General features: G+C 32.7%; 4 protein-coding genes, 1 long non-coding RNA gene and 1 other non-coding gene across 12 annotated transcripts; 3 read left to right on the plus strand and 3 right to left on the minus strand.

The window, feature by feature from the left end:
- The first annotated feature begins 558 nt into the window (after positions 1-558).
- Positions 559-31326, plus strand: LOC135125605 (Kruppel-like factor 1). Of its 7 annotated transcripts, none has more exons than XM_064051242.1 (3): positions 559-643; positions 12526-12614; positions 12670-13683. In XM_064051242.1, the coding sequence occupies exons 2-3, from the start codon at positions 12539-12541 to the stop codon at positions 13560-13562; spliced, it is 969 nt and encodes a 322-aa protein (XP_063907312.1). In that variant the 5' UTR covers positions 559-643; positions 12526-12538; the 3' UTR covers positions 13563-13683. The 7 variants fall into 7 exon arrangements, with proteins under 7 accessions (XP_063907312.1, XP_063907316.1, XP_063907318.1 ...); XM_064051246.1 differs by lacking the exons at positions 12526-12614; positions 12670-13683 and adding exons at positions 30281-30369; positions 30425-31326 and having other exon boundaries at positions 582-643; XM_064051248.1 differs by lacking the exons at positions 559-643; positions 12526-12614; positions 12670-13683 and adding exons at positions 653-729; positions 30281-30369; positions 30425-31326.
- On the minus strand, positions 15059-15174 carry Trnal-caa (transfer RNA leucine (anticodon CAA)). The gene is made up of 2 exons: positions 15137-15174; positions 15059-15103 (listed from the first exon to the last, which is right to left on the minus strand). It is a non-coding gene; the product is annotated as a tRNA-Leu (tRNA).
- A 14639-nt stretch (positions 31327-45965) lies between the features above and the next one.
- On the plus strand, positions 45966-62109 carry LOC135125607 (very long chain fatty acid elongase AAEL008004-like). Its single transcript, XM_064051250.1, has 6 exons — positions 45966-45989; positions 61013-61091; positions 61141-61331; positions 61377-61508; positions 61555-61791; positions 61841-62109. The coding sequence occupies exons 2-6, from the start codon at positions 61037-61039 to the stop codon at positions 62015-62017; spliced, it is 792 nt and encodes a 263-aa protein (XP_063907320.1). The 5' UTR covers positions 45966-45989; positions 61013-61036; the 3' UTR covers positions 62018-62109.
- A 124-nt stretch (positions 62110-62233) lies between these two features.
- Positions 62234-64282, minus strand: LOC135125682 (odorant receptor 4-like). The gene is made up of 7 exons (XM_064051331.1): positions 64084-64282; positions 63846-64014; positions 63468-63788; positions 63321-63420; positions 63171-63260; positions 62963-63118; positions 62234-62323 (listed from the first exon to the last, which is right to left on the minus strand). The coding sequence occupies exons 1-7, from the start codon at positions 64280-64282 to the stop codon at positions 62234-62236; spliced, it is 1125 nt and encodes a 374-aa protein (XP_063907401.1).
- Positions 64283-103436: 39154 nt separating this feature from the next.
- Positions 103437-104205, plus strand: LOC135125608 (uncharacterized). The gene is made up of 3 exons (XR_010279917.1): positions 103437-103468; positions 103524-104057; positions 104115-104205. It is a non-coding gene; the product is annotated as an uncharacterized LOC135125608 (long non-coding RNA).
- A 19126-nt stretch (positions 104206-123331) lies between these two features.
- On the minus strand, positions 123332-126740 carry LOC135125683 (putative odorant receptor 85d). Its single transcript, XM_064051333.1, has 6 exons — positions 126714-126740; positions 124322-124497; positions 124173-124272; positions 124027-124116; positions 123824-123979; positions 123332-123409 (listed from the first exon to the last, which is right to left on the minus strand). Exons 1-6 carry the CDS (start codon positions 126738-126740, stop codon positions 123332-123334), a joined length of 627 nt encoding a protein of 208 aa, XP_063907403.1.
- Between the last annotated feature and the right edge of the window lie 12247 nt (positions 126741-138987).

Below are 138987 nucleotides of genomic sequence, written 5' to 3' on the forward strand. Positions count from 1 at the left end.
TTCGTCTGCTGCAAGGGTCTGTACCTACTAGGTACAAATGCTCCTAATACTTATCTTAAGTATGCTTGAATTCAGGAACACCCCCTCATTACATGCATGTTTTAACATACTCTTACTTATTTTACTTCGATGATGATACTTTATAGCGAGTTATTTCTTTATTCAAATATTGATGGCGCCTTTTTGTCGGACCTAAAGACGAGTTTGTTTTAATACTCCCTATCAATAATGTGTGAAATTAAATTTCCTTCGCATTTCTACGTGGTTTTTAAAATTGAATGGCATTATTGCCTAACCATGAATATCAGTAGATAAGGCACATAATATGCTTCGTTTCATCTCGACGGCCATCAAATTCTCCAAATCAGCGGAGTCCCTTGAGACGTAACGTTAGATCAACGACAAACAGTACTAGGCGATAGTTGACACGAACTAATGCGTTATTACTGGATCAGAGAAGCCATGAAATGTATACGATGTTATTATGATAAACATCATTTTAAATAAATTTGAAAAATTCTCTTGTGTATTAGCCACATGTTGTTATAAGCGGTAATGGTCAAAATCGTGCGTCAGTTAGACGTGCGGTTTGGCACCGAGATAGATGTTTTAAGTGTCCCAACGTTGTCTAGTAATTTTTAGTGTGAGTACCCTTCTTCTGATAACGTTTTGTGATGGTATTTAATGGCAATGCATTTTTGTTTTGCATGTTCATTCGCAACGACTTCTGTATGTAATCTAAAGACACATTAGTGTCTGAACACATAAGACTCATTTCCTCCGGATAAAACGCGATAAATTTACGCCTCCTCTTATTTCTAAATTTGCTGATATTTTTTTAACAATAATTTACATTTTTATAGTCGTGCGGAATTGTGTGTTGGCAAATTTATTCAAGTGTCATGTGAAAAACGGTGAACTTGTAGGTATTATTTTTAATGTTAAGGTATTCCTATTCACGTAGTATGCAGTTGTACAAAGTGTTATATGTTCACTATATCTCTTCACAGCTATATTTTAAAAAGCGTGAGTTAAAAAATAGGTTATGTTGTAGAAAAGGCATCCTATTTTAAGACAGTTTTTATATTTCGTACAAAATAATCTTTTTATTTTTTACTTGCTATTTATAAAACACTTTGAAAAAATATTTACAGTGTTGTGTCCAAGTTAAAAAATTGCTTATTTTATGCATGATATAACTTTTTCAACAGAAGTTCTACAAAAAGGAATTACACCTAATATACAGGTGAAACAACTTCTTTAGGGCTATATTTTTTTAATGTACAGATTCTTTCAATTTGAACCCGCAGTAGGTTAATAAATTAAAAACAAAATCATTATCACCCCTAAGAAAAAAAAACTGATTTTATCTGTGTAATTACCAAAAATATTCTACAGTCGGTTAAGTACTTATATTTTTTTATATTTTTTCTAAAACAGCCCAGTATCTAGTAAGATATAATTACTGTTACTTATCCTAGCTAAAATAAAATTCGTTAACTGATGGTTTTACATACCGACCGTAAGCTAAGGAAGTAAAGGAAGTATTGTAATATTGTCCATCGGGCTACTAGCTACTTTCATGTTTTCTTGACGTTTCATGACCCCTAGTCTGTCTGTCTACGTGAATGTCTGTTATCTGCCTCTTGGCGTGTCGATTTGTCAAATTTTATGTGGGTGTTATCATGCAGATGGCAAAAGATTATCCTAAATGTGTTTGATCATCCCCACCAACAATGGGATGACATCATCTCCAAATTGTGCAATAGTAAATGTTATTTAAATCGAAATCATATATAGTTTTCCTAGTAAAGAATCGGTTTTATGATGTGTAAAAGATAAATTCCTTAACAATAGATTACTACAGTCGGTGGCAGTCATAAATAAGGATTTAACCAATATATAGTATAATGGTAACGGCATGGTTAAATCCTTATTTATGACTGGCCCAGCACCCGCAGTAGTAATCTATTGTTAAGGAAGTTAACTTTTACACAATGGAGTATTATCATAAAACCGAATTAGAACTGGGGAAACCATAATAACAATGCACAATTTAACTTTAAAATTGCAAAACTGAATGCTCTGAAATCTTGCAAATTTTTAGGGTTATCGGAAACATGATAAATCATTAATCGAAATGAATTGGTTTATCCTACCCCAAAGGCCAATTTATGCCCGCATTTGGGTACTTTTTATTTCGTTCGATTTAATTTTAACCAATGTTTTTAATCAGAGAAGAGAATGGAAATGGAAAATATTACGTTATTAGGTATTTCTAGTTAGTTCTAGTATAAGTCAATAAAAAATTATTTTTACTCGATGACACCGCTTTTAAATAAAAAACAGTTTCGTCTATTCCTTATTCTGAGAATATTTTTACGTATCGAGAGTAAACTAGAGAAGAATTGTAGTAGGGTCTCCATGACGACTGGTTAATTTAATCTTTTTTTTGACGTTTTATAATCCTTAGAGGATGAACAAGTAGAGCTACAGTTCCTGTATTTTGTCGTGTATCGCCTTCTCTGTCCGTGCTCACGATTTTATTAGATAAGTAATTCCGAAGTTAGTAGAACATTTATGGTTGTGAAATTTTAGCTGTATTTTACAAATGTCGTGTCGATGGTAAAACGTTAACAACTAACCACAATTTCTGTGATTATTCCCACCAACAATTTCATAATGTTGTCTCAACATTTTGAAAAGAAAATTCTACCTAAATATTACAAAATAAATAAAAAATAATTCAATTTGGCAGGTATGAAACCGACAAGTCTGAAATTCTGAAAAAGTATTTAGTTTGTCGTAAAGTACGTTTATTTTTTTAAAGTCGACCAAACGTCCCAGCTCTCCCGACGATATGTATCTGCGATTTTTTAGCGAAAAGTTAGGTAAAGTTAATTGCTTTGTGACATTTGGAAGCGTGGTACCTTCTAGTTTTAAAATCTGTGATTAGAAGATTTTCATTAGTCTTGATACCAGACCCATTTTTTCTGCGAGAATGTTTAAATTTTGAATTTTCTTGTACAAAAATTATTAGATGAATAGGAAAAATGTTATGTTACCAACACAAAGCAACAGGAGATGAAATTTTAATAAAAAAACTTTTTATTGATCTCTTCCAAAAGCTTGATGACGCCATTTCAAAATTTTGTTTACTTAATCAAATTTTGCGATTGAACTGTGAAATTTTTAAATCGAATGCTCTGAAGCCTTACAAACTTTTTTAGATTACCGTAGGTATGGTAAATCATTAATTAAATGATACCCATTGGAAAAGGAAGAAAATATAACAAAAATAAAGGGAAAAATAATTTACGGGCGATCTGAGGTCCGGAAGGGGAAGAGGGTGAGCTTTAAGGGTAGAAAACGGTTTATCACGATTTCCGGCAAAACTACAAATCCTATCCCAACAAGTTTGGCAAAGTTGTAGGTAATAAAAAGATCTACAACTTTTGTGTTTACTCTTTCTTTACATAACCGCAAAATTTGTGCGAAAAATGCAAATAACCGAGTTTTTGGTTTTTTATTTTTATTTCCCACAATTTTTTTTTTTTAACGAAATTTGGTGAAAACTATTTATGTCCCAAACTCACTGTAATTTTTTTGATTCAAAATATTTATTTTTTTCCCTTATTTTGATTTAATATCGAAAAACCACCCTAATTTTCAATCGAAAATTCTCACGTCAAAATATTTGCTTTTTTCAAAAGATCGGTGTGCTTTTTGTTCTCTGAAATCTCTACTTTGTGAAGGTGTAAAAAAATTGTACATTATTATGGCAATTTTTCACAGAAAATGCAAAAAAACGAAAAAACTTGAATTCAAAAATTTGTTTTTTAATTATTATGAAACATTTGGAGCTATTTGTTAAAATGTACACGTTAATTACTCGAAAAACGTAAGATTCCATGTTACATTGATAAATTAAAAAATTGCAAATCGAAATATACTACTATAATTAACAACCAAATAAGTTAATACACATAATACTTTATATTTTGTTAAAGTTGTAGGATAATTTTTAAATTATATGCATAGGTGCCTATTTATTGCTATTTTAAGATAACTTACATACCTGAATGGCCTACGGAAAATTTTAGCCCATCAAAAGAATGAACAACATCGTCGATAAAAATACACGTGCAGGCTGAGTTACTTGAAGAGAATCGTGACGAATTGACTTATTTAAAAGAAACTTTTGGAATCTACAGTCACAAGGATTTTCCTGTAAACAAGCAGAAGAAGATGCTGATGCTGACATACTTAAGATCTCGATAGAAACTGCCAGAGATACTAAGAAAACTGTCATAGTTGTGGGTCAAGATATTTTGGTCGTTTTGAATCAATTGAATTCAAATAATTATGACATTGAATTTCTCAAACCAGGTTCTGGAAATGTAAAAGATCTATTTTTCACGTGCAATAGTTTCAACTATGAATCTTTCAAAAATATCCTTGCTTTTTTGTATCGTTTTTCTGGTTGCGATACGACATCTGGGTTAGCCGGAAAAGGAAAGAAAAACGTCGTAAATTCATTGTCTTCTAATATATAAAATTCTTAGGTAGGTCTGAAAATAGGTCATAAACTATTCTTTATACCCCTAGGTGATAAGGGTGGCCCACCCATTTTTTTTTTAATTTTTCGGACAAAATTTATTATTTTTATTTTTTTAAGATTTGGCTTCAAAAAAACACATATAACCCTAAATTTTTAACCTTCTACCACCAACCCCCATTTTGTAGTAACGATATAAGTATCTTTACTTCCATCCACGGATACGCAAGGCAGGGTTCAAGATGGCTGTTGAATATAATCATCGTAATTACAATCTATTTATTTATTTTCATTTATTTTTTTATTTAACTACTAAAATATTTACTAGAAATAATTTATATGGCAAAATAACGTTTGCTGGGTCTGCTAGTTAGACGATAAAAATTTGTCAAATTTGGCCAATATTTTTTATAAAAAACATGCAAACAAAGAAGATATCGCAAAAAATGGATTACAATTAATCAAATATATTTATAAATGTAAAAATGACAATATAACACTGAATCAATTAAGATTTCGAAAATCAATTGGCAAGAATTAAATCATTTTTCGTATTGACAAATCTCCCACCGACAGAAGGCGTTTATTTCATGGATTTTCAATTTTTTGGTTTATCAATGTAACATGGAATCTTACTTTTTTCGAGTAATTAAAGTGTAAATTTTAATAAATAGCTCAAAATTTTACATGATTAAAAAAAAATTCGAATTCGAGTTTTACGTTTTTTTTTGGATTTCCTGTGAAAATTTGCCATAGTAATGTATACTTTTTTTTACACCGTCAGAAAGTAGAGATTTCAACGAACAAAAAGCACACCGATTTTTTTAAAAAAGCAAACATTTTGAAGTGAGAATTTTCGATTGAAAATTAGGGTGGTTTTTCGATATTAAATCAAAATAAGGGGGAAAAATAAATATTTTGAATCAAAAAAATTACAGTGAGTTTGGGACATAAATAGGTAAGTTTTCACCAAATTTCGTGAAAAAAAAACTTTTTTGTGGGAGATAAAAATAAAAAACCAAAAACTCGGTTATTTGCATTTTTCGCATAAATTTTGAGGTTATGGAAAAAAGTCTAAACACAAAAGTTGTAGATCCTTTTATTACCTAGAACTTTGCCCTTTAACTTTTTTCGGTAGGACTTGTAGTTTTGCCGAAAATCGTGATAAACCGTTTTCTACCCTTAAAAGCTCTACCACTTCCCGACCTCAGATCGTCCGTGAATTATTTTTCCTTTTATTTTCGTTACATTTTCTTCCTTTTCCAATGGATATCATCCTGTTCTAAATTTTTTTGTTCTCAAAAATTATAGGCCCTGGCCTATTCGGTAATATGCTTAATGACTAGTGTTTCAGGTATTATGCATAATTCCTATTCCACTGTTAGTTATTATCAATATTACCTAAACGTTTCCGTTATTGTGAAAAATTCAGTTATTACGCATAATTCCTAATGTTTCCGGTTATTATGCATAATAACTGACAAGTTTAGTTATTACTCATAATTCCTAAAATATCTAGTTATTATGCATAATAACGTATTTCGGATATTAGCTGTAACATAGCCATGTTTACCTGAGTTTTTTAAAAAAGAATCTGAGTTTTCTTTCACGTGTAATAATATTTTGTATATGTAGAGGCCTGGTAGAGAAATATGTTTTACTAATATTGATGACTCTTATCTCACTTTTTTGAATTTTAAATATTCTTTCACTCTAGCTAGATGACCCCCATAAAATTAAACCATATGACAATTAACTTTCAAAATTTGAATAGCGAAAAGTTATTACGCTCGCGTGGTTGCAAAATAATTTCAACTTACGTATCTGATATACAACTTTAGTCAATCTTAGAGCCAGTCTTCTATGTGATTTTCTCACGTTGGCTTGTTGTCTGCAATAAGTCCTAATAATCTCACAGAATTTGTGACAAATTCATTATTTGTGGTGAATCGTAAATGTTGTGACTTATTGTCATTCACAATTAAATAATTTTTTGATAACCAGCTTTCGATCGACTCTGAACTAATTTTTTCTGCATCTGCAAGATAGATGTCAGATTTTGCAACATTTGAAATCGTTGTATCGTCTGCAAATAAAATTTGGCGATGACTGTGAATATTTGCCGATAGATAATTGACACAAATTAGGAAAAGGATCGGCCCCAAAATTGAACCTTTGGGGACATCTTTTACAATCACTTGACTGCTAGAAGTTATACCTATTGTTTGTGGCAACTATTTGAGATCTATCTCGCAGATAAGATTAAAAAAATTCTGTTTTTCGATGTAGCTGATTAATTTTACTTTAACAATTTGTTCAAAAATTTTCGAAATCATTAGAAGAATAGAGATGGAGCAGTAGTTATTTAGACCTTTTTTGTCGCCATTTTTAAAAATGGGTACAATCTTTGCTTTTTTAAGAACAACAGGAAATGTTCCATGCCTAGTACATATAGTACATAAATTCAATATAAAGGCTAATGGTTTTGCTAGGATGTTTTTAACATATTTGATAAGCTCAGCTGTTAAACCATATACATACATCTATAGATTTTTCAAACCCTTTAAAACATTGAATAGTTCAAACTCTGTCACTTCGCCAATATAAAATGAGTTTACACGAGACTTGCAGCATTTGTTTAATTGTGAGATGATATCATCGGTAGATGATGATAAGTTTACGGTAAGTTTTTTAATAATATCGACAAGAGATTTATTAAAGTCTTCAGGATTTACGGACGGAACTGAGTACCTTGAATTGTTTCCTAGTTGTTTGGTTGTTATCTGCCAGGCCGCTTTGATTTTGTTTGCTGAATTGTCAATGTATTCACTATTTGCCGTCTGTTTTGCAAACATTAATTCCTTTCACTATTGGCTTTTCAAAATTTTAAAAGATGGATATTCGTCAGGACGTTTGGACCTTAAGAAAGCACATTTAATTTCTGGGAAATCAGCTTTTAGGTAATCTTCAAGGGCTGTTTTTGTAGTTGACGGTTCAAGCCTCTAGACATGGAAGTGATGCATTTTTGGGATGGATTTAATGCTCAGATTTTCAGTTTGTTTTTGTTGACCAAAAATTACTTGACGCTCTATAGGCTTCCTTTTTTTAATCATTTTGGTCCATTTTTGGGACTCTTGATTCATTTTAGGCTTACTTTTATCATTTATTTCGGCACAGAGATCCGTTTTGTCTACATCTTTCTTAGTGGTGTTCTCTAGCTCAGTTTCTTACGGAATGTTATCAGCTGGCCTAGGTATTTTTCTCGAAGACGATAATTGTTCTTTGACAACCTAATTCTTCTGAAAACCTAATTTTATCACGTAGTTCCCTGATTAATTTGTTTAGTGCGGCCATGGCCCTACTTCCCTTCGTTATTTTTTACCTATCTCTATGTCTTCGTCGGCTTTACTTGTGATCGTTACCCCTTGTTGTTCTTTTTAATACAAAACAGCTCACTTTTTCAAACTTGTAGGTACTCCTTATCATTTTTACTTCCCGAGCGTAAGCAAAGGAAGTATTGTAATCGAGTCCGTCGGCCGACTCTCTACTTTTACGTTTTCTCGATCTTTCGTGACCCCTAGAAGACGAAGAAATAGGTCTCCCATTTCCGTCTGTCTGTCCGTCTGTCCGTCTGTCCGTCTGTCCGTCCGTCTGTCCGTCTGTCCGTCTGTTGTCCCGGATTTTTATTAGACAGATAATCTCCGAAAGTACTCGACCGATTGCTGTGAAATTTTGTACTTATATTAAGAATATCATGTAGATGGTAAAACGCTAACCAAAATTTGTCTAATCATCCCCACCACTAATGCGATGACGTCACTTCAAAATTGTACATAGTAAATGGGTTTTCAATTGTATAAAATAACATAGTCCTACACATGTAGTTTACAACTCTGAATCGACTTTTCACCCGAAACGTCCAGATTTTTGGAAAAAAAAATCAAAATTATAAAACAACATTTTGAAATTTAATTTTTAATTTGCTAACCAGAATGCTTTGAAATGTTGCAGATGTTTTAAGGCTATAAAGAGCATCATAAATCTTTAGTCAAAAAATATTTGCTTATCCCCTCCAAAAACTTGATGACGTCAGCTCAAAAGTTTGTGGAATAAATCATATCTAAAATGTACAAAATATGATGAGTCTGTACTTGTGATCTATCACTGCATTAACATTTTTTGGATTTGCATATACAGGGTGACTCAAAAAAATTAATGAATGCGTAAATATATTTTATTGATTTAATCAGGAACTACAAAACCGAATGCTCTGAAATCTTGCAGATGTTTTAAGGTCATAAAGAGCATAATAAATGTTTAGTCAAAATATATTTGCTTATCCCCTCCAAAAACTTGATGACGTCAGCTCGAAAGTTTGCCGAATAAATCATATCTAAAATGTACAAAATATGATGAGCCTGTACTTGTCATTTATCACTCCATTCATATTTTATGGATTTGCATATACAGAGTGACTCAAAAAAATTAATGAAGGCGTGAATTTATTTTATTGATTTAATCAGGAACTACAAAACCGAATGCTTTGAAATCTTGCAGATGTTTTAAGGTTATAAAGAGCATAATAAATGTTTAGTCAAAATATATTTGGTTATCTTCTACAAAAAACTGATGACGTCAGCTCAAAAGTTTGCCGAATAAATCGTATCTAAAATGTACAAAATATGATGAGTCTGTACTTGTGATTTATCATTCCATTCATATTTTTGGATTTGCATATGCAGGGTGAGTCAAAAAAATTAATGAATGCGTGAATTTATTTTATCGATTTAATCAGGAATTACAAAACCGAATGCTTTGAAATCTTGGGAATATTTTAAAGTTATTATAAGCATGGTAAACTTTTGTTCAAAATGTATTTGTTCATCCCTCCTAAAAAAATTGATGACGTCACCCTTAAATTTTGCTGAATAAATCCTATCTAAAATGCAAAAAATATGATGAGTTTGTACTTGTGATTTATCATTCCATTCATATTTTTTAGATTTTCTTAAGAGGTGGTTCAAAAAAATTAATGAAGTCAATTTATTTTATTGATTAAATTAAAGGCAACACTTATTATTAGTATTACACCCCAACCAACCCAATTTGGTAGACACAAAATTTGTTAAAGGAAAACTCGGTTGAAACATAAGGGTAGCACGCTTATTTACATCGACTTTAACATTACAGACCTGCATTTGTATTATGCGTTCACTTGGTTCCGCGAATGTGAAATAGACATGTTTATAATCAACCAATTGTGAATTTCACCGTCAAGAATTAAAATAAAACCCAATGTTTTATATAATAAGCGGAAGTCGAAGCAATAAAACCGATGGTCGTTTTGTTTACAGTTTCTCTGTTTGACTCTCACGTATGCTGTTACGCTTGTCATCTTAAATTAAGAATGTTTATACATAAACGATTTTCAGTTGTCCCTCATATTACTAGACAGCGGATTTCTGTCGGGCTACGTCACGATTATAGGAGGGGACGTGCTGGATTCCATAAATATAATTAACGATTTATTAATCAAACGGCTAAGTAAATGGGAACGGGAATTAACAGCAGAGTGCAACGAAACAACGTTATTCTAATCTCAAATAAACGAAGTGCAGTCCGCAACGGCAATGAATTCGCATCCCGTGCGAGCCGTACCGAGTTTAGCCTTGCCTAGCCCGACAGAAATCCGCTCTCTAGATATTACACACCGGCGCCGTATACGTGAGTAAATTGTTTCGTTATTTTATTGAATATAAGAAATCAATATTCAAAACGACCCAATTCATTTTTCCGTAAATTTGGAAACACAATAATTTTATTCTTAGTATTACACTACATCTATCCCAACTGATATACGTGTCCTTGCAAAAATGTTGATGACGTCATCACAATTTTTTTTTAAATTCCCACTACAAAAATGTAATGAGATAAAAAAACATAATAGGCATGCAGTCGTCAAGTTTCCGACAGCGAGGGAAGTACTGTCTAAACTCTTTAGACCAATTTTTACATTTAATCTTCATTGCACTTCCTTCTTGTTTCTCTACCTCGCAATTCTACATATTTGTTTTATTTTCATTTATATGAAGTCCGGACTGTCTAGCTGTTTCTTCTATTTTCCTAAATATCTTCTCAAGTAATGCTATGTTAATTAAAACGTCATCCGCGAAGGCAATAAGCTGTTGTTTCCGAGAAGATATTATTCGTTCAGTTTCTATGCCACTCTCCCGTAATATAGCTTCTAAAGTTATATTAATAATAATTGTTACGTAAATTACTTCACCCTTTCTGTTTGCCAAATTTGTTTTTGCTCTGAGTACATTTATTTTATTGTCGAAGCTTTTCATTTTGATGATATGTGTTTTTTCATTTATTTTTCGTGTAATATTTATCCGTGCTGTCTGCAATTCCTTTTTCATAAATTCCTCTATGGTCTCTTTCAAGTTTTCCGTGTCTTTAATTTCTGCTGCATTTCCTTTACTTCGCCTTTTATTCCTGATTTTCTTTTGTCAATTCATTTATTTTTTTTTATGCTCGTAGTTCTCTTTTCTGATTTCCTTCACTTCCGCAGCCATGTTTTCCATTGCTCTTTACTCGGTCATTTCGTTCGTCCTTTTTCTATTTCCCTCCAGTATTTCCTTCATCATTTCTCTTATTTCCTTGTTTCGATTGTCTCCGTTTTTATTCTTAGCATCTTCCTCATTGTCTTCACGTTTCGTCTTGAAATCTTCCGATGTGTCGCTGTCCATCATTTTGTTTGTACCTACTCTTTTCCTATGTTACGGGCACAGAGATAGAAAAGACTAATCCAGATCGACTCTTCGGAGATTAACGTTTCTCTCTGTGCCACTGATGTTTTGTTTATTCCGGCAACGCCTAATTTTTGCTTTATAGAGGTTATCACAAGACAAAAATCGCAAATTCAAATTGGATAATTTGTTAAAGAAATGGTATTTTGTTGGACTACACTTCGAGGACAAAGGAAGTTGTCTCAACACAGATTCATAAACCACAAGTGCAGGAATTTCTTATTTTATAAAACTTAAATAACATTTTACTAGTGTAAATTTTGGAAAGGACGAATTTCCTGACATTCATATAAAATTTGACAACAATCGGTACAGTAGTTTCGGAGATTATCTGTATAATAAAATTTAACATAGGTAGACAACAGACAGTTGGAAACGCGACACATACTGTTTCGTACTCTTCGTCGGATGGATCCAATAAAAATTCAAAAGTCTCTATTCAAGGCAATGGCAGTGCATTAACAGTCACTCTCGAATTTTGCTGGTATCAACAAATAAATTTTTAGTAATTTTAAACACACTTTAAATGAAATATGGTAAACAGTCTATACGCAGATAGGTTATTTCAAAACAATTTAAATTTGTGTTGCCACAAAAAATAATACGCATCATTTCACCAGAACCTACTTTTCGCTAACGCTCGGCCTGATAAATTCGCTCCTGTTCGCAGAAGCCTAATTTCTGGCCTTGTGATGCAAATAGCTATTGCACATCTGTTTCCAATTAAGTAGGTATATGGCAACTAGATGTATGTCTCTTCATTTAAATAATAATTTATATTTGTTTATAGTTAAAAATAATGCATCACATATAAGTGTTTCATATCATTGTAATCGTAATTTCATGATCAATCAAGCTAAAAGTAGTAGGGTTTACAGTATTTTGATGTTTCTGTCCGTTGTCAACTTGCTACATTTTCAGTCGTCGGAAGTAATTCAATTACAAGTAATTCGATACTGTAACGTTTAAAAATTAAAAATTAATTCAACATCGACAAAATCATTTATTATATTCTGGCATTTTCGTATTTTACGAAGTAACGTAACTTTTAACTAATTTTAGTAATATTCTAAGTTGCTCAAGACTAATCTAAACATGTATTACTTGAAGATTGTGTCTCGTAAAACCGAGTTTTAACTCAATATTTTTTTACAGTAAACACGAAAACATGAAAGAAAATTTCCACAATGACTCGTCACCACTAGATGACATACTGATCCCTTTTTATAGTTGTTTAAGTAGTGGTAAGTGTTCTTGATATTGTAGACAGCAGAATTTCATCAACATTACCTCTTACAGATAACGAAATCACCAAATATACCAGTTTTAACTGCGATGATAATTCGAACAAAAGCTATCAGAACAGCCTTGATGAACATTTTGACAGTTTTTTAAACAATGAATTTTGTTCGGAGCATGTTACCAACGATAAATATAGCGAGAGTAATTGCTACTCTGTGTTGGGAGTAGACCTAATTTTATCCGGCAACGGTAACGAAGACAGCATCAGCAACAGCAATCAGAGCAGCGGCAGCAGCAGCGTAGAAACCGTCGTCAGTTTAGATTCGTGGATACTAGAAGCCGTAGATAACATAGTTTGCAAGGATTTGTTAACCGACAGTTGCTTTGATTCTTTAACCCTTGACAACATTCAAGACACTAGTACAAACTTGCAGTCAAACGACTTGCCTGAAATTCTGAACATATTTCCACACATCACCGAAGAAAAAAATATCAAGCGAAGATCTCTTCTTTATGAACGTAGTATTAAAGTAGAAAAGACACAAAACGAGGATCTCGTTTACTACAACAAGCAAAGGAGAACGCACTTCACTTTGTCGTCCGAAAAGTACGTTTACAGAAAAACCGAAGACGACAGATGTTTTCCGTGTTCTGTTGATAATTGTGACAAGGTTTATTCAAAATCATCACATCTTAAAGCTCATCTTAAAAGACATTCTGGTGAGAAGCCTTTCGTGTGTAACTGGGAAAGTTGTACTTGGAAGTTTTCGAGATCCGATGAGTTGGCCAGACATAGAAGATCTCATTTGGGAATTAAACCGTATAAGTGCGAATTGTGTGAAAGGGCATTTGCGAGGTCTGATCATCTTGCTAAGCATCACAAAGTTCACAAGAAAAAGATGGCACAGTATGGAAGTTACCAGATCAAGAGGCGCGTTAGGTTTAATTGACTTTACCATACTTATATTTGACTGAAATACAAAAAAATTAATAAAACTACAATTGCTTCCATTTAATACTTTTTTAATAAATTTAAAATGTTGATTAGCTTATTGCAGTAAATAAATTAATTTCACCACCAAAGTTTGTGATGTAGAAGTTCTGTATTCTATAAGTTACAATAATTAATTCATTAGTGGAACTGATGATTTGCTCTCAGAAATGTATTAAGTCTACAGAGTCAGGCACCCATTCACTTTTAGGTTGATAATAGAAAGAATAAAATTTTTCTAAACTAATAGTGTACATGTTTTAAATGAATTAGGATCTATGGATTTCTGTGCAACTTGTCCGGTAAATTGTAGAAAATAAACTTTTTTCCAGAAAACTGATAAAATAACTTTATTCAAAAATATATTGATCTAATACTTAGAACAAATTCTTTTATGAATTAAGATTAGGTACCTGAGTAAACATAGCAACTGAAATTATTTACATTTCACATTACATTGTCATTTTTGTTGCTGTTTGTCTTGTTGGGGGTGGTGAGCGTCGCAGACAGACAAACGGAAACAGATATCCTATTTTTTACAAACTCTAGGAGTCCTGAAACAACTTCCTAGCGTATAAGGTAGGGAAAAATGGTTATATTTAAAAATTCTCAACTGCACCATATCTAAAAATGAAGACATAAAAATTTATATTTAAAAAATAAGAAGGTAAATCAGAGGAGGCTTTACACAAGTTAGTCGTATATTTCCTATTATATTCTAAATACACTATGATTGCTGTGACTAGTTATAAACGAATCATATTGTTATTGATAAGATTATATGAAGTATGCACAGAAAAAAAAATGTTAGGTGTGGGGTTCGAACCCACGCTCTCTCTCGAGAACCAGAGCTTAAATCTGGCGCCTTAGACCACTCGGCCAACCTGACTATAACTAAAACGTAGATTATAAAAACAATTGTAAACAATTACTTACATTTAGAAACAATGAGAACCTTTGAACAGATACAGATACGAGTATGTTTCAGTGATAAGAATATAATCACTTAGGAACTCAAAATGAAAGAGAGCTAGAAAACGAAATACAGAGAGACGTATCAAAGAGAAATAATTTTAGTCAACAAAAAATTTCTCGTCTATTCTCCGTTCCAGTTTGGGTTGGCTTTTATATGAGAAAATGCTCAGCGGCATTTAGTTGTCCATTGTTATGAAAGCCCTATCGATTTCTGAAGAAGTTGATCGATGAATCTTACACAATTTATCATAAAGTTTTTGTAAATGCGCGTCTATCCGTGTTATATTTGCTTATCACCTCCAAAAATTGATGACGTCAACTTAAAATTTGGCCGAAAAAATCCTTTCTAAAATGTACAAGATATGATAAGTTAGTTATTTAATTATTGTACAAAACCTGTTTAAATATTATTATTAATATATTGCAAAATATAATTGTTTGTGCGTAATATATAAGGTAAAAAAAAATAAAAAAAAATAATGTCAGAAGTGGGATTCGAACCCACGCCCACAGAGTGGACCAGAACGCTCATTTAACCTGACGTTCAGGCAAGGAAACCTTGAGTCTGGCGCCTTAGACCGCTCGGCCATCCTGACATTGTGTACAACCTAGAGCCACTCGTTTTTAAACAATGCACTCTGCTATAAATAGTAATTATTTTTTCATTTCGATAAATATTAACAGCAGATTAGATAAATTATCTCTTGTCTACTTTGTTTATCTTTTATTGTTTATAAATAACATTCGTAATTAGGTATTATTTTCTATCACCAATTTTTGTATCACCAGCACCTAATTTTTGATGCAGTTTTGAAATTTAAACATATTAATTCATGTACACTTATTTTTACTATAATTATTTTCTTTCCAATTTTTTGACAGTGACACTGTCCGTTTTTCTTTGGGGAATTCGGGCCTATTTTTGAAGAAGCTATTAGTACTCTTAGCTAATTTATCATAAAATTGAATCATTCCGCATCCATTCGTGTTAAAATTCGATTTTTCTATATTAAAATTTCATCGTAAAAAAAATTAAAATTGCGTGTTTCGAATTTTTATCACGTCATATTTCAAAAATTATTCAAAATTTTGTCATAGTTTTTTAACACTGATATAACTAAAGGCTACTAATTTTAATATTGAGCGTTTATTGTAGTAGTGTGTTTAAATTTCTTCAAAAAAATGCTTTTGTTAGTTGGGCAAAAGGTGCTTTGAAATTTTCAACATGCAAGAGAAGCAAATTTAGAGTATGGTTTAAAATTATTTTTGCAATGAAGAACTATTTGACAAAAATACTTAAATGAATGAAGAAAAGTCTTCCTGTTGATTACCTTTATTTATAAAAAAAAAAACAAAAATCCAATGTATTAACTACTAAAAACGATGGATGAAGTCTGAAATTTTAATCGTGTTGAAAAAATTAGCGGTAAGTAAGTGTCCTTAGATCCAGCTTTTCTTCATCTTCCGCCATTTAAGATATTCTAGAATTTTATTCGCTTTTCTTATGACCATCTGTCAAGATATATGAAAATATCTAGAAAACTTCATTATTTATCATACGATGCTTTACTGACCTAAATACCCAAATTGCAGTGAAGTACGCATAGGATAAAATTATTCAGCACTGCTGAACATTAATTATTATAAATACGTTAATCAAAAACACATTTTAATTTTCACTTCCAATGTGGTTAAACGTATTTAAAAGCTTCGTGAACTTTGGAACTCCACTGCAATAATATTTCTCACATCCTGTCTGAACTCGAAGTAAATTAATTATTCATTTCGTGAATAAAACGGAATGCATGCTTGAGTTTGGAAACACCCACTTACATCATGCATGATATGAGCTCTTTATTTAAATATTAATGACCACTAATCGCTCTAAGCTATAAGACATACGAATATTTTAATCGTTAAAAATAAAATAGAACAGTGAAGTAAGCGTCCACAATTTATTCACATATGAAATTATTTTTGTACAGCGAATTATCATTGTAAACTCTGTTAAAGAGTCTGTAAACAGGTGTTAAGTTGACGTTTATAATAGAAGAAAATTGACAAGCTAAACCTTGTAAAATAAATTTATATTTTGGAAAAGAACATACAATTAATTAAGAAAATATAACAGTAAGATACATTTGTAAGTTGCCGATAGAAAATACACACACATAAGTAAGTAAATAAGTTATGTATACAAACAAATAATCAGCAAAAGTGAAAAATAGTTACGTAGAAGGAACAAATACAATATAAAAATTAATCACTGAAAATGTTAAACTAAGGAATCTTCAAAGAAATGTAAAGTATTAATTCAAGGAGTTTGTTTTTTAAGTGGATATCTACATTTTTTAGTTTGTTATTTTAATCTGTTGTCTAAAATATATCTATGTTTAGAAGCGCAGTATGAACTAATTTTCGTTACATTTTCCTAACACTACTGAACGGTGCGATTTTTAATTCTTGATAACAAAATCTAGTATTCGAATATTGATTTAATGATTATAAAACAATAATATTTTAATACTACTTTTAATACTTTATCAATTCTAGATTTACCATATGGACATTAAAACCGATGAAATAAAAATATGTCGTTCGAGCAGAAGGAATTTAAGATACCTTCTTCTTTGGCCCAACCCTAACGAAGAACTTAATCCAGGAAAGAATTATACTATCAAAATTTCGATTTATATTTTATTAACTTCTGTTTTGTTATTATCTATACTACTGCATCTTATAACCACGACGATAAGTATTACTAAAGTGAATTCATACATAAACCTAAACTAAACGAATGTTAACATTTTCCTAGAACATTTAGACATCCCACTTACAGAAGATATCACTGGATTGGCATCGATGTCTGGAGTGTACTACATAACATACGTATATGTAAAAAATCAACCGAAACTAGCACAACTTTTGAAGGATTTTTCGGATTTTAAACAATTTGGAAAACCAGCTTATTTTGACAAAAAAGAAAGAATTTTGAATTTGTTTTCTAATATGGTTTTCATTTATGGTATATTAGGACCATTGCAATACAGTGCATTAAAATTTCTCCAAAAAGAAAAGTGTGAACAAAGAAATATCTACAAAGGTTTTAATGAAAATTGTGGATTTCCTACCGCACTCTGGACACCTTTTAGCACAAGCAATATCTATGTTTATTGTTGCTTTTACGTATACATAATTCTATGCACTCAGCTGATAATGAAACCAGCCATGTTGGTAACCTGTATGGTTTTTGAAATAATGCAACATCTAGTTTTGAAAATTCACCACTTAAATCAGTTGCTTTCTCAGTGTTTTGAAGATGCTAGCTACGACGTTTCACGCATTAAATTAAACAAATGTATTTTGTATCACGTTGATATAATCAGGTAAGTAAGATAAGTGTCTTAATATTTAACAAAAATGAACATCTCTTCAGGTTAGCCTCCACTTTAGATGATTGCTTTTCAGATGGTATGATGTCCCATCTCACAGTAACTGTTATAATTTTTGCGTGTATAGAAAAACAGTTTGCTGAAGTAATAAACAACAAATTTTGTAGGCAGAAATATACAACGTGTTTCTAGGGTGACCACATTTGTGCTTTTTTACACTTTTTCGGTTGGATTCTTACCTTAGTAATCGCGTGCCTATCGGGCCAAACCTTGATCAACGCTGTAAGCTACAAATTCTGGTTGTAGTCGTTCTGATTGTATTATTTCTAGAGTGAATCAATTTTCTGGTCAGTGTGGTTTTCAAAATGGTATGAAGCCGATGTCAGGTTACAAAAAGACATTTTGTTTATGTTGGCAAGAACCAAGATTAATTTTTATCTCACTGCTGGGCCATTCAATATTCTTTCATTTCCACTGCTAGTTTCAGTAAAATCTTGCACCAGCTGTTAGAGATCTGCTTAACTAGAATTTTAAAATTGCAGCTGCTTCAGACGTCGTATTCGGTGCTATGTTTATTAACCTCGTAAAGGATCGCCACGACAAAAATTTCTTGTTTTGACATTATTATTCCTACAATGCTTGTAGTTTGTTTTTATTATTAAATACATTATTTTTGCTTGTGTCAATAATTTTTGCAATTATACTTTTTCAAATTGTAAATTAATAAATAATACCAAATTGATAACTATGGGAAAATAACATTTATCGAGTGAACAATATTTTTTTTATTAAAATTGTTACATTCTTCTGATTTAGTTATTTCTAAGTGTGACATTTCAGTAAAGTTGGAAATGCAAAAAAAAGGGTAAGAACCTTTTGATAGAATAAAAAAGTTTCTCGATATCGTATTCTTTCTTTACATATATGACGTGGTTATCACTTTGGTGGAAGCTTTAGCTGGATTTCTCAGTATTAATTAAGTTAGTGTTCTTACAGTCAACGTACTTTCAAGGAAAGTTAAAAATAGAACTAAAAAGTTCATAACAATGTACCGAAACGTGACGCAGGGGTCATAAATTCGGAGGTACGCACGAAATTACAATAATTGACTATAAGTAAAGAGCTGCGAGGCCGTTTTAATTATAGGCGTGCACAACTGTGTCCGCACGCCAATCAAGGTCATGCGTATGCATTCAGAACAAGTGGTTGCTCGAGATTTTCGACATATGCAATTGGTACTCGACGCCTATGTACAGGTGTTGATTGCACATTTGAGCAAGAATTCCATCGTCCCTTTTCTTTTATATGTTGTGTTTAATGATTAAATTAATATTATGCTGTTAATAATGAGAAGTCAAATTAACAATTTACTGCAAAAAGTGGTAGTCGAAATTAAAGTAGAACTCTAAGACTACTTCCACCGCAAAAATCATCAGAAAATTAACACGCGGTCTAAAATTTAACATGGGAATCTTTGTGGCCACTTTTAAAAACGATGCACTGTATATAAGTAGATTTATTTAGATATCTTACATAAGACAACTGTTTTCAGTCCGTGACTTCAACATTTTGTTACATGCATCGCCATATAAAATTTCATAAATATTAATCATCAGGAAATCTTTATGCAAGAAAAGCAACGTCTTTTATAACACTTTGCTCACGCTGAGGAAATGAAAATAAAATTTTATAATTTCTCGAACACTTTGTTATTTTTACTTCCCGAGCGTAAGCAAAGGAAGTATTGTTATCGAGTCCGTCGGCCGGTTCTCTACTTTTACGTTTTCTCGATCTTTCATGACCCCTAGAAGACGAAGAAATAGGTCTCCCATTTCCGTCTGTCTGTCCGTCTGTCCGTTTGTCCGTCTGTCCGTCTGTCCGTCTGTCCGTCTGCCGTCCCGGATTTTTATTAGACAGATAATCTCCGAAAGTACTCGACCGATTGTTGTGAAATTTTGTACTTATATTAAGAATATCATGTAGATGGTAAAACGGTAACCAAAATTTGTCTAATCATCCCCACCACTAATGCGATGACGTCACTTCAAAATTGTACATAGTAAATGGGTTTTCGATTGTATAAAATAACATAGTCCTACACATGTAGTTTACAACTCCGAATCGACTTTTCACCCGAAACGTCCAGATTTTTGGAAAAAAAATCAAAATTATAAAACAACATTTTGAAATTTAATTTTTAATTTGCTAACCAGAATGCTCTGAAATGTTGCAGATGTTTTAAGGCTATAAAGAGCATCATAAATCTTTAGTCAAAAAATATTTGCTTATCCCCTCCAAAAAATTGATGACGTCAGCTCGAAAGTTTGCCGAATAAATCATATCTAAAATGTACAAAATATGATGAGTCTGTACTTGTTATTTATCACTCCATTCATATTTTTTGGATTTGCATATACAGAGTGACTCAAAAAAAATTAATGAATGCGTAAATTTATTTTACTGATTTACTCAGAAACTACAAAACCGAATGCTTTGAAATCTTGCAGATGTTTTAAGGTTATAAAGAGCATAATAAATGTTTAGTCAAAATATATTTGCTTATCCCCTCCAAAAACGTGATGACGTCAGCTCGAAAATTTGCCGAATAAATCATATCTAAAATGTACAATATATGATCAGTCTGTACTTGTGATCTATCACTCCATTCATATTTTTTGGATTTGCATATACAGGGTGATTCAAATAAATAAATGAAAGCGTAAATTTATTTTACTGATTTACTCAGGAACTACAAAACCGAATGCTTCGAAATCTTGAAGATATTTTAAAATTATCATAAGCATGGTAAATTTTTGATCAAAATGTATTTGGTCGTCCCCCCTAAAAAATTTATGACGTCACCACAAAATTTTGCTGAATAAATCCTATCTAAAATGTACAAAATATGGTGAGTCTCTTCTTGTGATTTATCATTCCATTAAAATTTTTTCGATTTGCATATACAGGGTGACTCAGAAAAATGAATGAATGTGTAAATTTATTTTTTTGATTTAATCAGGAACGACAAAACCGAATGCTTTGAAATCTTGCAGATGTTTTAAGGTTATAAAGAGCATAATAAATTTTTATTCAAAATATATTTGGTTATCTTCTACAAAAAACTGATGACGTCAGCTCAAAAGTTTGCCGAATAAATCGTATCTAAAAGGTACAAAATATGATGAGTCTGTACTTGTGATTTATCATTCCATTCATATTTTTGGATTTGCATATGTAGGGTGACTCAAAAAAATTAATGAATGCGTGAATTTATTTTATCGATTTAATCAGGAATTACAAAACCGAATGCTTTGAAATCTTGGGAATATTTTAAAGTTGTTATAAGCATGGTAAACTTTTGTTCAAAATGTATTTGTTCATCCCTCCTAAAAAAATTGATGACGTCACCCTTAAATTTTGCTAAATAAATCCTATCTAAAATGGAAAAAATATGATGAGTTTGTACTTGTGATTTATCATTCCATTGATATTTTTTAGATTTTTTTAAGAGGTGGTTCAAAAAAATTAATGAAGTCAATTTATTTTATTGATTAAATTAAAGGCAACACTTATTATTAGTATTACATTGGACCAACCCAATTTGGTAGACACAAAATTTTTTAAAGTAAAAACTCGGTTGAAACATAAGGGTAGCACGCTTATTTACATCGACTTTAACATTACAGACCTGCATTTGTTTTATGCGCTTACTTGGTTCCGCGAATGTGGAATAGACATGTCTATAATCAACCAATTGTGAATTTCACCGTCAAGAATTAAAATAAAACCCAATGTTTTATATAATAAGCGGAAGTCGAAGCAATAAAACCGATGGTCGTTTTGTTTACAGTTTCTTTGTTTGACTCTCACGTATGCTGTTACGCTTGTCATCTTAAATTAAGAATGTTTATACATAAACGATTTTCAGTTGCCCCTCATATTACTAGACAGCGGATTTGTGTCGGGCTACGTCACGATTATAGGGGGGGACGTGCTGGATCACCGGGTGATAGATAATCACTAAATTTAATCGGTAATAATTCCATAAATATAATTAACGATTTATTAATCAAACGGCTAAGTAAATGAGAACGGGAATTAACAGCAGAGTGCAACGAAACAGCGTTATTCTAATCTCAAATAAACGAAGTGCAGTCCGCAACCGCAATGAATTCGCATCCCGTACGAGCCGTACCGAGTTTGGCTTTGCCTAGCCCGACAGAAATCCGCTCCACACCGGCGCCGTATACGTGAGTAAATTGTTTCGTTATTTTATTGATTATAAGAAATCAATATTCTAAACGACCCAATTCATTTTCCCGAAAATTTGGGAATACAATAATTTTATTCTTAGTATTACACTACATCTATCCCAACTGATATACGTCCTTGCAAAAATGTTGATGACGTCATCACAATTTTTTTTTTAATTCCCACTACAAAAATGTAATGAGAAAAAAAAAAACACAATAGGCATGCAGTCGTCAAGTTTCCGACAGCGAGGGAAGTACTGTCTAAACTCTTTAGACCAATTTTTACATTTAATCTTCATTGCACTTCCTTCTTGATTCTCTACCTCGCAATTCTACATATTTGTTTTATTTTCATTTATATGAAGTCCGGACTCTCTAGCTGTTTCTTCTATTTTCCTAAATATCTTTTCAATTAATGCTATGTTAATTAAAACGTCATCCGCGAAGGCAATAAGCTGTTGTTTCCGATAAGATATTGTTCGTTCAGTTTCTATGCCACTCTCCCGTAATATAGCTTCTAAAGTTATATTAATAATAATTGTTACGTAAATTATTTCACCCTTTCTGTTTGCCAAATTTGTTTTTGCTCTGAGTACATTTATTTTATTGTCGAAGCTTTTCATTTTGATGATATGTGTTTTTTCATTTATTTTTCGTATAATATTTATCCGTGCTGTCTGCAATTCCTTTTTCATAAATTCCTCTATGGTCTCTTTCAAGTTTTCCGTGGTATTCGTGTTTATTTCCAAGCCCTTGATGATTAGATTGCTTCTCCTGTTTTCTATTTGACATATCTCCAAGGCCATTTCTATTGTCTTTAATTTCTGCTGCATTTCCTTTACATCGCCTTTTATTCCTGATTTTCTTTTGTCAATTCATTTATTTTTTTTTATGCTCGTAGTTCTCTTTTCTGATTTCCTTCACTTCCGCAGCCATGTTTTCCATCATTGCTCTTTACTCGGTCATTTCGTTCGTCCTTTTTCTATTTCCCTCCAGTATTTCCTTCATCATTTCTCTTATTTCCTTGTTTCGATCGTCTCCGTTTTTATTCTTAGCATCTTCCTCATTGTCTTCACGTTTCGTCTTGAAATCTTCCGATGTGTCGCTGTCCATCATTTTGTTTGTACCTACTCTTTTCCTATGTTACGGGCACAGAGATAGAAAAGACTAATCCAGATCGACTCTTCGGAGATTAATGTTTCTCTCTGTGCCACTGATGTTTTGTTTATTCCGGCAACGCCTAATTTTTGCTTTATAGAGGTTATCACAGGACAAAAATCGCAAATTCAAATTGGATAATTTGCTAAAGAAATGGTATTTTGTTGGACTACACTTCGAGGACAAAGGAAGTTGTCTCAACACAGATTCATAAACCACAAGTGCAGGAATTTCTTATTTTATAAAACTTAAATAACATTTTACTAGTGTAAGTTTTGGAAAGGACGAATTTCCTGACATTCATATAAAATTTGACAACAATCGGTACAGTAGTTTCGGACATTATCTGTATAATAAAATTTAACACAGGTAGACGACAGACAGTTGGAAACGCGACACATACTGTTTCGTACTCTTCGTCGGATGGATCCAATAAAAATTCAAAAGTCTCTATTCAAAGCAATGGCAGTGCACTAATAGTCACTCTCGATTTTTGCTGGTATCAACAAATAAATTTTTAATAATTTTAAACACACTTTAAATGAAATATGGTAAATAGTCTATCCTGGCTTGGTTGTAGTAAAAACGGATACGCAGATAGGTTATTTCAAAACAATTTAAATTTGTGTTGTCACAATAGTAATTTACACAACTAGTTCGGGATAGCCTGCTTCCCGCATGAACGCTTGTTTGCGGCACGACCGAAGGGAGTGCCGCATTTGCGTGAATGCGGGAAGCAGGGTCACGAACGTGTTGTGTACAATATTTTTTGCAACGAATAAACCTTTAAACTGAAGAAATTAACTGTGAGTTATTTATAAACAATGGAGCCGTCAACACATCACAATGTTGACACTACGCGAGTATTTTAAGGTTACCATGGCAACGGGAAGTTAAAATGCACGTGTGCGGGAAGTTCGAACTCCCGCACCCTGGTGAATGCACGAAAGCCATCAAAAAAGAGCATGAGTGCAAAAAAAATAATACGCATCATTTCGCCAGAACCTGTTTTTCGAATACTTGGTTTTTGCATCCTCGCTAACGCTCGGCCTGGTAAATTCGCTTCTGTTCGCAGAGGCCTAATTTCTGACCTTGTGATGCAAATAGCTATTGCACATCTGTTTCCAATTAAGTAGGTATATGGCAACTAGATGTATGTCTCTTCATTTAAATAATAATTTATATTTGTTTATAGTGTGGTCACCTACATTTCAAATTTCAAATTTGGCGCTACAACTACATAGATGGCAGCAGTGAGGAGGAAGCAGTACGGGACACGACGGGTATCTGAACAGAATATTAATAAAACCGCTCGTTCGAAGATTAAAAATTAGTTTTACTAAAAAACCGACTACAATTTCAGGTGTGGGATGAACGACCTTAACATCGGAATGACCAATGTCCGATTTGTGTTTGTGAAGTGCTGATTCATGGAATAGTTACACGGATAAATGGTAGAAGAGTCAAGCACGTGGGAAATGTGAGGTTATGTCAACTCATCACGTTTTTCATAAATGAGAAGATGGCAAGAACCCTCCAAGAAGTGGAGTTGTGTGACGACGCTATTAAGAATGGTCCTTATGCATCGGTACGTACGCTATACGGCCTTGCCTTTGACGACGGTAGTCGGTTGAACAGAAAGAAGCTGTGTCAATGGACGGGTTTCCCTTTTGAGATCGCATCAGATGACTTCAATGAGAAAGTGGATGAGGTAGTGCAGAATTTTACGATCGCAGAACTTTGTGGAGTCGGCCTTCTACTGGGGTTGAATTGTGCAGGTACTCACCAAGAAGTGGCCGAGAGAATTTGTTCAGTGTTGACTGATTTTGATCTGTTTACACAAGAAAGAGTTGTTCAAGAACAAGAGAGTGAAGACGAGGACGACGAAGATGATCCGGTAGACAGTGATGATGGTCGAGCAGGCGCGGCAGCAGTCCCTACGTTCACCATGTCTTTCAGAGACATCGAAGATTCCGTACGCACTTTTAGTGGTGATGACAATTATGCAATCGAGACTTGGGTCGCAGACTTTGAAGACATCGCTAAACTTATGAAGTGGTCGGAACTGCAGCGACTAGTTTTTGCGAAGAAATCATTAACTGGGCTTGCTAAGTTATTTATCCAAAGTCAGAGGAATTTGGGTACATGGAAGGACTTGAAACGCAGGTTATTGAGTGAATTTTCCAAGAAGGTGAGCACTGCTGAACTGCATCGCATGCTGAATAATAGAAAAATGAAAAAAGAAGAATCTCTCCAGGAATACTTGTTGAAGATGTGTGAACTCGCTTCAAAGGGTCAAATTGAAGAGGAGTCAGTAATCGAATATGTCATTCAAGGTATTAACGATGATCCTGAACACAAATTTTTGTTGTATGAAGCTAAAACTTTTGTCGACTTAAAGAAAAAAATTGAAGTTTATGAGAAGATTAGAAAGACCCGTACACCTTCGACTCAATCTGTTGGTCAACGTTTCCGAAAGCATAACGAAAACAAAGGAACTTATTCTCCGGGGTCTGTAGGAGCGAAGGGCAGTAGTAAACCCCCTCCAAATCAGAACATAATTAGAAGATGCTATAATTGTAATGGTGTGGGCCATTTCGCCTCAAATTGTCCAATTCCGGTGAGGGAAAAGGGTTCCTGTTACAATTGCGGTTCAAAGGAACATCAGAAGAGGAATTGTCCAGGGAAGAAAAAGGAAGACAACACCACCAATGTGATATCAACCGAGACACAAGATCCCTATATGGTAAACGTTAAGATTAATGTTAAAGATGATTGTCAAACCGAATGTAGCTATAATTTGAATTCATTAATCGATACAGGTAGCCCAATTTCAGTTGTAAAAGTTCGGTATGTCACCGAAAATAATTTCAATGAAGGTCTAAATCCAAATTTAAATTTCGTGGGTGTGAATGGATCGAAGCTTGATATTTTGGGTATTTTTAACACGGAAGTATTTGTTAATGAAACTGTTTTACCCATAAAATTCTATGTAGTTCCTAATAGCACCATGTCCTTTAACGCTATATTAGGTAGAGATTTTCTCAATACCAAGGGTTTCACGTTTACGTTAGGAGATCATTTAAAAATTATTTCAAACGAATTTGAGAAAGTAAATAACTTTGACGAAATTTTACATGTCGATTTTAAGGTAGGTGAAGAAATAAAAAGTAACAAAGAAGTACAAATCAATCCTTGTTTAGATTATGATAAAAAAGTGGAAGTTTTGGAAGTGTATGATAATTTTTATTTATGTAATGACTCGCCAAAGATTGATTGTAATTACGAAATGAACATTTGTGTTAAGAATAATCAACCAATCTCTTTTAGACCACGGCGTTTATCCTTTTCTGAAAAAGAAAAATTACAAAACATGTTAGATGATCTATTAGAACGAGGCATTATTAGACCTAGTAGCTCTGATTACTGTAGTCCAATTGTACTGGTAAGAAAAAAGACAGGTGATTTAAGGCTTTGCGTTGATTATCGCGAATTAAACAAAATTACTATTAAAGACAACTTTCCTACTCCTTTGATAGAAGACAATCTGGATCGACTTCGAAACAAAAGATATTTTACGACCCTTGATCTTAAGGATGGTTTCCATCATGTTCGTGTAGCAGAATCGTCGATTAAATTTACTAGTTTTATCACACCTTTAGGGCAATTTGAATATCTTAGAATGCCTTTTGGGTTAACTAATGCCCCAAGAGTTTTTAACAGATTTATTAATTTAGTTTTCAATAAATTAATTCGTGCAAACAAAATTATTTTGTACTTAGACGACATTCTAATAGCGACCAACAGTTACGAAGAACATTTAGATATTTTGAAAGAAGTATTTGGTGCAGCCTCCCAACACAATTTGCTTTTTCGAATTGATAAATGTGCTTTTCTTATGTTTGAAATTTCTTATTTAGGATATATAGTAAACAATGATGGCATCAGACCTGATCCGAAAAATGTCGAAGCAATTTTGCAGTATCCAATTCCTACAAATGCTAAGGAAGTTCATAGGTTTGTTGGTATTGCTAGTTATTTTCTAAAATTTATAAATGGGTTTTCCGTCCTTACAAAACCTTTATATGACTTGTTAAAAAAGAATGTTGAGTTTCGGTTTGGTGAAAAAGAACTTGAATCATTTGAACAAGTAAAAAATCAATTAGCTTCTTATCCTCTTTTAGCTGTGTATGATCCGCATACCCAAACAGAGTTGCACTGCGATGCATGCACATCTGGGTTTGGAGCTATTTTACTTCAAAAATAGTCGTCGGGAAAGTTTCATCCTGTTTTTTATTTCAGTCGTAGGACGACCGAAACCGAATCTAAATATCACAGCTTTGAATTGGAATGTTTAGCCGCTATTTATGCTATTAAACGATTTCATATATATCTCTTCGGTATACATTTTACGATTGTCACAGACTGTGATAGTTTTAGGCTTACTCTGAATAAAAAAGATATTAATGTTCGAATTTCTAGGTGGGCACTATTCTTACAAAATTATGACTACGAATTGCAACATCGTCCGGGAACACGGATGATCCATGTTGATGCTTTAAGTCGAGCCAACAATATTTTAGTACTAGAGGAAAATACACTGGAACAAAATTTAGCTATTTCTCAAAACTTAGATTCGAGTATTCAAAAGGTTAAGTCTGAACTCGAAACCCGCGAAAGTACAAAATTTGAACTTAGGAATGGACTAGTGTATAGAAAGAGCAAAGGAAAGCTTTTATTTTACGTTCCTTCGTTGATGGAAAGTCAGATCTTAACTATGTGTCATGATAATTTCGGTCACGTTGGCGTGGACAAAACTATGGAGTATCTAAAACGCAGCTATTGGTTTCCTAGTATTAAAGAAAAAGTGAAAAATCATGTTCGAAATTGTTTGAAATGTATCACCTTTTCACCAATTGGTGGCGCCGTGCCGAGTGAGTTGCACAATATCCCTAAGGGAAATAAACCCTTTGTCACCATACATATTGACCATTATGGTCCATTAGAAAAAACTTCGACAGGTAAAAGATATATTTTTGAGATCATTGATTGTTTCACTAAATTCGTAAAACTGTATGCAGTCAAGAGCACCAAAACTTGTGAAGTAATCAATCAGTTAGAAAATTATTTTAGGCACTATAGTGTATCATTACGTCTTGTATCCGATCGGGGATCCTGTTTTACCTCTAATGAGTTCGAAAAGTTTGTTCAAGAACATATGATTCAGCATATTAAAGTCGCGACGGGGTCACCAAAATCAAACGGTCAGATCGAAAGAATCAATCGAGACTTAACACCAATGTTGTCAAAATTGGCTATTTTAACAAACAAGTGGGAGAAAGTTTTGGGAACAGTTGAATTTGCTATTAACAATTCGTTTTGTAGATCCACTGATAATTCTCCATCCGTTTTATTGTTCGGTATTAGTCAAAACGATCCTAGCGATCCTTTAAGAAATTCATTGGGCGCTGAAGCTGAAAAAGAAGATGACTTAGCCGAGGTTCGAGAAAAGGCTCAGTCTCAGAATGAAAAGTTACAAGCATACAATAAGCGCATGTATGACCAAAAACATAGACCTCCTAAACCGTACAATTTCGGTGATTATGTGATGATAAAAAACATAGATGTTACACCAGGTATTAATAAAAAACTTTTACCTAGGTATCGTGGTCCCTACAAAATCAAGAAGTCATTAGGCAATGATCGTTATTGGATTACAGACGTTGAAGGTTTCCAAGTAACGCAAATCCCATTTGAGGGAGTATGTTGTCCTGAGAATATGAAGCTTTGGCTACAATAAGTTACAAAGAGATTAGTTTCATTTGTTCATTATTTCATAATGTTGTGTTTCTTAGTTTTGTTTCCACCTCGTTCTAGTTTTGACGCTGACATGTTCGTCTTTTAAGCCGTCTTTTAAGCGATTGGGTTTTCTAATCCATCTCTAATACCCTTATGATTTTTATGTGTCCTAATTACTTATGTGATTTATGTACTTTAGATACTTATGTGCGTCTTATCATTATGTTATTTAGGCGTTATATTATGTATTGGATTTATGTGACTTATGTTTTTAACATTTTATGTTTCACTAACTTATGATGTTTGTGTGACTGAAGTTTTAAGCACCTTATGTTTTCTGTCACTTATTATATTACGTACCTTATGTTTTACTTTGTGTAACTTATGATGTTTGTGTGACTGAAGTTTAAGCACCTTATGTTTTCTGTCACTTATTATGTTATGTACCTTATGTTTTACTTTGTGTATATGATCGGGACGATCATAATGTCAGGATTGGCCGAATTGTGGTCACCTACATTTAAAATTTCAAATTTGGCGCTACAACTAGATGGCAGCAGTGAGGAGGAAGCAGTACGGGACACGACGGGTATCTGAACAGAATATTAATAAAACCGCTCGTTCGAAGATTAAAAATTAGTTTTACTAAAAAACCGACTACAATAGTTAAAATTAATGCATCACATGTAAGTGTTTCATATCATTGTAATCGTAATTTCATAATCAATCAAGCTAAAATCAGTATGATTTTAGCTTGATTGATTTTTCTTTAGTATTTCAATGTTTCTGTCCGTTGTCAACTTGCTAAATTTTCAGTCGTCGGAAGTAGTTCAATTACAAGTAATTCAATACTGTAACGTTTAAAAATTAAAAATTAATTCAACATCGACAAAATCATTTCTTATATTCTGGCATTTTCTTATTTTACGAAGTAACGTAACCTTTAACTAATTTTAGTAATATTATAAGTTGGTGAAGACCCATCTAAACAAGTATTACTTGAAGATTGTGTCTCGTAAAACATTACTGACTTACACATCTTGAATCTATAAATACATATGTACAAATCAACCGAGTTTTAACTCAATATTTTTTTACAGTAAACATCAAAACATGAAAGAAAATTTCCACAATGACTCGTCACCACTGGATGACATACTGCTCCCTTTTTATAGTTGTTTAAGTAGTGGTAAGTATTCTTGATATTGTAGACAGCAAAATTTCATCACCATTACCTCTTACAGATAACGAAATCACCAAATTTACCAGTTTTAACTGCGATGACAATTCGAACAAAAGTTATCAGAACAGCCTTGATGAACATTTTGACAGTTTTTTAAACAACGAATTTTGTTCGGAGCATGTTACCAACGATAAATATAGCGAGAGTAATTGCTACTCTGTGTTAGGAGTAGATCTAATTTTATCCGGCAACGGTAACGAAGACAGCATCAGCAACAGCAACCAAAGCAGCGGCAACAGCAGCGTAGAAACCGTCGTCAGTTTAGATTCGTGGATACTAGAAGCTGTAGATAACATAGTTTGCAAGGATTTGTTAACCGACAGTTGCTTTGATTCTTTAACCCTTGACAACATTCAAGACACTAGTACAAACTTGCAGTCAAACGACTTGCCTGAAATTCTGAACATATTTCCACACATCACCGAAGAAAAAAATATCAAGCGGAGATCTCTTCTTTATGAACGTAGTATTAAAGTAGAAAAAACACAAAACGAGGATCTCGTTTACTACAACAAGCAAAGGAGAACGCACTTCACTTTGTCGTCAGAAAAGTACGTCTACAGAAAAACCGAAGACGACAGATGTTTTCCGTGTTCTGTTGATAATTGTGACAAGGTTTATTCAAAATCATCACATCTTAAAGCTCATCTCAAAAGACATTCGGGTGAGAAGCCTTTCGTGTGTAACTGGGAAAGTTGTACCTGGAAGTTTTCGAGATCGGATGAGTTGGCCAGACATAGAAGATCTCATTTGGGAATTAAACCGTATAAGTGCGAATTGTGTGAAAGGGCATTTGCGAGATCTGATCATCTTGCTAAGCATCACAAAGTTCACAAGAAAAAGATGGCACAGTATGGAAGTTAGCAGATCAAGAGGCGCGTTAGGTTTAATTGACTTTACCATACTTATTTGACTGAAATACAAAAAAATTAATAAAACTACGATTGCTTCCATTCAATATTTTTTTAATAAATTTGAAATGTTGATTAGCTTATTGCAGTAAATAAATTAATTTCACCACCAAAGTTTGTGATGTAGAAGTTCTGTATTCTATAAGTTACAATAATTAATTCATTAGTGGAACTGATGAGTTGCACTAAGAATTTTGTTAAGTCTACAGAGTCACACAGCCTTTGGCTTTTAGTTTGATAATAGCAAGCATCACTTTTATGTTTATGGGTTTTTAAGAGAGAATAAAATTTTTCTAAATTAAATATACATTTTTCAAATAATGTTTCTTTTTCCAGAAACTGATAAAATAACTTTATTCAAAAATATATTTATCTAATATTTAGAAGAACTTCTTTTATAAATTAAGATTACCTGACTAAACATAGCAACTGAAATTATTTACGTTTCACATTACATTCTCATTTTTGTTGTTGTTTGTCTTGTTTGGGGTGGCAAGCGTCTCAGACGGACAAACGGAAACAGGTAGCCTATTTTTTACAAACTCTAGCAGCCCTGAAACAAGTTCCCTAGCGTAAGGTAAGGAAAAATGTTTATACTTAAAAATTAGGAACTGCACCATATTTAAAAATGAAGATATAAAAATAGATAATTAAAATAAGAAGGTAATTCAGGGAAGGCTTTACACAAGTTAGTCGTATATTTCCTATTATATTCTAAATACACTATGATTGCGAATTTTTATCACGTCATATTTCAAAAATTATTCAAAATTTTGTCATAGTTTTTTAACACTGATATAACTAAAGGCTACTAATTTTAATATTGAGCGTTTATTGTAGTAGTGTGTTTAAATTTCTTCAAAAAAATGCTTTTGTTAGTTGGGCAAAAGGTGCTTTGAAATTTTCAACATGCAAGAGAAGCAAATTTAGAGTATGGTTTAAAATTATTTTTGCAATGAAGAACTATTTGACGAAGGTCTTTGCCTTTGACGTAAAAAAATTGTTTGAGGCACCCAGTAAACACAGTTGTGATGTTGACGTGACAGGTACGTACTCACAAAAGAACAATAAGTACATCGCATGATTATGTCTTAACGATATACCTGGAACGTAAGCTATATAACATCACAATGGAGTACTCATGCTATGTAACAAACACGTAATGTTGACTACATTTACTAGATATCTCATTATTATGTCGCAGCGATATAGCTTGCATATAAACATTTAAACATCACACTGTGGTACTCTTGTTATGTAACTAACACCTAATGTTAACTGCATTTACTAGATATCTCATTATTGTGTAGCAGCGATATAGTTGGCAGGTAAGCCTTGTAACATCACAATGGAGTATGTAACCAATAAGTAATGTTAACTGTCGTTACTAGATATCTGATTAATATATACATATACATTCTTCGGAATGTTTTATTTTTATTAGTTAATTATGCAAAGTGTTTTTCAGTTGATTTTACAAAATGGCATGTTAAATCGAAAATTAACGTTTCTGACAGGGCAACAGCAAAAAATATTTAAAAACATACATATCGAGTATTATATAGCTCTATTTTATATTTATTATTTATGTTTGTGTTGCAAGTAAATAGCATATTCATAAACAAAAGATGCTGAGTCTTAAAAAAAGAAATTTCTTCCCTGTCTTAAATCTTGCACAAGCGAGATGACGCCAATAGTGAGTTGCTCTTAATTTTTTTTTTTCATATTATATTTCCTGTAATTATATTTATTTATAATTTTATTTTTATATGTCCATAACAATCTGCGCTTTATAAAACAGAACAAGAGACTTAATGCACATAGTTTATGATCAGAATTAAAAAATGTCCCATCTAACAGGTAATACGAATTAAGACTAGTAATGAGACATTATTTTTTAACCTCTGCCTATACGTCACTGCCAAAAAGGAACAATTATACATATACAGAATTTTGAAATGAGCTCGAAAAATAAAATGATATATTTCCTTATTTTATTAATTCTAATGCAAAATATGTTGATCGGCAACAAAAGAAACAAAAAGAAAAAAATCGAAATTAAAAAACTAATCTATTTCAAGGTTAGCGATATCGTTCTTAAATAAAAATGAATTAAATAATTTCTTCACTTTGATCGTAAGGAAAACAAATAATAATTTCAATACGAAACAATAATTGATCATCGAGTTTTGTGTATTGACTTTCGCACTCAGTTATAGGTATATCTGTTTAACATTAAATTTTCAAAAGTTTAGATTTTTCCAATGTAATCTTGGGCTCTAAAATAAACTGGTAATGTATAATGTATAATTATAATTGAGTATTTTCGTGGTTGATCTTTAAATTATTATTTATTCAAAAAATTCACTTAATTTCATATCCAATATGTAACTAACTGAAAACTGATAATAAAGCAGCAGATATGACGAAATAGTGTAGACTTTTTTTAATGTCGGTAATAGAGTGTATGTATAATAAGAAGAGAGCGGAAAATATGCAGCAAAATTTTGGGAAATATGATCATATGACATGCATCAAATTTATGCAAATATGCAATAACTTTCTTAATATATGCAGAGATATGCAGTTGCATATGCTCCAAAAATAAAAAAAAGCGTAATAACCGAAGAAAATTTATTTACAAATTGCAAAAACACCTTACCTTTTATTACAAAAAATACATAAATCACATTGCAAAGTGTTTAATTAGATCTCACTGACAAATAAATGACATTTTTTAAGATAATATTCTTATACTCAAAAATAAATATAGGTAAACAGAACGAATTAAAAAATAGTAGTAATCGACTATTTAATTACTATTTTGGTAACAATTTATTTTTAAATATTTTTCGAAATATTCTAACAAAAATTGTTCCGGTGATTCTAAAGTATGTATTTGTAAATAGAAAAACTGCGTACTGCGTCCACAGATGTAAAAATACTTATCGGATTAGAGCAAGCACAACAAAACACAGTTCCTTCTTGAAGAATAAGTTCAGGAAAAGGTTTAATGCATAAATTAATTTGAGTTATCTACATATTGACACACATCTCTATCGCTTTAAACACTTAAATGCAAACTCACGATGAAAAATAATAGGATAACGTCCCTTCGACCACCATAAAACATACCATTAATACACTTAAGTAACGAACAATAGTTATTTATTATACAAGCGGTTAAAGTGAATGTTTAATGAGCGGTCAGTTTAAGGCGAGAGCGGCGTATGCCGCGAGCGCCTTAAGACCGCGAGTTACACATTCATTTTAACCGCGAGTGTAATACAAACTTTTATTTAATTTTGACAACCCCAAGTCCCAAATTGTGAAAAAATTGGTGATTCAAAGTTCACATTCGAGAAACGTCAGAACTGACAGCGACCAAATAAAAATTTTATATGCTTAGAATTTAGGTTACAATATCAGGTGTGTGTGTGTAGTATGTGACTCTGGCGACGGTGTTTGTTTATTTTAAACAAACTAAAATTATCGAAAAATTGCAAAATCATGCAAGATTCCAACGACAAAACTTGCTCCCAGAAAAGAGGAAATCAGAAAGTGTATCAAAAGTTCCTTAAATGAAAAGAGCAGCAAGGCACTGGAGAAATTACAGAAATGGTAACCATGGTTTTAAAACAGCAAAATAAAAATTTTATTTCGCTAGCGGTTTAAAAATTTTATGGCGCTATCGGATAAACCAAAGCTTTAGTGGCCTACTGACGGCAAAATAAACGTTTGTTTACATGTCAAAATTGAATAAAAATATTGAAATGAACGGTATTTCCAAAAGTAATTAGGACCCGAATTTACCTGGAAGGATGGCTTAACACCCAGTGGTTCCTCCAAACTACCATAAAACCCAAACCTTTCCCAGTTATTTGCAATATGATTCATGAAATTTCGTTTTTCTAGAAAAATGCCGATCGAATGGCTTTTTTTTTTCAAAGTAGCACAAAAATTGATAAAAATGCAAAATATGGACCCGTTACGTGAAATATGCAGCAGAAGGCAAATATATGCAAATATGCAATTTTTTTATAGCTGTATTCATTTTTAATTAGCATGATTCGTTCACATATTAAATATCAAGACTTATATGCAAAAAATAACGGATATGCAAATTTCATAAAATCCGCTCTCTAATAATAACCAATTCATCGGGTATGTTTCTGTTGTTGTCTTCGTTCGACACCACTGTATTTACAGTATTTAAGCAGGTATACGTTTCCGCCCCTAAAATCCCACGAACGGCATCCTTTGCCCACGTAAATACAGTAGGTACCTGAAATGAAAACAGAAACAGAAATAGTTTTACAACACCTTATCAAAATTTAAAAAAACCACTATGGTATTATTTGAAATTTATTGTTAAAGATTATATGGTCAATTAGATGTGGGTCGTCGTATTCTTTAAAAAGTGACCTTCGTCAGTGAGTTCGTAATGCTTAATTAATAATTATATTCAGAGCGAAAAATACAACGGCTTTATTAGAAATATACCAAAGACAAGTTCTTTTCATTGTAATAATTTCTAAGAATTATTTCTGTAAACTTGTTTACTTGAAATGTTATTTTGTAAGTACCTGCTTGGCAAATGATAAATAGAACATCTGTGAGGTGACCAGATTTCAAAAGTCCGAAATCAGAACATTAGTTTCCATTTCCATCGTAATCTGATATATAACTGCTTTGAAAATTTTTAGTTGTAATATACTAACAGTACTGACATTTGCTGACATTTAAAACAGTGCTGACAACCGTATCGATACAAGTTTTGTTCCCAATTTTTCACAAAATAAAATTACTATTCATGAAAATTAGTGACTTATCTGAGGATTTATCTTTATTCTTATCAGATTTATAGAAATCGGAACATTCACGGAACGAATGTTTTAATCGGAACATTTATTGGACGAAATTTGAAATCGGAATTATTAGAGTATTGAAATCGGTACACTTCCGATCAAATCGGAACGTCTGGTCACCTTAAACATCTGCGGTAATATAGGGAAGACCCAACGACACAAACAAAGCCATAAAAATTCTTTGCCCATTGTCCCTGAAACGGGACAAGGTTTTGAAGAGTTCATTCGTCGAATTTTGATTTTATAAAGACGTTTATAAAGCGATGATGGGTAGCAAAAGAACTAGAGAGTGGTTAATTTTGATTTTATTAAATTTATTTTATCTAATGAAAAAATAACGCTCAACTTCTGCATTTACTATCCACCAGATGTTTGGGGGGTGCAGTCGGACCTTTGTTAGTTTGGTTTGTCTATGAGTCGGACGATCCCTTTTTTCCATATTTATGGTTATTGCACTTCACACTCACAGTGAAGCTGTCGAATTCCATTTGGTCATTTGGGTCACAACCACCGAACCTTTCTCGTAAATCCGTAACTCACTTCATTTTTAATGCAGTTTTGTGAAAATTGTGTGGGTTGAATTTACACTAGGTAAGTTAATATAATTCTAATGAAGTAATCATTTTAATTTTTACATGCTTCTGTTGTTTTTGATAACTGTACGTAAATAACAACAACAGTTTTTTCAGACAAGCTGGAAATACCACCATTAATCACTGAAGATACTCCCGCTGATTTTGAAGAACTTACGGTGATTGTTTTTGAAAGTGAGGCGCTTTGCCATAACATGTTGCAAAGGTATGTTACTGCAATTTTTTATGAACTAGGTGCTAATGAACATAATTTTACTCTAGACTTGAAACAAATACAAAAAATATGTGCGAAACAAAAGAAATTTTAAAGGAAACGAGTGAACAAATCTCCAATATGAAAACGTCATCAAATGTGACAAATCAAAGAGAAAACAGTAATAGAAGATATGCCGCCAAGACCACAGATAAACAAATTTTGAGGAATTAGAAGATTATCTCTGCCTACTACAACAACCAGGTTTCTTTGTAAGTTAAAAAAATACAATTAGTTCAGTCAAATTAGCGATCAACCTCGCAATGAGAGATAATAAGCTGAATTTTCGTATATACCTTCATTTTAGCGTTCTAAAAGTTGTCTCATAAGTCTCATAAAATCTCGTGACTGCGTCGTAAGTTATTCAAGGTCAAAGGTCAAGAAAAACATTATTTTGCGATTATCTCGGTTTCTATTGCTCTAATGATGTTAACACCTATTATCATAATTGTAGAGCATAAAATTTGGGACAAATTTTATTTGAAACATTTTTTGATACACTTAATCGTTTTTGAGATAGAGGGCAGTGGGCGCGCAGCGTTCATCCAATCATACTGTAATGCAATCAACCGTGAATATCTGTGAATACTACCTTGAATTTTGAAAAATTTGTATTATTTATGAGTTAATACATTGCATTTAATAACATTTTGCATATTTTCAATACATTTATTTAATGATACCTACTTTGTATAATTAAAAACTCTTTAAATGACGTATTTATTGTAGGTATATCTTAGGTTAGATTATTATATATCTTAAAGTTATATTAATTTTTTCAAAGTAAATTTTAAGGAAGTAAAACGAGTTAATATATTTTAATTTTATCTTCATTCAGCAGCTGTACATTTCTTACGATTGAAATTGAATTGCAGTGAAAATCTATAAATTTTTAATAATTTAAAAAACAAAAGTATCAATTTTCTTCTTCTTCACCGTCATCTTCTGGACGTTCGGGAATTTCTGTTTCATCGTCGTCATCTTCGGTGCCCTGAATTGTTGTTTCCAGACCTTCCAGTTATAATCATGATAGAAAAATAAGTATTTAAAAACTTACACATTTTAAAGATATAAATAAATTGAGATATACAATAAATATTTCATTAAATGAGTTTTTAATTACACAAAGTAGGTAAGTATTATTCAATGAATATATTGAAAATATGTAAAATGTTATTAAATACAATGTATTAATTGATTAATAATACAAATTATTCAAAATTCAAGGTAGTATTCACAGATATTCAGTTGATTGCATTACAGTACGTATGGACGAGCGCTACGCGCTCACTGTCCTCTATCTCAAAAACGATTGAGCGCATGAAAAAATATTTCAAATAAAATTTGTCCCAAATTTTGTGCTCTACAATTATGATAATAATTGTTAACATCATTGGAGCAATAGAAACTGAGATAATTGCAAAAAACTGTTTTTCTTGACCTTTGACCTTGAATAACTTACGACGCAGACACGAGATTTTATAAGACTTTTGAGACAACTTTTAGAACGCCAAAATTAAGGCGTATACAAAAATTCAGCTTATTGTCTCTCATTCCGAGGTTGATCCCTTTTTTATGCTAAAATGACTGGACTAAATATATTTATATGTACTTACATATAACATAATTTTGGATATTATATACAGGTAGATGCCTGTAATACTATAACACTTTTTAGGAACCTACTAAACATGACACATTTCGCTTAACACGTTACATACATAGTGGGTTGCAGAAAAGTCTTATAGTGAAGCACCCTGTATGTTATACATACGCGGTGACTTCCAAATAGATTCGGAAAAAAAATCCTTTAATTGTCACAGGGATTCAAAGTAATTAAATTGCTGCTCCAGTTTCAAGAAACAAATACGGAACATCTTGTTAAATGTAAATGATGCGGCAATGATTTATTCAGTTTCCATTGTGACTAAATTTTTTCTTTATTTTTGCTGTGTGTTGTTTAGATGAAAACAAATGGCACTGAATGAGGTGTAGATCTTGATATGTTTTCCCCTGAATTAGGACTAGATAAAAGAAATTACCTAAAATTTTCTCTACTTCATGATGTTGTGGTTTTATTTTCCGAACTTATTTCACAGTCGCTCGATATATACACATAAAAATATTTTCTTCTTTTCTTATTTCAGGAACTACTATTGTCCCAGATAGGTGGTAATGGGAAAAAGAACAATGTGGGGCGTGTATTTAAAAAAAAAAAATCAGCGAATTTGCTGTAGCTTGTTTGTTCGGTAGGAAAATTCCAAAATGGCTGGGACAAAAACAATGAATATTATGAAAGGTATTTTTTTTTTTGCAATAAACATAATTATTACAATTTTTATTTTTGAAGAAATTACAATGAAGACCCATTCCGCAATAGAAAAAGAAGTAGAACAACGCTGCTCAGAGTGGCTAAGGCATTCTAGTCAACGCCTGAAGAAAGAAAAAACAACGACAGTTTATAGTTTCTATGTCTTTTTTAAGTGTAAATTATATTGTATTATTTTCGAATTAGGAAATCATATATATATTTATTTATTTATATTATGAATTTGTATTAATTTTTGTATTTTATTACTTATTACATATTTTATTTTTTCAAACATTGAATAAAATAATAATTTACTGTAAGCTCTAAATTTTACTTTCCATATCCATATCCCTAAATGGTAACTAGACTTTTTGAAATGCCTATTCATATCGCATAGATCATGTTAATAAAATATACTGAGAGTTATATGTTTACGATGTTGCGATATATACGTAACGTCTATGTCCATTTAATACGTTATATTGGCGTTTAAAATAAAACGTAACAGATACATCAAAATATAGAGAATCTAGCGACATACTAACACAACGTTATGATGACGTACCAGCGAGCACGTCTCTACTCTGAAACAATGTGGATGTCACCAGTATGTTACAAGCATGGGTAACTGTTGATTACATTACATAGCACAGGGAAAGCAAATGTACGCAGTTTGGTATGTAACAGCTAACAAGATCGTAGACAGAGTTAAGTGGCATTAACATCGCTACGACGCAACTGTGTTTACTGGGCATGATTTCATTTCAAAAATACTTCAATGAATGAAGAAAAGTCTTCCTGTTGATCACTTTTATTTATAAAAAAAATCCAAAAATCCAATGTATTAACTACTAAAAACGATGGATGAAGAAGAAATTTTAATCGTGTTGAAAAAATTAGCGGTAAGTAAGTGCCCTTAGATCCAGCTTTTCTTCATCTTCCGCCATTTAAGATATTCTAGAATTTTATTCGCTTTTCTTATGAACATCTGTCAAGATATATGTTATGTCCGAAGACTCCATTATTAACATTTTATTCGACTTGGTTCCCGATGCACCGCATTTCGTCTTAGATCAATGAACCTTCTTCGCTTATGTTATCAACCCTGCCGAAGTGACCTCTAACCCTGAGGCTAACGCACTCGTTATCACTGGCCTACTTCTAGATGCAACGCACATTCGTCTTAGAGCAATGAACTTTCTTTGTTTTGTACTCCTTATCAACCCTCGACCCTTGGTTGACCTGTAATTCTGATGCAAGCTCTTACATCAGCCCATGTGCAGCTTATCTTCGCCAAAGGAGGTCAAACCTCAGTATATAAGGGAGAAGAACGAGCAGAAGATTCATTCAAGTATTCGACACTCAAGTATTCAACATTCGAGTCGTGATCTGCAGTCAAAAGTCTCAAATCATACCGTAACGCCGTTCCCGTCTTATCATAAAATATTTTACTTTTATATTTTGTCCGGACTTAGAAAAGTCTAACGTTATTTTATTATATTCGAACTTAGAATAGTTTCAAGTCTTGTAATCATCATTTAATAAAATAGAATAAAAAAATTGTTAATTTTTATTCGTAACGACCATCAGGATCGTTAAATATATGAAAATAACTTCATTATTTATCATACGGTGTTTTACTGACCTAAATACCCAAATTGCAGTGAAGTACGCATAGGATAAAATTATTCAGCACTGCTGAACATTAATTATAAATACGTTAATCAAAAACACATTTTAATTTTCACTTCCAATTTGGTTTAACGTATTTAAAAGCTTCGTGAACTTTGGAACTCCATTACAATAATAATTCTCACATCCTGTCTGAACTCGAAGTAAATCAATTATTCACTTCGTGAATAAAACGGAATGCATGCTTGAGTTTGGAAACACCCACTTACATCATGCATGCTATGAGCTCTTTATTTAAATATTAATGACCACTAATCGCTATAAGCTATAAGACATACGAATATTTTAATCGTTAAAAATAAAATAGAACAGTGAAGTAAGTAAGTGTCCACAATTTATACATACGAAATTATTATTGTACAGCGAATTATCATTGTAAGCTCTGTTTAAGAGTGTGTGATCAGGTTTTGTGACGTTTATAATAGAACAAAATTGTGGCATGGTAAACCGTGTAAAATAATCTTATATTTTAGAAAAGAACATACAATTAACTAAGAAAATATATGTAAAGTATTAATTCAAGGAGTTTGTTTTTGAAGTGAAATATATCTATGTTTAGAAGCGCAATATAAACCAATTTTCGTTACATTTCCTGAAACTACTGAAAGGTACGAATTTTATTTCTTAATAATAAAATCTAGTGTCGGAGTATTCGAACATTGATTTAATTATTACAAAACAATAATTAAAATACAAAATATCTTTCACTTGCTCACAAAAATCACAGCAAATATTGTAATACTACTTTTAACTCTATCAATTCTAGGTTTACCATATGTACATTAAAGCCGATGAAATAGCAATATGTCGTTCGAGCAGAAGGAATTTAAGATACCTTCTTCTTTGGCCCAATCCTAACGAAGAACTTAATCCAGGAAAGAATTATACTATCAAAATTTCTATTTATATTTTATTAACTTCTGTTTTGTTATTATCTATACTACTGCATCTTATAACCACGACGATAAGTATTACTAAAGTGAATTCATATATAAACCTAAACTAAAAGAATCTTAACATTTTACTAGAACATTTAGACATCCCACTTACAGAAGATATCACTGTATTGTCATCGATGTCTGGAGTATACTACATAACATACGTATATGTAAAAAATCAACCGAAACTAGCACAACTTTTGAAGGATTTTTCGGATTTTAAACAATTTGGAAAACCGCCTTATTTTGACAAAAAAGAAAAAATTTTGAATTTGTTTTCGAATATGGTTTTCATTTTTGGTATATTAGGAGCACTGCAATATTGTGCATTAAAATTTCTCCAAAAAGAAAAGTGCGAAGAAAGAAATATCTACAAAGGTTTTCATGAAAACTGTGGATTTCCTACTGCACTCTGGACACCTTTTAGCACAAGCAATATTTATGTTTACTGTTGCTTTTACGTATACATAATTATATGCATTCAGTTGATAATGAAACCAGCCATGTTGGTAACCTGTATTGTTTTTGAAATAATGCAACATCTAGTCTTGAAAATTCACCACTTAAATCAGTTGCTTTCTCAGTGTTTTGAAGATGCTAGCTACGACGTTTCACGCATTAAATTAAGCAAATGTATTTTATATCACGTTGATATAATCAGGTAAGTAAGATAAGTGTCTTAATATTTAACAAAAATGAACATCTCTTCAGGTTAGCCTCCACTTTAGATGATTGCTTTTCAGATGGTATGATGTCACATCTCACAGTAACTGTTATAATTTTTGCGTGTTTAGAAAAACAGTTTGCTGAAGTAATAAACAACAAATTTTGTAGGCAGAAATATACAACGTGTTTCTAGGGCGACCACATTTGTGCTGTTGTACACTTCCTGGGTTGGATTCTTACCTTAGTAATTGCGTGCCTATCGGGCCAAACCTTGATCAACGCTGTAAGCTACAAATTCTGGTTGTAGTCGTTCTGATTGTATTATTTCTAGAGTGAATCAATTTTCTGGTCAGTGTGGTTTTCAAAATGGTATGAAGCCGATATCAGGTTACAAAAAGACATTTTGTTTATGTTGGCAAGAACCAAGATCAATTTTTATCTCACTGCTGGGCCATTCAATATTCTCTCATTTCCACTGCTAGTTTCAGTAAAATCTTGAATCAGCTGTTACAGATCTGTTTAACTAGAATTTTAAAATTGCAGCTGCTTCAGACATCGTATTCGGTGCTATGTTTATTAACATCGTAAAGGATCGCCACAACAAAAATTTCTTGTTTTGACATATTATTCCTATAATGCTTGTAGTTTGTTTTTATTATTAAATACATTATTTTTGCTTGTGTCAATAATTTTTGCAATTATACTTTTTCAAATTGTAAATTAATAAATAATACCTAACTATGGAAAAATAACATTTATCGAGCGAACAATATTTTTTTTATTAAAATTGTTACATTCTTCTGATTTAGTTATTTCTAAGTCTGACATTTTAGTAAAGTTGGAAATGCAAAAAAAAGGGTAAGAACCTTTTGATAGAATAAAAAAGTTTCTCGATATCGTATTCTTTCTTTACATATATGACGTGGTTATCACTTTGGTGGAAGCTTTAGCTGGATTTCTCAGTATTAATTAAGTTAGTGTTCTTACAGTCAACGTACTTTCAAGGAAAGTTAAAAATAGAACTAAAAAGTTCATAACAATGTACCGAAACGTGACGCAGGGGTCATAAATTCGGAGGTACGCATGAAATTACAATAATTGACTATAAGTAAAGAGCTGCGAGGCCGTTTTAATTATAGGCGTGCACAACTGTGTCCGCACGATAATCAAGGTCATGCGTTTGCATTCAGAACAAGTGGTTGCTCGAGATCTTCGACATATGCAATGGGTACTCGACGCCTATGTACAGGTGTTGATTGCACATTTGAGCAAGAATTCCATCGTCCCTTTTCTTTTATATGTTGTGTTTAATGATTAAATTAATATTATGCTGTTAATAATGAGAAGTCAAATTAACAATTTACTGCAAAAAGTGGTGGTCGAAATTAAAGTAGAACACTAAGACTACTTCCACCGCAAAAATCATCAGAAAATTAACACGCGGTCTAAAATTTAACATGGGAATCTTTGTGGCCACTTTTAAAAACGATGCACTGTATATAAGTAGATTTATTTAGATATCTTACATAAGACAACTGTTTTCAGTCCGTGACTTCAACATTTTGTTACATGCATCGCCATATAAAATTTCATAAATATTAATCATCAGGAAATCTTTATGCAAGAAAAGCAACGTCTTTTATAACACTTTGCTCACGCTCAGGAAATGAAAATAAAATTTTATAATTTCTCGAACACTTTGTTATTTTTTATTTAACAAAAGTTATTTTTATTTAATTTAAAAAGGTTGATATTGGAGAAATGAAAAACTATGACTATTATGTGGCAAAAGAACAATGACGTTAAACAATAACAACAATAAAAATGATAATAATAAACAAAATCAGAGCAGATTCACAAAACACAAGTGTGGGAGTATAATATTTAAGTTATATTTATTGTACTAAATTTTGTGGAGATGTCATCACGTTGTTGGTGAGGACGATTAGACAAATTTTGCTTAGCGTTTTACCATCTATATGATAGAGGTAATATACACACAAAATTTAGCAACAGTCGGTCCAGTAGTTTCGGAGATTATTTGCCTAATAAAAATTCGGACAAACGGCAAACGACGGACAGACGGAAACTGGATACCCATTTTTTCGTACTCTTAGGACCATGACACATCGAGAAAATATCAAAGCAACCAGTCGCCCGATGTTCTCGACTACAATATTTCCTTAGCTTACGTTCGGGAAGTAGAAACCTTATTAATTTTTGCATAATTGAATTCTTACAGAAACTGTCTGTATGATTTAAAAGTAAGGTACCTTAAGTCCTATTCGCGCAGTCTCTAATGAAATGATATTACATTTGGAAATTCAGCCTCAAATAACACAAAAATACGAGTTAAAAATGGTTTGAAAACTTTCTACTATTAATTAATTTACGTCTTTAAGTTCGGATTAATATGAAAAACAGAAGGTAGCCTTGCGTGAAATATGTCCAACAAGCGTTAGTTTGTTTTCATTCATAGACGTATATGGATAATAACGGACCTAAATTGTAGGTCCTTTCACGTACAAACTTTGTACCGTACGCGGACGGACGAACACAAATGTTTTTCGCTGCTAGTGTCAGGACCCATTCTCCACTGGATTAGTTAAATAAGGGTAGGGACTAGGCAGCAACACATATTTTCTGCTGTTTTTACTAATAAATAAATATTGTTGAAGTGACACATTTTTTTTTTTAATGAAAAAAATCTGTCAAATTATTTTAAACTAATAATACAACATACCTTTACGAATTCGTGACACACTGTTTTTTTTGTTGCGACATAGAACCTGTACGCTGTTTTCGTATGCACTTGATTTAAATTCGTATTCCCATTAAGGCAAACGTGCGTATGTAACACGTACTTCGGTAACACGTAGGTTTCATTTGTGGTTCTTAATGAATATAGAGATAATTTTCTGTATGCGTTAGGAATCACGAATAATAATTATTTTTTAGAGATAATAGTTGGGAGAACGATAATGAAAATTATATTATGCCAACAGTCTAGCAGTAGATTCAGCGTTGACACATGTTAAATATACTAATGTGAGTAGTTGTTATTGTGTCGGTTTTACTCATTTGTGAAGGTAAAGTTTACTCAAATTTATTTCTCCACTGCTGTAAATGTTGTTTATTAAATTATAATATTTACAAATTTTATTAACCAGAAATAACTGTCTTAATTGCACGTAAGGCAAAATACACTATTTCGACAGAAACTATTGCAATTTTGTATTACACTTAGTGCAAAGTGCTGATGCACAAACTAAAAATGTCTATATTGTAAATTTTTGACTTATATATATATAGTTATTTCAAAAACTGGAATCCAGTGAGTAGTGTATTTTACTTAAGAATATTGCAATTTTACTTGATTTTCATAATTTTTTCAAAATATTTTTCTGTCCTTATCTTATTAAAATTAATTTTGTTTCAATGTTTCACTGTGTATGTTTTTCGGTACTGATGGTTGATTAATATCTGCATTTTTTTAAATTCTTTATGCTTTACTTGGTTAACACATGCAGCTTAAATTTTCATTTAAAAACTGTATTTTTATATTTACTCCATTTATAAATTTGATCTTAGATAAAAAACCTATGGAAGTCCATTTTCCTTTATACATTGGACCCCAAGTTTCAATTTCTCATCAAAGAAGGGTGTGCAAAAAGAAAATAGAAGGCCCATGGCGTAATTTAAAAAAGCACCCATTAAAAAGTACTGATTAAAGGTTAAGTAATTAAAAATCACTTAAAATACGGAATTTTACAGTTTGGATTTTCCGTCATGCGATTTTCAACGTCTTCCGTTTGAACATTGTTTTTCAAAAACCAATGACAAGAATGACAGTAAATACATACGACAATTAATCTACGCCCCACGTTTTGTCTTGCACAGCCATTCTTGATGACAGATTTTTTTAATCATATGGTACTTTGGCAGACTATGAAAACTATGTGCCGCGCGGACCATATCAATAATTCTTTAATTCATTAATAAATATTTAAAGATGACCTGCTTCCAATAGAAGTTGTGTTGATCGTTATTTCACTAAAAGGGTGTACTGAATTAAAAGTCACCAACATCTGATATTTAACTAAAATGTTCTATCATAAGCAGAGTTAGGCACAGCCGAAGTGACGGGGAATCAATCAGACAAATATTGAATACGACGGCCCGATCACAAACGATAAATTTGGCCAGTCGACTGTGCAGTCTCAACGTCAGTGGCGTTTGATGCAATTCAGGTTTTATCTAATTAAGATCATGACGAAAACTGTGATGTTGAACAGTCATTTTTAATTTTTAAAGCATTGTAATATCTAGGATCACGATTGCAATAGCGCTGGCGATCGGACGGCAATGAGCATCACTTTCGCAATGCCGCAGTCTGGTTCTAAGAAATATAAAGTCGAATTCATGCATGTGATCAGAAGCGAACCTATGAACACGCTGTGAACTAAGCAACTGGACTGGTACTTCGTTAGTCAAAAACATGTCTGCATTTAGAACGTCAAAACGTGCATCAAGAAGACATGAATGTCGTAAGATATTTTAGGTTAAAATTCAGACTACACACATAACATAAGCGCAATACCAATACCTGCTAGGTGTTTGCAGCTTAGAGGAATTAATTATTTTGTAGTCTAATATTGCATGTATTCGTTTTAGCTTGTCTTAATGTAATGTATTAATTTCTTTTTGAAACAACATGCCCTTGTAAGGAATAGGTGTTTCCTGCATACAGATGCAATCATGTGATGCGCACCTTATTAGGTAACACACGTGGATGTAATCTGCAGTCTGTCACCATATCCGACTACATTTTGGGAACTGTTCTTCCGAAAGAGACCGACCATCGAAAAAATGTGTTTAGAGTTGAACGTAGAACCTTAGCGTATTAACTTACTGTTTAACAAAGTATACTGCATAGTTTCATTTCCATTCCAGATTAAATTGAATTACCATAACCCTAATTTCTTCAGATTTTGGAAACAGGATATACTACATAAAGAAAGTTAAAAGAATTTGAAGTAATGTAATGATACTGTTTTTACATCAACATACTATTATTTATCAATTAATTGGGCATCGTCCAAAATACTGTTCATAAATTATTATAATATAATAATATTATAATTATAAGTGCGGGAAGTTTATGCAAAAGCATGCAAATCCATTTTTTGCGTATAATAATATGAATCAATGACGTTTAATTTATACTTAGTAGGGTTCACGGCATTAACTTTTCACATTGCATGTTTAATTCGGAGTTATAATTTGAGAATATAATTTACCCGTTTATTTATTTTTGTAGTTTAGTAGTACTTCAGCAAATTTAGAAAACTGTATGTTATTTAAAAATACGTGACAAATCACGAGGCCAGGCAATCTAGAGATCTGACTGCTGGTTTGCGCGGGAAATACTGCATACTTTTTAGATAAAAGGAGTCTATGATAAGCGCACGTAGGAGATGATAGACAGAGAGCTAATATATAGAGCTAATGTATTGGAAAGAAATAGGACAAGTTTACGTGCGCACACCACAGCCTCCCTTTCTTCTCTAAAGAGTTTGGGATCATACCATAATATCATAAATAATTATTGACAAAGAGTTCGCAAAGGAATCCAACGGAAATATTTATACAATTGTTTACAACTACCAGTACAAATAATTCTTTCATTTTCAACTGAAAAGCGTATAACTATATTAAGTACTAGATATTATGGAGTTAAGGGTAATCAAATAGATTTGAGTTGCAGTCAATATAATTGTCACTGATACATAAGACATGGAAACGAATGATTTATTTCCAAATCCAAATATACTGCATTTACAGTTTTAAACAGTATCACTGCTAATTTTCTCTGGTTGCCCGACAATAGCTACTTGTAGTCAATATCCACGTAATGTAATAAAATTCTGGAATCTAATTGCTTAAGACAACAACCTATTTTTACCAGAGTGTTCTTTATCAGTTTGAATATTTTATATAAAAAAATTACATATTAAGGTGCAATTTTAGTAGGACTGCAGCGAGTCAACGAGCCGCCATTACTCCGCCAATGCAAAGAAAATATCATTTTATTATCCTTTGTAAAAATAATTCCTTTCTGTAAAACACATTTAAATTTGGTACTCCGTATTTCGTTCACAATTCACCATTTAACAATGGAAATTAACAATGCAATATTTGGATTCTACAATTTTTAGGTAAAATGAATGACTGCAATAAGTTTTATCAAATGTAGATTTTATATAAAAATAAAGAAAAATAAGTCTCTTTATTTTAACAATATTTAGAAAAAATCGAATCAAAACATCAATAACTTAACATTCATTGTTCGTTATACTTAGTTAACTACTTCACCACGCGATTTCTAATATCGTTTCAATTTTTCATTTATTTCACATTATTAGTCCTTACCGTTTTACTTGTTCTGCGCGTGAAGTTGATTAAGAAATCTTAATCTTAATTATCTCTGAAAAATGTATCTATTATTATCTGTAATTATTGATGTGGAAATATCATTTCCACAAATAAGAATACAGGTATGCAGCATTATGAATTTTGTTGACTAAAATTTTAGAGAAAATAAGTTCAATCATTTCCGAAAAATCATTAAATAAAAATGTTACTGTTAAGTAAAAAATTAAATTATTTGTTTAACGAGCAACAAATCTATTTGAAATTTAAATTTGTAAAATTTCGAATTTAATAATTTGAAACTCAATCTTTCTTAAAAAAAAATCGAAAATATTTGTAACATCTATCACAACAGAAAAAGAGTTGCACAAATTACAGTTGCTTTTTTTAAATTTCAGATTCATCAAAATTGTTAAGTTTCTTTTTTATTTATTTCACATTATTCTTATTGTTCTGCGCGTGAAGTTGAATACGATTTCTTTCCCAACCCCAAACCTAACGCTGAAGAGCAAAACAGCAAGGAAGTACGTAATAAATAATAGTTTAAAAAACTAAAAAAACACGCTTTTATTGCTAATCGAACTAAAAACTAGAAAATAATTTTTAATGACAGAGTTTAATATTACAGTAGTAGAAGATCAAACAATCAATCATAATAAATCACCTCAAATTAAAATTATAATAAAATTTAAGTTATTAACAGAATAATTCAATTCAGAGTAAAAAGCGTGGGGTGCTTGATATTTTAAATATTACAATCATTCTATTGGCAACTATCTATGAGAGGACAGTTATGAACCGCAGTAAAATGCACCCCACGCTTTTTACTCTGAATTGAATTATTCTGTTAAAAACTTAAATTTTATTATAATTTTAATTTGAGGTGATTTATTATGATTGATTGTTTGATCTTCTACTACTGTAATATTAAACTCTGTCATTAAAAATTATTTTCTAGTTTTTAGTTCGATTAGCAATAAAAGCGTGTTTTTTTAGTTTTTTAAACTATTATTTATTTTTCATTTTTTAGTCTGCGACAAATTTATAAATGGGGGAATTAATTACTTATTTAGATTTTTCTAGAAAGAACCACTCAGTGGTCTCCGTAGGATCGAGGATCCTGGCGGTCCTAATAAGGATAATGGGAAACTGTTATCAAATTATTGCATTGTCATCGATCCTTGAGACGTGTGCAAAGTTTCAAGATGATCAGACTTTTAGAAACCGATGAAAATTAAGCTCAAAGATTCCGTTACATACATACATAGATACAACCCAAGCTAATAAAAGCGTGATAAAAACGGATAACGGTACTGTATCGATTACTGCTTGGACATGGGGCAAATCAGCACTGAATCTAAACTATGTTTCGCTTCGCCCAAGTGCGACATGCGGCAAATCTGCACCAAACAGTAGAGGCGAAAATCCCTCGGACGCGATCTGGATATGCGGCAAACCAGTTCTAAGGTGACGAAATAACAATATGAAAAAAAAATCGGCAGACAGACGGACGGACAGACAAACATACAGACGGACAGACGCTTACGTTCGGAAAGTAAGAAACACAATGTTGTTAATTTGACTAATGAAAGTTTTCAACCAATTAGTAAAAATATCACGACTGAACTATTATAAATCTTAAGTGAGAAGTTTATGAATTGAGTAAAAACTTAAAAACACGCGTAACTTTGGATATATCGCTACCAAAGTAGAGTTAAGAATGAATAAGTGAATTTCTGCCACGTGGTTTTATATGCACTTTCCATGGTCATAGTTAAATTGATGAGAACCATGAAGAGTTAAAAATCTTAATGTGAACTGTGAATTCACAGACAATAAAACAAAAATGGTCGAAGATTTACACATTTCAGATTAGAAAAGTATTAATTAAGTGGCTAACCCCTAAACTACTATGTTAACAAAGAGGCCTTATCTAATTCATTCAACGCTAAATCATGTTTTTAATTTTTCAAAAGCGACGTGAAATGTGAAATATAAATTTCAGTTTTTGTTTATTACATCTAAAATCAGATTATTAAAATTAAATTTATCGTTAAAATTCATTCAGAGATCATTTGCACTATGAATACTACTTAACGGAACAAGGGTACCTTAAAATATCATGTTTGTTAAAGTATGACAGTATAACACTTTTGGCTATATCTATACTTTATGTATAAAATTCTCGCGTCACAGTGTTTGTAACCGAACTCTTCCGAAATGGGTTGACCAATTTGTACAGTCGAGGACATTAATAATTACCGCCTCCCGGTCCTAGCAATGGACTGCCGAAAGTACCCGAACGGTTTGAGAAAGGTAACTGCAAACACAGATTGCATTTATCAAAATTCAGCTTTCTCTAAGGGCTCGGGTAATTTCGGCAGTCCATAGCTAAGATCATGGCCACGGGAGGCGGTCATTATTAAAGGCCTCGACTGTATGAAATTTTTTATGTATATTCGGTAGATCTGAGAATAGGTTGTAAACTATTTATTTATACCCCTAAGTGATAAGGGTGGCCCACCCTAAAAATGTTTTCTTTATTTTTTGGACAAAAATTTTTATTTTTATTTTTTTAAGATTTGGCATAAAAAATACATAACCCTAAATTTTCACCTTTATACCAGCAACCCCCATTTTTTAATCTTCTATATAATAAAAATCAATTGCTGTTCCTGTTAGTCTCGCTAAAACTCAAAAACGCCTTGACCAATTTGAAGATTTTTTTATGTTACGGGGATGGTTTATAAATTAAAAAAAATAGGGAAAACGTACAAGAACAGCCAAAAAATCAAAAAATTCTAAAAATTTTATATGGGAATCTCCAGTTTGAATTAATTTCAATTGTTGACGTTCCTGCCGGACCTGTCGTCTAACTGACGTGTCATACAAAACTAATTCTTCTGTGCGATTTTGAAAAGTATATTGCATTTCAAATCGTTCTTTGTTTTTTCTTGAAAAAAACGTCGTTTATTTTAAGAAAAGTTTTGGTTAAAGTGAATTTAGTTACACACTGCGAAAGTTTCTTATTAATTTTGATCTGCCATTCTATTTACCTATATATTCACTCTGTTGGTTTCGACAAAACCTCAACCTTTACCGTTATTCGAGGATTTAATTTGAAGTTTTCAACGTTTTAAAATTCTCAAGACAAAATTTACAGATTTGATTGAGTGTGAAAATAATTCTGTGTCGTTTTATGAAGTTCATTACAATGCCGAAAAGACGACAAGCTGACATAGGTCCACGAACTCAATCAAATGTGCGACGAACTACGTCAGGTGCAAACCGCAATGATTTATTTCATGGGTAATTCGGACATGGAAGTTGATCAGCGTTGTGATCATAATCAACATAATCAAACATTGAAGCGAGACATTGGGTGGTATGAATAAAACTGAGTAGATACTCATATTCGAAGTACGAAGTACCTACTTCATTATTACTCTTATACCTGAGCATCTACTCTATGTACTGAGTACCTACTTAGAAACATTGTATCTCCCGGGACACAAATTGAACATCTACGCGTTTTGTGAGTATTTAATCTAAAAATGAGCATCGGAGTGGCAAATAACTGAGCTGTCTGTAAAGCAGCTTAGAAAACGAGTAGGATCGTTGTAAGAGTGAATTTTGACTAAACATGGCGACTTTCATGCACGTGGAACGTCGTCAAAAGGTGCATTCAGTTTGAAAAACACATTAGGAGCAGGAATATCGAAAACTTTTCAGGTAATTGACTTTTATTTATGGATAAATTGTGCAGTGCGTTTTTTCTAACAGTGGCCATAGAGATTCCCATCTCAAGGTGTCTACCCCATAGTAATTTATATTTTGGTGACTCGATTTTTGCTTTGATGGTTGAACACTGTCACTGTTGTCCTTTTTTGTTGTATCGAGATGCTACTTGAGCATCAACTGTTACCTACTGAAGTATTAATATCATCTAGAAAAACTAGAAATATTTTGATTTGATATTCGAGTAGATACTTCGTATTTCGAGTATGAGCATCTACTGAGTTTTATTTATATCAACCATTGTCAAAAAATTGATCGAACGTTGTTTCGACAGAACTTCCTTCGCACCAAAAGTATAATGAAACATATTTAGCATTTTCGAGTTGAGTCTTCTCTTCACACAATTTTGTGATGACCTAATCAACATTTACGAACAACAAGTATACCACCTTGGATTGGTGCAGTGTAATACTAAAAATAACTGTATTGTATCCTCAAAATTATCTGCGAAAATCGAGTGAGCCATTCCATAAATTATTTGGGGGGAATAAATAAATATTCTTTCAATTTACCATGCCTACAATAACTTTAAAACGTCTGCAAGATCTCAAAGTATTCATTTCTGCAACTCTTGAGTTATTCACTAAAATAAATTGACTGATCCAAATATGTTTTTGAGTCACTGAAAAAGCAAATCCAAAAAATATGAATGTAATGATAAATTACGAAAATATACTGATGATATTTTGCACATTTTAGATAAGATTTATTCGGCAAAATCTTGAGACGACGTCATCAAGTTTTTGGGCTTGATAAACAGATATATTTTGATTAAAAACCTACCATGTCAAACAGTAACTTCAAAACGTCTGCAATATTTCAAAATTCAGTTTTGCAATTCTTGATTCAATCAATAAAATAAATTAACATGGTGATTAATTTTTTTTGAGACACCCCCTATAAGCAAAACTAAAAAATATGAATGGAATGATAAATCACAAGTATAGTCTCATCCTATTTTGGACATTTTAGATAGGATCCATTTGGCAAAATTTTGGGCTGGCGTCTTCAATTTTTTGGAGGGGATAAGTAAATATATTTCGAATAAAAATTTATTATGCTTATCATATGTTTAAAATATCTGCAAGATTTCAGAGCATTCGATTTTGCAGATTCAAAATTAAATTGTAGGTGAAACGAAGTTCACGGAGTCAGATAGTGTTAAATACGACGGCGCGACGTCAAGCGATAAATTTGGCTGGCCGACTGTGCAGTGTCAACCTCAGTGGCGTTTGATGCAATTCAGGGTTTATCTGATCAAGATCATCACGAAAATTGTGATGTTGACCAGTCATTTTTAATTTTTAAAGGATTTTACCATCTAGGAGAACTCGTAGGTACTTATAACTGAGGAAAACCTAGAAAAAGTAGTAATAATTATTAAGAATTCCGGAAGTTGTAGGCCATGACTGCAATAGCGCTGGCGATCGGACGGCAATGAGCATCTCTTCCGCAATGCCGAAATCTGGTCATAGGAAATATAAAGTCGAATTCATGCATGTCACCAAAATTGCATCTTTGAACTAAGAACTGGACTGGCACTTCGTTAGTCAAAAATATGTGTGCATTTATAATGTCAAAACGTTCGCAGGAAGACATTAATGTCATGAGATATTTTAGGTTAAAATTCCGATTATACACATAAACACAGGACTAAGTGTTTGCAGCTTAGAGGAATTAATTATTATGTAATCTACTATTGCATGTATTCGTTTTAGCATGTCTTAATGTACCTAAATATGTATTAATTTTTTTTAAACAACATGTCCTTGAAAGGAATAGGAGTTTCCTGCATATAGATGCATGTGATGCGCACCTGATTAGGTAACCCACGTGCAGTCTGTTGCCATATCAGAATACAATTTGGGAACTGTTCTTCCGAAAGAGACAGACCATCGAAAAAATGTGTTTAGGGTTGAACGTAGAACTTTAGCGTATTAACTTACTGTTTAACAAAGTATACTGCCTAGTTTCATTTCCGTTTCCATTTAGTACCGACATGGGTTAATCATGTACCTCGGTTTGATCTGAAATATAACGAGTTTTCACAAAGCCAAACCAAAAAAATTACGTTGTTCAAAAAATACAATAATCTGGTCACAGAAAACTCTTTTTTTTGGTAATCTCCTGTCTCAACAACCCAAATTCAGCTTGATGGTGATACACATATAACAATATGAAAAAAAAATCGGCAGACAGACGGACAGACGCTTACGCTCGGGAAGTAAGAAACACAACGTTGTTAATTTGACTAATGAAAGTTTTCAAGCAATGTTTTCAGAGTAGTTTAAATATCACAATCTTAAGTGAGAAGTTTATGAAGTATAGATAACATAATAACTTGAGTACAAACACCCAGAATATATATCGTTACCAAAGTAGAGTTAAGAATGAATAAGTGAATTTCTGCCATGTGGTTTTGTATGATCATGGTTAAATTGATTAGAACCATGAAGAGTTAAAAATCTTAATATGAACTGTGAATTCACAGACAATAAAACAAAAATAATAGTTTAAAAAACTAAAAAAACACGCTTTTATTGCTAATCGAACTAAAAACTAGAAAATAATTTTTAAAGACAGAGTTTAATATTACAGTAGTAGAAGATCAAACAATCAATCATAATAAATCACCTCAAATTAAAATTATAATAAAATTTAAGTTATTAACAGAATAATTCAATTTAGAGTAAAAAGCGTGGGGTGCTTGATATTTTAAATATTACAATCATTCTATTGGCAACTATCTATGAGAGGATAGTTATGAACCGCAGTAAAATGCACCCCACGCTTTTTACTCTGAATTGAATTATTCTGTTAATAACTTAAATTTTATTATAATTTTAATTTGAGGTGATTTATTATGATTGATTGTTTGATCTTCTACTACTGTAATATTAAACTCTGTCATTAAAAATTATTTTCTAGTTTTTAGTTCGATTAGCAATAAAAGCGTGTTTTTTTAGTTTTTTAAACTATTATTTATTTTTCATTTTTTAGTCTGCGACAAATTCATAAACTGGGGAATTAATTACTTATTTAGATTTTTCTAGAAAGAACCACTCAGTGGTCTCCGTATGATCGATCAACGGGAATTAGTTCGAAATCAATCGCCCTCACGGACCAACGGGACACAATTCATCATTGTGGTTAGTTTTACCCCCCCAATAGTTAATTTTCCTCCATGTTTGTATTTCTGAATCAAAATTTGTTATCTTTATTTAAGTTGGTGAGAATTCATGATTAGATATGTTTTAATTATAATTAATTCCTTCTTTACCGATTGTAAAACCAAAGCTATGCAGAAATTGTCCTTGAAACAGAAATAATCGGTATAGATCGGTATAATCGACAACGAGAGAGATAACCGTGGTAACTGACACAATTAAGATGCGATCAGCCATTTTTGCACACGTTTAGTTAATTAAAAGTCCGTTCTTGTTTTTTTCATTTAATATCCGTTATTTGTATTTTAATCAAGACTATAATTACAACGAAGAGTAAACCAGATACTACAGGCATGCGCAGATCGCGCGCTAGCTTTATCTCTTTTACTCCACTACACAGGATCCATAAAAGAATTTATAAATCCTGGCGGTCCTAATAAGGATAATGGGAAACTGTTATCAAATTATTGCATTGTCATCGATCCTTGAGACGTGTGCAAAGTTTTAAGATGATCAGACTTTTAGAAACCGATGAAAATTAAGCTCAAAGATTCCGTTACATACATACATAGATACATACAACCCAAGCTAATAAAAGCGTGATAAAAATGGTCGAAGATTTACACATTTCGGATTAGAAAATTGTTAATTAAGTGGCTAACCCCTAAACTACCATCCTAAAAAGGAGGCCTTATCTAATTCATTAAACGCTAAAACATGGGTGATTACCGATGTTACTGAAAGTATTTTTTTCTTTTTAATTATTCAACAGCGGTTTCGCTGAGTTATCTTTTTTTTTTTCTCTCAACGTGAAATATGAAGTATAAATTTCAAATTCAGGACAGCTTACTAAAAAGGGTAAAACTTATAGTTAAGTGGATACAGCATACCTGTTCAAATTTTGATCTGATCAAAGCGAAATTTGTAGCATTTAGTACATGTACGAAAGAAACTCGATAGTGTTTCTATATATTAAATTAAATTGTTTCAGTTTTTGTTTATTACATCTAAAATCAAATTATTAAAATTAAATTTATCGTTAAAATTCATTCCGAGATTATTTGCACTATGAATACTACTTAACGGAACAAGGGTACCTTAAAATATCATGTTTGTTAAAGTATGACAGTATAACACTTTTGGCTATATATAAATATGTATATTAGCGCTAGAGGCCCTCTAAGCCCTTAACTTCTATGGTGGCAGTTATTTGTTTCCATCTCTTCCGGTCTGTGACTACACTTTTCCAATTTTTCATTTGCTTTCAGATCTTTCTGCACCTCCTCTAGCCATTTCTTTCTTCTGCGTCCTCTTCTTCCTTCTCACCCCTTCCTTCTTCTAATACTCTTTTTGCTATTCTTTGTCCTGACATTCTAGTTATGTGTCCTAACCATTTGATTTTGCGCTCGAATTTCTTGTGTGATCCTCGGTCTTCTATACAGGTTCATGACTTCCTGGTTTGTCCTTTTTCTCCATTCTCCTTCTGTACTTTTGACGCCTTCGAAACTTTTTCTCAGTATTTTTCTTTCCCATGTTTCTAATTTTATTTCGTCTTGTTTATTCAGTGTCCATGTTTCACTTGCGTACGTTACCACTGAGCTTATGATTGCTTCGTACATTCGTATTTTTGATTTTCGCGATATATTTTTTTCCTGCATTATTGATGTTAGAGAACCCATTGCTCTGCTGCCTTTTAGCATTCTTTTTTTATTCCCTTTGCATCTTTGGCTTTACTTGTTATTGTGGCGTCTAGGTATATAAATTAGTTTACTTTTTCTATCTTGCATTCTTTTCTATCTGTTTTTAATTTAATATATCTGTCTTCTTTTACGTCATCTGTATTCATTTCCATGTATTTCGTCTTCTGCTCATTGACCAGTAGACCGTACTTCCTCGCCTTTCTTTCAAATTGCTTAAGTGTCCTTTCCAGCTCCTTTCTTAATCTCGTAAGCAAGGCGACATTGTCTGCATTTGCAATGCATTGCTTCTGATGGTGATATATTAATCCATTTGTTTGTATTGTGCTTTCCCTTATTATGTCCTCTAGTACAACATTAAACAGGTCGCTTGATAGTGGATCTCCTTGCCGTAACCCTTTTCTAACCAAGAATTCTCTTGACATGTTACCTTCCAAAATAAGTTTGTTACTCGTATTTTGTAGTGTCATTTTAACTAATCTTATAAATTTTCTTGGTATTGCTAGCTTTTCCATTGCTTGGTATAACATGTTTCGGTCTATGGAATCGTAGGCTTGCTATTTTGGATCGTTTTTAGAGTAAAAATCTGATCTGTGGTTGATCTTCCTGCTCTAAACCTTTCTTGATATTGTCCTGTTGTTTGCGTGGTGTATTCTCTCAATCTAGTTCTTATGATTTTTGCTAAGATTTTATAAACTAAATCAAGTAGGGCTATTCCTGTGATATATTCTCTTGATAAGTTGTTAGGCTCCTATTTTCAATAGTTCTGCAGGTATTCTATTTTCTCCGGGGCTTTTATGACTTTTTATTTCTTGTATCATTCTACTCACTTCCTATCTTGTTGGTTCTTCTATTTTTTGTTGTATGTCATTGTTTTCTTGTCTCCTTTTTTTCACTACTTTTGGCTGTTGTTCTTCCTCCGTCTTGTCATGTAGTAGGTCTTCAAAATATTCCGCTATATCTGTCTAGTTTTTCTACTGTGTCTTCAATCAGTTGTCCTTCTTTACTTCTGCAATATACCATTCTCGTGCTCGTGGCTGTCTTGTCTTCCCGACTTCTAGGTGGAAGTTTTGTATCTCTTTGTTTTGGTAGTGATTTTCTATAGTACCCATTTTTTTTTCAAATGTTGCATATCTGATTGGCTATTGTTCTTTTATCTTCATAATCTTTTATTGCTTCCTTTGTTGGTTTTTGATATTTTCCTATTTTTGCAATGTTTCTACTTATCAAGGATTTCTTACATTCTTCTTCATACCAATTTTCCTTTCTACTACTTCGTTCGGTATTGTCCATGCATTTTTCTGTTGTTTCTACCATTTCTGCTTCAATTTGGCTACATTCATCTTCTGTTGTCTCGTGCCTTGTATTTATTTTCTAGTCTTTTATTTAATTCTATTTCAATTTGTTGTTTTATTTTTTTGTCCTTTAGAGTCTCAGCATTGACTCTTTTTCTTCCTTTTTTTTTAGTTTTCTATTAGTTGGTAGTTTTTCTTTTATTTTTGCTATAACTAGTGTGTGGTCGCTGTTAGCATCGGCTCACCTGTAGCTCCTGCAATCGTGAATCATCGTATGGTCTCTCTATTAGAATATGGTCTATTTGGCTCTTTGTCTTGTTGTTCGGGGAGGTCCATGTTTCTTTAGGTATATTTTTTGGTCAAAATGAGTGCTTATCGTTTTCATTTTATTTTCTTCAGCAGACTCTATAAGCATTTTTCCATTTTCGTTGCTTTCTTTGTGTAGACTTTTTCCTCCGGTGGTATCCCGGAGGAAAAAGTCTAAAAGGAAAAATCTTTCTACTTTTGCATTTGTATCTCCAATAACTATTTCTATGTCATATTTTGAAATTTGTCTTATTATATCTGCAATCGTTTTATAGAATTCATTTTTTATTTCTATGCTTTTCTTTTCCGTAGGAGCATGTCCATTTATAATGCTTATATTTATATTTTCCTCGGATTCTTATGTAACATATTCTGTCCGATATTGATTTGAGTCGATCACGTTCCTCTTCATCCTTTCATTCACATTCACTATAAATCCAGTCCCAAAGTACCTTTTGTTTCCTCCACTTTTAAAGAATACGTTTTTTCTTATCTCCATAATTTCGTTTCCTTGCTGCTTTATTTTTGGCTATAAATGAAATATGTTTACCTTAACACCATGGTGCAATAGCTTCGAAGTCCTTTTGAAGTGCTAAACATCTTCCATAGTACAGTAGACGCCGCTTAATATGATCACGGTTAATGTTATCAACCGCTTAGTGTGATCAAAATGGCTTGGAACGGACCCACGCAATACCTATGCATTACAGTTTTTCCGTTTATTGTGATCAATATTTCGCTTATTGTGATCAATCTCGCAATTCTTATACAAACGGGAATTGCTTTTTTGGAGAAGCGAGCCGACTGAAACTAGTATTGTGTTTTAATGAACATTCATTGGTCTCAAAAGGTACATTCGCTTATACCACTCACTTTGTACAACCACAATCAGTGGTCAAAAACAGACTTAAGTAATCAGTGCGTTTTCGACTTTTGAACGAATGAATTTTTTCTGTTTTAAATTTGAGTAGTACTTATGTAAAAATTAGCACGTCGAAACGACGAAATCTTAGTTTATCAGAGAAAAAAAAATTCTCAGCCCTTACTTACCAAATTTCTACGACAACCAAAGGAAATCGAGGGTTCCTTTCTCAGAATGGTAACCAAAATTTAAAATAAATTCTAATGTTTATGTACCTTCATCTATCAGCGTAATAATCACTGTCTTGTTCATGATTTTGTTTTGTTTCGAGTTTTACTGTCTTTGATGGTGGGGTTCGCTTATTATTATCAGTCGGTTAGTGTGATCAATTTGTCTGAGTCCCAAAGTGATCACATTAAGCGGCGTCCACTGTAATTATATTGATAAATATTTTCGACATCATTGGTAAACAACAATTTATAATTAGAAGTTTACAACATCTATGACGTCATTAATAAAGAGCAGGAATATCATGCGGTTTCAATTCGATCCCTGGGGAATCCCCACGAAATAAAAATTTAGGTTAAACGTATAATTTCGTTAGCACATCTGTCATTAGAAAGATGTGGTCTAAAAAATATGGTACGAAAAATTTCACATCAAATCCCGTGTTTCTACTTAATAAAAAAAAATATTCTTCATCTTTGCTTAATAATTGTCCTATTAATCTTGTAATTCTAATTTATTTAGTTCCGTCCTTTCATATATTGTGGAATGTATCTCGATAGTTTTCAGATTAGACGGAAAACCAAACATTGTACGCCATGTTTTTCACCACATTTGTTTCGTTTTTTGACAGTTACTCATTGGGTACCACAGGTAAGTTTCTTTACCAAATATCATAGTTTTACATTTCATGTGTTTACAGATAGTGATATAGATAACCACCTGTTTTTGGATTCACCTGTAAACGTCATCACAGTTCTCTTAGCATACGTGCTATTTATTTTCAAATGGGGACCACAAATTATGAAAAGCCGAGAACCATTTAATTTGAAGACACTTATGATTATTTATAACGTAGTACAAGTATTTTTTAATCTCATACTGTTTATAATGGTAAGTTTTCAAAACTTTAACATCGACATCTAACCTTAGTTTCAGGCTGCTCGGCTGATGCCCAACTTTAGTGCTTACTGTAGTCCTGCAAACATTTCACATACTGCAACTGATGTAGCGATTCGAAAAGTACACTATTATTACGTGCTTTTGAAATTTATTGACTTTTTCGATACAGTAAGTTTAGTTGGTTTGTTTTTCTTTGTTTCATTTTAATTTTCAGGTGTTTTTTATTTTGCGTAAAAAACACAGCCAAATTTCTTTGTTACACTTACATCATCATATTGGTATTGCTTCGACCACGTGGGTTACGTTGAAGACCATACCTGGTGGTGTAGCGATGTTTGTTTTTCTTGTGAACACATTTGTTCATGTTATAATGTATTTGTATTATTTGATTAATTTGTTGGATCGGACTAAAACTATGTGGTGGAAGAAACATTTGACCCAGTTACAACTTGTAAGTTTTTATTCGATTTTTTTTAGTTTCTAACTGTTCTGTTTTACAGGTTCAGCATTTCTTCGTTTTTATTGTTTTTTTCATTCATCTTATAAACTACGAATGTTCATATTCTAAGGGCTTTCTAATATTCTACTTGATGAATACTTTGACAACGATTTACCTTTTTTCTAAGTTCTACTTCAAAAATTATATATTCAAGAAGACTCACTCTAAAGCAATTTAAAGATTTTTTTCACAAATTTTACAACAATCGTTATTGCCAGTGTAGAGTTTAATGAATTTCAAATAAACGTTAATGTTAATCTCCCTAAACCAAATATCCCCCGTCTGATCCTAAAAGATTAATCTGAACCGAGGACGAACCTGTGGGACAAATAAATACTGAAAAATACCAAAACAAGTTGATGTTGCTTCTAACAATGCAAAATTTATGAAACTATTAATCATCCTGTGTGCTATGGAATATTTTCAGCTCGTGAAAAAAGTCATCAAGTTGGCGTTGGTTTTTTTGTAACATTATGAAGCCCATCTGCAATAAATCTAGCATTTAATCAATGACAGCTAACGTGGTGCAACCTAACCTCACTTTTTCAATTAATAAAATTAAGCTGTTTCAACATTTTTTTAAAGTAAAATGGATAAAAAAATGCAAGCAATATGGTACCCATTTGGGTCTATCTCTGCATGATTTATGATCGTTTAATTACACAAGTCTATACAGGGTGTTAGAAAATGCTAGTAACAGATTTTAAGAGCAAACACATTACAAGAAAAGAGACCCAAGATCTACGTAGAATTATTTTCAAAAATGTATTTTTTTTTAAAATCGCCTTAAAAATAAGTATAACACCGTTTTGGAACTGCATTACTGCCAATAATATTACTTATAGCACCATAGAATAGAACGTTGCGGGAGACAGGATCAGGTAGCCAGATTTTTGGAAAAAAAAATCAAAATCGCATAATAACAATTTGCAATTTAATTGTGAATCTGCGAAACTAAAGTCCTTATCCGATTTGTCACTTGTTTTTTGTACAATCATAGAATTGTTATAAACACATCACAATTTATACATCAATAATTCAGTAAGCAAAGCAGGGAGTAAGACATTTTAAGCGCCTACAAAATTTTAATTATTTTTTGATAAAACTGTTTGTTCTCCTTTACCGAAACAAGTAGCTGAAACGAAAGGGAACTGAAGGGTCCAGCCGTGAGAGCGAACTGTTCTTGACTTTTTTTTAACATCAATAAGATGTCTTTCTGCAGTCTAGTATCCGCCTCATACCATTTTGAAAACCAGATTGACACAGAAATTGATTCGCTCTAGAAACATTATTAAATAAATAAAAAAAATCCCCATTTTTTTGGAACTTACCGCGTCCATTAGAATTTGTCCAGACCAGCAGGCCAATACTAAAATAATAGTCCAACCACAAAACTGTACTACAGCGCAAAAATGATCACCCTAGAAGAAAAAAAAACATATATAAAACAGCACAGTGGAAAGTTCAGCTTTAATTATTACTTCGATAAATTGTTTTTCAATGCACGCAATAACTATTGCGGTAATGCAAGTGAACATAAACATTGAACTTGAGAAGCATTCATCGAGTGCTTTGGCCATCCTGAAAGAAGATTTTTATTATTGGATATTCTATGTTAAAGAGAATACCTGATTAGGTCTGCATGGTAAACAAGGCAATTATTTAATCTTCTTCGTGCAATTTCGTAATTCGTATTGACGAAAATTTTGTGAATCATTTGGTTAAGTTGTTTGATTCTTAAAATCAAATGTGTTGTTAACTCAAATCCAGTAAACGTCACCAGTGCGCTAGGTTTCAGTAGTAACTGAACACACACAACAACGTATGCTTGAAGTAAATAATAAACAACATGATTTTTTGTACTGAAGGGCGTCCAAATTGGTGTGACGAAACCACAATTTTCATTCAAATCGTCGTTTCGATTTTTTTCTTCGCACTCTTCTTTTCGTCTGAATTTTATTAGCTGATATATAAACACGCTAAAACACAAATATGCGAAAAATAACGTGGAAACAAAATTTAAAGTTTCATCCTCCTGGTCGAAATTTGGTGGTTTTCCAAATTTTTCGAAATTTGACATTTCCATGAGAAGCCTTGCTACTTTCGGTTGATTTTTCGTAAATGTAAAAGCTACATAATATACACAAACTAACGATGTTACACCGCTAAAGTCGTCTACAACCGACACGTCGACATTTTCTAAAAATATTTTTTATTATAAAAAGTTTCGGTGTGTTTTCTTACTTATACTTGTCGTTGTGACAATAAGATGCATTGCCACACATACGGAGAAAGCTGCCGTTATTAAAACATACACCACGATTCTGATGTTGAAAGCGCTGGTTGATTTAGGTTCCTCACTGACGCTTGGCCACAATAAAATGTATCTTAGATTTCTCCTTGTTGAACGACATATGGTAATTGTAGTTCCCGTAGCTGACATATTGTTAAACTGAAACAACAATGAAGCAAAGTCAGGTGCGTTTGGTTATTATTTATTTTTTGTGGTCAAAATTAAGTAATCAAGAGTAAAGGAAAAATGGTTAGAATGGGATTCAAAAAGTTAACTCTATACGGCAGAAATTTTGAAAGGAATGAAGAAGAGGGCACACTCAAGACGGCAGAAAATTTTTAGTAAAGAGCTGTAGTGGAGTAATCAATAAGTATTGTGTGAAAGAGAGAGTGAATGATTAGAGTAGGGATTAATGTAGATGTAAGCAATAATGTATGCAATAAGACTAATAAGAAATGGATGAAGCAGGGAGTAAGAAGTTAGTAAGTAAGCAGTAAGTGAGTAGGCAACCAAGCGGTGTAAGAGAGAAGAAGCTATTTGTTTCAAGTTTGATTGGAAGGAAATCTATGACGAATTGAAAAGTATTAGGACATATTTAGTTAAAATAGGGAGTGACCGGCGCAATAAGGGTGAATGTTTGGTTAGAAAAGTAGAGGAAGCCAAAATAGTATATTTACAATTACAAACAGTTACAACGCACTTTGATAAAAATTTGAATTTGTATACTGAGGAAGAAGTTGAGCAGTTTAAAACATCCGTAGCTGCCGTTAATAAGGTATACCACGAAATTTTAAGTTTTGTGAAAGAAAAAAGCACCGATTTTCTCAAAATGGCTTTCGATCTCAAAGTAGCTTGCAATCTGTTGCCAATAATGAATGGTAAAGAAGGTGTCACTTTGCAACTTTTAGATGCCATTGAATTATACGATACCATGTTGGATACAAATAATAAAACAAGTTTAATCAATTTTGTTTTAAAAACTCGTTTGTCTCCAAGCGCAAAAATTAGGCTGAATCGTACTTATAACTCAGTACAAGCTCTATAGTTACAGACATGAAAATACATCTTCTAACTAAGAAATCCGATACGGCCCTACAAACAAAATTAATGCGCACAATTCAAGGTAGTAAATCAATAGACGATTTCGGTAAGGAAATTGAAGATCTCTTTGTAAATTTAACAATATCCCAAGCTAATGGAGATGATGATAATTTTAAGGTACTAAAGCCCGTGAACGAAAGAATTGCCATCAAACAATTTTCAGATGTGTTACGAGATTCCAAACTTAGTACGATAATAACAGCTCGAAATTTTACCAATTTAAAAGACTGTATTAGATCTGCCATTGATGAAAATGCTACTCGAAGGCATGAAAATGATTCACAGGTCTTATCCATGTCTACTCGTGGCAGAGGATCAAAATTTTATCAGGATAGGAGTCGTGGTCAATTTGAAAGGAATTTCAGGGGGTTCCATAATAATATTCCAAACAGTAACTTTAACGTCAATAATCCAAACCGAACACAAAATTTTGGATATTATAACAATGCTCGATATTTTAACAACAATCGCGGTAATCATTTCAAAAACAATCAATATAGAGGTCGTAATACATACAATCAAATTCCAAATAGGCGAAATATAAATAATCAAAATTTAAACAAACGCACTACAAACAGTCGACATTCAAATTTCCGTAATCAGGTGAATCATACTGTAGGAGAAAATATGCGGGAACAGTTTTTTCGTGCCCAAGCAAATTAATCAAATCAATGCATATTCAGGAGTAGATTGCATAAAAGTTAATATCAAAGAAAACAAATTAAGGTTCTTAGTGGATACTGGAGCTAGTTTGTCAGCGATAAAGTTACATTGTTTACCTCATGGCACTATATTTCAACAAGATAGAATAAAAATTAGAGAAATAGGAGGTAACATTTTTTCAGAAGGATTTGCATATTTAACTGTAGATATAAAGGGAAACATTTTTCAACAAAAATTTTACGTTTTTAAAAATTTGAATTGTGTAAATGATGGAATTCTTGGTAGAAATTTTATTAAAAAACACAAAGGAAATATTAATTACGCGGAAAATACAATGACATTGTCAAATTGCCACAGTACAGTAACAGTACGTTTGGAATCAGACCAGAATCACAATATTTTAGTAATTCCACCACGTTGCGAAACAATTCAGTATTTACCAATAACAACTAATGAAGATTGTGTAGTATTACCGAAACAATTAGGTAAAAATGTGTTTTTAGCAGGAGTTGTTGCGAGACCTCGAAACTCAAAAATACCGGTAAAAACTTTAAATACTAACGAAGAGGAAATTCGATTAAAAACATGGATTCCTGAAACTCACAAATTCAGCGATTATAAGTATTGCAAATTTGATTTAACACAAAATTCAGTCGATAGAGTTAAAGAAGTTTTAGATACTATCAATGCTGCTAAATTAAACAAAGAAGAGCGAGATTCTATCATGAACATTTGTGCTAAATATGCAGATATTTTCCATTTACCAAATGATAAATTGTCAACAACAAATATTTATGAACAATCAATAACTTTGAAAGAAAATACAAAACCAGTTTACGTTAAGCGTTATAGAATACCACATGCGCAAAAAACCGAAGTTGACACGCAGATACGTCAAATGTGTGATAATAATATTATTGAACCTACGAAAAGCGAATGGTCATCACCTATTCTCCTAGTACCTAAAAAGGTAATCAAAAGAAATGCAGATTAGTGGTTAACTATCGTCTTTTAAATCAGAAAATTCAGGATGATAAATTTCCACTTCCCAACATAACAGATATTTTTGACTCACTTTCAGGTGCAGTATATTTTTCTCATTTAGATCTTAGTCAAGGATATTATCAAGTAAAACTAGATAAAGATAGTAGACCCTTCACAGCATTTACAACGAGTCAAGGACAATTTCAGATGAAGAGGCTTCCAATGGGTTTAAAAACAAGTCCTAGTTCGTTTTCACGTATAATGATAGTTGCAATGTCAGGCTTAAACTGTGAAAGTTGTTTCGTATATTTAGACGATTTATTAATAGTTTTTGGAAGAAATTTGAACGATCACAATTCTAATTTAATTAAAGTTTTTGAGAGGCTCCGAAGAGTAAATTTAAAGCTCAATCCTAACAAATGCGAATTTTTCAAGAAAGAAATATTATATTTGGGACACATCATAACTTCTGAAGGTATTTTACCCGATCCAAACAAAATTCAAGTGCTAAAAGAGTATCCCGTTCCGAAAAATTCCGATGAAGTCAAAAGATTCGTAGCTTTTGCAAATTACTATAGGAAATATATACCAAACTTTGCTGAAATTGCCATACCGTTAAATATTTTAAGTAGGAAAAATGTTAACTTTAGCTGGACAAAAGAATGTGAAGAATCATTTCGAACTTTGAAAGAATCGTTAATACAACCACCTGTGCTTCAATATCCAAATTTTTCTGAAAATAATGAATTTATTGTTCAAACGGATGCAAGTGGGTTTGCAGTAGGAGCAGTGTTATCGAATAAAAATAGAAAACCAGTTGCTTATGCAAGCAGAAGTTTAAATAAAGCTGAAGTACGATATTCTATTGAAAAAGGATTAGTCGCCATTGTATGGGCAGTAAAACATTTCCAACCTTACTTATATGGTAAACATTTCAAAATTTTAACAGCTCACCGACCATTAATTTATTTATTCAATATGACGAATCCATCAAGTACACTCACAAAATTTAGCTTGTGTTTAGAGGAATATGATTTTACAGTAGAGTATGCAAAAGGATGTGATAATGTAGGTGCTGATGCGTTGTCACGTGTTTTTATTAACAATATTACATCAGATGAGTTAAAAAGCATGAATGAAAAAATACTTAATGTTATGACTAGAGCAAAACAGAAGTCGATGCAAAATGAACTACAATCAAACAAGGCGGAAAAGAATTTAGATAATATAAGGACTGGCCATCCGAGTATTGTAGAGATTCTTAAAAAGCCAGCAGACAGTGTAGAACTTGTAATAACTAACGAATCAGAAATAAACAAAAAGCTTAAATTGGAACATACAATGTCCAAAAATAAAAATTTTCTGTACAACCCTTCCTTGTCAGCTTTGTATATGAATCTAAATTCTTTATCAATGATAGCGCGAGACGAATTGTTGAAAGATTTAGAAATTCTATGCAAGGAAATAAATGTGCAAGAATTAATCGTTATTAAAAATAAAAGTAATATGCATGAAGTCAAAAAGCTAGCTAGTATGATTAATGAATATAAGAAAGCCGTAGGATTAAATAATAATAAAGATTTTCCAAGACTATGTGTTGTAAATAATCCTAAAAGAATCACAGACGATGATATGAAAAAAGTTATTTTAAATGACTTTCATTTACTTCCAACTAGCGGAGATGCGGGTGTGAAGCGCATGACAAATAATATTAAAAAATATTACTTTTGGAAAGGCATGACAGAGGATATTAATAATTTTGTTAAACATTGTGATAGTTGCCAAAGACAGAAATATAGTAACAGTATAAAGGAACCTATGGTAGTAACTACAACAGCAAGCACTGCATTTGAAAAAATATATCTAGATATTGTAGGTCCAATCGAAAGAGACGTAAGTAATTTTTCATATATTTTAACCTTACAATGTGAACTAACAAAATATGTAGAAGCTTATCCCTTAGAAAACAAAAAAAACTATAACTATCGCTAAGGCATTTGTCGAAAATTTTATTTTAAGATATGGAGTTCCTAAAATAATAGCCACTGATCAAGGAACTGAATTTATTTCAAGTACAATGAATGAAGTTTGCAGTTTGCTAAAAATTGATAAAATTCATTCAACAGCATATCATCATGAGAGTATAGGCGCTTTGGAAAATTCACATAAAGTTTTAGGTGCATATTTAAGAATCATGTGTAATAATCAGGCAACAAACTGGAGTTCTTGGATACCTTATTGGTGTTTCAGTTATAATACAACTGTTCATACTGAAACTCAGTACACGCCTTTTGAATTAGTATTTGGTAAGATATGTAGTCTTCCAACGCATTTAACTACATGCGTAGATCCTTTGTATAATTTTAATAGTTATCCATTAGAATTGAAGTTTAGGTTACAACAAGCTCATTTAGATGCTAGGAATAATTTAATTACAAATAAAATTAAAAGGAAACAGGTGTATGATAAGAATGTTAGGTCAGCAAAATATGAGGAAGACGATTTAATTTTAATCAAAAAAGAAACAGGTAATAAATTTATTGTAATTCTTGAAGGACCTTTTAAAGTGACAAAAGACCTATCGCCCAATGTTGAAGTATTAAAGGACAATAAGAAGTTAGTTGTACATAAAAACAGAACTAAGCGGTATTATAATTAGAATAAGTAATTCTTTTGTGACATTGACATTAGATATCTTAATCTACATAATTGTTTACGAGTGTATTGTTTCTTGCTGATGCATATAACATGTGTTGAAACTGAATCTTGTAACTATTAACCTGGTAGTAAAATTACATGTAATAGGAACATATAAAAAAAAGTGTGTATTTACAAACATTTTTTTTTTTAAGAAATCCCGGAGGGTGTAGTGGAGTAATCAATAAGTAATGTGTGAAAGAGAGAGTGAATGATTAGAGTAGGGATTAATGTAGATGTAAGCAATAATGTATGTAATAAGATTAATAAGAAATGTATTAAGTAGGGAGTAAGAAGTTATTAAGTAAGCAGTAAGTGAGTAGGCAACCAAGCGGTGTAAGAGAGAAGAATAATAAAGATATTTATCAGTAGTTAAATAGTGAGTTTCAATAGTGCGTAAATTGGTTAAGCTGCCTATCCCAGGCGAGCACTACAGAGCCAAAAGAAAAGGAAATAAAGGATAAAAAATGGAAGGAAACAAGGCAAAGGAAGAGGAATAAAGGATGTAGATAGGGAAATCGGAAAAAGAGAAGCTGGTACAAAATCAGGAGAAAAGGGGGTGAAGGTACTGTTTTGGAATGTCCAAAGTTTGCGAAAAAATGGAAAACGAGTTCTGGGACTACATGGGAAAATTTGATGCAGTGGGGCTAGTAGAGACATGGGTACAAAGAGAAAATTGGGAGAAATTTGAAGAGACACTACGACAAGAATATGTGTGGGAGTGTCAAGGGGCGACAAAAGAAAAAAAAGGGGAGACCAAGCGGGGGAATAAGAATTCGAAAAGAAATGCAAGAATTGGAAAAAGGAAGTAATCATAAAAACAGACTAATGAAAAAAGTAATACAGCTGGATAACAATAGATGGGAAATAATAATCGTTTTTGGCAAGAAAATGGAGGAAACCAAGATAAACATAGAAAAGAAAACAAAAGAAAAAGGAGATGAAAAAATACTTATAGGAGAGGATTTTAACGCAAGACTGGGCGATGAGTGGACAAGAATAAAAGATAAAGAAAAGGGAGAGAAAGGAGGATCAAAAGAAAAAGCAAATAACAAAGAAGGGAAAATATTGTGAGAGATAATAGAAGAAACGGGATGGGAAATTTTGAATGGAAACAAGGAAGGAGATGAAGAGGGAGAATAGACGTACGTAGGGGCTGGGGGAGAATCAATTATAGACTATGGGATTGTCAACGAAGAGGCGCGGGAAGAAATAGACAGTTTCAAAATGGGAGAAAGGGTAGAATAAGACCACATGTGACTAGAAATAAAAATCAAAGGAAAGAAGCAAGAGTACGAATAACTAGAAAGAAGAAACGAAAGAAAAGAAATGGAAAAAAGAATATGGGATGAAAGGGGAATTCAAAGAAACCGAAGTAGACTAGAGAAAAAAAAGAAATTCTAAGTGAAAGAAGATAAAGAAGCTATGATAGCAGAACTGAGCAATCTAATTTTAGAAGCTACGGAAAAAAGAAAAATATACATATAGCACCGGAGTAATAATGGATGGAACGGAGAATGTAGTGAGTTGAATAGAAAAGCAAGAGAAAAATGAAGAAAATAGAAGAATAACAAGGGAAGGAAAGAAGAGTATCTAAAAGCAAGAGAGAATTATAGGAGAAAATGTGAAGAAAGAAAAAGAGAAAAACGAGAAGAAGAAGAAGAGAAGAAAATAAAGTTCCTGAAAACAGAAGAAGAAGTATGGAGATATATAAACACGGAACGGAGAAGGAAGACTAAAGTCAGTAGAAAAATCAAAATACAGGAATGGAAAAGACACTTTATGGAGTTATTGGGAGGTTGTGAGGAAAAATACTGCAAAATAAATAAAGGAATCACAACAACGGGAGAAATATGGAGAGGTTCGGAAATAACAGAAGATGAAATAGGAAGACAGATTGAAAGACTGAAAAGAGGAAAGGCACCAGGAGGGGATGGAATCCAAAACGAAATGTGGATGTTCGGGACAGAAGGAGTGAAAGAAAGGATATGGGAAGTAGTACCTACTTAGATGAAGTTTGGAAGGGAAAAGGGTTTCCTCGGCACGGGAGAGAAGATATAATAATCCCATTATTTAAAAAGGGGCAAAGAAAGTGATGTGAAGAACTACCGAGGGATCACCAAAGGGTATGTTATCAGACGACCAGGCAGGGTTTAGGGAAGAAAAATAAGGAAAGAGGGTGGACGAATGTACGCATTGTTCATAGATTTAAAAGCAGCGTTTGATAGCGTGAATAGAGAGAAAACTGAGCAATCTAATTTTAGAAGCTACGGAAAAAAGAAAGATATACATATAGCACCGGAGTAATAATGGATGGAACGGAGAATGTAGTGAGTTGAATAGAAAAGCAAGAGAAAAATGAAGAGAATAGAAGAATAACAAGGGAAGGAAAGAAGAGTATCTAAAAGCAAGAGAGAATTATAGGAGAAAATGGAAAGAAAAAAAAGAGAAAAACGAGAAGAAGAAGAAAAGACAAAAACGTCTCTGAAAACAGAAGAAGTATGGAGATATATAAACAAGGAACGAAGAAGGAAGACTGAAGTCAGTAGGAAAATCAAAATATAGGAGTGGAAAAGACACTTTATGGAATTATTGGGAGGTTGTGAGGACCAGACGGTCAGGTAGATTTTAGGGAAGGAAGAGTTACTATGGACAATGTGTACATCCGGCGGCATTTAGTGGGAAGAAAAATAAAGAAAGAGGGTGGACGAATGTACGCATTGTTCATAGATTTTAAAGCAGCGCTTGATAGCGTGAATAGAGAGAAAATGTGGGAGTATTTGAGGAGAAAGGGAACGAAAATGGAAGAAATATGTGAAGAAACAGTAAGTAAGGTGAGAGTGAATGGAATAGAGAGCGAGAATGTTTATACAAATAGAGGAGTGAGACAGGGATGCCCACTCAGCCCCGCATTGTTTGCAGCTTATCTAGGAGATATAGAGTTCCCGTATGCCGTTCGCATCCTAACGAGCAACATTGTGTACAAATTGTAATATCTCTGGTCGTCCTTTGGGACCTTCCCCGGGATTCCTCCACCTCTATCGTTCCAACAACATAAAAGACGTCGTATTAGTGGCACTGACATTGCAGTTTTCAACTCTCTAGTTTTCCCATTATAGTTTTAAAACGGTTTCAAAGTCGCTCCAACTCTCCAAAGTGGAGTTTGGAGCAGAGGAGCGATCAAGGGAGCTTTTTAAAAACTGACATTTTATTTATTATTGATTCCGTCGGGCGTTAAATGAGAGAATCGACACGAAACTCGAGAGGAATTAAAAAAATATGAGTGGGAGAAATGAATGGTGCGTATGAAAACACGCTTAATGCGAAGGGGACTCGGAATTCGCTCTTGATTTTATTTTGAGTCGAAATAGCCGGATAATGTGCCGACTTAATGTCATTAGCGCAAACGCAGAATAACGAGGATGCACGCTGGACCCTTGAGGAGCCCAATCTCGACATACAAGATTTAAACGAAATCGTTTGAGAAATTTAATCCAACGGTTTAAAACTTTTTTCCATGTATAGAAATTACGGAAGCGTCGAGATGGGAATTAATTTTTAAATGCATTGATTTAAAAAATTATGAAAAAAAAAATTAGGGCAAGAGGAGTAAAAATGAAAACATGTTAAATGCCAAAATGGTGGAGACGCCGAAATGGGAACTAAAAAGTATCAAAAAAATTCTAGGACGACACTGGAGCTAAATTAAAACGTACCTACTAAATGCAAAGCGCGCTAGGCATAAAATGTACCGACTTAATGTCATTAGTAAAAACGCAGAATAACAAGGCTGCAAGCTGGACCCTTGAGGAACTCAATCTCTCGATCTAACAACTTTAAGCGAAATCCACGCAGATTAGAAAATAAACAACGACCATTTGAGAAATTTAGAGCCAGAATTTTTTACCAAGCTGAAAACTTCATTTTTCTCCATCATTTGAAGAAATACGACGACAATAACCACATATTTGTGATCTTCAGAAGGTCGTTGTTGATCCGATTTAACAAATTTAATTTTTGTACAAAATTGGTGGAAGCGCCAAAATCGGAACTAATTTTTAAGGACACTAAAAAATATATTAAAAAAATCTAGGACGAGAAGAGTTAAAAAGAAAAAATGCGAAGCGGACTAGACAGATAATGTGCCGACTTAATATCACTAGCGAAAACGCTGAATAAAAAGGCTGCACGCTGGACCCCTGAGGACTCCAATCTCGACATAACAGGCTTAAACAAAATCCACTCCGATAAAAAAATAATCAACGACCGTTTGACAAATTTAAATCTAACTTTAGTTTCCAGTTTAAAACTTCAATTTTTTCCACCATTTGACAAATTTTATTTATTTATTTTTTTTATATGTGAGAAAAAATTAAAGCCAAAAATTAAGCCCCACCGATACCTGCCCTGATCTAAATAGTAATGAAGTTTTCATTCGTTGGTAGACCTAGGGGCGGGGCCATATTTCCTTAGAAAAATTTACCCTTTTAAACGTGTACCTCCCACCCCATCTCACAATTGAGATGGGGTGGGAGGGCGGGGTTTTATATTTTGCCTTTTTTTCTTAATGTACATAGTATTATTTGAACAACACGACACTCAAAAATATGTTTTTAATTTCTTGTGAAGAAATAAGTATTTTACAGTTAAGCCCCGCCCTCTTGGTTCAGGACGAATAAAAAAATCATGTACAATTGAGAAAGGGCGGGTGGGCGGGCTTACATTTTGCCTTTTTGTTTTAAAATGTGTACACTTCTTTTTACAACAAGAAACTTAAAACATGTTGAAAATGGTAAATTTGAATGAGGAAATATCGATTTTGCTATTAGTCTCCGCCCCATAATTGCAAAATTTATATTTTCTTGCAAAAATGTACCATTTCAACCATGTTTTAAGTTTTTGTTGTGAAAAGATGACTATGTGTATTAAGAAAAATAATGAAAAATACAAGCCCCGCGCACCCGCCCTATCTCAATTCTGACGATTTTTACTTCCCGAGCGTAAGCAAAGGAAGTATTGTAATCGAGTCCGTCGGCCGACTCTCTACTTTTTCGTTTTCTCGATCTTTCATGACCCCTAGAAGACGAAGAAATAGGTCTCCCATTTCCGTCTGTCTGTCCGTCTGTCCGTCTGTCCGTCCGTCTGTCTGTCCGTCTGCCGTCCCGGATTTTTATTAGACAGATAATCTCCGAAAGTACTCGACCGATTGCTGTGAAATTTTGTACTTATATTAAGAATATCATGTAGATGGTAAAACGCTAACCAAAATTTGTCTAATCATCCCCACCACTAATGCGATGACGTCACTTCAAAATTGTACATAGTAAATGGGTTTTCAATTGTATAAAATAACATAGTCCTATACATGTAGTTTACAACCCTGAATCGACTTTTCACCCGAAACGTCCAGATTTTTGGAAAAAAAATCAAAATTATAAAACAACATTTTGAAATTTAATTTTTAATCTGCTAACCAGAATGCTTTGAAATGTTGCAGATGTTTTAAGGCTATAAAGAGCATCATAAATCTTTAGTCAAAAAATATTTGCTTATCCCCTCCAAAAACTTGATGACGTCAGCTCAAAAGTTTGTGGAATAAATCATATCTAAAATGTACAAAATATGATGAGTCTGTACTTGTGATCTATCACTCCATTCATATTTTTTGGATTTGCATATACAGGGTGACTCAAAAAAATTAATGAATGCGTAAATATATTTTACTGATTTAATCAGGAACTACAAAACCGAATGCTCTGAAATCTTGCAGATGTTTTAAGGTCATAAAGAGCATAATAAATGTTTAGTCAAAATATATTTGCTTATCCCCTCCAAAAACTTGATGACGTCAGCTCGAAAGTTTGCCGAATAAATCATATCTAAAATGTACAAAATATGATGAGCCTGTACTTGTCATTTATCACTCCATTCATATTTTTTGGATTTGCATATACAGAGTGACTCAAAAAAATTAATGAATGCGTAAATACAGGGTGACTGCGAAATAAGTGCAAATATTTTAACCACGGCATCCCCCACCCTAGTAGAGTCGAAATATAGAAAAAACAAATTAAAAATCGAATGGGGCAAAACCCCCATGAACCACCCTCGATACGAAGGCACTGAGCCACCTTGTAAACAGAGTTGGAAAAACGTTCGAATAAAAACGACCTAAACACTTTCAGTTTCAATTAAAAGTAAAACCGACTTTTTGCTGCTTATCACTCGTTCATTCATTTATTCATTCATCGTTAAAGGTCAGTGCGAAAATTTTTTGGTAATGCTTCATGATGATCAACTTTTGATTCTGACGGATGTTTGGTCCTTGCCACAACGATTTTGCATTGTTTATTGGAACAAAAATAAGAGCAACTTAAAATGTTACTACCTTTTTATAAGAAATGTTGAAAATGTTGTCCTTGACTAGCCATACAGGCGTCAGAGCGTCGCAAGATGTTTGTTGATAGGTAAAAAAAGACCGGAGTAGCGGCTGCCACTTTCACTTGTTGTTGAAGCTCTTCGATAATTTCTGGACACTGTTGATTTTCACAAACTAACTGTTTCATCCAACCGATACACATTTATCGAAAACCGTCTTTTGCAATCGTACTTGTTGACGAGCATGTGTTTGAGTTACACAACGTGGACAATCAGCGGGCTCCAAACCCTGTACTTTGTCAACATGGTATGGATGTGGCCGTATTCTTTTAATGTAGGATGCACTACAAGCTGTGAAAATCCAACTTCTTCTTTCTGTCCTATCACGGCCACGATCGTGAGTTTGAGGTTGAAGGTACCATGATCTCGGAGATGCTGTACCACTGATGCACCAATTACCATATCGACACAATCTGCATGGGAAAACTCCACCATAAACCGATTTCACCGACCGCTCGATGCTAACTGGCCCTTTTCGTGTTTTTCACGTTGCGATTAAAAAAGTGCCTGATAAAGTAACTTTTTTGGTTCTTTAACCGACTCGCTCTGTTCCATTCATTGTAGTAATTATGTAGGTCACAAAACAGTCCAGCGGCGCGTACAACAATTTACATTGAATTTCAAATAATTTTTTCTAGACACTGCTACTACTTAGGACCGTGAATTTTACCCAGTGACATAATCATATTGTGAGCTATTCCCCATTTTTTTTTTTGCATGTATTTCGCAGTCACCTTGTATATTTTATTGATTTAATCAGGAACTACAAAACGGAATGCTCTGACATCTTGCAGATGCTTTAAGGTTATAAAGAGCATAATAAATGTTTAGTCAAAATATATTTGCTTATCCCCTCCAAAAACTTAATGACGTCAGCTCGAAAATTTGCCGAATAAATCATATCTAAAATGTACAAAATATGATCAGTCTGTACTTGTGATCTATCACTCCATTCATATTTTTTGGATTTGCATATACAGGGTGATTCAAGAAAATAAATGAAAGCGTAAATTTATTTTACTGATTTACTCAGGAACTACAAAACCGAATGCTTCGAAATCTTGAAGATATTTTAAAATTATCATAAGCATGGTAAATTTTTGATCAAAACGTATTTGGTCGTCCCCCCTAAAAAATTTATGATGTCACCACAAAATTTTGCTGAAAAAATCCTATCTAAAATGTACAAAATATGGTGAGTCTCTTCTTGTGATTTATCATTCCATTCAAATTTTTTCGATTTGCATATACAGGGTGACTCAAAAAAATTAATGAATGCGTAAATTTATTTTATTGATTTAATCAGGAACTACAAAACCGAATGCTTTGAAATCTTGCAGATGTTTTAAGGTTATAGAGAGCATAATTTTTAGTCAAAATATATTTGGTTATCTTCTACAAAAAACTGATGACGTCAGCTCAAAAGTTTGCCGAATAAATCGTATCTAAAATGTACAAAATATGATGAGTTTGTACTTGTGATTTATCATTCCAATCATATTTTTGGATTTGCATATGCAGAGTGACTCAAAAAAATTAATGAAGGCGTGAATTTATTTTATCGATTTAATCAGGAATTACAAAACCGAATGCTTTGAAATCTTGGGAATATTTTAAAGTTATTATAAGCATGGTAAAACTTTTGTTCAAAATGTATTTGTTCATCCCTCCTAAAAAAATTGATGACGTCACCCTTAAATTTTGCTGAATAAATCCTATATAAAATGCAAAAAATATGATGAGTTTGTACTTGTGATTTATCATTCCATTCGTATTTTTTAGATTTTCTTAAGAGGTGGTTCAAAAAAATTAATGAAGTCAATTTATTTTATTGATTAAATTAAAGGCAACACTTATTATTAGTATTACACCCCAACCAACCCAATTTGGTAGACACAAAATTTGTTAAAGGAAAAACTCGGTTGAAACATAAGGGTAGCACGCTTATTTACATCGACTTTAACATTACAGACCTGCATTTGTTTTATGCGCTCACTTGGTTCCGCGAATGTGAAATAGAGATGTTTATAATCAACCAATTCTGAATTTCACCGTCAAGAATTAAAATAAAACGCAATGTTTTATATAATAAGCGGAAGTCGAAGCAATAAAACCGATGGTCGTTTTGTTTACAGTTTCTCTGTTTGACTCTCACGTATGCTGTTACGCTTGTCATCTTAAATTAAGAATGTTCATACATAAACGATTTTCAGTTGCCCCTCATATTACTAGACAGCGGATTTCTGTCGGGCTACGTCACGATTATAGGGGGGGACGTGCTGGATTCCATAAATATAATTAACGATTTATTAATCAAACGGCTAAGTAAATGAGAACGGGAATTAACAGCAGAGTGCAACGAAATAACGTTATTCTAATCTCAAATAAACGAAGTGCAGTTCGCAACGGCAATGAATTCGCATCCCGTGCGAGCCGTACCGAGTTTGGCCTTGCCTAGCCCGACAGAAATCCGCTCTCTAGATATTACACACCGGCGCCGTATACGTGAGTAAATTGTTTCGTTATTTTATTGATTATAAGAAATCAATATTCAAAACGACCCAATTCATTTTCCCGAAAATTTGGGAACACAATAATTTTATTCTTAGTATTACACTACATCTATCCCAACTGATATACGTGTCCTTGCAAAAATGTTGATGACGTCATCACAATTTTTTTTAAAATTCCTACTACAAAAATGTAATGAGAAAAAAAAACATAATAGGCATGCAGTCGTCAAGTTTCCGACAGCGAGGGAAGTACTGTCTAAACTCTTTAGACCATTTTTTTTTATTTATCGTAAGCCGAGGGGCGGAGCTTAATTCTAATTCCTTATCCATTTTAAACATGTTTTAAGTTTCATGTTATGAAAAGAAGTCTACACACATTAAAAGAAAAAGGCAAAATGTAAGCCCGCCCACCCGCCCCATCTCAACTTTGATGATTTTTTTTTATTCGCTGTCAACCAAGTGGGCGGAGCTTAACTGCAAAATACTAATTTCTTTACATCAAATTAAAAACATGTTTTTGAATATCGTATGAATTCTATGTATATTATGAAAACGCGGGAAATCGAAAAGTCTAATATTTAAAGATTAAAAGCCAATACATCGGAAAATTGAAGAATCGGAAAATTGGAAAGTCAAGAAATCGAAACAGCAAAAAATTGAAAAATTCACAAATCTATTAATTAAAAACCGAAAAATTGAAAAATCGAAAAACGAAGAATTGAAAAATTGAAAAATTGTGAAATAAAAAAGTTCCCAAAATTGAAATCTCGGAAAACTAAAAGATCGAAATATCTAAAATTAAAATACATATTGAAAAATCAAAAAACAGAAAAATACCTATAAAAATTCAAAAATTCGAAAAATCGAAAAATTGAAGCATTAAAAATTTCAAAAATCTAATCTTTAAAAACGAATAAATTAGAAGAGAGTAAACTAAATTTAACACTAGAGATGATAACTGGTAATAAAGCAGACATACAGGAAATAAAAGACAAACAAGAGGAAGCTGGTGAAGAAATAAAAAACATTAGAACAGGAAAGGAAGTCTTAAAGAAATAAAATGAAGAAATTAAAAGAGAAAATTCGGAAATTAAGCAGGAGCTAAGGAACATTAAAAGCAAGATCGAATGGGTAGAAAAATAGAAAAGTAAAAACAACATAATAATAACAGGCCTATTGCTCGAAAAAAGCGAAACAAAATTGCTAAAAGGAAAACTAACAAAAATCCTAGAACAATATTTAAAGGTAAAGGTAAACATCAAAAATGCCTACCAAGTGACTGAAAAAATATGTTTAATACCAATAGAAACAGAGCAAGACAAAACAGTAATCATGAAAAACAAGTACAAATTAAAGGACATTAAAGAAAAAAGAATATATATTAACAACGACCAAACTCCAGAAGAAAGAATAAAGAACAAAGAGATTCGACTAAGGGCAAAGGAAGAAAAAGGAAAAGGAAAAACCGTAAAAACTGGGTACAACAAACTGACAATAAATGAAGATACCTGGAAGTGGAACAAAATCAACTGCCAGCTAGGAAAAACGGTTTCAAAAAACTAATGAAGCGTGGGAATGGAAATCACATGATGACGAAAATGGCACCGAAAAAGGGTATGAATACAGTTAAAAAGGGAACAAACGATGTTAGAGAAATAAATAAAAACACTAAATTAAACCTCAAAATAGCCACGTGGAATATAAGAAGCATTAACGGAAAAGAACAGGAATTGATACAAGAGTTCGAAAAAGCAAACATAGATATCCTGCCCATAACTGAACTAAAGAAAAAAGGGCAAGGAATAACAACATTGGAAGGAGGACGCATGCTACTCTAGAGCGGTGTTAAACCAGAATGCAGAGCGGCAGAAGAACTAACAAACAATATCATGAATTGGAATTGTATATCTGAGAAATTACGAAAAATTGAAATGGATTTTAAAGATGACACCAGCACAACATTAGTAATTATTTATGGCTCCAACGAAGATGAACCCTCAAGGATAAAAGAGGCTTTTTGGAACGAACTAACATGGATAACTGAAAACCTAAAAGGCAGAATAATACAGTTAGGATATTTTAACAGTAGGGTGGGAAAAAAATCTGATACAATAGAAGTAGTCGGAAGGCACGATGAAGATATTAGAAATAATAACGGACACAGAATGATAAGCTTTGGTATCGCTAACAATATGATTGTAACCATCACCTTCTTCATGCACAAATCAGTGCATAAATATAAAAGAGAAGTAAAAAGCCGAAATGAGAAATCGATCTTAGATTATATACTTATTAACAGACAGAACAGAAAAGAAATATAAGACGTACGAGTTAAAAAAGGAGCAGAAATTTACAGCGACCACTACCTGGTAGAAGTAAAATGGAGAATTAACAACAGAAAATTAAACGAGGAGAAGCAAAATTGAAAATTTGAAAACTTATAGTGCAACAATAAAATCCTATAAGCTCCAAGAAAAAGAAGTCGCAAATAAATTTAAGAAATGCGTGGAAATTAAGGTGGACGAGGGAGAGCGGAACTGGAAGCATATGAACTTAGAAGAGTTGTGGCAGCAATTTAAAATCAGTATAATAAATGCAGCAAAACAAACATACGGCACAATAAGAAAGAATAGCAGAACAAAACAGACAAGTTGGTGGAGCCAAGAAATTCAAACAGATTCAACCAAAAATGAAATTATGGACACAATATCTAAGTAAAGGCAAAGATAATAATTGTTATCAACTATACAAAGAACAACGCAAAAGAGTTAAAGATGTGAAGTCATGGGAAAAAATTGGAACTACACTCGAAGAAAATAGTAAAAGAAACCAAAAGTTATTTTATAGAGTACTGAAAAATTTACGCAAAAATAAACAACCCGATACACGACAAATAAAAGACAAAAATGGTCTCAAAATTTTGCCGAAACGTTCCTATCTGAAATGTGCAAAATATGATCAGTCTATACTTGTATTTCATCATTGCATTCATATTGTTTAGATTTGCTTATACAAGTGACTCAAAAAAATTAATAATGCAGTCAATTTATTTTATTGAATAAATCAAGAATTACAAAACTGAATACTTTGAAATCTTGCAGACTTTTTAAAGTTATTGTAACCCCGATAAATTGTTATATTGTTAATCAAAATATATTTGTACACACCAAAAAATTGTTGAAGCCATCTCAAAATTTTGGCGAATAAATTCTACTCAAAATGTGCAAAACGTGAACAGTTTTTCCTTGTGATTTATCACTACATGCATATTTTATAGATTTAGGTGAGTCAAAAAAATTAATGAATGTGTCAATTTATTGAGCTTGGAAACTAAAAGTTCATTCATAATTACATATTATTAAACTATGAAGAGAAAAACAACTTAAAAGTAAGACCATGTATAATGAGTTGTCTTAATAAGACTAGTATTGGAAATGAACTCTTATGTAAAATAGTGAAGTTATTTAACAAGCCATCACTGAGTTTGACCGCAGTAACCATTAAGAACCTAAACACCTTAATTACACGTTACATCGTTTTTGTTTCATTGTAGTTCAAATAGTACAAAATAAATGATTAATAAAATGTGTGTTAAAACGTTATCTCCAAATTCAGCTGTTTTTAATTTATGTATTCAATGTTCAAATTCAACGGGTGTAGAAGAACAAAATCACAGTAACATGTCTCCTCATAGTTTATTATTATGTGCTTAATAAGTGTGTTTAAACGTACCTGAATTAAATTTGCTGTTTTGTGAGTTTGAGATGTGTTGTACTAAATAGTTAACCACTAGTAATTATTATTGTAAATGTTTTTAAAAATAGTATGTTTAGCACTGTTTAGTTATTCTGACTGCTACAAATATTTAAAATCGCAGATAATCTCTCTGCTCTTGTGGCTTATATATTTCCATAAACTTCAGGTAAATGAATTATTGAATACCTGAATGAAACGAAATGCATATTCGAGTTCGAGAACGCCCACTTGTTTGATGCATGCTTCGACGTTACCCTCATCATTTTATTTGAGAGACGATAGGATGTACTGAGTTTTTTCCTTATTTAAATATTCATGACCACGGACTTTACATTACTGCGGACACATATTTCCGACAATCTTAAATATATGATGTTTAGAGAGCGGATTTATAAGCACAAAAAAATTAAGAATAAGCGCTTAAATAAGTACATTTTCAATAAAAATGTTTTATTTTAAGTAAAAAAGCATTAAATAAGCATAACACTTTCATTAAAAAAAAATTTATTTTAAGCAAAAAAGCAGTAAAAACATAATCATATTACAAATCAAAGAACACTTCTTAGAACTTTGGATTAAATATTTTTACAATAATCCTAGAATTTATATTTTACACACGTATTTCAGTTTTATTTAAAACAATTTATGATTAATATGTTCCAAGTTGTCCACTGCAAAATTTTTTCGCCGATCATTTAAAATGTGTTTAAAATTGGAGAACGTGCGTTCAACATCCACACTCGTTGTTGGCGCAAATTTGAATTTTGCAATCTAACTCCAAATTTTCCACCTTCTGGCCTTGTAAAACACGAGCAACGTCGGAAAGAACACCGAAACCTGCATTTTTATTTAACACTTCGTCAAGTTTTTGAGATACTCTAGTAGTACCAAAATCACCCCTTACTGCGTTTGCTTGTTGTTTAAATTCTTTCACTAAGTTTATGGCATCTACCAACAACATGTTGGGTTTTTCTAACTTTTCTATTACCTCACATACAAGTTGATAATTGCTTCTTAGAAAAGCTAGATCTTGCCGGAAATCTTTCTTTTCCAAAATATTTATGCAATCTTTAATCGATTGAGAAGAATCTTCGCTAAACTCCGTAACTACTTCCTCAAATTCTTTGATATATTTGTCATAATAAAATGTGGCTTGTAACCATGTTTCCCACCTCGTTATAATCGGCTCTGGAGGCAATGGTATGTTTGGAAATTTTTCCTTAAAATGTTGCACTCTTAGTGGGGCTTTAACAAAAATCTTTTTACCATTTGCCACTAATTTATTAGCAGTAGGAAACTGCAAACGTATTCCTTCAGCCACTCTGTTTAAACCGTGGGCAATGCAAGTAGAGTGAATTAAATTGGGGTACAATATTTTTTGATTATTCCCTGCTTTCAACATATAACGAGCTGCATCCGAGATCATCAATAAAATTTTATTGGCAAAAATAGTGACGTAAGACTGTCATTTACAAATCTGGTAATCGTACTGCCATTTGTTTTATCTAACATTTTCAAACTTACTACGTACCCTCGACTAGGAAAATTTTCATTAAGATTCCAATAATTAAACTTGCCACGTATCTTCCACAACTATCGGTTGTTTCATCGACAGCGAACCATAAATAATTATCTCCAATGCGATGTTTAATTTCGTTGTAAACTTGCTGAAACACTGGGCCTACATAATTTTTTCGGAAAGTACTTGAACCGGAATATGTCGATTGCTGTGTTTTTCAAGGAATTCTTGAAAAGGGCCTTTCTCCAATTTTTTTAAAGGTATATTGGACTGGATTATCATTTTACATAAATCGAAATTAAACTGAAACTGCTCATCTTTTGTGGAAGTAAGTAGATGCAACAGATTCATGTATGGTCTGCTGTTTAATTTTAGAAACTTCAAACATTTTCTTCCTTTCTACATGAAGAGTCGTTCTGACATGTTGCGTCACGTTATATTTTTTATCACTTTGAATCTAAAACAACGTACATATACAGGATTAACAAAGGAAAATAGATAAAAAAAAAATTAGTGGGCTTTTGGTTTTCACACAAGCTCTGCAGAATATTTTGTTGTTTTCTAATTTTAATTCTGGAAAATCCCTTATCCACTCATCCGGCGTCGATTTTAGTTTCGGCATTCTTTTAAAATATTAGTAATATTACCAAAAAGAACTCAACATGTAACAAGGGAGAACCAAGTATAACACTGTACTACGGCAGATGCGATAGACTGATGGTTGTGAAATAAACGGTTCATTTACTTAAAAGTTTCCATTAGAAACATTTTAAGGTAGGTAGCTGGGTACAATAATCCTTTTTTCTAGAAAATCTTCAACGGTCTTGCCGCAAAATGCCGAAAAAGAACATCTGGTTAAAAGCTTTAATTCATTATTATCAACGGAAGTAAGGATTTAAAGTCATAAAATCTATGGAGTATTTTTCCAATCCTATAATAAAATTTTATTACCCAAACGACCGGAACCTATTCACAGAAAGGGTCTTGAGTAAGTGTACTTTAATGGTCAAGTCCAGGTAAAATGCATACGATACGATACGGCTAACTAACAAGTATTTGTCATCCCGACAAGGCCGGCATTTGACCAAAATATGCATTAAAACTCATATTCGTCGAAAAAAGCATTAAATAAGCATATAAGTTTTAATATGCATAAAATTGAAAAAAAAAAAACAAATAAGCATAAAAAAATGTGTCAAATGACTCCAAATTGTATCATAGTTACAGATATAAAAAAGTTTTGAAGTGCTTACATTTTTCACAAAAAGCATTAAACCTAGAAATCCGCTCTCTAATGATGTTATACCAGAGTGTAATTATTGAATTAAATTTTATCCTGAACCATTTAAAATATCTAATGTACTTAGATGTGCTTGAAGACATAAAAATTAAAAAAAAAATTGGTGGAAAGTTGTTTCTACAGAACTTCTCTCGCACCAGTAGTATAATAAAACATTTCCAGCACTTTTTTGTTGAAATAGTGATTAATTCTTTCAATTTTATCTTGTATTTTTTCCTAATTTGTGGTTTTTAGGAGTGCATAAATAATGAGAAATTTTCACAGTCAGAAGATAAGGAGTTCCTTAGGATGTCAACAAACAGAACATGGAATAAGTAATAAGTTTCTTGATTTTCCTGGAAACAAAAATTTTTTTTACGAATAATTAGAGCACAACTTCTTGTAATTCTATCCCTAATTTCAGTTGATTTGTAAAATTGGTTCTCAAGATATTTAACCGTTTCCATACCTTCTAGCCAGCCTGTATAAGTATGCTAAACCAAAACAGACCTACCTAATAATTTTTCATGTAAATCAAGTAAAAACATTATGCCATTAATCTTTCTAAGTATTGCGTAATAAATATTTTTCTGGTAGACAAATTTTTGTAGCCACTTTATTTTGTTTGGTTTAATAAAATTTTAACCGAACTTTTTGAAGAAAAGTTGTTGTAAAAATAAAGCGCTAAAAAAGCAGATCAAGCTTTTTCTGTATCGAGTAAGTATTGATATTAATTTTAAATGAAGATACAAACTACATGCGTAGATAAACCTTTATTCATGTTGTTACGTGTTGTGTGTCTATGTTACGGTTAAAGTGAATACTCGGCTAGTTTCCAAACTAACTGGTTGTGATGCAAACTCTTATAGACAAAAAACTATTTTCTCTTACATTAGCAGGGTTTCTTGGTTAATTTGTAAACTGCCCAGCTAGTTTATAAACTACCGTACAAGTTTGGATAATTTACATACTTTTTTGAAAGTACATAAATTAACGGAAATAATTGGTTAGTTTACAAACCAGCCACTTTGTTCTGGTTAAAATAAGAACTTTTTCGCTAGTACGATAAAATAACCAATGAATTGTATCATATTTTAGGCAGTTAGTATATAAACTAACGCAGATGAATAGAATGAGTATGTTGGAAGAATGTGTAAGATTAGGGAAATCGTTAAAGATCTTCGTTAGAAATAATACACAATTGGAAAACTGAATGACATAGAGTGACAATATTTTTTATTAAAAAAATAATAATTGCAACACTTAGAAAAGGTAAACTGATTGGAAGAATTATATGAAACATAGCTATAAAAAATACATAAACACAAAATAAATTCTGATGAAATAATTTCTATTTCGATTTGTAATACATTTTTTTTACTTGTTTTTGCAAGAACCGCTATTGTAGCATTTGCTATTGCAAGTGTACCCTTGTGAAAGGCATTTACATTTTTTGCTACCTCATCCTTTCTTGCAAAGACATCTAACATAACCTTGAGTTGTTCCTGATACTGAATTTTTCCCGGCTGCTCCTCTTAGAGTTATTTCTGTTTCTTTTTTTACATCGTCCAGATTTAAAAAGTTTTGTTTGCACAGTTCAAACTCGTTACGACTATACAATTGTTTCAAAACTCCATTTACGGTACCTAAACGATAAAAACCGTCTTCCACACTCATGATAACAGCCAAGACATTTCTGTGGTCTGAACGATTTCGATCTACATCAGGAATCGGAATCCTCACCGTCATGCCAACAGTTCCAGGTTTAAATTTCTTTTTTGAGCCTTCTAACATTTTGACTGCTTGTTTCTTTTGGAACGGTTGGCATTGCCGGCGAATATTATAAACGTTACTCTTATTGTGACAATGGTAACATGGATTGTTGTTTTCAGAGCAGATCGAACAAGATTCTTCAGTTGAAATTGATGGAATCAGGCTTTCACTAACACTGGACTGTTCTGGCAATAGTACCTGCATCGGGGAATCTAAATTAGGCATGTTTATTCCTTCCGCAAACAATGTTTGTTCTAGAGACCATTGCTCAGTTTCAAAATTTGGCTCCTGAACCAAATTATTGTTGTCAACGCCAGCTTCTTCTGTGCTTTGTTGCTCGCTATCTTCTTGAGTATTGTTTTCACTGCAGTGCTTCATTATCATTTCAAAGTTGTTGTTGTCGTTTTCGATGTTAACACCTGTTGAGCTCTGATGTCGTTCGGAGTCGTTTTCAATGTCTGCAAACGAACAAAATTGCATATTTGACAAAAAATAGTAATTTAAATGAACTAACAGGTAATCATCTCGACATCCATATCTCCTTCAGTAGTTCTTTCAACTTCTTCGACCTCTACTACTACTGCTTCAATTTCTTTTTTAACTTCTTCTATCTCTACTACTACTGCCTCAGTTTCTTTTTCAACTTCTTCTATTGTACTTGTTTGTGTATTACTCAATAAAACCTCTAAATCCTCTTCGGTTCTTAAATTTCTTATCCTGTCTGCAGAAATAGGAAGCTTATTTAATCCGTCTCTACAAGATATTCCAAATAAAGTTTCGTAAGGGCTTCGTCCAATGCCGGAGTGATAGCATCTAAAAAACCAATCAAAATCACCGAAAAGAGGAGATGCATAATTATTTTATAGCGATTTTTAGAAAAATGAATAAACCGAAGTCCGTCGCTCCACTTGGTCGTATTATTGTCTTTCGTCCATGAGGCTAGTTTATTTTCTATATCCTGGTTTGCCCGTTCTACTGACCCTTGTGACTGTGAATGTCTTGGTTTACCATGAACAATGTGACATTCAGGCCACATTGTCACCAATTCTTCGATAATCTACAATTATTTTTATGAAAGACCAAACCACACAAGAACATCAACTTTTTAGAAATAATCCATGTTTTGAATTAATTATTATTAGGTGTATCTTATCAGTCAGTGTAATCGATTAATTTTTGAAAATCTCTCTTTTAACTATTGGTACTCACCTGATTAGCAAATTCTCTTCCATTGTCACTTTGTAAAATACATGGACTACCTAAATCTGTGAACACATCAATTAAATTGTAAGCAACTTCTTTGGCCGTTTTTGTTTTCAGTGGTCGTAGGCGAACAAATTTCGTTAAATGGTCTTGGTAAACAAATATAAATTTGTAACATCCATCAGGACGTGTTGTAGATCTATGAGGTCGACTTGACATCGAGAATTAAAAGTATGGGACGTTATAGGTCTTAATACAAGTCCTTTTCTGGTTTTGTTTCTCTTCATTTGACAACTGTCGCACCCTTCAATGAAGAGCGACACAATTTCTTGAGAAATGTTGGCAAACTTTTCATTTAACTCTTTCAATGTGACAGTTTTGCCTAAAATATGATACAATTCATTGGTTATTTTATCGTACTAGAGAAAAAGTTCTTATTTTAACCAGAACAAAGTGGCTGGTTTGTAAACTAACCAATTATTTCTGTTAATTTATGTACTTTAAACAAAGTGTGTAAATTATCCAAACTTGTACGGTAGTTTATATACTAGCTGGGCAGTTTACAAATTAACCAAGAAACCCTGCTAATGTAAGAGAAAATAGTTTTTCGTCTATAATAACTAGCGACTTGGTTAGTTTGCATAACAACCAGTTAGTTTGGAAACTAGCCGACTATTCACTTTAACCGTAACATATACATTAGTCAGGTAAAAAAAAACAAATATGTAGAAAGTTACTAGTAATTTTAATAAAATCTATATTTATTGTTATTAAAAAACATTTACAATGACAAATAATTTGTTCTCTAAAGTAGTTCTACCAAACCTTAAATGTATTCACGTTAAAACTTGGTCCAGAATATTTTTCATTAAAAATGTTTCATGTATACGAATATGTCCAATTATGAATAGTAGGAGCATAATTTAGCAAACTCCTTATGCGATCCGTCAATTGTTTCTTTTATAATTATAAAAGTGTCGCAGACACATCAAATATTATACATCAATAATTCAGTAAGCACAGGAGGGAGTAAGACATCTTGGTCGCCTAAAAAATTTTGATTATTCTTTTAAAAAACACTTCGTCCATCTTACTGAAACAAGTAGTGAAAACGAAAGGGAACTGAAAGGTCCAGCCGTGAGAGAGAAATTTTCTTGACTTCTTTTTAACATCAGTAGGATGTCTTTCTGCAGTCTGATATCCGCCTCATACCATTTTGAAAACCAGATTGATACAGAGATTGATTCGCTCTAGAAACAATATAACAAACAAAATTCGCATTTTTTTGTAACTTACAGCGTCCATTAGAATTTGTCCAGACCAGCAGGCCAATACTAGAACCGTAGTCCAACCACAAAAATGTACTACAGCACAAAAATGATCACCCTAGAAAAAAAATATAGATATATAACAGCACAACTATAAGTTTAGTGTAAATTATTACTTCGATAAATTGTTTTTCAATGCACGCACAAATTATTGCGGTGATACAAGTGTGCATAAACATTGAGCTCGAGAAGCATTCATCGAGTGCTTTGGCCATCCTAAAACAAGCTTTTTATTATAAATGATATTTTAGGTTAAAGAGAACACCTGATTATGTCTGCATGGTAAACAATGCAATTATTTAATCTTCTTCGTGCAATTTCGTAATTCGTATTGACGAAAATTTTGTTAATCATTTGATTAAGTTGTTTGATTCTTAAAAGCAAATGTGTTGTTATTTCAAATTCAGTATAAGTCACTAGTGCGCTAGGTTTCATTAGTAACTGAACACAGAAAATAATGTACGCATGAAATAAATAATAAACAACACCATTTGTTGTACTGAAGGGCGTCCAAATTGGTGTGATAAAACCACAATTTTCATTCAAACCTTCGTTTCGATTTTTATCTTCACACTCTTCTTTTCGTCTGAATTTTATTATGTCGTATGTTAGTACGCTATAACACAAATATACGAAAAAGGACGTGGAAAAAAAGTTTAAAGTTTTATCCTCCTGGTCGAAATTGGGTGGTTTTCCAAATTTTTCGAAATTTGACATTTCCATCAGAAGCCTTGCTACTTTCGGTTGATTTTTCGTAAATGTAAAAGCTACATAATATACACCAATTACCGACGTTAAAGCGCTAAAGTCGTCCACGACCGACACGTCGACATTTTCTAAAAATATTTCTTTTTATAAACGCTTTCAGTGTGTTTTCTTATTTATACTTGTCGTTGTGACAATAAGATGCATTAGCACACCTACGGGAAAAACTGCTGTTATTAAAACATACACCACAATTCTGAGGTTGAAAGAGCTGGTTGATTTAAGTTCCTCACTAATGCTTGGCCACAGTAAAATATATCTCAGATTTCTCCTTGTTGAACGACATATGGTAATTTTAGTCCCCGTAGCTGGCATATTGTCAAACTGAAACAAGAATTAAGAAAAGTCACATGCGTTTTCTGTGTTACAGCACATAAATATTCCACTATGATGAACTATTCAACAATACATTTCTTCTGCGTTACCTAAAAATATTTTATTCAACGAATGCATTGTTTTTAATATTTAATAAGTTAATTGTTACGATTAGTTCCAGGTAAGGTACAATTAATTAATCAATAACTCAGACACGCTCAGCTAAATAATGGGCCAACAGTTTTATATTTAAATAAAAAATGTCTTTTTCATCTCGTGCTTAAAGAAGTTATTACGATTCAACAGGATTAAATACTAAATTGCGCTTATAATTGCCGTTGGTACAAAATTTCAGCTAACAGTTTCTCTAGATGTGGATATGCATAACACAATAAAATAAAAATGTAAAATCCTTTTTTGAGACCGTCAATGACAACATCAAAATGGATTTATAATACTGTGCACTTCTAAAACTCTCCTATTTTAGCAATATTGTAATTTATAATGCAACGACATAGGTACGTTTAAGAATTATAAACAAAAGTTTGAATCTTTTCGAAAGTAAACAGAACTTAAAAAGTATGAAAACACTTTAATATTTGTAGTTTTTATTTCTTTTATAAGAAAAACGGTTGAATAGGCCACATTACGGGATAATTTATATTGTTTTTAAGACTAACAAACCTAAGATTGTGTGGTCACCTTTTACAAAAGTTTATCTTAACGGATGGCAATAAATAACGAAAAAAAGGGAGGATATGTTTCGTCTTTTCTTTGACCTTTTTCATATTTACTGCTGATCATGTGCTAATTAATAGATTTAAAAAATTAGTTCAATTTTAAGGTTGTATGAGCAAAAAATAATGTGTATGTATTTTTATACATAATTATTCTTTGTTTTCAGTTATCCATGGGGAAAAACAAACTTATTATTATTAGTACCTATTGTTTTATCTATGCGAAAATAAATTGAATTAAAGAGATAACATACACCATTTATATTTTAAACATATTAGAGAATGCTGCTACGTTACTGCTAAGTTGTATCGTCCAACTACACGTTAACAAGACAAACAAACATTCAGACATTGTAAAAATATTTCGATCAAAACGTTATGCAAAAATTCCCAAATGTTTCAAAAATATATCCTCAAAAAAAATTTCCATACCTGTTTTGGCAGTAAGTTTGTTTTGTCAAATTAAGGTTTACTACGCTTACTATTACGATTTCTGATAATATACAAGGTAGAAAATTGTCACAAAATTTATCAAAAGTTTTCAGCTATTTCAGAGACAATATATTTCTGTTTTCTCTGAGCAGATAAACATATATATATATATCTCCTGTGGATCGATTGTGGATCTTGCCTGCGCACTATTATTAATATACCTACCTAATTACTTACAGATTCGTCTAAAATAAAAATTTAAACAATTTCTTATTTAAATATTTATGACATCAGTGTTCGGCACTTTATAGAGTCGTCAGAAAATATTCAACATCATTATTAGAAATTATTAATCGGTGCCGACGAATTTTTGATTAATTCTTACATCCGTTGTTTCACTCAGCGAATAGACGTGGTCGCAGAGTGTTCCAAAAATCTGCGGTTACGTCAAGTGGTTTGCTACGAATAAAACAGAACATACTTCAATTAAATAAATTAAATTTAAATATCATTTAAGTTGAGCAGTAATGCAAGACCTGTATGACGTCGGAGTTTTTTGTACTGCGTGACGTCATAATTTTTTTATTGTTAATCACTAAAGACTGGAATTTGCGACAATCGTTGGCAGCAGGCTATGTATTTGCCGGTCTTAACAAAACATTTGAAGATGTAGGTATTTCTTTTTGTTTTGAGTACTTAGCAATTTTAGAATTCAAAGACAATGGTAAGTTTACGAGTTATAAGCAATTTTGTGAATATTTCCAGATGAAAACAAAAACTAAAAAGGTAATGTAGACAGACCCTGAAGTCCAATGAAAAAAATACAATTAAAAAAAAATAATAATAAAGGTTGATTAGGCCAATGTATTTATTGTATTTTGTTTTTACAGGAAGGTATGTTATACTGCAGGTAAAGAAGCATGTTATAACTACGTTTCAAGTGAGTTTTTTTTTTTTTATAAAATTTACAGGTTTAATGTAACACTAATAATGATGATACCATATCCCCAAATTGTAGGAGGAAAAATTAGGGGAATCCGTTTTGACTTGATCAACAAAATAAAGCCCTACGTCGATGAAGCCATCGTGTACAAGCAGTTCAAAAATTTTGAATATATTGTTGATAAATTAGAAATTAGAAATATGGAGTAATAACTTCTTTTGTACATTTTAGATAAGATTGATTCAGTAAAATCTTAAGATGTAATCAAATTTGCGGGAAAAAAAACAGATAAATTTTGATAAGCGCTCTACCAAGCGTACGATAACTTTAAAACGTTTGCAAAAGTTCAAAGCATTCGGTTTTACAGTTTCTAAATTAATAAATTATAAAGTATTTTTTTAAATCTAGACTTCTAATTACCACAATGATAAAAGTGTATTCTAAGGCAGCAATTATTAGATAATATTTTGAGATTACTTGATCATATTAAGGGGATGTTTGCTAAAAGAAAACTGTCGGATTTTTAATTTTGCCGTGTTATTGTCTTCACAAGAAGTTTGCGTGTAGAAAAATAAAGACGAGAAATAGTGGTAAGCTGGTTGAAACTCAGGAAAGCTGGGGTGTAATTTATGGCACCCATAATCTCTGGCACCCGCTTGTCGTGTATTATTGTTCGATTTTCGTTCGTCAACAGTTCAATTTTCATATATGAATTTATAAAAATGACCTCAAGAAATTAATAAGAAATAAAAATCTGAATGTGTACAAAAATGAACTTCGAAAAATTAAGACAACAAATAGTAAGTCCAAGCAATTATAATCTAATTGGGAAACTGATTGATTTACAACAAAAAAAGCACTCAGCCGAATAATTATAAATGCAATTATTTTTCGGACACAATTTTTTTTTTGTGGCAAGTAAAACAAAATCAATTTTAAGTGTCCAAATGGTTCTACTGAGTGTGTCCCTATACTGAAATGCAACGAGAAAATCACCAATGTCTGCATCAGTACGTACCTATATGTCATGATGTAATGCAAATTATAAATTAAACTAGAGACCAATAATTTGTTTCGTTTTTATTTATGCGTATTTATAAATATACCCAATTGTTTTACTTAAAACTAAGTACTTCAATTATTTGGTTTACATATTTCAATTATAACTGGTTCCCTATCTAGTTAGTATCGGCTAAGTTCAAACTAAAGAGGTATAGAAACTACCTGTGTATACTCAATGGTTATCCGGCTAATTATAAGGTTTATGGTAATCTTTTATTCAACAAAATAAAATTCTTTCTGGTAATACACTTTGATCTTTGACAAAAAGCCGAGAAGCAATAGGATTATATAAAGTAACAATAATAATAATTTCTATTAGTAATATTAACTTACACTTTATGTAAGTAAACAGCGGCGGGTCTAAAAAACAATAATATTTATATGTACAGAAATTAGGAAGTAAAAGCATAATAATAGTAACACTAATCAAATGATGATTAAACTGCATTTTTTGTCTGTAGTTTTAGTAGGTTTTTGACATAATAATTCTGATAAAAGGTTTTTCGACTTTTTCGTGGCTTTGCAAGTGGAATCTTCGACTTTCGTCCCATTTCAAAATTTACTCTTTATATATTTCAATGGTCACAACGAGTTCACTAACTACACTGAAGTAAATTTATGCAAAGATTAAATTTGTCACCGAAAAGATGTCGGAAGTAATAAATTATCCCATCGGTCCAAGAACGTTCGGTGGGTGTTATACCCCGATCCGAGAGAGACCGCAGTAAGAGACAGCAAATGGAACGGATAAAATAAAGCTTCAAACATGATCAGTTTTAAATCAAAATTATGAAGTTTTATAAATCGAACAATTTTTTTTCTTTTTGAAATATCATAGTAAACACTTCAAAGAATGTCCATGACTTACTTTAATGCGAATTTTATAACTATGGTCGGCACAGACAGACCTCATATTAGTGTGATTTTGAGCATATTTGCGATTTTATTGGAGCAAAACAGGTCATTGTTTCTCCAATTTTATAAGTTCCGGACACTTATAGCATATCAAAGATATTGTAAAAAAAAATTGGGTTTAGATTCCAACTAGTTGTCTAGTATTTGTGAAACAAAATCTACTGTAAATTCACTGAAAACTAAACCGATAACATCACCTTAAGATATTGTTAAAATACAGAATATGAAATTTCAGAACAAATCAATTCAGTAGTTTCGGAGATTATCTGGCCAACAAACCATACGACAAACAGACGAAAGACAAATGAACACGGGAAATGTCTTTTTTTGGTAATCTATAGTTGGGGTCTTAAAACGCCGAGAAAACAAGAGAGTAGTCGTTAGCGGAATAGATTCTGCTACAATACTTCTACCCGGGGAATAAACATAGTAAATTATTTTCCATTTCGACTTAATTCGTATGGTTTTTAAGACCACCAACCTCAAATTGCTTCGTCTTTTAGAAACATTTTTTTCTTGTGTTCTGGTTATTTATTGTTGATCGTGTAAGTTTTTATCAAACTGTGTGGGACAATAAAAAGATAGAAAACTTTAATTGTAAATAGTTTTGTTAAATCAGTAGAGTGTATAAGCAAAAAATATGTATGTATGTAAGTTTATAAAAATGTGTTCACAATTTTTAGTATTCTAGAACGAATAACAAACTTATTACATCTTGCTCCAGTAACATGTGTAGATCTTCCTTCCATAATCAACAGGAACTTTACCTTACACATAGATATGTAAAAACATTTTCTTGAACATTGATGGCTTAATTTGAAAAATCGAGTGTTGGAAAACATATCTTGAAAATAACCACAGACGTAAGTTGTTTAAAATTAATTAAGGCTGTCAACAATAGTAAATTTCTACACATTCACGAGAGTGTAGAAATATTTAAAAGCAAAAACCCTGTACTTAATTAAATCAAATCGCGTGTCGATCTTAAACTTGTCCCTCTACGCCCCTGTGGAGTCAGGAGTATGGTAGGTTCTGGATTCTGAGTTCAAAATATGGGGGTTGGTTGTAGCCAGCTAGCACTTAGACATTCCCTTTGCGCCTTTTGTGCCTTCCCCGGTCCATATCAGGCTGTTTTATCCCTCTTGTACGAGTAGGATAGATTAGAGACCCTAAAGAAGGGAGTCTGAACGAAGCCGCCATTTTTTACCACAATCAAGTGCATGTTTTTTTTAATTTCCATGAAATTTGTAAGAGTAGGGGCATACAATCACAAAATCATTCCAGTGAGATGTTATAATAAACATACCTAAAGGAAGTAACAGAATAAAGCCAATCAATATGAATTTATTCTATTGATACAATGATACAATAATATTGTCATAATTTTACTGTGACGGTGTAATTTAGAATTTATACTTTTTCTACAACAAATTTCAAATTTATAATACATTGACCGGCAAAAAAACCTGCTACCCTGAAAAATTTCCCTAAACCATTTTAAAAATTAGTGCTTGCTATTTTATTAAAGAACCATTCACTATTCACACGTGTTGTACAAATTAGCAAAAAAAGAAAACATATAAGCGCAGAATTAAATTTAATTTAACGAAATAACAGAAACGGACTAAGTACGATATTTTCTTAATTACAAGAATAAAGTAGGCTGTTGTTGTAAACAGTGTTTTTTATCATTTGATTATAAGTTTGGCAGTTAGTAAACGTTTTCACGCGAAAACAATCCTTAACTCGCTCTGAACGAGGGTAATCGTAGTCAGCGCTATGCATATTTTCAGGGTGGCCAGTTTTTTTGCCGGTCAGTGTATATGCAGTAATTTTAACCACGGCATCATGTGCCCTAGTAGTGTGGAAATACAGAAAAAACAAATTTAAAATCGAATGGTGCAAACCTGATCCATCTTTTATACTGTCGGTGGAAAAACGTTCGAATAAAAACGATGTAAACACTTTCAGTTCACAACGTGGAGAATCAGCTGGCTTCAGACTTTGTACTTTTTGAATATGGTATGGATGTGGCTTTGTTCTTTTAATGCAGGATGCACTACACGCTATGAAACTACAACTTCAGCTGCAAGTCGGCGAGTGCTGATGTCGGGTTCTTCTTCGTCGCATTCCAAAATTTGATCTTCGGCTTGCAGTATTCTTTCTGTCCTATCACGGCCACGATCGTGAGTTTGAGGTTGATGGTAAGAAGGCAAAAAACTCACGGATGTTGAATACTATAAAAACTGTTCAATAGTTTCGGAAAAAACACCTCAACAACTGGCTTATTACAAGGAAGTTAAACAACAACTTAAAACTAGAATGGACAACGGAGAAACTAATCAAATAATTAGACACATTAACATTGTAGCTCAAACGATGCATCAGAATTTTAACCAAAATCCTGACAAAATACGAACGAAACATACTTCGAATAATCTGTTAGTAATTTCCAATAAAAATCTACATATTTTTTTTTAATTTTTCAATTCGGACATTTAATGTCTGCACTCTTACTTCTAACTTTAATATATTACTTAGTACACCTAATTAGTGAATACAAAGTCGATTGTTTAGGGATAACAGACTTCCAATTGATTTCCCGTTGCATCTTGTTACTGCACTGACTATGTATTACAAGTGTAGAAAAATTGGGTCGTGGTGGGGGTGTAGGTTTATACATTAACAAACAGATCAATTTTAGACATATCAACTCTGATCTTATATCAGTGGCTTTAAACAGCTATAGATTTGCATAAATATTAAGGAAATGAAAGTCGCAGTAGGAGCCACCCTCCAAACCCGTAAATTGTATTGACAACTTCGAAGTCACCCTGACAAACTTAACGGCTGAGATAGACAAAATAATACTTACGGGAGACTTAAATATAGATCTCTTAATTCCAAGTAGTCGATTACAAAATTTAAGTCATGTTTTGTATACTTTTAACCTCAAACAAGTGATCAACACAGCTACAAGAATTAGTAAACCTTTAGTAACTCTTCTTGATATTGTTACGTTGATCGGTGCATAAAATCGATGTGGGTTAAACTCAACAATAATTTAGTTCTTAGTAACTCAAATTTACACGACTAATTACACAGCGATTACGGATAAAATAATTCCGGGGCAACTTGACTGAATTCGTTCAATGGACTTCTCGCTGACTGAATCAACTGAATAATAATCGTTCCTGACGGTGGCCTCTATTTAAAGCCATCCATCCCTCTAGATGGATCACGAACGCCGCTTCGAGATTTTTCTGGATGCCGGAATCGAGACTTTCGGTAACCGGCTCCAGATGCGAACGCCGCTCGACTATCGTCACTGATGATGAGTCATCCATCATTTCTGCATATACTAGAAAACCCATAGACCTCGTACCGGGGCGGCGTATGGGTTTATTTCGTAACAATATTATATATCTAAGGTCATCCATAGAAATCCTAGATCATTGTACTGTAGACTTACTAGATGTAACCGATCACATGTTAACTTTTTGTGAAATTAACTTACAACCTCCAAATAAAATGAAATCATATTATTAACCTTGAATCTATTGACGATAAGTTATCTTTTTTCAACTCAGCAATAATTGCCCTCTTTGACTTTCATGCTGCTCTCAAAATCATCTCCACTAAGACACCTGCTGAACCTTGCAGAACCGACACGATAAAAGAAATGATCAAACTCAAAGACAAAGCAAGGAAAAAGTATAATCACTCTAGAAAAATAACTGATCATCAACAAGAAAAAGCTGCTTATGTAAAATACGAACTTAGTGGCTGTAAAAAGAATTCAAGGAAACTATAGAATAAGTTTAGCGAATTTGGAGTACATCAGCCCCAATCTAACGAAATAGCACCTGAACTAACTGATCCAGTTCGCATAAACAATTTTTTGCAACCTCTATTGATCCCAGTGTGCTGGAATTCTTTAATTACAATAGACACCACAATCCATATCAAACTTTAGAACTTACATTAATAATTACGGAAGAAGTTAAAACTGCTCTATTATCTATAAAATCTAGGGCCACTGGAGTGGACAACATAAGTCTACAGATGCCTAAACTCATTTAATTTGACGAGTAGAAAATGCCTACACCTAAAATAGAAATAATTTCACTCTGGTTTCCTGTATAAAAAATTGGTCTAAAGAGTTTAGACAGTACTTCCCTCCCTGTCGGAAACGTGACGACTGCCTATTTTTTTTTTCGCAGTAGATTTCTAAGCATTCGGTTTTGTAGTTCCTGAGTAAATCAATAAAATAAATTTACGCATTCATTTTTTTTTTTAGTCACCCGGTATATGCAAATTCAAAAAATATGAATGGAATGATAAATTACAAGTACAGACTCATCATGTTTTGTACATTCTAGATAGGATTTATTCGGCAAACTTTTGAGTTGACGTCATCAGTTTTTTGGACAAGATAACCAAATATATTTTGACTAAAAATTTATTATGCTCTTTATAATCTCAAAACATCTGCAAGATTTCAAAACATTCGGTTCTGTAGTTCCTGATTAAATCAATGAGTTACCTTTACGCATTCATTATTTTTTTTGAGTCACCCTGTATATGCAAATCCAAAAAATATGAACGGAGTGATAGATCACAAGTACAGACTCATCATATGTTGTACATTTTAGATCGGATTTATTCGGCAAACTTTTGACCATCATCAAGTTTTTGGAAGGGATAACCAAATATATTTTGACTAAAGATTAATTATGCTCGTTATAGCCTTAAAATATCTGCAACATTTCAAAGCATTCGTGTTAGCAGATTGAAAATTAAATTGCAAAATGTTGTTTTATAATTTTGATTTTTTTTCCAAAAATCTGAACGTTTTGGGTAAAAACTGAATTCGGAATCGTATACTACATGTGTAGGACTATGTTATTTTATATAATTTAAATCCGATTTACTATGTACAATTTTGAAGTGACGTCATCGCATTAGTAGTGAAGCAAAGTTTCGAAGGAAATATATTGCGAGGTTCCGAAAAGTCTTCGCTTCGCATTGTTAACATGGAATTATTTCCAATATGTTTTAATAAAACTAGTAGTGGAAAACCAATATTATGAACTTTTATGTAAAATATTGAAGTTTGGCGGCAGCGACCATTAAGAACCTAAGCATCTTAATTACATGTTTATGTACATCGTTTTTGTTTCATTATAGTTCAAATTTGATAGTACAAAATAAATGATTAGGTGATAAACATTTTTTCAACCTTAACAGATTATGAAATTTTCTTTACAATTATGTGTGCTTTACATGAATTAACAGAAATTTATTATTAAAACGTTATCTCCAAATTCAGCTGTTTTAAATTTATGTATTCAATGTTTAAATTCATCGAGTGTGGAAGAACAAAATTACAGCGTGTTATTGAATGGTACGTACAAAATAAAATCAGCAATTGATCTCCAAGGATGGGTGCTAAAAGTAAAAAAAAGTTCAGGTAAAAGTGTTCTCCTTTTAGAGATAAGAAATATTAAAATTTATGTCCAAATTCGTTGTACGCCTCTGATAAAAAGATCATCTTTCGTTTCTATAGCAACATTTAGTTTTGGCAAAAGTTTTATGGTTACAGTTGCCAGGATTTACTAAAATAAATTAATTTTTCCTATTTTTGCTTCAGTGGCGTCTAAAAAGGTTGGATAAGGGTTAATTTTCCCCTTATAATTTTGATAACACAAAATAAATTTTTCAGACTTCTTAGACTTCGCGAAGAACTGTCAGTTTTGTTTTACGTACCTTTCAATAACAGCCTGTATACTGATCGAAAGCATGTCATAGTTTTGAAGAACTCGCCATCAAAAGACGCACGCCCGTATTTGGTTTGTTTTAATAAAAACAACAAAGTAATTTAAGCAGAACTTTCCTTGATCATGAAGTAGAACCAAAAAAATCCATTTTCTAAAATAAATCATAAAATCTAATTTTGCAAAATCGAATGAATGGTGACGAATGCCGTTGAAAAACAGTTCAAAGTGCTCATCAGGTCGGTTTACAATTTACTGGAACAATTGACCTAAATGAAAGCTGCAAATGCCAAATTCTTTCAAGCTTTCGAAGATTAATCCACTGAAGTATCTTTTAAAATGCCATCGAATTTTTTGAAATTGACCCGACTCAGTGCTATAAAACAGAAGAAACAGTTGATCTAATAAGGCAAAAAACGGAGCTCGTCTATTCCGACGAGTCCTTATTACACTAAACAAAATCTGAATATACTGCAAAAAGAAGAATGAACTCGTGAAAAAAATAAAAAACCCGGATGATGAATGGTAACAAATACCTATTTAAATAATCTTGTGTTTCGCTCTGAGGTTTTTCTGGAGCCCACCATCGAGACTTCCGACAACCCGGTCCAGGGTTTTCTTTATGCGAACGCCGCCCGGCTGTTAATTTGATCAATATGGTCAAAGACTATGAGTGTAATCCAGCCCCGTAGCTAGAAAACTTATTCAGGGGGGGCAAGTTTGTCGACAGAGGGGGCTTCATGTAAATATATATATACATATATACATATTTTAATAATACTACTTTATTTTTTCTCAGTTTTTACATTTTGAAAGAACATTAAAATAATTGTAAACGTCGATTTTTACGCTATTAAATTTTCGTAAAAACCTGTCGAAGTTCAAAGAATTGGTACGGTACTTTTCAAAAGCCAGAAAAACCAAGTTTGCCAATCTTTGATGCGTCATTGAAAGCGCCGGACGATTTATTCCGGTTAAAACAGAGAATGTAGGCGACCCCGTAGGTTTGTCATGACAACAAACAAGAATACATGAATAATTGTAAAAAAAGTAATGAGCTGTTGTTTTTTTGTATTCTGTATTTTTGCGTTGTATTTCCTAAAGTTCATTAAAGCTTCTACGAGCACGTACCTCTTGACTCCTTTTGAGTTGTGGACGGGCAAGAAGCCCAACATTAGCTATTTTAAGACTTTTGGTTGTCGTGTTTTATGTCATCAGAAGAAACCAAATCAAGATAAGTTCCGACCAACATGTAAGGAAGGCGTTTTCGTCGGATATTCAGAAGAAGTCAAGGGATTTAGAGTATGGTTCCCAGAAGAGAGAAGAGTATACATAGCTCGAGACGTAGAATTTATAGAGAAAATAGATTTAAAGTTGAATGATGACTGTCAAGATCTCGTTGTTCAAGATCTGGAAGAAGGAGACGTCATACCTCCAACTTCCACGATCGACGTTCCCATAGATCCTATGATCGAAGACGATCGACAAGAAATCCAAGATAGCGACCAGAGAGCAGCAAGTGAAGAAGAGGGTTCCGAGAATGAACATTTCGATCAAGAAGAAGCGGCATCAACTAGACGTGGTCCAGGCCGTCCGCGAATCGAAAGAATTGGCTTGAAGGGAAGACCTCGAAAACGATACAACCTCAGAACCGAAGAAACCACGTTGACAAGCGAAGCACCAGTATTTGGTTTTCTTTCCGAAATTCCATTAGATTAAGCGTTGAACGGTGCCGATGCGAACGAATGGTTTGAAGCTATCTGCCAAGAAGTAGAAAGCATTGTTAAAAATGATACTTGGAAGATGGCACAGTACCCCAATGGAGAAGAGATCATCGGGAGTCGCATAATTTTGAGAAATAAATACAAATCTAATGGTATGCTAGATAAAAGAAAAGCCAGATTAGTGGCACAAGGTTTTAACCAGAAGCCAGCCATTTTAATGAGACTCCTCCAGCTAGAATGAGCTCTATACGTCTGCTCGTATTCTTGGCAGCAATTCACGACATGGAGATTGAACAGCTCGATGTAGCGAATGCTTACCTGAATGGTACCCTCGAAGAGAAGGTCTTCATGAGACCTCCAACCAATCTAGCTAATATTCTTGAGTCTATCATACAGAAACGAGGCCGATGTTACGAGCCAAACTCACAGCTCGTTGCCGGCCTGCTAGTGGAGAAGGGGTGAGTTCCTGCGGGTGCAAAGGGTCAGGTCGCTAGAGGTTCGCAAAGAAGAGAGAGCACACTGTTTTGTGTAGCGACGTCGCCAGGGCGCCACCAGTTTTTATTAAGACACAATTACAACAACAAAAAACCGGAAAAATATTTAACTATTGTAATTGCAAGCTGTTACTTAAATTATTGGTTACAATAAAACCTAAGGTCACTAATTAAAAATAAAATAAGAGTGATAAATAACTAAATAAGTAAGCAAAAGGAAATGAATAAGATATTAATGATAACGATTTAATGCGACGATAAATACGAGCAATACGAACGATAGTTTAATTACGAAAGGCGACGAACTAATTAACGATAAATACGAGCGATACGAACGATGTTTACGAAACGAACAAGTTAGTTGGGGTCGTAACGAATAACGATTTGATTAATTATTTCGAGGGCTATGAGATAAACGAAGTAGGCCACACGCTCGGTAGTCCTAACGTACGTACGAAGGTATTAACGTAGAGCGAAGCGTCACACTCTTACCGATTGTTATTACTAGGTTATGTGCGAGTGCTAGTTACGCCGAACTTCGAAACGTGTTGCGATACAATAAAGAAAAGGTAAGGCGACTAATACTTAATCTTAATGCGATGGAATGGAAGTACCATGGGCACCTGCCTCCTTCGATATCCACGACGAGATGTCGAAACACAGCGGCGTCGCAGCGAAGTTCCAGTCGATGTCGAGTCGAGGTTTTTGGTGATTCTCCAGCTGTTCTGGGAGGGCTCACAACTGCCCACGACAGTTGGAATTCATAGAATTCGTTCTCCCACTCGAAACTGGCTCCAATTTTCGATCACGGGAATAACAAGATCAGCGACCAAAACAAAAAAGCTGCAAGGAGAGCAAAGTCTGAGAAGATGTTCGAACTCAGTCCACCCCAAGGGTTCCACATGTCACATGCACTTGGTAAGTAGCAAAATATTATCGTTAACATGAAAATAACCATAACCACTGTTCGAAGGGATGCCAGGGAAAAGCTAATCAAAAGATTTACCTGCGGATCGACTGCAGCTTCTCCGATGTTAGCGGGATGGTCTAGTGCCCTTAACCCAAAATCCGACAAAGTCGTAGTGCTCGAATGCACTATATCTTTTACAGCTCACAAATGCGCTCCAAGCGATAGCACCTTTTAGGGGACCCAACAGATCCAACGAATGCGATTCCAAACGTAACACCAAATAAAAGGTTGCTAAAACGAACTGCAAAAGAGGAAAGCACTAACCCCCAACACCATTCAACACGAAGTACCAAAGCAAAATGGATTCCCTTCCACCTGCGATGACGTGGCAAGGTAACGAAGCGAGAATTAACGGAAGTTTGGCCCTCTAGTGGCAAACTTACGAAACGTTGAATTCCGACGAAAATCCCTAATCGATGTAACTAATGAGTGGATGCGATGGTTATTAACAAAAGAAAAAAAAACAAACAAGGCTATCAAGATTCCAGAAATGACGAAGACTCTAGGGGACGCTCCACGGCGTTTGTTCCCACCTAGGTAAGCAAATGAAATTCGCGAACAAAAATAACAAACAGAACGAAAATCGAATTTCAGAGTGAAGCTCTGGGATGGCGCGATCCATCCAGTTCCTTATAGCAAGAACCAAGCTGAAACGATCCAGAAGACCGATCTACAAACAGCGAGGCTGAAACACTCATCTGAGCCCCTCCAAGCTCAGAATCATCCCGACAGTCTTGCGACTGGGGGAGTCAAAAGCTCGGGACGAACCCTCCACCAAAGTTGTCCTTCATTGCCACCGTGCCCAACCCAACCACCCATGCACGAAATGACGAAACAAAAAAAAACGAGTAAACAAAATGTAATCCGATCCGAGAATGCCAATAAAAACCGAAATAGCTACTGCGAATTTTCAATTCGTAACACCGATCAAGTGTAGTTGGCGAGAAAGCCGCAAGAATGTTGGAAGACTTAAGGGATGGCAAGCAAATTTGTCACCTACAAAAGTCCCTGTATGGCCTACGCCAGTCCGGTAGAAGCTGACATATGATGTTGGACAAGGTATTGAGAAAACTTGGTGCGATTCCAGCCAACGCCGATCCGTGCGTATATTGTGTTGGACGAGGGGAAGATGCAACGATGGTTGTTATTTATGTTGATGACATACTGATAATGTCAAGAGATTATAACAGAATCAAGCAATTTCGAGAAAAATTGTGCAAGGAGTTCGAAGTGAAGAAACAGGTAATGTTGGCTATTGTTTGGGAGTCGAGTTTGAAGTTTAGAAGTCAAAGATAACTATGCACCAAAGAGGCTACATCTTAGACCTCCTCAAACGTTTCGGCATGGAGAATTGCAACCCGATATCAACTCCCATGGATCGCGAATTGATAGGTGGCTTGACATATTTGGCCATCACGACTAGACCTGACATCAGTCACGCAGTGAGTTCCTTGGGACAGTTCAATAACTGTCATGGCAAGGTCCATTGGACAGCAGCGAAGCGAGTGCTTCGATATCTGAGGGGTACTCTGAACTATGGTCTTGTGTATACAAACTGCCCCGATCCTGTAAGAGGCTACGCAGATGCCGACTGGGCAAATTGTGCTATTGATAGACGATCGTATACTGGATAGGTCTTCATGTTAGCAGAGGGACCCATTCCGTGGGACTCCAGGAAACAAAAAATTGTGGCATTATCATCTACAGAGGCTGAATACATGGCATTAACAGAGGCAGCCAAGGAAGCCACTTTCATCCAGAAGTTATTGCTGGAGTTAGGGTTCGCACAGTTGTCACAAATGGTGCTATTCAGTGACAATCAAGGCGCATTGAGACTGGCTCAATATCAGGTCTATCATGCGAGGAGTAAGCACATCGACCTTACACATCACTACATCAGAGAAGTGGTGAAGAATGACTCATTAACTATACAACATGTCCCTTCGGAAGATATGATTGGTGACATCTTCACCAAGGGTCTAGCAAGTATAAAGCATGGTTCCTTCACGGAGCGGCTAGATCTAGCACAACCCCGGGTCGAGGGGAAGTGTTAGATATTAGAAAAGGACGACGCTGTAGGTTTGCCATGACAACAAACAAGAACACATGAATAATTGTAAAAAAAAGTAATGAGCTGTCGTTTTTTTGTATTCTGTATTTTTGCGTTGCATTTCCTAAAGTTCATTAAAAAGCTTGTACGAGCACGTACCCCTTTATTCGTAATATTTATTTTTTTGCATGTTTAGTAGTAGGCTATGGAATAAAATGTGACATGACAGTTGCTTTTTTTATACGGTCAACATTAACGTTAGGGTGATATTGCCAAATAATATACCCTGTAAGAAAATAAATGGCGGATGGATGGGGCTAGTAAATATGCTTCAGCAATCGGCATTATATTGAAATTTTATTACTAAATTGAAATTTTTAATGTGTAAGTCTTCCAGGGGGGGCAACCACATCTGCTAGGGGGGGCTCAGCCCCATCTTGCCTCCCGTAGCTACGGGGCTGGTGTAATCCAACAAATCGAGCTCTTAAAAAAATTATAAAATTTGATTTTACGATTTCCGTTTTGTGATAAACCGAGGGGTAAACCGCCGACCATCAAGTGTACAATTGATTTCCTTTTGACAATGATTTCCTGTTGATTTCCCCCGATTTCTTTTGATTTCCTCTGATTTCCTTCGATTTCCTGTGATTTACTTTGATTTCCTGTGATTTCCTTTAATTTCCTGTGATTTCCTGTTGATTTCCTATGATTTCCTGTGATTTCCTCTTGATTTCCTATGATTTTCTTTTGATTTCTTCAAAATTTGTTTACATAATGTCCTTACAGGGCGATTGTTAACTTGTTTTTAACTCGACTTTTTATTTTGCCGATAATGATGTTGAATTTAAACCTTTTTTTACCAAGTGTTTGCTAACGTACGGTGACTAGGTAAGCTGAAGTGCTTTCCCTTTAGACGAAAGAAATAAATAAATAAAATGTATTGTGCTGCTAAACAACAAACTGAAATGTTTAAGAAAAAAAATCTGATTTTACTTACAAAAAGAACGCTACTCTAAAATCCAGGTTTTAGATGTCTAAATCAATAAGTTCGAATTTTACACTTTCTTGGGTCAAATGTTTGTTCTAAAAGTGGACGTATGCAATATTCTAGATTTTTTGCACATTTAGTCAGAAAACCCTTATGATCTATTTTAATTTTAAAATTAAAAATGTCTAGTGTGTATAAATTAGTTCGTTTAAATCACTTAAAGATTTAATAAATTATATTATATATTATTATTAATTTTTACTTCCCGAGCGTAAGCAAAGGAAGTATTGTAATCGAGTCCGTCGGTCGACTCTCTACTTTTACGTTTTCTCGATCTTTCATGACCCCTAGAAGACGAAGAAATAGGTCTCCCATTTCCGTCTGTCTGTCCGCCTGTTCGTCTGTCCGTCTGTCCGTCTGTCCGTCTGCCGTCCCGGATATTTATTAGACAGATAATCTCCGAAAGTACTCGACCGATTGTTGTGAAATTTTGTACTTATATTAGGAATATCATGTAGATGGTAAAACGCTAACCAAAATTTGTCTAATCATCCCCACCACTAATGCGATGACGTCACTTCAAAATTGTACATAGTAAATGGGTCTTAAATTGTATAAAATAACATAGTCCTACACATGTAGTTTACGACTCCGAATTCAGTTTTTACCCGAAACGTCCAGATTTTTGGAAAAAAAATCAAAATCATAAAACAACATTTTGCAATTTAATTTTGAATCTGCTAACCCGAATGTTTTAAAATATTGCAGATGTTTTAAGGCTCTAAAGAGCATCATAAATCTTTAGTCAAAATATATTTGGTTATCCCCTCCAAAAACTTGATGACGTCAGCTCAAAGGTTTGCCGAATAAATCCTATCTAAAATGTACAAAATTTGATGCGTCTGTACTTGTGATATATCACTCCATTCATATTTTTTGGATTTGCATATACAGGGTGACTCAAAAAAATTAATGAATGCGCAAAATTTATTTTACTGATTTACTCAGGAACTACAAAACCGAATGCTTTGAAATCTTGAAGATGTTTTAAAATTATCATAAGCATGGTAAATTTTTGATCAAAATGTATTTGGTCGTCCCCTCCTAAAAAATTTATGACGTCACCACAAAATTTTGCTGAATAAATTCTATCTAAAATGTACAAAATATGGTGAGTCTCTTCTTGTCATTTATCATTCCATTCAAATTTTTTCGATTTGCATATACAGGGTGACTCAAAAAAATTAATGAATGCGTCAATTTATTTTATTGATTTAATCAGGAATTACAGAACCAAATGCTGTGAAATCTTGGAGATACTTTAAAGTTATCATAAGCATGGTAAATTTTTTATCAAAATTTATTTGCTCATGCCCCCCTAAAAAAATTGATGACGTCACGCTAAAATTTGGTAAATAAATCCTATCTAAAATGTGAAAAATATGATGAGTCTGTACTTGTGATTTATCATTCCATTCATATTTTTTCGATTTGTATATACAGGGTGACTGAAAAAAATTAATGAATGCGTCAATTTATTTTATTGATTTAATCAGGAATTACAAAACCGAATGCTTTAAAATCTTGGAGATGTTAAAGTTATCATAAGCACGGTAAATTTTTTATCAAAATGTATTTGCTCTTCCCCCTAAGAAATTGATGACGTCACTCCAAAATTTTGCTGAATAAATCCTATGTAAAATGTACAAAATATGATGAGTCTGTACTTGTGATTTATCATTCCATTCATATTTTTGGATTTGCATATACAGGGTGACTCAAAAAAAAATTTATGCGTGAATTTATTTTATCGATTTAATCAGGAATTACAAAACCGAATGCTTTGAAATCTTGGAGATATTTTAAAGTTATTATAAGCATGGTAAACTTTTGTTCAAAATGTATTTGTTCATCCCTCCTAAAAAAATTGATGACGTCACCCTTAAATTTTGCTGAATAAATCCTATCTAAAATGCAAAAAATATGATGAGTTTGTACTTGTGATTTATCATTCCATTCATATTTTTTAGATTTTTTTAAGAGGTGGTTCAAAAAAATTAATGAAGTCAATTTATTTTATTGATTAAATTAAAGGCAACACTTATTATTAGTATTACACCCCAACCAACCCAATTTGGTAGACACAAAATTTGTTAAAGGAAAAACTGGGTTGAAACATAAAGGTAGCACGCTTATTTACATCGACTTTAACATTACAGACCTGCATTTGTTTTATGCGCTCACTTGGTTCCGCGAATGTGAAATAGACATGTTTATAATCAACCAATTGTGAATTTCACCGTCAAGAATTAAAATAAAACCCAATGTTTTATATAATAAGCGGAAGTCGAAGCAATAAAACCGATGGTCGTTTTGTTTACAGTTTCTCTGTTTGACTCTCACGTATGCTGTTACGCTTGTCATCTTAAATTAAGAATGTTTATACATAAACGATTTTCAGTTGCCGTATGCGTGAATAAATTGTTTCGTAATTTTATTGATTATAAAAATCAATATTCAAAACGACCCAATTCATTTTCCCGAAAATTTGGGAATACAATAATTTTATTCTTAGTATTACACTACATCTATCCCAATTGATATACGTGTCCTTGCAAAAATGTTGATGACGTCATCGCAGTTTTTTTTAAATTCCCACTACAAAAATGTAATGAGAAAAAAACGCAGTAGCCATGCAGTCGTCAAGTTTCCGACAGCGAGGGAAGTACTGTCTAAACTCTTTAGACCAATTTTTTAATAAATTATATTATGAAATTTTGCTTTTAACTTAACGAAATTAAAAGTACATAAGGCCAAGGATATTTTTAGTTACGTCAGCAGTTTTTACTTATCAGTGACTCATACTCATAAGGCAACAACGACTGGCTCATACGTTCACAGAGGTAATTAATTAATACCAAATAGTCCAAAATCATTCTATTGGGTTCATCTCTGTGTTGTGCATACAAGATCTGTTAAATCAAACTTATAATAATAACTTAAGTCATTACTTTTTAAAAATTAGGTTTATTCATTTATTATAGTAGGTAGCATAAACAGAAAAAACAAGTAGTTTCATTTATTTTATTAAATGTTAAAAAAGACTAACTCTGAACATAAAAGTAAAGCATTTCTGTTGGATCATAACAAAATATCACAAAATAAAACAACTTCTTAAAAAATACTTATCCTATAACCTGGGTCGAGATTTATGTATATATTGTAGATGATGTTGAAGTAAAAAACTGTGCTAACTTCTAGCTACCCATAAATACAGATGATAACACTTTTAATTTTTTGTTCACAACTTTCAAATGAAGCATATTAGAAAGACACTTTTGAAATGCAAAATTTAACACGTAAGAATTTTTTTTTGCACAATAAAGGAGTGGACAACCCCACTTGATAAATTTTCAGAGGTAATTTTTCCCTTTAAAAGTGTTCATGGGCACCTAGAATTTTGCACAGTTTCTTACTTTAGTATTCTCTACGATATATATTTGTACAAATCTCGACCCAGGTTGAGATTACATTATCACAAATTTTAATCACATCACTTAAAAAAAAAACTAGAATTAAATCAAATATTTTTTCAATAATTTTTTTTCAAAAACTAAACTGTCTCTTCTGAGTACCTGAGGTGTAGGTAGTTTCATTATATATTCATTTTCTTGGATCTCCCCCTGATATTTAATGTCCGGAAACATAAAAGCATCAGGAATTTTTGAATTCCTTTTCAAAAAATCACAAAAAATAGGGTTAAGTGATAACACTTTACCAATGTAACATTTTTTGTTTTGTTTTTGAGTTGTTAATTGTACTATAATATTATCGTCTATATTTAAGTCTGGTTTAGAAGGATCAGTCTTACTATTTTCAGCCTTGAGATTCAAACGAGGATTCAAATCATCAGAATAATTGGAAGAATTCAAACTTTCGGTGTCCGTGCTGTCATCATATTCGATACTACTGGGGTTGTCTAAATCAGATGAGTCACTTGATATATTATAGCGTCTTTTTTGTTTTCCAATTTGGACTGGTTTTTGAATTTGAGATGCATCTTTATGTTGAAGGCAGGTATCTGTTTCTGAGTTAACTCTACTACTATTACATTTATTATTTTGAATAAATCTTTTGAGACGATCCACACTGACGCGATCCTTTTCATTGTCTAACAGCCAGCAAAGTGAAGACTTTTTTTATAACTTTTGTTGTATTATATAAGCGTATTCTGACTAGATCACCTTTCTCAACAAAAATATCGTCACTACCAAAACTTCTAAGGTGTATGTCTCTGTCAAATTTCTTAGATTCGTACGAAATTGTGCAAAGATCATTCAGTAAATCTTCATCTTGGTCAACTGAATCGTTTTCCAAACTTTGAAATCAGTTACTTTTCATGGATATTTGAGAATTGTTGTAATTTTCAATGTGATCGCACTGTTCTTCACTAAACATTTCATCTTCAACTTCGTCATTGCATTCATTGTCTTTACACGGAGGCAAAAATACAAGGTTGAAATCTATCACTTTCATTCCTAAATCTTCAGTGTCACGCAGACAATCCCGTAAAGCTGATTCTACGGTGCTTTGTATATCTTTATCTGAAATGTTTCCTAAGTCATCATTTTTCACAAAATCTCTCTTCATGATTGAACTTTTTTTACTGATTTCTCTAGGAAAAACGAATTTTTTATCCAAATCGTTTTTAATGTTGTTTATAGTTTGCAGTCTGTCACTTCGATGCAACATACCTCTTATATTAAAATTAACAATTGTGCTAAAAGTTGAGGTCATTGATCTAAGGCTTCTAAACATACTCTCACAAGTTTGAGAGCTAAACTTCCAAGGCAAGAACATATCATCAGTAAGATTTTTGCACCACCTGAACTTAATGAATTTGGTACCTCATATCACAAACTCAATTTTTAAAAACTAATTTGGGGTGAAATTATAAATTTGGTTTGTAGGTATAAAGCAATATAATGTATCATTTCTCATCGGAACTGCACTTTCATTAACTACAACTTTAATATTTGTCAAACTGAAATATCATGCTGTCAGCTAATGATATTATACTGGAATTTTCTATCATTATGCCCTTAAAAGGTTATTTAATCTCCACTTTTAAGATTAAATTGATATTTTCTTTCTTATGATGAATGCTATGACTTATGTCGCACATGTTACGTTTATTAGTTCTAGAAAATATCTAGTTTAACTGGATTTGCTATGATGATTTTGGATTTCCTTTGTTTTCTTGTTGAATTCTCGTTAATTTCTCATTGATTTCCTCTTGATTTCCTTTTGATTTCCTTTTGATTTCCTTTGATTTCCTGTGATTTCCTGTAATTTCCTGTGATTCCCTTTTTGATTTCCTGTGATTTCCTTTGATTTCCTCTAGCGTGTACAATTGATTTCCTCTGCGGTTTACCCCTCGTGATAAACGCTGTGAAGTAGAAACCAGAGGCACAAATAACACTCCCACAGCCCCTGCGCCGTACGAAGAATGTAAAGGATATGTATTTAAAGCACATAACTAACGAGATACAAGGTTCTTCAGCACTGGATAATCGCTCAAGTGTTTATTTAGGTTTATTCATCGAAAGAAAATCACGTAAAAATTAATTTAATTTGAATGAGTTTGTCTCCTCAAAACAGAGGACTAAAATTATTTATTAATTAAATCACACCCGAACAAAATGTTAAAATATTATAACGTGTTTAATAAAAATAGATACAGACACCAGACACACAGACAGAGAGACAGACAGACCGACAGACATAAAAACAGACTACTTTTTTGGTAATGTTGGGGTCATGAAACGTCGAGAAAACATAAATGTGGCAATTCATCCGATGCAAAATGGAAAGTAAAAACGTCTTGCTTGAATTTGTTCACTGCAATTTTATAAGATTCGCATTTATTACACTCTTTCTGGAAAATTGCGCATGGTCTTGCAGTTAATGCACCTTTTCTCAGATTTCCCAGTGTGATTTTCAGCACACACGTAATTCAAAACACTGTCTATAATATAAGTTTTGTAATTTTTCTCTTTAAGTTTGAAGGGATAGGTTTATTTATCTGCCGTATCCTAAAAAATATTTGGAACCTAAATAAAATATTTTTTACATTTTATCACTGCAGTCGACATCTGCACTTTTATATAACAAATTTTTCAGATAGTTTTTCGTAATTAGTTGTCCAGAGCTACTTATTGCTTTACAGCGCTAAATATTGTTTTCCGGTGACCGTTTACTAATGAGGAGATTGATTAATGCATGATTTATGTACGCAAATCGTTTATTAGTCACGGCTGTTAATCTATGATTTTAGGCAACCAGATATACACCGCTTATCTGAAATAGCTATTAATGAACAAGTTTGTTAATAAAGGCGATTAATAAATCGAGATATTTCAACGCACGAGGAACGAGTGCGTTAATGTTCGAGATTATCAATCGTCAATCAGCAGTCGAGTTAGTTACAATACTTTTCCGGCGATCGTAATTTTATTAAATTACTGAAAATTCAAAATATTGAACTGTTGAATGTTTGTAAAGTTTTGTGGCCCAAAACTAATTGATGGAGAATACACAGAAGATGTAGTAGATATGATTCCAGCCCTGGTGGTAGAAATTTTCTCTATGGTAATGAAAATGAGAATATTCAGCAAGCATATTCTTACAGTGATAAAGCTGATGGAGGTCGTAAGAGCTTCAATGAGGATTTCTACAGCTACGGCTGTAGACTTCCAACCACCAAGCCTTTTTATGGTATCAGCATCAGACAGCATAGAGGCCGAAGATCGGTGTAAGCAATGCCCAGTATACAAGTGTGGTTCATCTAGTTTTAAAAATGTAGCTATTTTTATATAATTCTCAATTTTGGAAAAACGGAGATGTCATTTCTGTTGAATAGTGGTTTATTACGTTCCAGCAAGACCGGCGTGTTAACATATTTATAAACAAAAGATTGCTCATACCTTTTTTTAGAGAAAGTCAAGACACCAGGTCACAGAATTCACTATTTGAGTCAGAGAACGGTAAAGAGGGGTTGTTAAAGAAAGAAACAAAATTACCAGTGCCACAAATACCGCTTCTTTGAAAAATTAAAAAATTTGATTTTACTAATTTGTATTCAATATGTTAGTAGATTTGGACATTATTTGCCTAATAAAAATCTGAACAGACGGTACACAGATTGAACCAGGAGACCTAATTTTTCATACGCTAGGCGTCATGAAAACATAAAAGTAGCCAGTCGCCCTCCGATAGACTCGATTACAATACTTTCTTTGCTTACGCTCAGCAAGTAAAAATAAAATTCGCAAAATTAATTTTTTTAATTTTTCGATCATTTTGTATTCCCACAACAGCGAAAACACACAAAATATTTGTCGACGCGTTTCGTCAATCACGTTGGCTTATCCAGACAAAGTTACACTGTGTATTTGTTCCACTGTATTTCAAGGTCGAGGGCAGTTGTGTATAAGTAACCCTAGACAACATTTTCATTCAACATTCAGTGATGTAACACACTTTACTTCACTGCACAGCATCTACATCACGCTTGTTTATATATTTGGATGAATTGTATATATGTATCTGCGCTACGGCGATGGTCACTCCGCCGATAAGCAGTTTCAGTTCTGGCGTTAACTATTTCGGTGAACATAAAAACTGAAACATAGTGGAGAATAAATTGATCTAAATAAACAAAATATTTATTATTATTAACAATCATACACTATGATAAATAATAATTTGTCCTCTAAATCAAAAATATTCTACTACTTTTATGTTTTTACGGATTATATAAAACTGTCGTCAACACATCAAATTTTATAGATCAATAATTCAGTAAGCAAAGCAAGGAGTAAGACATTTTAGTCGCCTAAAAAATTATGATTATCCTTTTATAAAACTTTTTGTTCATCTTTACCGAAACAAGTAGTGAAAACGAAAGGGAACTGAAAGGTCCAGCCGTCAGAGTGAAAAGTTCTTGACTTCTTTTTAACATCATTAAGAGGTCTTTCTGCAGTCTAACATCCGCCTCATACCATTTTGAAAACCAAATTGATACAGGGATTGTTTCGCTCTAGAAACAATATAACAAAAAAAATTCATATTTTTTTGTAACTTACAGCGTCTATTAGAATTTGTCCAGACCAGCAGGCCAATACTAGAACCGTAGCCCAACCACAAAAATGTACTACAGCGCAAAAATGATCTCCCTAGAAAAAAATATATATAGAAATATAACAGCACAGTACTAAGCTTAGCATTAATTATTACTTCGATAAATTGTTTTTCAATGCACGCACAAATTATTGCGGTAATAAAAGTATGCATAAACATTGAGCTCGAGAAGCAATCATTGATTGCTTTGGCCATCCTAAAAGAAGCTTTTTATAATATAGGATATTCCAGGTTAAAGAGAAAACCTGATTATGTCTCCATGGTAAACAATGCAATTATTTAATCTTCTTCGTGCAATTACGTAATTCGTACTGACGAAAATTTGGTGAATCATTTGGTTAAGTTGTTTGATTCTTAAAATCAAATGTGTTGTTATCTCAAATTCAGTATAAGACACCAGTGCGCTAGGTTTCATTAGTAACTGAACACAGAAAATAACGTAGGCATGATATAAATAATAAACAACATCATTTTTTGTACTGAAGGGCGTCCACATTGGTGCGATGAAACCACAATTTTCATTCAAACCTTCGTTGCGATTTTTGTCTTCACACTCTTCTTTTCTTCTGAATTTAATTATGTCGTACACAAGTACGCTATAACACAAATATACGAAGAAAGAGGTGGAAAAAAAATTTAAGTTTTTATCTTCCTGGTCGAAATTTGGTGGTTTTCCGAATTTTTCGAAATTTGACATTTCCAAGAGAAGCTTTGCTACTTTCGGTTGATTTTTTGTAAATGTAAAAGCTACGTAATATACACCAATTAATGATGTTAAAACGCTAAAGTCGTCTACCACCGACACGTCGATATGTTCTAAAAATTTTTCTTATAATAAAAGCTTGCGGTGTGTTTTCTTATTTATACTTGTCGTTGTGAAAATAAGATGCATTAGCACAGCTAAACAGGGAGGTATTGTTATTAAAACATAGCCCACGATTCTGATGTTGACAGCGCTGCTTGGTGTAAGTTCCTCACTATCTCTTGGCCATAGTAAAATGTATCTTAGATTTCTCCTTGTCGAACGACATATGGTAATTTTAGTCCCCATAGCTGCCATATGTTAAACTGAAACAATAATGAATCAAAAATAACAAGCGTTGGCTCATTATTTGTTCTTTTATGGCTAAATTTAATAAAAATACTTGACATTGCTTAGTAACTAAAGGACTTAATTGAAAATCCCGCACCAAAAATTTGATGACGTGACTCAAAATTGAGCATAGTAACTGCTATTTAAATAGTGTAAAATAACATATTTCTATATAATCTTATCCTTTTGGTTTTATGAATACACCACCTACAATTTTAGTCTTAGATTTGAAAAAAAATCAAAATTGTACGTATAATATTTATATATGTATTATCATTTTACTGTTCAATGTAAAAACTGCAAAACCAAATATTTCCCACATGCTTTTATTTGAAGTGAAAAAACAATTTCATATGACATGAATGTCCGAATGTAATACGAACCAAGGCCAGGGAAATAATCAGTCCAATTTTTAAATTTTACGACAATTTTCTGTGTTGTCAAACACAAATGTTCCACTATGTTGGGAAATATACACAATCACGACTATTCAGCAAAACACTTCTTCTTCTTTATCTGAAAATATTTTTAAACATTTTTTCTTGATGATCAATTAGAAAATTTCGCTTGCATATTTAAATGCATGCATCGTTTTTAATATTTAATAAGTTAATTGTCACGATTATCTCCAGGCAAGGTAAAATTAATTAATCAATAACTCAGTCACGCTCACCTAAATAATGGGCCAACAGTTTTATATTTAAATAAAAAATATCTTTTCATCTCTTACTTAAAAGAAGTGTTTTACGATTCAACTGCATTAAGTACTGGATTGCCTTTGGCACAAAATTTCAGCTAAACAGTTTCGCTATATGTGATACTTACACCATAATTCATAACTCAACAAAAAATAGTAGAATTACTTTTTAGCACCGTGAATGACAACATCAAAACTGATTTATAATAATGTGCACTTCTAAACGCTTCTATTTTCAGCAATATTATAATTATAATCCAACGACACAGCTACGTTTAAGAATTATAAACAATAATTTCAATCTTCTAGGAAGTAAACAAAACTTAAAAAAGTATGAAAAGATTTTAATATTTGTCATTTTTGTTTCTTTATTAAAAAAAAACAGTGAAAATGGTTTATTAAGGGTATATAAGCAGACAATAATTCGTATGTATTTTATAAATAATTGTGCATTGTTTTTAGCTTTCCAGGGAGAAAAACAAACTTATCAAGAAATATAACATTGTCCTTGAATAATATGTGGTTATACAGGGTGATTTCGAAATTATTATTTTAATGTAATATTTCTCTAAAATATAACTCTGACATATACATAAATTAGGTATTCGTCATTATCAAAAATAAAAATAAAGTTTGACAACTTACACGGCTGTTAGAAAGTGAAAACAAAATTCGACCCACTTAACGGAATATGAAGAATGCTATGCTAATGTTACTAAGCGAAAATAAACTTAATTAAAGACATCACATACATGCATTTATTTTAAACATATTAGAGAATGTTTGTATAACGTTAATGCTAAGGACATTCAAATAATGCAAAAATATTTAAATCAAAACGTTATGCACAAATCCCCTAATGTTCTAAAAATATAATATCCTTTAAACAAATGTTCCGTACCTGTGTTTTCAGTAAGTTTTTCTTGTTATCGGTATTTCTGATAATGTACAAGGTTGATAATTGTCACAAAATTCATCAAAAGTTTTCAGCTTTTTCAAAGACAATGTCTGTGTTTTCTCTAAGCAGATAAACATATATATACATCTCTTGCGGATCGATTATGGATCTTGCTTGCGCACTATAATTAATATAGGTATTTAGAGATTCGTCTAAAAAAAAATTATGAAACAATTTCTTATTTATTTATGATATCACTGTTCAGCACGTTATAGAGTCGTACGAAAATATTCATCAACATTATCAGAAATTATTAATTAGTGTGGACGAATTTTTGATTACTTCTTACATTCGTTGTTTCACTCAGCGAATAGATGTAGTCGCAGAGAGTTCTAAAAATGTGCAATTATGTCAAGTGGTCTGCTGCGAATAAAACAGAACATACTTTAATTAAATAATTTAAATTTAAATCACGTTTGGGGTGAGTAGTAATGCAAGACCTGTATGATGTCGGAGTTTTCTTTTTTGTTTTGAGCAATTTAACAGTTTTAGAATCAAGACATCGGTAAGTTTACGAATTATAAATAATTTTGTGAATATTTTCAGAAGCAAACAAACAAAGTGACCAAAAGCTAATATAGACAGACCTTTACCATGGCCTCTGAAGTATGATTGAAAATTAAATAAATTCAGTTTCTTAAAAAATTAATAAAAGTTAATTTTGCGAATTTATTTATTGTATTTTATTTTATAACAAGGTGTATTAAACTATTAGTACGGAAGCATGCTACGACCATGTTTCAAGTAAGTTCTTCATAATAAAATTTTGTGATGATGTCATCAACTTTTTAGCACATATCAATTTGGACAGATTCAGTGCAATATTAATAATAACAGTACCATATTCCCAAATTGTTGATTTAATTGGTAGAATAAAATACTGCATTTAAAGAAGTTTTGTTAATTTGATAACAGAAATCAGTGTAAACATCTATATTGTTCCATACGCACCAGTTTGAAGAAGGGCACGATCCAAAGCTGACGATATCTCTCGAAATAATTTTAAATCGTCTGCAAATAAGAGTATCTTTGAACAATATGCCCAAAGATAAAAGCCGTTAATAAAGACATTAATTAATAAAGGCCCACAATGGGTTCCTTGAGAGACACCTGATTTCACAGAAATGGTGTTTGAAGACGAGCTTCCAATTCTAACAACCTGGGACCTATTTGATATGAAACTTTCAATCTACTGGACAAACATCTCATCAAAGATTTTGTGGTTAGCTCTATCAAAGGCTTTCGCCAAGTTCGCATAAATTGTTTACCCTTTTCTAAAATATCAATTAAAAAATTTTGGTACAGAAGCAAATCCGTCTTCAATATCACTTATTCTGTCCTTAGTTCCTATTTTTAACTGTATGGAAATTAAACGATCAAAAAGCTGGGTAAAACCGATTGTAGACAAATACCTCTGTAATTTGAAAGGTAACTGTTTTTCGATAGACCGGGAAATGTTCCATAATGCACAGGTAAGTTGAATAAATAAGTAATCGCTTCAGTTATACAAAAAACACATGGAATTAGAAACTGCGATAAAATTAGGTCAGGACCACTACTGGCTGAATTTTTTAAACTTAAAATGCTGTTGAATATTTCTTCTTTGGTAAACAAATGAAAAGTAAAAGAGACATCACCTGAAATACCTATTCCAGTTGATTTGGCACAATCGATAGTTAATTTCTTCACAATCAACATTTTTAAAATTACGATATACCTCTTCATTGTTGATTCATTTAATAGGGTCTTATGGGCATAAATAGGTGACTTTTCAGGTGATGAATAAAAAAATGATCAGCAGTTACGCTAAATTCATTAACTAGAGTTCTAATTCTAGGATTTCGAAAATCACTTTATTTTTTCGGCAATCTCATCAAACGCATAACAACTCTTGGGTGAATGGCACTCATTTCCAGGCCAGTGGTAGGTATAAGATAATAACAATGTCCATTTATTGTCCAACAGAAATTAATAACATTTATACGACAAATTGTAAACACTAATTCTATGCCGAGGAGTAAACCACGGATAATATCTTGTACACTAAATATCCTTTGATGCAAATATCGTTTCCGATATCATCGAATTTCGAATTGATTGTCTCCGCTTTCCTGAGATTTCTTCGGATCTCCCCATAGTCCAGTAAAATCGGCGTTAAAAAAGGAACAACCTTGCATTTTGGCTAGCTGCGATTTTTTTTATGAGAATTTTCGGAACTAATTTCCGTCAACATCCTGAAAAGAAGAAGAGTACAGGTTTTTTTTATTTATTAGGTCCCTAATCATGAGTATGACAAAAATTTCTAAATGGAATTTTTGTAGATTGTATAATTATTGTCTATAAGTTTTATCGAAAACTTTTTGGCGTAACATTAACAATAAAAAAGTTCTGGGCATAAAAATCGGCAATAGGATGTAGGACCAAATTGATCGGCATCAAACGATCAATAACGCAAGGAAAAAAGAAATTGTTCAAGATTTGCAGCAAATACTTCATGAACATCATGCATTGATTCGGTTGTTAAAAACTGTGTTGGATCATATGCCAAGTGATGACTATAAAGTCGTGATCAGAACAGATAAACGACCCGCTGGAACACACGAACGACAATTCAACGCTCCTACAATAGATGAAGTCGCAATTATTGTTCTAAGATGGTACGAAGGTCGCCGGGTCAGCTAGTGTTTAGTATCTTCTCTATTAGTCTATTAGAACCAATAGTACAAAACTTCTACAATCTTGCACATTCTAAGTTTCAGTGTATATTAATTATCTTATTGTGACCAAATATCAGAAAGCAAGCGAAAAATTAAAAAAATAAAAATTTGGCCTTGTCTGTGATCATCTAACAAAATGGAGCCCTACGTTGTGTTTATTTTTTTTTGTGGTGGATTGCGTTCAGATGCACGTGGTGGACCCCAAGGTTGGAAAAATACCGCTAAATAAAACCCAAAATATATGGAGGACACAAAAGGTTTATTCTTCCATTGACAAAAAGAAAAGAAAAAAAACTACGACTAAGCTGTGTCGGTTGAAGATATCTTAGTGTTCAGCTACAAAAATCAACTTGTCTAATTTTGAATGAAATCAGTTTAAACGTTCTAAATCAATGCAAATCTTTGATTATCACAAATTTAATAAAAACAAAGAAAATATGAATTAAAGTAATTGGATGCAAAAACAGAAGTTATTACGGACGTGTGACGGCAAATTTAAAATTACGACAGTCAATATGCAGCGGGGCACAGCGGCAGCGGCATCAGAGCGCTGTAAGGTGTAGCAATCAAACTATTGCAACTAGAGCACATAAAAAATTACCCATAGGCGGTGTTATAGCACGAGCGGAGTTTGGGGCTCCTGGGTGTGGCTGTTCTCCCATCGGTGATTCTATTCTATTGGCAACCACATGCCACCCAGCACCCCTCTATCAGGAAAAAACGTGCCGCGAGGAAACAGGCCGTTACGATCGCAAACTCGTAATTGGTAATCTGCGTCTTTTGTGCAGATGGCGCGATAAATTCCGCCAGCTCGACTAGGAACCGCGCCCTCCGCTTCTGCCACGTGTTTCTGTGTTGTTTACCTCAATTCCATTTAAAAGTTGAATTTCTATAACTCTGATATTAAACTACAATTGAACAGGTATCATAGTTTGAAAAGGGGCAATAAACAACATTTAAATTCGCCATAAATTCCCGTGAAATATTTACATGGTCAAAGAGACTAGCAAAAATTTATAAACAAAAAAAGATCTGGTGTGAAGTAAAACTTGTGCAGGCAAAAAAAAATACATGAGATTAGGAACTGCAGACCTTGAAAATTTACGTCAATTTAAATTATACAGCAAAGAAAATCACTGAGGCTAAAATTGCGAGATAGAGAACAATTGCATGAGGTGAAAAATTGCAGAACTAACACTTTATCAACGATTCAAACAAAGAATTTACCTGATGTTAAATTATGCCATACATTATCAACTATTTAAACAAAGAATTTACATGATCTTAAATTATGCCATTTTCCAAGTGATTGGTTACTTTTTTTTATATATAATTACTTTCCAACAGGCCGAGAGGCCCAATTATAGGAAAGGGGACATACAAAAACACCCAGAGGCAGAGCGGGAATCGAACCCACGACCCAAGGTGTAGTGGGCAGATGCCAAGCCACCTCACCCACCGGGTCCTCAAGTTACTTAAGGCAATTAGCTTGAAAGTTTATATCGTGAACTGTCTGGAGCTTATCCTAAACAAAACACATGAGGTTATGATGATAACGATGATAACTGCCTAAGGGGAAATATTTAGTACCCCGTACCTCAGTCCACGATATTATGCATTCTACCGCACTTTAAGAGTCCTTTTCCCAGACTGGGACAACGTTAGATTGATTTGACCGCCGCAAATGAACTATTAGCAATCTCGTGTAAGGAATTAAGAAGTGTTACAACGAAAAACTTAAGTACAAGCATTTAGAAACCTTATTCGTAACTTGATAAACAAAGGATAAGTCCTGACTAACTGAATTTCATAAAATCTCCTAGCAAGTGCTTTATCTAAATAAACTCCCGACTGCTAAATTGTGTTAGAACCAGTTAACGATTAAAATCCTGGCATGAACTGTGAATTTACAAATAATAAAACAAATTTACGAGTACACTACGTGTTGGCGTCGGTTGACAATTGGCACACTTCCGCTTGGAAAAACCGCAAGAATTAGCTACGCGTGTTAAGGAAACTGCGGCGTCGTCGTCGTTACGTTTAATTTTCGTTAGAGAAAGGCTAGCTTCGTTACCTTTGTTGTAAAAATATATAACGCTAAAAAAGCAGAACAAGCTCTTTCTGTATTGTAAGGAATAAGCATTAATATATATTAATATTATATGAAGATAAACAAGCTACGTAGGTACATAGATAGCTCTTTATTCATGTTGTTATGTATTGTAACGATTTTTAAATCTAAGCGCGCTCGGTGAGCAAGGTCGCGGAAGAGTGGGCTCGGTTTTTACGGGCGGCGAGAAAAAGAGGAGGTGAAGAGCGTTTTTTGAGCGAAATGAATTGCTGTGAAAATCGAGATTTTGGCAAAGTAAGGAACCAAGAACAGCTAGGCGAGTCCCTATTTGGCCTAGAATATTTAAATAGAAGGAGGAACTAGGTTCTTTGTACGGGTGCCGTCGATTCGTGGTTGGTTGCCGTCTCCATCGTCACTGTCCCATACCCATCGATTAGTGGTTGGTTGCCGTCTCCGTCGTCACTGTCCCATACCCATCGATTCGTGGTTGGTTGCCGTCTCCGTCGTCACTGTCCCATACCCATCGATTCGTGGTTGGTTGCCGTCTCCATCGTTGCTGTCCCATACTGTGGTAACATCTCCTAGGGGAGCTTTGAACATAAGAGGATCGCTCCGAAGTGCTTCACCAGGAAAGAGCTTACGTAAAGTTGCGGAAAGTACTTAGCATGTAAGATCGTAGAGGTGGTACCATTTCGCGAAGGGCGTTTATTAATATAAAGTTACCGAAAATTAGTCTGTTGTCCGTTCATCCCCTTCCTTGTTGGGTTAACTACCCAGCTGGCGCCCAAAGGACCCCCCAATATAAAAAAAAGGCCGGAGACCGTCAAAATCGCCACAGTATCGTATTTACTTAATTCAGGTAAAAGAAAAAAAGCAGATATATGAAGGAAGTTTATGGTAATTTTAGTAAAAACGAAACACAAATACAGATCCATTTTAATTACACTATCGGTATTGTTCAATTTTTAATTTTTTTTATTTTTTACAAATCTTTTGTTGCACATTTGGATAATTTGAAAATATTTTACTCCTATTTCAGTGCAAAACGGCTTTGACGGTAACTCTTTCGGTGAACATAAAAACTGAAATATATTGGAGCCTGATATGATCCAACTAAAAAGAATATTTCTTGTTATTAAAAAACATACACGATAGCAAGTATTTAATTTGTTCACTAAAATAGTTGTGCTACGTTTAAGATTCTACAGACTCTAATAGATCCTTGGTTAGACTGTCCCATTCTTTGCGGTGTTCAAATGTTAAGTGTTATTTACGTTAAAACTTTGGACAGAACATTTTTCCATCAAAAATGTTTGTTGTAAGTACGGTAATAACTACTTAATAGGAGTATAATTTAGCCAAGTCCTTGTTCGATTCGTCTATTGTTTCATCAATTCATCATAAAACTGTCGTAAACACATCAAATTTTATACATCAATAATTCAGTAAGCAAAGCAGAGAATAAGACATTTTAGTCGCCTAAAAAAATTTAATTAGTCTTTTATAAATCTCTTTGTTCATCTTTACCGAAACAAGTAGTGAAAACGAAAGGAAACTAAAGGGTCCAGCCGTGAGAGAAAAAATGTCTTGACTTCTTTTTAACATCATTAAAAGGTCTTTCTGCAGTCTAATATCCGCCTCATACCACTTTGAAAACCATATTGATACAGAGATTGACTCACTCTAGAAACAATGTAACAGAAAACAATTCGTATTTGTGTGTAACTTACAGCGTCCATTAGAATTTGTCCAGACCAACAGGCCAATACTAAAATCATAGCCCAGCAACAAAAATGTACTACAGCGCAAAAATGGTCACCCTAGAAAAAAAATAGGTATATAACAGCACAATAGTAAGATTAGCGTTAATTATTACTTCTACAAATTGTTTTTCAATGCAAGCACAAATAATTGCGGTAATGCAAGTGTGCATAAACATTGAGCTTGAGAAACATTCATTGACTGCTTCGGCCATCCTAAAAGAAGCCTTTTATTATATAGGATATTCTAGGTTAAAGGGAACACCTGATTATGTCTCCGTGGTAAACAATGCAATTATTTAATCTTCTTCGTGCAGTTTCGTAATTCGTATTGATGAAAATTTCATTAATCATTTGGTTAAGTTGTTTGATTCTTAAAATCAAATGTGTTGTTATCTCAAACTCAGCATAAGTTGCCAGTGCCGTAGGTTTCATTAGTAACTGAACACATAAGATAATGCACGCATGAAACACATAATAAACAACTTGATTTTTTGTACTAAAGGGCGTCCAAATTGGTGTGATAAAACCACAATTTTCATTCAAACCTTCGTTAAGATTTTTAACTTCACACTCTTCTCGTCGTCCGAATTTTATTATGTCATATATAAGACAAATATATGAAAAAGGACGTTGAAAAAAAATTTAAAGTTTTATCCTCCTGGTCGAAATTTGGTGGTTTTCCAAATTTTTCGAAATTTGACATTTCCAAGAGAAGCTTTGCTACTTTCGGTTGATTTTTTGTAAATGTAAAAGCTACGTAATATACACCAACTGCCGATATTAAAGCGCTAAAGTCGTCTACCACCGACACGTTGAGATTTTCTAAAAATATTTCTTGTTATGAAAGCTTTCGGTGTATTTTTTTATTTATACTTGTCGTTGTGACAACAAGATGAATTAGCACACCTACGGGCCAAATTGATGTTATTAGAACATACATCACGAATCTGATGTTGAAAAAGCTGCTTGGTTTAAGTTCCTCACTAGCACTTGGCCACAGTAAAATGTATCTTAGATTTCTTCTTGTCGAACGACATATGGTAATTTGAGTCCCCGTAGCTGCCATAATGTTTAACTGAAACAATAATGAATAAAAATGAGATGTGTTGGCTTATCAAAAATATTTGAAACTTCTTCAGAACAAAAGTACTTAATGGAAAATTCTGAAATAATAATTTAACAAAGAAATTGGAAAGCATAGAAGACACAAGGGTACAGTTTAGCCTCAACTGAAGTGAAAAAACAATTTCATATGACGTGAAGATTCGGATGTAATACGCGATAATACGAACCAAGGCCAGAGAAATAATCAATTCAATTTTTAAATATTAAGACGATTTTCTGTATTACATAACATACATTTTCCACTATGTTGGGAAATATACACAAACACAAGTATTCAGCAACAAATTTTTTCTTTCTCTGAAAATATTTGTAAAAATTGGTTTCTTCATAATCAATTAGAAAATTTCTTTTGCATATTTAAGGCATGCACCGATTTTAATTTTTAATAAGTTAATTGTCACGATTATTTCCAGCTAAGGTAAAATTAATTAATCAATAACTCAGACACGCCCACCTAAATAAGGGATAAGAGTTTTATGTTTAAATAAAAAATATACTTTTTCATCTCTTACTTAAGAGAAGTTTTTCACGATTCAAAAGGATTAAGTACTAATGCCGGTTATAACTGCTTTTGGCACAAAATTTCAGATGAACAGTTTCGCTATTTGTGATGCAACATAATAGCAGATTTAATTTTTAGTATCTTGTATAACAACATTAAAACTGATTTATAATACTGTGCACTTCTAAATGTTTTATTTTCAGCAATATTATAATTATAATTGAGTGAAACAGGTACGTTTAAGAATTATAAACAAGAGTTTGAATCTTTTCTAAGGTTACAAAACTTCAAAAAGTATAAAAATATTTTAACATTTGTCAGTTTTTTGTCTTCATTAAAAAAAAGACTAGATTACGTGATAATTTATTCTGTTTTCAATACTACCAAACCCAAATTTCTTATATTACAAAAGTTTTTCTCAACAGATGGCAACAAATCACTAAACTAAACAAATCAAAAATGAAGGATATGTTTCATCTTTCTTGTTTTTGTCAAATTGTAAGATTTATAAAGCTGATTTTAAGGGAGCAGAGGAAACTTTGTATGTAATTGTATACTTAATTGTGCTTTGTTTTTAGCTTTCCATGGCGAAAAACAAACTTATCAAGAATTATAACACTTTCCTTAAATAATATGTGGTTTCCCTGAATATTAATAGCTAAAAAAGGGTGAGTATTATAATAACTGGACCTTGACGTAATTACGTAATCTGCAATAATCCCAGCCCACACATTTATGGAATAAACATTTTGAAAATAAGGTGTTCTGATCCACTGTGGATTATTTTGGGAGTAATAGTGACAGTTGTGCCGATTAACAACCCTGTTATTGCCAAATCTTGCTTCATCGTAGAACAAAACTTTGATTAAAAATTGTTGTCCAACTCTAGTTGATGTTGCATAAAATTGCAAAATTGTATTCTTCTGGGAAAGTCTTTTTCTTTTAGATCTTGTACTAATGTCACATGGTAAGGGTAGAACTTATTCGCTCTCAAAATTTTTGGAACGGAAGATTGAGATACTCCTACCTGTCGTGCTATAAATTTTTGGGTCATTGTCTACGGCTTCAATTAAACGAATTTCATTTTCGATACTAGTAGCGGTGAGTCCTCTATTTCTTGTTTCTTTCGGCCAATTTTGTCTTAACATTTTTTCTAAACATCTAAACATTTGGTCGGATGGATGTCGCCTATCGGGATATCTTCTTTTGTAAAGATTTGCTGCTGCAACAGCATTTTTCCGTATTCTCCAAAAATCAAGATCATATCAATCTTTTTATCGTTCGTGTATTTAACCCACATCTTATCGCGAAGACTAAAAACTTATCGGATCTCAAAATTGACAAATAGAATTAAGACGAAAGTCAAAATTGACTACTATGTAACTATGTTTGTACATTTTAGAAAAATAAAATATAAAAAGAGTTACATATGAGATATGTATGTACTTTGTGTTGCATTGAATTTTTTTTATATTTTTTTTACTTACGGTTCGTCCATACACTATCAATATTTCTCTAAAATATAACTTTGATATATAAGTTAAGTACTGGTCGTTATCGAAAGTATTGCACAGCTTACATGGTTGTTAGGAAGTGAAAATAAAATTCGACCAACTTAATGAAACATGGTAAATGTTAATGTTACTAATTACTTATTATTATTTTTTAGTATTGTTTTAATTATATGGAAATAAACTCAATTAAAGTACATTATTAGAAAATGCTTGTATAACGTTAAGGCTAGGTTGCATCCGGTATCGTCTAACTATATACGTTAACAACAGACAATGAGGTAATGTAAAAATATTTTAGTCAAAACGTTATGCAAAAATTCCGTAATTAAAAAAATATCCCCAAAAAAATTTTCCATACCTGTTTTCTCAGTAAGTTTGATTTGCGAAAGGTAAGTTTTACTATGCCTACACACTATCGCTGTTTCTAATAATCTACAAATTGTCACAAAATTCGTCAAAAGGTTTCAGCTATTTCAGAGACAATAATGTATTTTCTCTATGCAGATCTTAAAGATATAATATCTCCTGTGGATCGATAGTGGATCTTGCCTGCGCATTGAAATTGAAATTTATGAAACAATTTCTTATTTATTTATGACATCACTGTTCGACAAGTTCAAATATTAATTGAATTTTTAATTAATTCTTACATTCGTTGTTCCACTAACCGAATAGCCGTGGTCGCAGAGAGTTACAAAAATCTACAATTACTTCAAGTTTGCTACGAATAAAACGGAACATTCTTTAAGTAAATAAAGCAAATTTAAATATCGTTTAAGGTGAGTAGTAAAGCAAGACTTGAACAACGTCGGGGCTTTTTGTAGCGCGTGACGTCATAAATTACTTAGTGTTAAACACTGAAAACCGGAATTCTCGATAATGGTTGATGCCAAATTTGTGTCTTTTCTATAAAGAATTTTTAATTGGGAGCAAGTTACACTTTTGCCTGTTTTAACAGAACGTTTGAGGTACTTATTTTTACTTTGAGCAATTTAACAATCTTGGAATTACAAGACAATGGGTAAGTTTACGAATTATAAACAATTTCGTGAATATTTTTAGAAGACAGCAAAAGCGATGAACAAGGTGATATAGACAGATATTTCCTTGCCCCTGAAGTACAATGGAATAAATTAAATTTCTTAAAAAATTAATAAAAGTTGATTTATTTATTGTTTTATTTTAATAACAAGGTATGTTAAACCTCAGATGAAGAACTACGCTTCAAATGAACAAATCAATCCAGTGGTTTCGGAAACCATCTGTCTAAAAAAATGGTTAACAAATCACAGGAGAAACAGGTGAAAGACAAATGGAAACTGGAGATCTATTTTTTCGTTGTCTAGGGATTTTCAAACGCTGAGAAAATATGGGAATAGCCCTTTACCGGGATATATTACTTAGGCTCGGGAAGTAGGAACAGGAAATTGCTTTACATTTCGGCTTAATTTATACTGTTTTAAAAATCAAAGTCAAAAAAAAAAATGACAAAAAACGGCAAATAACAGACTTCCAAATATTTTATCTATCCTTGGGTGTTCTGGTTACTTACTGTTCATCACGTTAATTTTATCAAATTGTTTGGGACAGTAACATGGTAAAAAACATTACTTGTTAACTCTTTTGTTAAACAAGTATGAGCAGAGTGTAACAGCAGAAAATACTGGGGATTAATTATTTAGGCAGTTTTTTAAACATCTGGGCGGTTACATTGGGCAGTGAATAATTTACATGGCCAGTTTTAATTTTTTTAGGCAGTAATTAAATAAATGTGGCAATAAAACTTGACCAGTATTATAAAAGAATTTGATTAGTTATTTAGTCCTACATAGGCAGTGCAATTATTATTATTTGAGCGGTAAAATGATTGAATGGGCGGTAAAAGTTACATCTTATTTTGGTTGAAAAGAGCGGTACAGGTGCGTTAGGATAGGCGGAGCTTACGCGACAGTCTTGGTGCACCGACATTGATTGCATTGGTAACAGTGATCCACCTGAAAGTGCCGAAAAATTGTGCAAAAAATGTAAAATGAAAGTTATAGATGCTTACATCAAGTGTTCTAAGTGTGAGGAGCTTTATCATAAAAGTTGCCATCGTCAGTTAATTGCAAGAGGAAAAAAGATGATAACAATAAATGACAACATTATGTTATGTGAAGAGCACTGTAGGAAAATACATAGTATAGTAGAAACTTTTCATAATGCCCTAAAGGGATCAAAGAATGAAATCATCGCTCTCAAGTCTAAAAATGTTGAAACCATCCAAACCAATAATGACATAAAAAATGAATTGGAATTACTGCAATTACAGTACACCAGATTAGAATCATCCAGTGAAAGGAAAATTAAAATATTGATGGACGAAGTTGCTGCTCTAAAGTTGGAAAATGACAGTTACAGAAGTGGTAACTGTGAATTAAATAAAAATTTTGAGCTAGCACAAGCACGTATAGAGGATCCAAAAAATAAGGTAGCCATGGAAAATACTATGACACTATTAAAAGAAGAGCTCAGCATAAATATTTTATCTCTCAAAAAAGAACTGAATAGCAGTATAAATAATAAGTTCATTGAACTCCAATAAAATTTAATATTCCAATCTAAAGATAATAAGGAATCCATGATTCAGACTCCAGGCAAATCATATAGTGAAATCGCTAAAAGATCTGAAGATGTGATCATATTAAAACCGAAAGAAACACTGGAATCCGCGCAATCAGTTGAACTAATAAAAAATATATATATATATATTAAGCCCAATGAAGTAGAAGTTGGCATTACTAACATACGGTACCTGAAAGAAGGCGGTATTGCTATTGGATGCAATACTACAGAACAGATGATCAAGTTGGAAGCGGAAGTAAAAGCTAAATTAGGTAATAACTTTATTGTCAAAAAATCGATATTACAAAACCCTAAAATTAAAATAGTTGGGCTAGGGGAATAACTGAATGAAGAAGAACTTAAGACATGTCTAATGAAACAAAATTCGATACTTAAAGATATTAGTGGAACTTTCAAATTGATTACATGTAAACGGATGAGAAAAAAATATCTAGCTGTTATTGGAGTAGATCCAAAAAGCTTTTCGGAAATAATGAGGCTAAAAACTGCATTCATTCAATGGTGCGAATGTGTTATCTATGAGCACATTAGCATGTACAGATGTTTTAAATGTGGAGGGTAAATTCATTACGTCTGAAAAATGTACTGAAATTCCACCAAAATGTTTAAACTGTGAAGGAGATGACCACACTGAAACAGATTGCATAAATGACTCAATTTACGTTAACTGTTTAAAAGTGAACAAAAATCAAAAATTAAATCTCAAAGTTAATCACTCCCGATTTGATTACGATTGTGAAGTGTACAAGCGATTATGCGAAATAAGCAAGAGCAAGACGAGATATTCTATATAGTAATCAAATGATAAAAAGGAAACAGGAGACCTTAAATTACTGTTTATAAATGTTCAGTGTCTACGAAATAAAGTCAACATTCTAGATGCAAGTTTGATCGACCATAATTTTAGTGGAGTAGGCATGTGTGAACATTGGCTCAAGGAAGAGGAGGCTACAACTATCAAATTGGACAATTATATCACAGTGAACTTACTTTGCTACAGTGCGACATGTTCATGGTGGTGTAATTCAAGTTCTTAATCCGAATATTGAATATAAAACACTCTCCCATATTAAAAAATTATCGGTAGAACTGCAATGTGAAATAACAGGTTCGTTTTTACCCAAATTTGATTTATTCTTTATTGTAATCTACAGAACACCTTCCGGGGATATAAATTTGTTTCTAGAGTTAATGACTAAACTACTTAACGAGTTAGATTATAACACCAAACATATAGTAGTTGGTGGCGACTTTAATGTGCATTTAGAAAAGCTAGTGACTTATCTACTCAATTATTGATAGATTTATTTTCTAGTTTTAATATGTATAACTTAGTTAATTTTCCTACACATGGTAATGCCTGTATTGATCATGTATTTACTAATATAGCATCACATTCAATTTTCGCAACTCCAACAGAATTTAATATTGCGGATCATCGGTGAGTTGTCGTTGACATACGAAATATTTTAGCCAATAATAACACATGTTCTTAAAATAATTAAGATATTGAGACCTGTTACAAATATTGGTAAATTTTATTATTTTCAGCATCTTATTAATTTCGACTGGACCTTTATAGATATAGATTTAGATGTACAGCTCAAGTTTAAACAATTTTGATGTATAATAATACATTACTATAATTTATCTTTTCCTTTAAAAAAAAGTTATTAACAAGAAGAGTTCTAATGCCCTATGTGACAGATAGTTTAATTCTAAATTAAGAGAAATTAGAGAAACTTTGAAATTTATAACTGACGCTTATCATCTACATAGAACATTGGAACTAAAAATTTTACTTAACCAGTTTAAAAGAAAATATAACTTAACCATTAGAGAAGCAAACGTAAAAGCTAACGATAAATTCATTGAAGCTAATAAAGCTAATCCGAGAATCCTATGGAAAGTAATAAATAGCAATCGGTATATCCAAAGCTCCAATTGTAATAGTAAAACTGCAATAACTCCCAATGAATTTACTTAATAGCTTTTTCTCAACTATAGCTGGCGAAATTAAAAGTAAATTACCAGCTCCAAATTTTGATCCGATTCACATAATGAAAATAAATAATACAGGTGGCAAAAATATATTTCTATTTACAAATGTTTCATAGGTTGATGTAAGAAATGCTATTAATAGTTTAAAAAATAGTCATTCTAAGGATATTTTTGGCATTTCAATTGGATTTTTAAAAGTCGTTAAAGAAACATTAATTCCTCCGCTTACAAAGTTGATAAACTTTTGTATCGATAACAAAACATTTTCTGATTGTTTGAAAATTGCATCCGTATTGCCAGTTTATAAAAAAGATGTTAATGACAAAAATAACTACAGACCAATTTCGCTACTACCTATACTTTCTAAGGTGTTTGAAAAATTGCTGCTTGGACAAATTTTACATTTTCTAGAAATAAACAATATATTATCTCCTCATTAATTTGGCTTTAGAAAAGGATACTCAACAACAACAGCTGTATTAAACTTAATTAATAAAATCATTGATTGTTTCGGATATAAACAAATTTATTTTAGTTATTTTTTAGACTTAAGTAAAGCGTTTGATTGCGTTTCACATGAGATATTAATAAGGAAGTTACTATTTTATAATTTTCATCCAGATAGTACTAGGTTGATATTATCCTATTTGAGCAACAGAACACAGTACGTTAAAATTAGTGACGAATTATCTAATTGTGTTAAAATCGTCCACGGGGTTCCTCAAGGTTCTATTTTGGGTCGAGTTTTATTTTTAATATACATTAATGATTTACCTGAATATCTAACAGATATACGAGTACATGTTTTCTTGTATGCGGACGATACTATAATAAGTACTACAGGTTTAAGTAAGCAAGATATTGATAACAAAAAATTTAGGATTACTTGTCTGGCTGAGGACTGGTCTATTGCGAACCAGTTAAGTTTAAATAAGACTAAATCTCAAGAACTAAGATTCACGTTAAAAAAAATAAAAAAAATACCTGCACCTGAACTAGATCTCCAATTTATTAACTATCTTGGTATATACATCGATTCACAATTTACTTGGAACAAACACGGTGAAAAAGTTGCTTCAAAAATAGTAAAAAATATTTATTTACTACCCCATCTAGCTAACGCTCTGTCACTGCAGTACTTAAAGACAGTTTTCTTTAATACATTGTCATTTAGAATATGGAATTTTAGTGTGGGGACATTCCAGTGTAAATAAACGATTGTTCAAACTACAGCGTAGAGCCATTAGAACAATTTCAAATATTGGATATAGGCAAAACTGTAAAGAGAATTTTGTTAACCTACAAATTCTAACACTTCCGTCATTATATATTTTTAAATGCATTGAACATATTGTCTGCAATATTAAATATTATCCAAAGCTAAATCAGTACCACCAGTATTATACCAGAACAGATAACCTACTATATAAATCTTTAAGACTAACCAAATCACAAGATGGAGTTAACCATTTTTGTATAAAATTCTTCAACAAACTTCCACGCAGCCTTAAACTTTTAGAACATAGACCGCTTTTAATTAAAATCTAGTCATATCTTAAAGCGAAGGCATTTTATTCAACTGAAGAATTTCTGGATCATGATTTTACTGAGGAATAGTAGTTCATAATTTAGTTCCATTGTAGAATAACCATTAGTTTTAAAGTTTATATATATATATATATATATATATATTACGTGCCTGTTTGGGTAGTTTCCATAGCAACTATAAATATTTGCTTCCCCAAAAAAAATTCTTCTGAAAGTGATTCTTCAATATAGATCGTAGAAAAAGTATATGACACAACTCTGGTGGTAAGCTAATTACGAACTCATATTACATCACTCGCTCGCTACGCTCGCTCGTGTGTAAACTTTACTATTCTTTCTTCCTGCAAATAGGCCATCGCTTCGCTCTTTGATGTGTCGCAAATTGTGCAATATTTATTATGTACCCTTAAAAAAAACATTTTTTTGTTTTTAAGCACATACTACAGTGTCCAAATTGTGTTTGAGTATATCTAATAATTATCTACAGCATTAAAATTAATATTTCAAAAGAATACGGGAGATGAGTATTCTGTGCTGAAGGTCTGCTGTCGGCAATCTGTCATAAATTATTATTCTTCAATATCGGCTTACGATTTTTTATGACCATGTCCGGTAATCGTGTATCCCGGTGCGACAGGTATATACATTTTAGGAAGAATTGCTGGTTCCGTTTAAGGCAAAATAAATACAATTTCTTAGAAAGTTATTTAAACCGCTTATAGGATCAAAGGCTGCCCGGCAGGCCGGAATCACCAGAGTGCAACTTTAAATTTTCAGATTTTTGTTGAAACTCATTTTATTTTAATCTCGTTTCACGATTTCTGAGAATATATCACGATAAATTATTCTACCGAGGGTTGTAAAAATATTAATTTTATTGCCCAAGATTTACACATGATCGGCAGATTCTAGACCTTGCGTTAGGTCCAACAATGAAAAAGTGAAGAAATGACACATGTAGCAACAGGAAAAGATGCTACATTTGTTTGAAAAATAAAGAAATAAAACAGGAACAAATATGCTATTTATGCGAGAGAAATGTATGTATTGAACATTCGATTAGCCGATTACAGAACTAATTTGTGCTAACTGAAAAAATCTTATACTATTAAACCAGCAAAGTTTGTAAGGTACGAGACAAAAAATTATCACGGTGCAATTTTTTAAGAATTTTTTATTATCTAGACCTTTGACTAAATAATACACCCAGTAGAAGTTAATTTAGTATACAAAAATGCTTTTTTCAGTGATATTTTTGCATCAAATAATTTCTGATCTGTGAAAACTCAATTGTGTCAAGAAATTTTGAGACAAAAAATTATCACGCATCACTTTTTGTATAAAAATCAATTAGAAAAACGTAGTATGCGTAATTGTTGTTTATTTGTATGATATGCACGATATGCAATTGTTTGTTAGAACTGATAAAGTGTCGAAATATAATTGGCTGAGCTACAATAATTGTCTTTCGCCATGGGCAAAGAAAACGATTTAACAGAACGTGAAAAAGGACAGATTGAGGCATACTATGACCAAGGTTTGACTTTTGCGGAAATAGGATGAAAGATTTGAAGAGATCGGACCACAATCTCCAAGTTTGTAAGAAAGAAATACAGTGAAAATGGACGACAAAATTGTGGAAGAAAAGAAAAACTTACTGCACGTGCCAAAGGATCCATTGTGACTCGGGGTATAAAGGATAACATGTCGTCTCAAATGATAAAGACGACCCTAGGACTTCCTGTTCACAAAACAACAGTTTTGCGAGTACTGGCTAATGACAAAAATGTTAAATATGCCAAATATAAGAAACAACAAATGTTAACAAAAGAACATATTCAAAAACGTCGTGAATGGGCCAGAGAAATGTAGACGAAAAATGAAGAATGGTTCCAGATAGTTTTTTCAGATGAAAAGAAAGTTAATCTTGATGGTCCTGATGGTTTTAGATATTATTGACACGATTTACGGAAAGAACAAAAGTATTTGTAAAAACGAGTTCAAGGAGGTGGCAATGTTATGGTCTGGGGTGCCTTTAGTAGCTTAGGAAATAATAACTTAGCATTAATAAAAATCGAATTGACTCTCTGAATTACCAAGATGTGTTGGAAACGCACCTCAAACCAACTTTGAACGTATTTCAAGACAGCAAAGTGATTTTTCAGCAAAATAATGCGTCGATTCATATGTCTAATTCATCGAAAACGTGGATTCAACGACAAAATATAGCTTAGCTATAATAGCCTGCAAAAAGCCTACATCTCAGCCCTATTGAAAATGTATGGAGTTCTCTTGTACGAGAGGTTTATAAAGATGGGAAGCAGTACGCAACAGTTAATGAATCGAAAGATGGTATCTTGGGGGCTTGGGAGAATTTGGACGTCAATTACTTCATCCATTTGGTCAATTCTATGAAGCAACGCGTCTACAATCTCATAGAAGCAGGTGGAAAATACATTGGGTATTAAATTAGTTTTCATTTAGTTAGTTAGTTATTTCCCTTTTCAGCGTGATAATAATTTGTCACTATAAGTATGTTAACAAAATTACATATTTTCAATAAATTTCGTTCAGTTTAGTGTTTTCTGTGAAAATGTTTTATTAAATTAATTAAAAATGGAATTGCTCAATCAACCAGGTATCTTCACTTTCTTTTAATACATTTAGGCAAAAATTCTGCACCGTGTTTTTTTTTTTGTCTCGTACCTTATATATATATAATGGGTTTCTCGAAAACGGCTTTAACGATTTCGATGAAATTTACAGGTTGGGGGTTTTTTGGGTCAAGAAATCGATTGATCATAGCTTTAACGTCTGAAAATTACAGCTTCATACATTTTCAGCAATTTTCAGGCAGTGAATTATATTTGTTGCTAGGCAACATCAGATGACACTACACGCACACGAGATTGTTTTAGAGAAGTTTGGGTGACAGTACTTTTGACGTACCTTTTTATCTTCAACTGTACGTACCGAAACATACTCCACTGTATATAGGACGTTAAAATTCACTTTCTGAGGTGAGAAAATTTATGGAAAATTAAACAGCGGATAAAAGGCACACGAAAGTGCGTTGAAATGAGATTATGTTGTCAAGCATTAATTTCGGAGGCTTCCACGGTCGTAGTCAATATATGATCGTTTTCCGGGTTGGGACCGTGTTATTTGAGTTTTTGGGCTCAACGTTTCGCACACTTTCGTAAGTGGCATCTCCACGAGTAGAGTTGAGAAATAAGGAATAACGCAAAAGAGCACGGTAACTCAGTAGGTATGTTAAGCATACCAGAGGGAAACTCTTCTGGCAGTAAGAATCAGTAAGAATGTGGTGAAGAAAAAAGAGAACGACACACAAAGAGAACTTGGGTAATAAATGACATTGTAATAAATATCAAACAATAATTCCAGTTTTATATTCTTGAATCTCTACGCATGTAACTCAACTAATAACTACTGAAAAAAAAGTGAAATAAAAAAATTAATCTGTATCGGCGCCATTAATTTTGTATCTAGATACAGATATTTTGTGCTTAAATTCGATTGTATCTAGATACAGATACTAGATACCCAAAAATTTTTCTAGATACTGTTTTTAGATACAAGTATCTAGATACTGCCCAACACTGCTGGTACCCCATATAACTTAGAATAAGGAAATAGTCGAAAGCCAAGAACGAAATAATTCATGCAAGTATTCGGGCTTTAATTAGTTCTCCCATACTGATGACACCAAAACTGAAGCAAAGCATACAATATCTGGAAAGATTAAAATTAATTTTGAAGACAGTGTAAGTATATTTTGTATTCAATTGCAAAGGTATTCTTTTTACTGTCACATAGATAACAAATGATTGTAATTGTAAAGTTTTAACTCCTTTCTTGTCGTAATATTGAACACGTATACGAGGCGTGCCGAAACAGGAATGTCGAGAGTTCGAGCTACGAGCTCGGTGTCGGTGTCGAGGTCACCGAGACCGGTCTAAACATTGACATGTAAAGCCGCACTATATAAAAAAAAAGAAAGAAATAAACTGTTAAACAATACATACTTGAAACTCCGCAGAGAGTGGATTGGTGCTGATTACTGCTGATTCCATCTCTTAGAACCCTCAGAATGCTCTAAGAGAACACTAAACCTACACCCACTGCCAGAATTAATAGAGTACATAGAGTATCTGGACCACAACGATCCTCAGGATGCAGAAGTCAGATAACTATCGGAACTCTGTCAAAGTGCAGATGTTGCTTGACGTTCTTGGGGCCAAGTATATTGCGGTGGCGCCGACTAGTGTGCGGAGGCGTTGACAGGCAGAGCCTCCTGTTCGCAACGATAGTAAATAGCAACTCGGGCGAGGATGAGGCGAAGGAGTGAGAGCGCGAGAGTAGCGTGGGCGTGATCTAGAGATCGAACTATTAAAATAAAATGTGTTCGTTTGACTGTTCCAACGACCAAATTAGACACAACAATTGATGCCGTTTTCACACGTTTTATTACTCATTTAAGAACTGATATTTATATCACTCATTCTAGTCACCATAGGCCAGTAGTAACTGTATTAAATGATTGGGATAAAGATACCGAAGGCGATAACGCTATGATTGAACAGTAATTAGTACACTGCCGGCAAAAAAAACCGGCCACCTTGGAAAATTTCGCAAAACCACTTTAAAAATTATTAATTTAACTAGCGATCGTTCTTTTATTATTTCATTCACTATTGACACACGTGTTGTACAAATGAACAAAAAAAGACAAATAAACGCAGGATTAAATTTAATTTAACAAAATAACAGAAACAGACCAAGTACGATATTTTCTTAATTAAAACAATATAGGATGATGTTGTTGTAAACTGTCTTTTCAATCATTTGATTATAAGTTTAGCAGTTAATAAACGTTTTCACGGAAAATAATGCCGTTAACTCTTATAGACGTCATTCAAATTGTCGCTGTCTTTGTGTTATTTTGTTAAATTAACTTTAATTCTCCGTTTATTTGTCTTTTTTTGTTAATTTATACATCATGTGACAATAGGTAATAATTCTTTATTAAAATAAAGATCACTAATTAAATTAATAATTTTTAAAGTTTGGTTTTGCGAAAATTTTCAGGGTTGCCGATTTTTTTTTGTCGGTCATTGTATTTTAAATCGAATAAGTTATAAATACTGCTCTAGCATTTGTAAATTTACTTGTTACTTTAGTTGGTAAATTACACATTGTATATAATTTTTTTTTATACAATATTATTATAATAATCAATTATGATATTTCTATGTGATAAATAAATAAAATGCAACATATTTTTGTTTTTTTTTATTTTTTTAAGAGAAAAATCTATCTTTATCACCTTGTCTTGCTTTCTAAATTTATAAAAATTTGAATTTTGGATCAGAATCCCCTCGATTTCAAAAGGAGATATATTTTTATTCAAAATCCAAAGTTCGCTTTTCTCCGTAAAATGAGTATAAACTGGGACGCATTAACTAAATCTAATTTTGCTAAAGTGTCCGTGACGACTTATAATCACTATCCAGTTACAATTTTTCCAAACAGTAGTCTTGGTTATTTGTACTTGGATTCTCTACCACATGAACCTGATATTCCATTTAATGT

The sequence above is a fragment of the Zophobas morio genome, unplaced genomic scaffold (assembly GCF_036711695.1).
Source record: "Zophobas morio isolate AGI-343-1 ecotype UQ-CSIRO unplaced genomic scaffold, CSIRO_AGI_Zmor_V1 ptg000009l, whole genome shotgun sequence".
Classification (NCBI taxonomy): Eukaryota; Metazoa; Arthropoda; class Insecta; order Coleoptera; family Tenebrionidae; genus Zophobas; species Zophobas morio.

What these genes read in the sequence shown, in the direction of transcription:
- LOC135125682 (XM_064051331.1), bottom strand. Translation starts at nt 64,282, where the DNA reads ATGTCAGCTACGGGAACTACAATTACCATATGTCGTTCAACAAGGAGA. An exon ending in TGTCACAACGACAAGTATAA is followed by an intron (nt 64,015 to 64,083) that starts GTAAGAAAACAC and finishes TGTCGGTTGTAG; the next exon opens with ACGACTTTAGCGGTGTAACA. An exon ending in ACTTTAAATTTTGTTTCCAC is followed by an intron (nt 63,789 to 63,845) that starts GTTATTTTTCGC and finishes AATAAAATTCAG; the next exon opens with ACGAAAAGAAGAGTGCGAAG.
- LOC135125605 (XM_064051242.1), top strand. Translation starts at nt 12,539, where the DNA reads ATGAAAGAAAATTTCCACAATGACTCGTCACCACTAGATGACATACTG. An exon ending in TTATAGTTGTTTAAGTAGTG is followed by an intron (nt 12,615 to 12,669) that starts GTAAGTGTTCTT and finishes TACCTCTTACAG; the next exon opens with ATAACGAAATCACCAAATAT.
- LOC135125683 (XM_064051333.1), bottom strand. Translation starts at nt 126,740, where the DNA reads ATGACCCAAAAATTTATAGCACGACAG. An exon ending in GACAAATTCTAATGGACGCT is followed by an intron (nt 123,980 to 124,026) that starts GTAAGTTACACA and finishes CATTGTTTCTAG; the next exon opens with AGTGAGTCAATCTCTGTATC. An exon ending in CGTTTTCACTACTTGTTTCG is followed by an intron (nt 123,410 to 123,823) that starts GTAAAGATGAAC and finishes TATTCTTTTTAG; the next exon opens with TTGGATCATATCAGGCTCCA.
- LOC135125607 (XM_064051250.1), top strand. Translation starts at nt 61,037, where the DNA reads ATGTTTTTCACCACATTTGTTTCGTTTTTTGACAGTTACTCATTGGGT. An exon ending in TTACTCATTGGGTACCACAG is followed by an intron (nt 61,092 to 61,140) that starts GTAAGTTTCTTT and finishes ATGTGTTTACAG; the next exon opens with ATAGTGATATAGATAACCAC. An exon ending in ATCTCATACTGTTTATAATG is followed by an intron (nt 61,332 to 61,376) that starts GTAAGTTTTCAA and finishes CCTTAGTTTCAG; the next exon opens with GCTGCTCGGCTGATGCCCAA.